The sequence below is a fragment of the Cannabis sativa genome, chromosome 4 (genome assembly GCF_029168945.1).
Source record: "Cannabis sativa cultivar Pink pepper isolate KNU-18-1 chromosome 4, ASM2916894v1, whole genome shotgun sequence".
Classification (NCBI taxonomy): Eukaryota; Viridiplantae; Streptophyta; class Magnoliopsida; order Rosales; family Cannabaceae; genus Cannabis; species Cannabis sativa.
Window position 1 is genome coordinate 4,914,782 of NC_083604.1, and position 144,179 is coordinate 5,058,960.

The window sequence follows — 144,179 nt, forward strand, 5'->3', positions numbered from 1 at the left end:
TTTTTAGATTACATACATATATACCAAGTCATGAGATATATACATTCTTATAACAATATCTCACTTTTATGTTTTTTCCAAAAATTGAACAGAGATATATATTAAGATAAAATAATAAAAGGGAATCTCTCATAATTGGAAAAGTAAGATATTGTCATTACTATATGGATTTTCCAACACATTAATATTTTGAAATAACAAAATAATAACTCTCTATAAAAAGCAAAACATAAAAAAAGGAAAAACAACATGGAAGGATTCTATAACATTAATATTAATTGGTTCATGCATCTTCATACCCTCTCTCTCTATACATATATATTTATATATATAGGTATAAATATTCATATATAAGTCCCAACAAGTGTGACCCAACTACAAAATATTTCAATACATAAAAATAAAAAATAAAAATCAGAGGAGAAAATTAAAGATGTGTGGCAGTGAGAACCAAGCTTCTACCAATGGCACCACCACCACCAAACTCAATTCTCCATCATTATCATCTGACATTGTTCTTAATCTTGATCAGTAAGATTAATTATTTAATGTTTTGTGTATATATATGTGTATGTGTTTTGTTTATGTTGAAATAATATTAATTAAATATATATATATATATGCAGTGGTGATCCAACGGTGTACGAAGCGTACTGGAAGAGATTGGAAGAGAAATGTACGGTTGTGATTAAAGGAAGCGAGTTGATGAGTTACATAAGCGATGTGGAAAAGCCTTGTTGGTTTATGGAGCAAGATTTGGAAAATGCCATTAAGAAACTCCACCGTTTAACAGGTAACGCCGTCGTCGATGACCGTTATGTGGTCGTCGGAACTGGCTCCACTCAGCTTTATCAGTCTCTACTCTATGCTATCACTACTACTTCCTTCGCCGGTGACGGTAACGGTGACGGTGACAACAACCCTCTTCATCATGATCAACTACCTGTTCCCGTAGTTTGTGCCGCTCCTTACTATTCGGTCAGTTTTTTTCAATTACTCTATCCACATTCTTATCTGTTTTTTTTTTTTGCTGAATCATCACATTCTTATCTATTATTTGTTTTTGTTTTATAAAAAAAGAAAAAAGAAAATCCAACTCATTTTTTTTTTCTGTTATGCAAGTTTCAACCATAAATATATATGTAATAATTATAAAGTAAAAAAAAATTAAAAATAATTTGGATCCGAGATCTTTGATATTGGTGGATTTTAAGAAAATTAATTAATTATATAACATATGTTTTTAATCTTTGCAGTGCTGTTAATCATTTCATTATTATCGTGAGTCGATTTTTCTTGATTGTTTCTCATTTGGGTTTTTGAAAAGAAAAAAAAGAGTGATTTTTTTGTTGTGAAAATCAAAATTTTTTATATAGTATTGATATTGTGTACCAGTACTATTTAACACTTTTAGATATATTATAATGGTTTCTAAAAGTTATTACTCGTAATTAATTGAACTAATAACCATATTGATTTAGGTATATAAAACTTTTTAGCATTTTCTCATAATTAGTCATATTGTCAATCATTTTAGGCCACGTGATGAGCCACAAATGTTGGAAAAAAAAAGCACAAAGCACTGCTTTTGGCAATCTTTTTTAGTTTATTTTTTTTTAGGAATCTGAAAACATTAATTTTACAAAGCAATATATATGTTACTTGAAGGTGTGACTTGTGAATTAAGATTGGGAAATTGTGTGTATGTGTGGGTAGTGATTAGTGAGTGAGGAGTTATTAAATAAGTGTTGTATAGAATAATAGAAGACATGTGTATATGTCTACATGGAACCCTAAGACAAAGCGACAGACATGTTTTTTGGGAACATCCAACACAACCCACGTACTTTGTTTTTCATTAACATATTGTAACATGGCCATGTGTTCATAAATACAATTTTGGATCATTAATTGCTTATTTATTTTTTTTAATTAATGTAGCAATATGCTGAAGAGGCGGATTATCTGAGATCTGGACTATACAAGTGGGGTGGTGATGCATATGCATTTGATAAGGATGGACCTTATATTGAAGTAGTTACTTCCCCAAATAACCCAGATGGCACAACTCGTGAAGCTGTTGTAATAAGTGACCAAGGAAAGATTATCTACGACATGGCCTATTATTGGCCTCAGTACACCCCAATCACTCGTCCTGCTAATCACGACATTATGTACTTTACCTTTTCCAAGAGCACTGGCCACGCCGGTTCTCGCATTGGGTACGTAACCAGTTACCAATTACCAAATACCAACCATTAATTGTCCCACATCGAATACATCTTACAAAGTTTATTATAATAGAGATATTTACACTACCTACTAAATTTTTTAATTTTTTTTATACTTTTTTTATTGTGGGGCATAACTTTTTACAAAAATACTGGATAAGTTTTATACTGTGTATTGTGTTAAATTTTTACTGTTGTTCTACGGTTGTTTTTTAGTTGTTCCACTGTTGTGTATTCCGTGTGATAGTATTTTTGTAAAACTTAACCTAAATTCTATTTTTGTAAGTTTTTCTTTTTATATTTATATACTGACTCGTTTATTTTTGGTTTTGAAAGATGGGCTCTTGTGAAAGACGAGGCTATAGCTAGAAAAATGACTAAGTTCATTGAGCTAAGCTCGATTGGAGTGTCTAAAGATTCTCAGATTAGAGCTGCAAAGATCATGAAAGTTATTTGTGATGATTACCAAGATTTCAAGTCTCATAATAATAATAATAATAACAACACTCATTTCTTTGAGTTTTCACGTAAACTCATGGAGAATAGATGGAAGAGGTTGAGAGAAGTGGTTGGTCGTAGCAATGTTTTTAGTCTCCCTAAGTACTCTCAAGAATACTGTCTTTTTAATGGAGAGTGCACTGAGTCATATCCTGGTACGTATTGTATTGTATAATAATTTATTATTACCCAATTTAGATTAAATGATGTTATTAATTAATTTTATATGGTGTAGCATTTGCTTGGCTGAAGTGCAAAGAAGAGGGTGTAGAAGATTGTGAGAAGCTTTTGAAGGAATACAAGATATTGGGGAGAGGTGGGAAACGATTTGGATCTGATTCAAGCTATACTAGAGTCAGTATACTGAGTAGGGAAGATGTGTTTCAACAGTTCTTGGATAGGCTTGAGAGTATTAAAGCCAATTAAAACAAATTAATAATAAGAATAATTTATATATATATATTTATATATATGCCAATTCTTAGAAGAAATGGTTGTGTGTTGACCGTTCTTTAAGAAATGGTTTTTATGTTTTAATGTTTTGTATCTTGTTTGTTAAGTTATATAGTCGTCCTGTGAACTTATCTATTTATATATATATAGCTCTTTCTGTTATATTCGTGCAGCAAATTGATCAACGACAGTTAATTATTATTATTATTATTATTATTATTATTATTATTATTGAGACAAAAGAAAAATTCCATTAAAAAGAAGCCAAAAAATCCAGAGATCATTACAGTATAAGAAATTAGTGTAAGGTAGGAGGAAGATTCGGCCACTAAACTTAAGAATCATCTAAAGATTATAAATTTGCATTTTATTAGAAATATGAAAAAATTAATAACAAAGAAGAAGACCTTAAAAGTAGAAGAGCTGAAGCCTTACTGCATCTTATTATTAATTTTTTTTTAATATATTTGATATGTTTCTCAATTCTCGATCGGCTATATTAGTTTGCTTCATCATCATCATATAAAAGCTTCTTATTCTAAAATATATATATTCCTCTAGCTAACCCAATTTAAATTAACAGAATAAGATCAAAAACATATAATTAAGTAATTTCAACCATGATTCTCTAGATAATTACATCCCTAAGATTGGCTCTCAGTTTTAAGGATAAAACAATCTTCCAAATATTATAAATTCTCAAACAATAGTTACCTAATCAAATAAATGTCCAATTCGATCACCAAAAAACAATAAATAAAAAAGAACAAAAATATCTAAATTAATGATTTTTTTTCTTGTTTGGATTCAAACTAAAAATGGGAGATTTCTTTATTTAAAATGAAATTATAAACGTTTATATAAGTATATTTTTAATGCATAATTTTTTTTCTTCTAAATATTTATATTATTTCATGTGTTACTTGAGAAGAGCAAAAGTGGGGAGGGAGAAGGATCAACAAAAAAGGTATGAGACAAGAGGAAAATAGATTTAAAATAACAAAAAGTTTGATAAAAATGTAATTATATTTAAGAATTGGACTAAAAATAACGTTTTGGTGGGGTGGGGATAATAAAAATAGAAAGATGCATTGGATTGGACTAGTAGTTCTTGACAAAGGCTTTGTTATAGCACAAGTTGTGGTATGTGGTTTAGACATCTCTTTGTTTTTAATAAGGCTCTCCTATAGCTAAGCAAACTTGGCATCTTTATCCTTCATTGTCGGAGTTGTAGCTCAAGTGATGAATAAGGTTTGAATTTCTCTCATGGTGATTTTTTACGAGCCAAGGTGTTAGAGAATAGGATCTTAAGTAGAGATAAATGCTTTTATTTTTATGTTATTCAGTTAGTTGTTAGCCTTTCAGTTGTAACTAACTCTCTATATATGACTATAACAAATTCTATCTCTTAACTCTGTATAAAAGTTAAGTTATAATCCATGTGTCATTTAATCAAGATTACAATATCAATACAAAACACTAGTTTATTTACTCTGAGGTTTCGTTTCTCTTAAGTGGTATCATTTGCTTTCTTGATCCAATCATTTCCTTGGCTGATTCAATCTCATCTCAACTTGGTGGCTCCACTGTTAAAAGCTCCAAGATCATCGTTACCAAAACCACACTCATTCTCGTTCAATCATTCTTTGTCTGTCAAATTGGATGAAAACAACTTTCTTCCATGGCGACATCAAGTCTATGCCGTCGTTAAAGGAAATCGTTTACTAAAATTTCTTGATTCTTCCTCAACTCTTCCAAAATTGAATACGATTGAAGATGAACTTGCTAGCACGGTTAGCCCTGAATTTATTGAATACGACATTCGGGATAGTCTTCTTGTTTCCTGGCTTCTTTCTTTGATGTCTAAAAAGATTCTTACGCGCATGGACAAATGCAATTCTACAACTCAAATCTGGTCCAATCTTAAAGGATCATAATCGTGCTAAGATCAGTCAGTTTCTCACTCAGCTCCATCGCAGTCGTCTCACAGGAAATCTCAATGACTATCTTCTTCAGATCAAGCATCTTGTAGATTCTCTGGCATCAATTGGTCACGTTCTTTCACCTCAGGATCACATTAAGGCAATCTTCAATGGGCTTCTGTGTGATTACTCTGTTTTTATCACCTCTCTCTTGACTTGAAAAGATGCTTATTCTATTGCTGAGGTTGAATCCCTGGTTATGGCACAAGAAGTATGCAATGAGACTCAAGATTATGAGCTTGACATTTCCAAACCTGAGGCTAATCTTGTAGCTCAAACCAAATCTACCTTGCCTCATCCAAGCCTCTCTCCTCATCCAATCCCTTTTTTTTCCCCTCATAATGGTGGTCGAGGTTCATATCACCCTGCTTACAGAGGCAATCCTTATGGTTTTGGCTATCCTAGTTATGGAATGTGTAAAAGGTAGATACCTTCAGGGCAGAAATGGCAGAAGCCAGAGCAAAGAAAGTAGAAAACAGAACAAGCAGAAATGAAAGAATTAGGAGCCTTACTCAACTGAGTAGCTAAAGCTTTATTTATATAGCAATTCAAGGGTACAAGAGGATAACAGAAAAACTGAAAATACAAACAGTAATAACTAACTAACTGTATCAAGTAACAGAATCAAGAATGTGATTAACATCCCCCCTCAAACGAAAAGGTGTCTCGGACATTTTGAGTTTGGACCTCAGATATAAGAACCTTTCTGTAGAGAGTGATTTGGTGAGAACATCAGCAATTTGGTCCACGGCTGGAACATATCTGACAGAGAGTTGCTTGGTCATAATATGCTCTCTTACAAAGTGTAAGTCGATCTCGATATGCTTTGATCGAGCATGAAACACGGGGTTGGCTGCAATTGCTGCTGCACTTTGGTTGTCAACCCAAAGTATGGGATAATTGGTCATGGAGCATTGAAGTTCAGAGAGTAGTGACATTAACCATTTGATTTCTGCAGCTGCATTGGCAAGAGATCGAAATTCACTTTCCGTACTAGATCGAGCCACTACATTTTGTTTTTTTTGCAGATCAAGAGACCAAGTTTCCACCAAAGAACATAGCATAACCTCCTGTACTTTTCCTGTCATCCAAGCATGAAGCCCAATCGGCATCCGAATACCCTTGAAGATTTAAAGATTCAGCAGGTGTAATATGTAGGCCATACGAGACTGTTCCCTTGAGATATCTCAGCAGCTTCTTGCAGGCTTCCCAGTGGGAAATTGTTGGTGCATGAAGAATTGGCTTAGTTTGTTTATGATGAAAGCCACATCCGGTCGTGTCAATGTCAAATATTGCAAAGCACCAAGTGTGCTGCGATATAAAGTGATATCTTAAAATGGTTCTCCTTCTTTGAGAGATAACTTGACAGAGGCACTAAAGGGATTAGGACTTGGTTTAGCTCCTTCCATGTTGAGTCTTACAAGTAAATCGGTGATATACTTAGTTTGAGACAAGTACATACCATTTGAATTTCGACAAATTTCCACTCCTAGAAAGTAGTGGATATGTCCCAAGTCCTTAACCGAGAATGTATGATTGAGATCATGAATAAGTTGGTCAATTTGAGAAGAGTTGGGCCCTGTAATAAGAAAGTCATCCACATATACTAGAAGTATGATAAGAGATGCACCAGAACCATAGGTAAACAGAGAGTTATCGGATTGAGAAACTTTGAAACCTCGCTGCACCAAGGTGTCTTTCAGCTTTTGATTCCAAGCCCGTGGAGCTTGCTTTAAGCCGTAAAGGGCCTTGTGGAGTTGACATACATGATTAGGCTTTGAACTATCAATGAATCCCTCGGGTTGCACCATAAACACCGTCTCTTCTAAATTTCCATTTAGGAATGCATTACTGACATCCATTTGTTTAACTACCCAATTAAATGAAACATCAAGAGTAAGTATGATTCTTACAGTTGCTGATTTGACCACGGGTGAGAATGTTTCCTCATAATCAATGCCGGGTGTTTGGAGGTATCCTTTTGCCACAAGTCGAGATTTTAACCTGTCGAGTGTCCCATCAGCATTAAGCTTGACTTTATGAATCCATTTGTTGCCAATGACAGTCATACCAGGGAGATATGGCTGTTGCGAAAATTATTAATTACTACGCAAGTGCACGCAATCAAGTAGTATACTCACGCAAGTGAGGTCGAACCACAGGGAATTGGATTAATTACTACTAAACTATACTTATAATTCTATTTGGCAAATCAAAAGTATTTGATTAAAAAAAAAGAAGAAAGAAATTCAAGAAACTTAAAGAAACAAGTGAATATTAATCAAGATGAGAGAATAGGGAGACGAATCCTGTTGTTAAGTTACCAATGTTAATGTCTAATTGCTATCCTTCTCTTGAAGTGAATGACAGATTATAAATTAACCTAGCTCTTTTCAGATCTTCTAGGTTCTAAATCTCATGCTCTCTAATTAATCTCTTAATTAAACTAACATGAAATCAGCATTAAGCAATAATCTAAATGTCACAAAGGCTATGTAAATACTTTCGTTTCACATCAAAACCTAGACTATCCAATTTTAGCATTCTCAATTCTCACTTTTCAGATTTTGAATTGAGATCATAGAACATGTAGAAGGTGATCAAGCTTACACATGGAATTAAGCACAAATATAGATAATTTCACAATCAAGATTGAAGGAATGGCAATTATTCATTAACTAGGAAAACTTAAACAACATTCATCATTCTCCCTAAATAGGAGTTTAGTTCAAAACATCCATAATCAAATCCATAATTAACATTGAAATAGAAAAGAACATAGAAAAATTAAAGAGAAGAGAAAAAACTAGTTGAAGCAATCGATTCGGGTCGCCACAAGCCGCTCTTCTAGCCTCCTCCTTTGTTTCTAGGGTTCCAATTCTGAATACTCTCCAATTTTCACGAACCCTCACTATTTAAACCAATTCTCATCTTTTAAATTCGTGAAATTACGAAACTGCCCAAAAATCCCGTCACTGGGTGCCCGTCGCGACTGGCAAAGCCCCCGTCGCGACGGGAGTTCAGCATCGAATTTTTGAAACTTTCTGTCAGTTCCCGTCGCGACTGGCAAATTCCCCGTCGCGACGGGAATAGGCAGCAACACCAATTTTGGTTTTTCTTCTCGATTCTTTCCCCGTTTTTCCTCAATTCTTGTACATACTTTCTTTAAATGCCCGAGGACCTGAAACAAAAGAATCAAGCGTAATATAGCCCTAAAACTAGAAACAAAGAGTGAAAACTAACCGAAATATGACCCGAATCTTAGACTAATTTTAGCCTAACAAATTCCCCCAAACTAGATTCTTACTCGCCCTCGAGTAAGATAAATGCTACTAACTACTAACTACTAACTACGCTATCAGATAATCATAACACTACTGCTTCATGTGTTGTTCTCTTCTATTGCGCAAACTAGAATTTCAATTCTACCAACTCTAACAATTAATTTAAATGCTCAGTTTATAACACTATGTACAACTGCAAAAATTTATTCAAATGTGAAACATTGTTATAAAAGTTTTACTCTTTCCAACAGTTCCACAACCCGATAACTCATAAGCTTGCATGCTTACCTTTCTCCACTAATGTTGACAGTATTCTTTGGAATCATTAGGTCTTTTCAAGGCTTTAGGTAGTATGGCTCAGATATTCAGGGATAGGCAAAAGACAATTTTTGGCTCAAGATATCATAAGCACACAAACAGAACCCACAAGCTTCTTACTTTTCTTTCTTCTAAGATCCCATAATATTCCCGAATTCACCAAGATTGATAGAAGACATCTCTATTATTTTTCAACATCACTGAATTTTTTTTTTTCACACATATTTTTACTTTTTATTGTGTTTTTTTTTTCATCATATTTCATTTTTTTTTTCAGTGACATTGAATTACAAAATTTTCCTCTTCTCAATCTTACAGGTTTTTTTTTTTCCTCTCACTATTTCCTCACACTAAATGTTTCTCCTCCCCCAAACTAATTATGTAGCTTATGATATCATGGATAACATGGTGAAGAAAAATTAATAGTGTGGTTGCAATTTTTTTTTAAATCGATGGGTGAAAAACATAACAGGTTTAGGCTCAAAAGGTTAACTATGGATACATCTTATTACGGTAGGCTTGAAAGGCTCAAACTATCCAACAAATGCCTAAATCATATTCCAATTGAACACTATCAAGGATTTCGCCTCAAAAGAATAAACATGCAAGTTCTAAGCTATCCTGTCAATCTTACCACAAACCATAATAAAACAATTATACAATTTTCACAACTTGAATATTAGCAGATAAACACATGTTTCTAAGCATCCAAACTAATCCAAAAAGTTAACAGAATCAAGCACACAGTTATTTTACAATTTCAGAACACATCACACTAATCAGCAGTATACAACTATCGTCAAGCTTATTGCCATTCCTTAACTAAAATAAAAAAACTAAAACAGAAAATTAAAATGCAGAAATTAAAGTGCAGAATTTAAAAATTTTAAGTCTCTCATTTAACTAAAACAAAAAAACTAAAACAGAAAATTAAAATGCAGAAATTAAAGTGCAGAATTTAAAAAATTTAAGTCTCTCCCCCCAAACTAAATATGACATTGTCCCCAATGTGTTATTATACTCAAGGTGAGAAGGACTTACCTGAACCCCCATCAGAAGGGGTTTGGCCTCAATACTACTTCAAATTGGATCAAGTCCACCTCTTGCATCCAATAGGGTCCTTGTACCAAATGAAGAAAATTGACCACCAATGTTGCTAATTTCTGAGTTTTGCACAAGAGGAAGTTTACCTTCAGAATTACCACACATCAATCTTTTCCAACGCCGCCGAATCGTTCGAAGTCGCTCTTTAGGTTTTGCTTTCATCTTATCAGCTTTAACAAAAGAACCCTTCACCATCTCAATCTTGCAACAGGTAGGAATGTCGGTTGGGGCAAAAACATTAAAATTGACCTCTTCATCTTGCACTCTCAACTTTAACTCTCCCTTTTGAACATCTATTAATGCTCGGCCCGTGGCTAAGAATGGTCTTCCCAAAATAATGGGAATAGTTGAATCTTCCTCCATATCAAGAATTAGGAAATCAGCAGGGAAGATAAACTTACCAACCTTCACCAGTACATCTTCAATTATCCCACGAGGATGAGTCAAAGAACGATCTGCCAGTTGTAAAGTCACTGTTGTGGGCTTTGCTTTTCCCAATCCTAGCCTTTTGAAGACAGACAAGGGCATTAGATTAATGCTTGCTCCCAGATCACATAGAGCTTTAGTTTCCACCGAACCCCCTATAGAGCATGGAATATTGAAACTACCCGGATCTTTAAGCTTGGGCGGTAGTTTCTTTTGCAAAATGGCGCTACACTCCTCAGTTAATGCCACTGTTTCATAGTCCTCCAATTTTCTCTTCTTAGACAATATCTCCTTCATGAACTTCACATAACGGGGCATTTGTTCCAAGGCTTCAGCAAAAGGAATGTTGATGTGTAATCTTTTAAAGACCTCTAGAAATTTTGTGAACTGCTTGTCTAGATTGGTCTTTCGGAGTCTTTGAGGATAGGGTATTTTCACATGATGATCAATATTGATTGGTGGAGACTGTTGTGGTGGTGCTGGACTATCAGTAATCTTCTTATCTGATGATGCTTGAGTTGGTGCTGTTTGATCTTTAATCTCTTCATCCATTGGTTGTATCATCTCAGGCCCATCATATTTCTTTCCACTCCTTAAGGAAATTGCTTTACATTGCTCTTTTCCTTTTGCATCATTAGTGCTAGGCGAATTTCCTTGAGCTTGTTTTTCCACTTGAGTAGCCAATTGTTCCATTTGAGTTTCTAGAGTTTTAATAGAGGCTCTAGTTTCCATCATGAATTGGAGCAATAAATCAGCTTGGATAGTGGAGCCTCCACTAGAACTTTGTTGTCGCAGCTGTTGTTGGTTTTGTTGGGGCTGGTTTCTCTGCTGGTAGAACCCCTGTTGGTTGTGCCCATAATTATTGTTTTGGGAAGAGTTTCCAATGGCTTTTGCTTGATCCATTGGCAAATCATCCACATCTGCCTGACACTCAGAAAAGTGATGGGGACCTCCACATATCTCACAAACCACTTGAGCTTGTTTGGCTTGCACTGCGATCAGCTTTGTTAGGGCCTCAACCTGAGCTGTCAGCTTTGTAATGGCATCCACCTCTAGCACACCAGCTACCTTCTTAGTTTGACTCCTTTCAGTTGGCCATTGCTGATTGTTTAGAGCCATCTCCTCCAATAGATCATAAGCCTCATTAGCACTCTTTCTCATAAAGACTCCACTACCGCCTTTGCATCTATCAGGGTTCTAGTGTTACCAACCAACCCGTTATAGAAATTATGAACCAGCATCCACTTCTCAATACCATGATGAGGACACTTTCTGATTAAGTCCTTGAACCTCTCCCAAGACTCATAGAGAGACTCATTTTCTTGTTGACAGAAATTGTTGATCTCTCCTCACTTAGCGAGACTTTCTTGGGGGAAAGAACTTAGACATAAATTTAGTTGCTAAGTCTGTCCATGTTGCTATGGAATTTGGTGGCAAGGAGATTAACCAGCTCTTGGCTCTTTCTCTAAGTGAGAATGGAAACAGTCTCAAACGAATGGCATCATCACTAACTCCATTGACTTTAAAAGTCTCACAAAGTTCCATGAAGTTAGAGAGATGCAGATTAGGATCTTCAGAAGGGAGGCCACCAAACTGAACTGAAGACTGCACCATTTGAAGTATGGCAGGTTTGATCTCAAAGTTATTCGCATCCACTGCCGGTGGCCTGATACATGACTGCACTCCCGTCAGAGTAGGGAGAATGTAATCTCTCAAGCTACGGCCATTAGCTTGGTCTTCCACGGCACCACCATTATTGCCGTTATTTACAACATTCGCATTCACATTAGCAGCCATGATTTCTGTTGTTTCAGCAATTGCTGAAACTCTTTCTTGCCTCTTGTTCTTTCGGTTTCTCCTACAAGTTTTCTCGATTTCAGGATCAACTGGTAATATGACTGCTTGTCCTTGACGGCGCATACACTAGGATTCCTGAAATAGATAAAGAAAATATTGCAAGAAAAAGATTAGTAATTAGCAAGAAAAATAAACCAAAGTAGAAGTTAGTATAATTTTGGGTAATATTAATCTTTATACAATTCCCCGGCAACGGCGCCAAAAACTTGTTGCGAAAATTATTAATTACTACGCAAGTGCACGCAATCAAGTAGTATACTCACGCAAGTGAGGTCGAACCACAGGGAATTGGATTAATTACTACTAAACTATACTTATAATTCTATTTGGCAAATCAAAAGTATTTGATTAAAAAAAAAGAAGAAAGAAATTCAAGAAACTTAAAGAAACAAGTGAATATTAATCAAGATGAGAGAATAGGGAGACGAATCCTGTTGTTAAGTTACCAATGTTAATGTCTAATTGCTATCCTTCTCTTGAAGTGAATGACAGATTATAAATTAACCTAGCTCTTTTCAGATCTTCTAGGTTCTAAATCTCATGCTCTCTAATTAATCTCTTAATTAAACTAACATGAAATCAGCATTAAGCAATAATCTAAATGTCACAAAGGCTATGTAAATACTTTCGTTTCACATCAAAACCTAGACTATCCAATTTTAGCATTCTCAATTCTCACTTTTCAGATTTTGAATTGAGATCATAGAACATGTAGAAGGTGATCAAGCTTACACATGGAATTAAGCACAAATATAGATAATTTCACAATCAAGATTGAAGGAATGGCAATTATTCATTAACTAGGAAAACTTAAACAACATTCATCATTCTCCCTAAATAGGAGTTTAGTTCAAAACATCCATAATCAAATCCATAATTAACATTGAAATAGAAAAGAACATAGAAAAATTAAAGAGAAGAGAAAAAACTAGTTGAAGCAATCGATTCGGGTCGCCACAAGCCGCTCTTCTAGCCTCCTCCTTTGTTTCTAGGGTTCCAATTCTGAATACTCTCCAATTTTCACGAACCCTCACTATTTAAACCAATTCTCATCTTTTAAATTCGTGAAATTACGAAACTGCCCAAAAATCCCGTCACTGGGTGCCCGTCGCGACTGGCAAAGCCCCCGTCGCGACGGGAGTTCAAAGATCGAATTTTGAAACTTTCTGTCAGTTCCCGTCGCGACTGGCAAATTCCCCGTCGCGACGGGAATAGGCAGCAACACCAATTTTGGTTTTTCTTCTCGATTCTTTCCCCGTTTTTCCTCAATTCTTGTACATACTTTCTTTAAATGCCCGAGGACCTGAAACAAAAGAATCAAGCGTAATATAGCCCTAAAACTAGAAACAAAGAGTGAAAACTAACCGAAATATGACCCGAATCTTAGACTAATTTTAGCCTAACAATGGCACCAATGACCAAGTTCCAGCTTTCTTCAAGGCAGTGAACTCACAATTCATGGATTTTGACCACTGTGGGTGTTTGAGGGCAGCAGAGGTGGTTTTGGGTTCAGAGGGAATTAGAGCAGTGGGCAGTGGGTATTTTGTGGCTAAGTAAGCTTTCGGTTTAACAATTCCATTGAGGGAGCGAGTTGTCATGGCATGAGTACGAGTGACAGGATTGGGAATAACAGGTTGGGTTGGTGAGGCAAGAAGAGAAGTGGATTGAGTTGTGGGATTATTAAGTGTTGGGGAAGTGGGAAGATGTGAATGTATGGCAGGTACAAGTGGTGGACAATTTGTAGTAGGCTCATTTTGAGGCATAGGAGAAGTATCGACAGTGTTGGCTGCTGGTGTAGTTTGATGTCTAGCATCAGTAGGAGTGCCCTCGTGTTGTAATGGCAAGTTGGTGGTGTTGACAGGAGGAACAACAGTATTAGTGGTCATATGAGAGGTAGTATAAAATGTAGAAGTAGGATTTATGTGTGAGTGATGTACCTGAGAGGTTGTTGCAGTAGTGAGTGAACCAGGAAAATGAGATTCATTAAAGACAACATGTCTTGTTATGAACATTTTGCCATTTGGATGTTCACAAATGTACCCTTTGTGATGTGTAGAGTAACCCAAAAATAAGCAATGTTCAGATCTAAGCTCCATTTTATGTGAGTTATATGCCCGTAAGTGAGGAAAGCAGCTGCATCCGAAAGGCTTCAGAATGTTCAGGTCTAGTTTTTTTGAAAACAGACATTCATATGGGCTAACATTCTGCAAAACCACAGTGGGAAGTCTGTTAATGGTAAAAACAGCTGAGGCCATTGCATGCCACCAATATTCCATTCCAAGCCCGGCTTGTGCTAATAAAGTCAAACCAGTTTCTGTGATGTGACGATGCTTGCGTTCAGCACGTCCATTTTGCTCACTAGTTCTGGGACACGGGTGCTGGAAATGAATGCCCTGGTCAGACAAAAAAACGAGCAAATGGTCTATACTCGCCTCCCCAATCGGCTTGAACACTCTTAATTGGTAACTGAAATTGTTTCTCAACTAGGCTTTTGAACCTAATAAAAGCGTCAAAGGCTTGGCTTTTTTGTGTTAAGGGAAAGATCCAACAATACCTACTATAATCATCTAAAAAAAGCACATAATACTTGAACCCGTCCTTGGATGTTATGTGGGATGGACCCCATAAATCCGTGTGGATGAGAGCCAAGGGTTGAGTGGCTCTGCTGTGAGAAGTGGGGAAGGGTAGTTTATGGCTTTTGCCTTGGTGACAAGCTTTGCAAAATTGCAAATTGCTCATAGAGCCAGTGTGTGGTAGTTGTGGCAAAAGTTTAGCTAAGGTATTGTTGGCTGGGTGGCCAAGTTTGCAGTGCCAACTATTGACATCAATCGACTTAGAAACATTAAAAACTTGACAAGGAAATTGAGCTAAACTGGAAGCAGTGGTATTATTATTATTCATTTCTTGATTAGTACAAGAAGCAAGATTGTTACATTGACAAGTACAATGTTCTAAAGAATTATTAGACACTGCTGCAAGATTACATTGAAGGGATGAATTGGGATGGTCACCAAGCTGGTAAAGACCTCCTTTAGCTTTGCCCTTGAGAAGCACATTCCCCGTGAGCTTGTCCTCGACAAAACAACAGGATTTGTGAAATTCGAGAAAGACATCGTTATCAGTGGTTAATTGAGAGACACTAATCAGGTTTTTTTTTCATAGAAGGAACATGAAGAATGGAATTTAGATGTAAAGATTGAGTGTGAGTTAGGGAGGGAAGAGTAGAATGACCAATGCTAGAAATGACCAGTTTCTTACCATTACCCACTGCCATTGTTTCATTTCCTCTGTAGGGAGCAGCCACATCAAGATGAGTTGTATCATTAGCAACATGATTTGTGGCACCTGTGTCCACGTACCAGGACTCATCATCACCAAGATCAGGTGTCATGGTTGTGAGATGTGCCTGCGGGTCATAAACAACATCAGATTCAGTTAAATGAGCCTGGGGAGTGAAGTTACCATATTTGGGAGTGACCCAATTTCTGTCGAAGCGATAGTGACAAACAGCACCCGTGTGTCTAGTTCGAAGGCAGACTTGACATAGCAGTTTACTCATGTTGCCACGACCATAAGTGCGAGGGCGAGTGGAGTCACTGGGTTGGCTACAATCCATACCACGGCCATAGGAATGAGAGTTCCCATTTCTTGATTGCTGAAATGCAAGATTAGCTTGCATTTTGATAGAAAGATCAGCTGCTGAGTGGTGATGTTCAAGCCTAGTCTCGTGAGAGAGAAGAAGAGCTTGAACCTCTTCAAAGGAAAGAAAATCGCTTCGAGACGTGATCCCTGAGACCACAGGATCGTAGTCGGGCCCTAAGCCATTTAAGAGTTGTAACACCAAATCTTGATTGGTGACAGGAGAACCAGCAATCGATAGGGCATCAGCAAGATTCTGAGCCTTGTCTACATAGTCAGAGATTGACAAATTGGCTTTGTGGAGTTGGGAGAACTGACCCTTGAGCTGAAGGAGACGAGCCTTTGTCACGCTAGAGAACCTCTGTTCCAAGGCGCGCCAAACAGAGTATGAGGAAGTCAGTGTGGCAACTGAAGCGAGAACCGGTTCGGACATCGATGATCGTAGCCAGGAAAGTAGTAACTGATCTCTCTTTTTCCATTGAGTGAATTCAGGATTAACGACGCCGGTGATTAGAGTTGGGGGAGGAGAAGCATCGGAGAACAACACATGATCAAGATCGTGACCAATTACCGTAGGAACCACTTGTGATTTCCACGAAAGGTAATTGTGACGATCGAGCTTTAGGGTTAATGAAGAAGAGAGGGAATTGGAGAAGGGACTCCATTGGAGATTCTGAGTAGGAAGCGTAGTATGAGGATCGGAGGAGGAAGACTCCATGGACGCAAGTCAATTGGACGATGATACCATGTAGAAGGTAGATACCTTCAGGGTAGAAATGGCAGAAGCCAGAGCAAAGAAAGTAGAAAACAGAACAAGCAGAAATGAAAGAATTAGGAGCCTTACTCAACTGAGTAGCTCAAGCTTTATTTATATAGCAATTCAAGGGTACAAGAGGATAACAGAAAAACTGAAAATACAAACAGTAATAACTAACTAACTGTATCAAGTAACAGAATCAAGAATGTGATTAACAGAATGGTATATCCTCCACCTTATCCTCCAACTCCATCTCCTCCTCGAGGTGGTCATCATGATGGTTATCGTAGTGGTAGAAGTTACTCCTCTCCAAGAACTCAATATCAATTGTTGTGCCAATTGTAGCTTATTCGGATGTCAATGGGGCCAGTTGTATTAATGACAGGCGTTCTACTGGTGGCTATACTATCTTTTTTGGTCTAAATCTCATTTCGTGGTCTGCTAAGAAGCAGGAAGTTGTTGCTCGCTCTTCTACCGAATCAGAATTTCGATCCTTAGCCAATACCACTGCTAAAATCATGTAGTTACGATCCTTGCTTTCTGAACTGAAAGCCACTCTTACTGATGTTCCTATAGTTTAGGTTGATAATCAAGAGGTTCCATGCATGGTGTAAGAACATTGAGATCGATTAGCACTTTGTTCGTGATCAAATTCTGAAAAATACACTTTCAGTTCATTTTGTGCCATAGTTGACCAAGTGGCCGACATTCTAACTTAATACTTGCTTAAAGATTGATTTTTGTATCTCAAAACTAAACTCAAAGTTGTAAATACCACTTTTTGTTTGAGGAAGATTGATAACCAACAACTTGACTCTGGGTAGAAATTTAGTTTAGGTTGTAGATAGTGTCGTTGTACTCTTGTGCCAACTGTTACAAATTCTATTGTAACAGAATTTCTCCTTTGTTCTGAATCAAAGGTGTATAAATAAAAGTCTTAGCTCATTAATCACACTATGATTCCTAGTTATAATATATAGATAAAGTTCCATTATGTAATCAAGAGTTTTAGAAACTTAATTTTAAATATGGTAAGTTGTTTATTTGAATAAGGGATTAATTAGACTGCCCATAAACAATTAATTTGACAGGAATTAGTTATTGGTGAAATAGAAACTGGAGTCATGATTATATGTCTGTAATGTAACATGTACAAAGAAAATACATAAATATTCAACTGCTTTGAACCAAAAAAACATAAAATTTTAATGAATTTTCACAATGCTGAAAAAAAAAAGAATGATTGATTCACAGTTTAATACACAGAAAAAAGCTATTTTTCAGAAAAATAAGGTTAAAAGCTACTAATAGAAGACAGAAATCGTGATAACAGTCAGCGCAAGGCCGAGCACAAATATTGCTCTCAAAACAGAGTGAATTTCTTGCTGATTTCATTCATGCATGGGAGTCCCAATCTTTCGACAATTAAAGATTAGCTGTGAATTTGGTTTGGGAACGGGTTTATATAAGTCGAAGTTCATACTCGCCAGCCATTGTTATGTATCTCACCCATGGAAGAGCTTGGTATCCACTTTTTTCAATGATCTTCAAATAGCGAACCTGCAAAAAGCCAGTCATATTCACAAAATTGCATGCTGAACAAATGTGTGCATGAAAGTTTCAGTCTCGCATTTGCATACAACCTTAAGATTTTCAATAAAGCATCTCCATATAATATTAGTGACCAGAATCAAGGACTATAATGCATACCTGAATTCCAGAAACAGTAAAATATGGAATCTCAAATTTGACCCGAATAGGAGCCTTTCTCTCAGGAGCAGCCTCTTCTGCTGTTATGGTAGGAAGACGAAACTCTGCTCTCAACATGTACTCCTAAATATGTTGGATTCAAAAAATTAATATGGAATACATATAAAAATAACAAATTAGTCGCAGATTGTTACAGGAAACCACAATCTGTGTACCTTGCCACCAGGAAAAGATTTTATTTTCCAAACCAATGCATCGCTTTCTGGTGCGTATGCTGCAGACCCCATTGACGTCCGAACTTCTGGATTCGTAGCATCATAAGGCACAGGCAGCTCTATCTCAACGTTGGTAGCAGTGCTGTAGGATTGCAATTAATAGATGACTTAAGAGTTTTGTTTTGTTTTATTTTTTTCAGATTATTAATTTGATATAACATAGTGCAATTAGACTAACTAGAGATATGAGTAAGAAGAAAACCAGAGCACAAGTTCCAGCCTGGTTCAAATAATAAACTAGATATACAGAAAGTACCTACGCTCCTTGAACTGGCTCCTAGCTTTAACCGTCATCTCAACACGACTCTTTGAATGCCTTTCAACTTGAGCTTCAACCCATATCAAGGGCTTTACCTGAAATTGAAAATAGTAAAATTCATAAAGTTGTTTAAACCAAAAAATCATAACAAGGTAAAAGAAAGCATGAGTCAAACCTGGGTATTAAGTCTATAGTTCATGAGATCAAAAGCACCATCTGGTGGTATAAAGGATATTGTCCGGTCATTTTCAAACCGAGCCAAACGCACGCACCTAAAGCAGAATTTTAAGTGTGAGGATTTGCATAAAACCATCAATTTTAGAATCTAATACACTTATATCGACAAAAATGGACTTCAATTAGAGAAACAAGTTAAAGCAGCATACTGATGAAATTTGATGTCTTCCAAATCAATGGCCTTTCCCTTTGTTGCTCTACCTTGTGCCTCTAAAAGCACTCGATCGTTAAGGCCAAGCTTACATTCTGGCATACCACTGCAACCAGTTTATTTCAGCTATAAACCAAGGGTAAAAACAGAAAACTTGATAAAAAAAAAAATAATATACATTGTCTCAAGTACATAATAGTGTCCTGTCAGAAAACTGAGAAATAGTTAAATTTTAGATTCCTAAGTTAATTTGTTGAATCAGTGGAAAGTCAAGTAGAACTAGCATCCATTAAGTCATCAATCATTAGTGCAAGCTCCCTAAAGAGTTCACACAGACGATATAAACCGATGCCTTAAAGGTTAAGAAAATCAGCAGACAACATTTACCAGCAAAAGAAAAATTAATCCCAAATGACAATGCCAACTCACGTCAAATACGTTCTCATCTTCAATGCCCCAACAACATCGGACCTTACTATTTGTCCGTTGCTGTTTACAAGGATATTCACGCTCTCCACCACATCCAAGAAAACCTGTTAAATAAGTACTTTTATCCAGTGGGTCCAGAGGCTTAAAACAAATCACTCTTTTAAGGGGGAAGAGAAGAAGACATACTTCATTTTTCTTGTATTGTATTCCTTCACTGCGCCAAGACACAGCATTTGTGACCGCCATTGGAGGTCTTTGATTCACTTCCATTCTATAAGCATCCGTCTTGATAAATTCGCTAAGAATCTTTGCTTCTGTGTACTGAGGGTAACCAAAGTCCATAATTTCATCAAGCAACTCATACTGCAAACAGGAAAAATCACTGGGTCAATTAAATCAAACAGAAAATCTACTTAGATGACAAATCATCAGCTCAATTGCAAATCAAGTATTGAATTCACCAATGAGTATGTCAAATGTCTAGTCTAGCCCCTAGTTTGTTCCCATGGTTCAATAAGTTGCAAATTTAATATAAAATTACCCATATGGGGCATCCGCTAGGCCAATGGTTAGAACATAATTTAATTGAAAATAGAGAGAATTTCTATGACGGATAGGTCGAAAAGTCTAGCCACAACTGTTTCCCATTGTTTTGGTTTAATTTGATATTCTACAGTTCTCTGCCTCTCTCAACCATGAATCTATCCAATTACAATAAAGCAAAATCAACAATTCAAATATCCACTTACCACAACCACAAAGTTATCCCTAAGTGATTCCTCTTCCAACTCTTCAAAATAATGCTTAAACACCTGCAAATGAAAATAGAGCAAAGCAACATTCAATTTCAATGCAAAACCTAAACCATTGAGATTCTAAATACCAATAGTTCTTACATCAACTACACGGTGTAGAAAAAAGAGAAGGCTAGCAGCATTGCAGTTCTGCCTAGACGCCGTCATTAAGTAGACATTGTTATGCTGTATAAACATGTAGGATACGCCATTATCGTAAGCAACTGGATCCTGAGACTCCGGATCACCCTGAACATCATGACCAGATCAAATCAATACTCGCAACGCAAACTAAACAAAAATAGAATCTCCACAACTCAAAACTCTAACTCGTTCACTCAGCAAGTAAACCAATTTTACAATTAAACCATAAACAATCTGTTTGGATCTAATTCAGAAAGAACGAAAAGAAAATTGCAAATTAAGCAGGAATTAAAACCTCTTTCTCGATGAGCTTGGAAAAGAAGCGCTCAGCCTGAACAGCTGTAACATCGCCGCGATAGTCACGCCAGATCAAAACACGGCCTTTAATGTCGAGAAGGAAGAGCGCGGAGACAGCTCCTGCCATCTTACTGACTCTTTTGGCAAATCTTTCTACCAATCAGATCAGTTTTCGGAGATCAATGAGATCTGAAGGTAGCAGGCTGTAGAAGTTAGTCCGCCATTAACATGACGTCATATCGATCTGATCTCTCTCTCTCTCTTAACTCTTTCCCCGAACAACGATCTCTCTCTCTCTCTCTCTCTCTCTCTCTATGGCTCTTCGAAACGATAATGGAGAGCAAAGTAGCAACGAACCTTTTCACGGTTCGCGGTGAATATTTTTGCTTCTACGGTCAGCTGCAGACCATAAACTCTCCTAACGACGCCGTTTTATTCATTCTGAAATAATACGACACCGTTTTCTTTTATTCGTCAATATTTATTTTTTTATTTGTCGTTTTGGACGGGAAATGAAAAAAATAAAAATCCACACACAAATTAAGAAGAATGTAGGAATTTTCTTGCTCCATCTGTAGCCATGTTCTCATACTACCTGGAATAATAATAATATTTTGATTTGCCACATAACTACAAAACAAACTCATTGAACATTTATAGTAGTAAAAACTACTCAACGTTCTTAAAACTTAAAAGTGTAACTTCGTCCCAACAAAATTAGTTTGTAAATTTGTGTACACTACACATATATAAGGACACCATAAATTCCCGCTTTTTTTAAAAAAAATATTATTGGTGCTTAATATTATTTTACGCCAAGTTAAGTATTAAATTTTATGTAATTTAATTTAATAATTTGTCAAGAATATTGTTAACTAATTATAAACGCCACGCTACAGTAGTGTTAGGTGCTAGTGTTCGGGTCAATTAGAAACCCAAAACATTAGATAGTTATGCTCTAAATCTTCCAAGTTTTGAAAACAAATCTTTGTACAGAATTAGAAACTCATGCATGCCTCCACTCATTACTAGAAATTCAACTGTTTAATCACACAAAATATTATGTACAAGTTCTTTACTTTTATTTTTACAGATATATTTGAGATTGACTTTGTAAAATTCTAAATCAACTCAAAAAACTAAGCATTAAATTTAGAAGAAGTAGCTTACAATTAGAGAGAGGTGGCATAATATTAATAGTATTTTGATGTATGCAATGTATCATATATGTCTTCATCTGCCAGTAAATACCCCACTAAAGACCTGGCTATTCCCTCCAAGTGATGCTTCCCACTCTGTTGATGACATCATGATTTGAGACAGCTTCACCACGATCTCTCTCATCTCTGGTCTGTCCACTGCTTCTTCTTCTAAGCAAGACTCTGCAATTTCACCCATCTGCACAACAAGTTTATATAAATGAGTTGGGATTAACTTTGATATGTTAAAAATGAGATTTTTAGAGTCAAAATGATTAACTTTGAAGATTTCCTCAAAAGGGTAGCTGCCACGAAGATTTCCATCTATTTCAGCTTCTAAAGCTGACTCTGGATCTTCATCTTGGAATATTGTCTTAACCTGATCAGATGGTGCAAATCAAAAACACATAAAAAAAAAAACCAATCTTGAAAATGATTTTATTTCTTTCATAACTTACTACTGTAATCAAAGATTTCATCTTGTTAGGCTCTCTATTGTTACGGATTAGTGCACGTTGCCCTGTGATTAGCTCTGCTAGTACCACACCAAATGCGAAAACATCTGTCTTAGGTGTTATTTGGAACTCCTTCACCGATCTTATCAAAAGATTTATAAATGTGAGTAACAAAACCACATCTTGTAATTGAAAAATGAAAAATAATGTTGAACTTATTACTCTGGAGGAAGGTAGCCTGGTGTTCCAACCAATCGAGTCGCGATTAGATCATCTTCATTGGCTCCTCCAACAAGCTTTGCCAATCCAAAATCAGCTATCTGTTGAAAACAGACGAGTCTTAGTCTATTCAAAATCAGCATCCAATCCAAGCTTTGGCAATGAGTGGAGTAGTCCATGTTCTTATATATGACTCAATTCCCGCAAAAGATATGGCTCTGATACCATGTTGAGAATTATGAGGTTCCATCTCAAAACTAATTGGCAATGAGTGGAGTAACTCATATTCTTGTATATGACTCAATTCTCTATCATTTATTCTACGTGGGACAATGTCCACAACCTAACATTATCATAAAAGTGTTATGTAAGAACATGTTTTAGGTACCTTAGCTTTGAGACCCTCATCTAGAAGAATGTTAGTTGTCTTTATGTCGCGGTGCACATACCGTTCTTTTGTATGATCATGAATGTACTCGATACCCTTTGCAGCCCCAAGTGCAATCTGTGCTCTTGCAGACCAAGACAGTGGTTGGTGACCTTTTTTCAATAGCACAACTCCAAACTCAATCAACAATATCATTATAACAAGTTGGAATAGAACACAAATACTGATTTTTTTGAGTCTGAATTGAGTAATGTTACTTGAAATACCTTTCAGTAATGGATCATGAAGATGCTCACTTAGTGATCCATTCCTAACATACTCGTAAGCTAAGTAAAGATGGTCATCTCCACTAGCATATCCCAAAAGCTCCACCTAAAAAAAAACACAAACTCCTCAATGTTTTTCATTCAAATCTTTTGTTTTAGATAGCTAATTTGTTTACTCACAACGTTTATGTGATGGACTCTGCATAAGACCTTCAGCTCAGCAAAGAACTCCTTCGATTTATTCGATCTCATCTTTTTTATGGCAACCTCCTGAAGTTGAAACATTTAAGAAAACCAATTCCATTGACTAACCAAAAAAACAAAAGTTTCCATACCTTATTTCTCAAGATGCCAAAATACACACTACCATATCCACCCTCTCCTACTTTTCTACTCTCATCAAAGTTTCCGGTCGCCTCTTCTATCTCTTCAAGACTAAATACTACAGGTTTTTCTGAATCAAAATCTGTCACACATGTACAATTGCATGATTTACAAAACCATAATGAAAAGTTTGTTTTTCTTGTCATAACTAAATTTTATCTGACCTTCTAAATTTTCTTTAGGAATGAAAGGGTTCTGCAAGGAAAAGGATTTCTTAGCATTGAGAATTTTGGCTAGACCTTTTGGATCTTCCACATTCTTTTGTTGGATTCTTTTTTTTCTGAAAAGAATTACAATCATTGTAGCTATTGAAAGAAATGTAACACTTGCTAATATCCCAGTTATTATTTTCCACTTCTCTCTCATACCTGATGAAGAATGGGCAAAAGAAACCGAAATTGCATCAAGAATTATGTACAGAAAAAAAAAATATGAAAATATCTTCTAGTGTCGAGAGGATTCCCAAAATTATTAATAACTCTCCGAAAATAGAAGAATTACAGATGAATATAAAAAAAGAACTACATTATAGACTAAGATTGTATATTGGTAACTAGTATAGAAAAAGAGGTCACCTGTCTTAGATATTATGATTCCATTTTTCTCCATGGGGACAAACAAGACCCAACCTTCTTTAATGAAATCTGGGTTTTGAGTCAAATTTCCATTCAATCCCACCAAGTCATCAAATTTGGCTGACAAAAGAGTTGCAATACTTGATAATGTATCATGATCCTGAACTGTGTATGTCACCACAATTTGTGAATCACTTTCTAAACACCCACAAAGAAGATGCATGGTATAATCATTATCAGGTTTGAAAGATTTATCCTCTTCCTCAAATCTCCAACCTTGCCCACTATAATACTTAGTTGAAACATTCTGAAAAGTGTCTCCTAACTTCACTTTATAGGTTGTGTTGTAAAAATAGCTGTTATTTCCATACATGGATGAGCAAGAACAAGGTACACTTATGAGGTAATCTTCTTTATTATTACCATGAATTATAGACTTTATTTGAGATGATGCATTGACATGGTAATAAGTAGCAACTTCTTCCTTTGTTATACCTTCATTGTTGTAATACAATAAAGCATTACAGGTCTTGATTTTGGCAGAGCAATTAAAAGGGTTCATAATAGAAGTTGTGACATTCACTGGTTGTGGAAAAACTCCATGAAAATTAGTAAACATAAGGAAAAAATAAGGAAGGAGAATATGGTATGAGGCCATTATTGCCATGATGACAATATTGAATGAAGAACACAATGAAGTAAATGGCAATGTTGGAGTTAGTTACACAACATATTTTGTTCTCTTTGTCATAGCTGTTTCGTTTGTTTGTTTTTGCTGGATTTTAGTATAAATATCCTTTTGAGTTTTCACCATTTGTTTATTTAGTCCTTGAGGAAAGAAAATGGTAATAAATTTAGAGTGCGTTTGATAACACTTTTTTAATTAGTTTTCTGTTCTTTTAATTAGAAAAATAAAAATATTTTCTAAAAACGTGTTGTATAAAACTGTTTTTAGTTTTTAATTTTTTTAATTAAGAATCAAAATTTTAAAAATTATAAAAACAAAAAAAAATTACTTTCAATTGTTTTAAGCAGTTTTTTTTTCTTAATTAATATTTTGGACTCCGACCTCAACTTGTACCTTGGGATCCGGACTCTGACCCCAGTCCTAATCCTGAACCACAGTCCCGACTCCAGACTCAGATCTGGACCCGACTTAAATAAAATCAAAAAATAAAAATTATAGAATACACTTTTATTTTTTGTTTTTAAAATTAAAAAACAAAAGTAGTTATAGAATGTATTTTTATTTTTTAAAAACACAAATTTTAAATAAAAGTGTTAGCAAACATCCATGTATCAAAATGATGTTATTATTGTCTGATTTACCTTTTAATGGATATTTATATTTTCTCTCATAAGAAATATATTTTGTCAAACAATTTTTTTAAAATGTATATAAGTAGTTTTCAAATGACTTATATATATAAATATATATTAATTTTATCCTTTAAAAATTTATATTACTGTCATTGTTTTAAAATTCAATGATTTGATTGCAAAGTTTTATTTAAAAAAAAAAACTTAACTGTCTAAGAGCAATAATTTTAGAGGGTGATTATACATACATATACATATAAGTATTGTTAAGTGGTGAGCTTTCATACAAGTGAAAAGAAAAGAGAGATATACAACTAATTAATTTATTATATTGAAGGAAGAGCTTAACAAGGTTTTGTAATTTTATACAAAATATATTTTCCATATTTCATGTGTAGGATCATATATTAATAAAGAACATTATATCGATGATTACAACTCATTATTTTTATTTTATAAAAATATTTTTGTCTTTGTTTGCAAAGGCATCTAATTAATATTGGCCGATCAGACAAGAAGCTAAAGCCAAATTGCCCGTAGAGTTTTCCAATCTTGATCAAACAAAACCTTCAACATTTTGCATGACTAAGGCACTATTTTCATATGTTTGTATTGTATTTGCAATTTTGTAAAATGAATGTTTTTATGGAGAATTTTATTTTTTACCCCAAAAATTTATAAATATACTCTATATTTTAATAATCTTAATTTTACATAAAATAGATATTTTTAATTTTTTTTATCCAATTCATATCTCTTATATATTAAATGTGGTTATCTAATTAATTTTAAATATCTAAATTAAATTTATTTATTAAAATATAACTAAGATAATTATTTAAAAGTACTAATAAAATTTGATAATTATTTTTCATAATAAAATATCTTAAATTAAATATTAATTCAATTAATTAATCATAATTTGTAACAAATTTATTAGTTATATTGTTTAAAATATTTAAACTTATTTACTTATTGAATTAATTTGAGTTGTTTTGTTTTGAAAATCTATCCAATATCAATTGATGTACTTGAGGATTTGTCATGAATGTTGTTTCCAAGTTTGTATCCTCTGCCTTCTCAATTGTTTCAATTTTGATAGTTTGTCAATATATTGAGCAGTGTATTTCATGTATGGTTTAATGTAACATTATGTTTGTTTAGAGTTGATATCAATGCAAGTTTCAAGCAATGTGTCCCAGTTCAGTGTATGGTGTTCATTCACTGTAGCTTGTTCTTTCTACTCGTAGTTTACCATTAAGGTGGCGTTTGGTTGGAGGTAATGAAATGGAATGGAGTGGAAAGAAAACAATTTTCATTCCATTCCTTTGTTTGGTTGCATTTTAAAGTATTGGAATGACATTCTAATAAAATGCTCTTTCTACCAAAATGGTGGAATGACTATTCTATTTTAAAAAGAAAGGAATGACCATTCCAATGTAACAAGAAAAAAAAAATTAATGATTTTTTTATCAATTTTTTTTTATGCATTTTAAATTTTATTTTTAAATTATTCATAGAATCTGTAACCATTGTAATCTTTGATCTTCATAGGTGGTATTTCAATTTTCACTTGAAATTGAACATCAAGTTTATATCTCTTTGTGTCCAATCCTAAAGATTCACAAATTTTACTTTCAAAAATTTCATAACAGCAATTTTTAGGTACTAATATTCCTCTGAGTTTATAATTTGTGTAGGTGGTTTTATTTAGTCAATATCCATTGTAAAAAAAAAAAATAATGGCTCGAGGAACCATTATTATCTGTCTAGAAGATACAATTGTGTATTTAGTATTTCACTGCTCAAATCAAAAATAGAATTAGTCGCCATTTTTTAAGACATTAGTTACACATTGTAAAATTTTTGATTCAAATTTGAATGATGAACAAATAAGAACTTAAAGCTTATAATGCAAATTTTAATAGAAATCACATAGTGGAGAATTTTTTTTAATACAAATAAGAACTTTTAGAGTAACAGAATGCAATTAAGAATGCTTAAACCGTGTTAGTCCATGCTCTGTTTTTTCAAAAAAAAAAAAAAACATGAGTTTCTAAATGTTAATTCTTGGTGTATGTGAAGATCAGTGGTGTTGGCATTACAATTCTAATGGTTGCTATACGGTGAAGAGTGGTTATGCGGTTGCTCTTGATTTGGTGAACGAAAGGATTGGTTGTTCTTCTGTGAATCAATCTACTTGATGGAATGGGATGTGGAATTTAAAAATACCACAGAAAGTCAAAATCTTTCTCTGGCGAATGGATCATCTGGCTCTCCCGACCAATTCCCAACTTATCAAATGTAAGATTCAAGTTCAACCGATTTGCCACAGATGTGGTGAGGACACGATGACTCTGGAGCATGCGTTAGTGTTCTGTTCTTCTTTGCTTCCTATTTGGTCAAAGCTTCGGGTTTGGAGTCAGTTAAATCGATGTAGGAATGGAATGGTTCGTTAGCGGAGCTGCTGGTTTGCTTATTTGAGGAGCTTGGTCAGAGTAAGTTTGCGTTGTTGTCTATGATTTGGTGGTGGGTGTGGTATGATAGAAACTCCGTTTTTTTTTTTTTGGGAAGAAGCAGTCAAGACAAGATATGCCATTAGAATTAGCAAAGGATGCATTGGAGGAGTTTCAAGGGGCGGCGGGGCTTACTAATGCTCGGGTTTTGGGAGGCTCTCTTGCTATTTTTTCTGGGGTGGGAATCGGGGCTGCTGGTGTGGAGTTGGGGCAGGTTGGGAAGGGGGGGAGGTGTGGTGTGCCCGGCACGTTGGTTTCCGCTGGAGATGGGTGAGTTTGTGTTATCGGTTGACGTTGTGGTCACACCGGGGAGGGGGTTCGCTGAGTTTGGTGGGGTTATTCGTGGGGGTGGGGGTGTGGTGTGGGAGGCTTGGGCCGTGGGTGGAGTTGGGGATTTTCAGGGGGTAGTGGCGGAGCTCCTTGCTTTGCGTACGGGATTGCTTTGGGCGACCAGATTGGGGTACAATTTGGTGCGGGTTGAGACAGATTCTTCTGTTGTTAGCTCTTGGATAAATTGTCCTAATTCTATTATTATGTTTAAACCAATTGTTGAGGAGATTAATTCTCTTTTAGCTGTTGTTGGTGGTGGTTCTTGTCATGTCATCTTGCGTGTTGCGAATGGTGTGGCCCATGTATTAGAATATTTCTATTTATAGAATTAAATAAATAATTGATTTTGTGATAAATGAATATTTTATATTCATTGAATCTGGACAAAATTAATTACGTAATATTGTATATATGGTGAGATTTCTATATTCATTATCTGATTTGATTTCCTAAATTAATTGTTAAAATATTCTGACAATTAATGTGGCGCAAATACTGATGATTATCTTACCTATAAATATAGGGTCTCGGTCTCCGAGCTCCTCACTCATTCTGTTCATAACAGCAAAATTCCATCTAAAGAGAGTTGAGAGAGGGAGGAAGCCCGATTACCCACATCAACCAGTTTCCTTTGCAGATCAAAGCTTGTGTAGGTTTAAAGCTCAAAAATCAATGGCTGGAGGTATTTCGATCTTATAGTTATATAGTCTATGTATTTGTTTATTCCGCATGTTATATACACATACATATTTTTCATTTCATACTTATAAATGTCTAACATCATGCACTAGGAAAGTCAGTTACTAGTTCGGTAGGGGTTCATTTATGGACAGATACTTGTCCTAAATTTATTAGTGCTCCTGTAACAACTGATTTTATTTAATTGAATATAAGCTTTCCTTCAAAAATAAAAAATCTTTATTATGTTCATTTAACTCATATATGAATTTCGTTTTCAAACTTTTAGAGTAACAATGCAATTAAGAATGCTTAAACCGTGTTAGTCCATGCTCTGTTTTTTCAAAAAAAAAAAAAAACATGAGTTTCTAAATGTTAATTCTTGTATAGATTTTCCTATTGCAATTATTTTTTAACCAATTAATGGTAATAAAAAATCTTTATTATGATCATTTAACTCATATATAAACTGAATTTCATTTTCAAACCTTGTTACTGGAAGTTGTTGATATATGCTCTGTAACAATTTGCTAAAAATAGATATTTGTTGTGATTGTGTATTATTGTTTTAGATTGTGTTTCGTTATTATTAATATTATTTTTTTTGGGAGGAAAATGTTCAATTATTAATGTTAGAATACAATTTAATTATTCTTTACAAACGTAACTTATTTATGTTAGAATACATAAATATAGATATACGGTAATATTTTAAATTATTATTAATATATTTATTAATTTTAATTAATTTAATATATCAAAGTCAATAATTTGATTAATGACTAAATATTCTAATTAATATCACCATTTAATTTGCTATTAAATTTTATTTTCAAATTAACATTAAAACATTCTATATTTTAATAAAAAAATATTACCTATATAAATATAAGTTACCGGTCTAATCTCTAAAATCGTTGTTATTTTCGATCCTTCACTAAGTTCATTAGTGAAAGATTTGAAGACCAAATATTCATATTGATTCTTGTTCTATTATTTTGTAAATATAGAATTGTAGATTGAGATTATCAAAATCAATAGTTGGAGCTTGGAGGTACACATAATTGATATTTTTTTTTATATAAGTTCAATCTTTATATTTTTATATTTTATATAAGTTTAATCTTTATATTAATTCAGCATACATATAACATTGCACATATGCATATATAGCTATAGTTTCATTTTAATCATACAATTTATTTATATACAAAACTGTGCATGAAGAAACAATATAATTGCAAAACTATATGCTTCCGGATTTGCAACGCACTTCCTCATTTGGATTGATTATTCTAAAATAGTGACAATATTAGTTTAAAGATGTTTTATCTATACAACAAACAAACAATCTAACCCACAATTTTCTTCTCACACGGAAAAAATTAGGAAAATGAGATGTTTTAAAAAAAAAAAAAATCTATGTGAACCTCTTTTGTTCGTACCGGTGGTCATAACAGAGTAAAAGAACTATAATTAGAACTAAATCTAATAATAATCATAAAAACCTTTCAACCAAACACACTTTTAACTCTGATCCACCCATTAAAACTGCTCAAACAAATAAACATATTTGGAGAGAGATCAAGATCAAGTCAATCAACATGCATAGACTCTTAGTTAGAACCCCTCCAAAAAAAAATTACATGATATGATTTTATGCTTCTAAAAAGCTAACGTACCCAACAAGTCTATATCTTTTTCTTCTCTTCTTTTTTCTTCAGTTAAAGATATGAAGGATATTTATGCAGTGGTGATCTTCACATTGTCCTTAGTCATTCTTCCAAAGCCAATTATCTCAGACACCAATGAAGAATTCATGCATGTTGGATTTTATAAAGAAAAATGTACCCCTGCTGAGTTTGTGGTGTCTCACTATGTAGCTCAGGCATTCATAAGAGATCATGGTGTTGCAGCTGGTTTGATTAGGCTTTTTTTTCATGATTGTTTCGTCAAGGTAACAAATAAGGCTCTCTATTCTAAGGACTCTATTAATTTCGTTCCTAATTGTTAACTTTACTTGTTTTGTGGACATTAATATCTAAGAATATTTACAGGGTTGTGATGCTTCGATTCTATTGGATTCCACATTCTCTGGTGAGCCTGTAGAGAAGCGTTCTTATTTCAATGGCAACACCCTTAGAGGTTTTGAGGTCATTGATGAGATCAAGACCAAACTAGAGGAACTATGTCCAGAGACAGTTTCCTGTGCAGACATATTGGCTTTCGCTGCTCGAGAAGCTATTTTCCTCTCCGGACTTCCCTACTATGCTGTCCTAGGTGGCCGCCGCGATAGCCGTACTTCTCGTTCGGCTGATGTTAATGGAAACCTACCTCTTCCAACAATGTCTGTGGAAGACCTAATAGCATTGTTTGCCAGTAAAGGTTTAAACGTAGAAGATTTGGTTGTTTTATCAGGTGCACACTCCATTGGACAAGCACACTGCACAATGTTCGAGTACAGACTAAATGAAACTAACCCGAATGATCCCTCTAAACCTTCCATGGAGCCAACCTATGCTGCTAAGCTGAGAAAAAGGTGTAATGAGATGAAATTATCTCCTAAAATAGGGAAAAGAAACGCAGTTGTGAGGTTTGATCCCTACACATCGGACAGGCTCGACAATGTTTACTATGTGAACCTGTTGAAAGGGAGAGGGTTGCTTCAATCGGATCAGGCATTGGCCATAGATCCACGAACTAAACAGTTTGTGAAACATATGGCTTTTGATTCTATAGCATGGTCTCATAAGTTTGTCGAGTCGATGACTCGGTTGGGACATTTTAACGTTCTCACTGGAAATCAAGGACAGATAAGAAAGAGTTGTAGAGTTGCTAATTAAGGGTTTCTAGTTTAGAGAATTTGTGGGGTTTTTCACATCTTGTTAATTTGCAATTATATTTTGTGGATTGCCTTCTAGTTTTCAATCATGTTATAAAGGACAAAGTCTAAAGCAAGAGCTAAAATGTGCTATTTGATTTCTTAATATAATCAACTTTAGTAACCATTCGAGGCTAGTTCAAGTGGTCATATATAGAAAGTATTGGGGTGTGTGGGATCGAATCCCAACTATGTAACACAAAAAAAATATATCATCAACTTTAGTACTTTACAGTGAGATTAAGAAATTTTAAAGGGCAAAGAGAACTACTAAACTGATTAGAGTAACGAGCAATTACAACGTCAAATCACCTCCCAATTCGTTGATAACTCTATCCACTTTGTTCAGCATATCTGGCGAACAACAGAAACCAAATACCAATGTTCAAACGATTATTAGTGTTCTCATATCAAAAGCTCTAATCTTAATGAAAAATAAACCAACTCTACTTACCATTGAAAGAAGAATCTTCCAGATATTTCTGCAATGCAATAAAAAAAATTTAGCATTTATCTTTAAAGGGGTACTACTATCCTTTTAACACCAAAAAAATAAACAAATAAATAAGAAGATACCATGAGTAGCGTCTTGACTTCATTTTCCTCGAATGAAGTTGAATTTTCTGTAGCTAAAATTACTCAACCAAAGGGTAACAAATTAATCATTTTGTGAGATGTTGAAACACTTTCTTTAATGTAACATAGCAAAAGGAAGTTCGTATTACCATATCCAATATTGGGACTGTAACTTGTCAGGAATGAGGTGAAGCTGGGAGGAAAAGCTGCAAAGTTGGAAGCGAAATTGTGAGACGTGGGCATCCTTTCTTCGATCTGCGAGTGTTGTGCAGCTTTGATCTGCGAGTGTTGTTGTGCAGCTTCGATCTGTGAGTGTTGATGTGAGACAGCTTCGATCTGTGAGTGTTGATGTGAGGCTTCGATCTTCGCTATTGCAGGCAATTCAAGAGAATAAGCTTGAACAGAAGTCATCATTTTCATGTCCTCCGCAGCTCTACAAACATAAGATTTTATCTTTAAAGTCTCATGAAAATTGTTCTATAAAGTCTTGCAAAGAGAAGGAATATACTAAATTTGACTTTGACAATAGCAGAAGATCTTTTTTTACCGATGTGAAGGTGTGTTAGAAGGCATGAAGTGAGATTGTGATGAAATTGCTGATCCAACTTCATTATTAAGAGGTACATTGTCACTAGCACCATTCAATATATCCTGGAAAAAAGTTGCCAAAACAATAAATTTTCTGAATTAAAAACATTCCATGTTAAAATTCTAGTGATAATTGGTTATGTAATCACCTTAATAGAACCCAGGAATGCTTCAGTTTCACAAATTGTAGAAAATCGCAGAGCAAACTTCTGTACCTGAACAAGAAATCCAAAGAGTCCTTTTGTGATACAAAATTTTCATACATGAAATTTATATCCTAAAAGATGATGAAAAGAGAAAATCAAAGCACGGATAGCATCTTACTTCTCCAACGGAATCTCTGTAGCTAACAATCACGACTTTGGTACCCCTGGCTGGAAATCCAGAGATGCACGAAGCGTGAGGCCAGGCGAAGTTCAACTTCGTAACGTAGTGTTCCTCCTTAAAAACAAGTATACATTTATTTTTCAATAAATCGCCATTGATATAAGAACAGATTATCCCAAACACAAGAGCAAGAATGTTAACGATGCTTAATCAAATACAAGTTAACATGAAAACCACACAAGATCCACAGTTTTACTCTATCAATAAAAGGAACAACGAAAATAAAGAAGGATCAGCTACTGTAATTTCGTCGATTTTCTTTTGGCATTTCTCTTAAACCAAACGGAATCCAATCAAGGAAAAAACAAGCGAAATTATGGAGAAGTCACCTGCATTTCTCCTCCGAGCAAGACAGTGAGGATGACGCTGGGGTGAGAGGGAGTATGGAGGAGTTGGAGCCAAGCAGGGGACATGGAAGTGATCCAGGTGCCGAAAGGACGACGATTACGGAGGTAGGGAGGGAGGGGAAGGAGATGAGGAGAAGTAGAAGAGAGGAGAGGGTAGCTGAAGAAGCGAGAGAACTCGATCTCCCAACCCTCTCTAATGGCGGTGGCTAACTTCTCTACGTGACGGTTTGGTACCAAAGCCACTGATTCCGCCATTTCCCTCCTTTTTAGTTTCCTACTCTACTATTTCACTATTTATAACTTCTCTAAGGTTGGAGTGTATTTTAAATCGTATTGTATTATTTTAAATTCAAAAAAAAAAATATATTAAATATTATTTTATATAATATTATTATGTAAAATTATGAGTGGTACTAATTTTTACCGACACTTAAATATATAATATTTTAGTATAAAATAAAGTTTAACATAATATTATATAAAAATATAATATATAATCCAATTCAATATAATATAAGACAATACAATACAATACCACCTAATACGACGTTCCAAACGAACTCTAAAAATTCAAAAAAATGATTTGATACACGTTAAAATTCAATAACAAAAATCATAATTAACCTATTTAAAATATATAGCAAAATTTTGAGAAACTTATAAAAAATTTAATACACTAAAAATAAATTTAAGCAATCTGCTACAAGCTTAACTTTTATTTTATAAGCATTGCTTTCTGTAAATTATTTAATTTTTTATTATTTATGATTATATATAGTTATTTAAAATTACATATATTTTTTTTATAATTTACTAAATTTTAGAGTTAGCCCACCTTAAAAACTTGCAAATTCTTCCTTCTCTTAAAGCATTTGCATATGTTTATACATACATAAATATATTACTAAAATATTTTTAATTATTATTAATTCAACTCTTTACTTTTTTGAAGAATTTTAACTATTTTACTTATCCAATACTATTCTATTTTATAATTTATTTTATTATTTTTTATAGAATAAATAACGACATAAATATTTAAATTTTTAAATTTGTAAATAGCATAAATTCATTTTTTATTTTTAGTGGTATTTTGTAAAACTCTTATTTTTCTTCAATTTTATTAATACAGATTTTATTTTAAATTTATCAAAAAATATTTAAAAATAATTGATTCTATCGATTTCTATATAGACCAAATAATTTAGAATTTAAACCTATGTATCTTATTTAAGATAATAATAAAATCTATAATGGCAAAATTAAAAAAAAAAAAATAGTTTTATAAATATTAAATACTTATACTACTAAAAATTAAAAATTTATTTTTCTTACAAACTTAAAAAAATTTAATTACAGTTATTTATCTATTTTTTTTTTTTTTTTGAAAGATTATTTCTTTATTTTCTTATATCTATTCTATATAAAGTGTGCCTATATAACCGAATTCTTGATTTATGAGAAATTTATGGTTGAGTTTTTATTTATATTAAAAATAAAATAGTTTTTGAAATATCTATATATATTTATGGGTAATTTATTATAGATATTTATTATAATTGAATATACATAAACTTAATTATATTTAAAATGCATAACACCCTCTTCTATCCATTTTTACCAGGCAGATTTACACGTAAGCAGGGACGGAGGGACTTTAGCCCATATGTAGGCTAAAGCCCTCACTCAAATATATACCTCAAATTTTTTATAGGGGTAAGTTGAAAAATACCCCTTTTATTAATCAATTAATTAAATTTGCCTCTAATTTTATATTTATTTGAAACATACCTTTTTTTAGATGTATTGTACCCAAAATACTTTGACATAAGAGAGTCACATGGAGAGTATCTTGAAGTGACAGGGGCAAAATTGGTACAAAGTTTAAAAAAAGAGGTAAAAATGATAGACTTCAAAAAAAAAGGGTAAAAATAAAAGAGGACAATATAAAAAGGGTATAGAGTCTAATTTTTCCCAATTTTAAAGTCACATGTAGATATATACATATATTAATTCACTTTGTTCAATTTATTAAAGCCCAATTCACAAAAGCTCTCACTCAATATCTTAATCATGATTCATGAGCCTACTCTTATTCTAATCAAACCCATTTTAAAAGTAGTCCAATACAAATAATAAAAAAAATAATAACTTTATTAAAAAAATAAAATAATACTATTGACAATATTTTATTTTATTTTTTTCAATAGTATTATTTTATTTTGTTCAAGATGAAAATTTGAAAAATACATTTATCAGTTATTTTTATTAGTTTTGACTTAATATTTATTCAAGCCCTCACTCAACTAAATTTCTGGCTTCGTCACTGCACGTAAGTGTGTATTACTTTGTTCTTTTATTTTCTTTATTTTTCAATCTAATTGACTCTCTTATTGCTTCTAAAATTATTTTTTTATTGACATATATGTTTGATTTATCATACATATGATGAAAACAAAATTGTATTAGTGGTAGGTTTTCATTGTTAATGGTAAGGATATTAGCAAAGTCACAACCGAAAAAATCATGCAGGATATATCAATGCATCATCGATTCCTATATATATATATATATATATATATATATATCTTTATATGTATATTTTCATATTAACTATTTATGTGGTTCTTTATTTTTTTTGTTTTCTTTCAAAATATTTAGATGACTCTATATATTTTATATGTTAGTAATTTTTTTCCCCGAACTTTGATTTATATTAAATTATGTCTCCTGAATTTTTTTGGCCGTTAAGGATTTTTGTCTAATTTCATTCAATTTTACTATTTCAAGTACTAAATCATGTTCTCAGACTTTGATATCTACCAAATCATGCCCCTCAAACTTTTAGATGTATTAAATTATGCCCCTGAACTTTCATCCGTGTTATAATTTTTTTACTAAAATTAGATAAAAGTTCTTAAATTTAACAATCTTAATAGTTCAGAGGAATTTTTAACGGCCAAAAAAGTTCAAGATATGATTTAGTACATGTCAAAGTTTGGAAAAAAATTGCTAATTAGTCTATTTTACATACACGATTACAATAATATTTTTCTCATAAAAGTACGCTTAGTAGATATATTCATTCACAAGTTGTATATAAAAGAATCAAAAATATTGTTTTTTTTTTCGGTTATAGTTTGTAATTTTTTGTTTAGTTAACTATCTTTTTTTTTACAATATGTGTTGACTCTATACTTCATATTTAGAAATTTTATTTTGCATTGAGCAAAATAAATAGTAAAAGAGTGTGTGTTATCTATAAGTATTTTTTTTAACGTTTTTTATTTTTTATTTTTTTCTTGATAAAAGTTGTTATTATTAATTATAGTTATATAATTAATGAAGTAAAAAATCAATAATTTATAATAAATATTAACTCAATCTACATAATTTTGAGTTTAAATTTGAGTTCTAATTTATATATCTAAAACTAAATTTATAATTGCTCAAAATACCACTATCTCTTCTCACCATAATTATTTCTTTTTTTTTTTACTTTTTATAATTTAATTATTAATTGAGAAAAATACATTTGGTTGTTTATAATTTTTTTTTTAAAAAAAAACAGGTTATTTACTAATTCCAAAAAATATTTCTAACTAACTCTAATAAAAATCAACCCAAAGATATTTATGGCTTACTTTTTTAAATAATTATTATTTGAGAAAATATAATCAACAAAAGAAAACAGAAGTTTGTAATAAGTTATTAAATTCAAAATATAATCAAGAAATATGAACTCTACAATATTAAATCTTTTTTATTTTATATAAAAAAAATTATAATTTGATAGATTACTCATATTATTAAAAAAAATATTCTATAAAAATATTAATTAAAATCTTATTACATTTTAATAACTCAATTATCATAAAGTAAAAATATATATTTTCTCCGCTCACTAGTAGTTAACTCATAACGACTGAGACGTAAAGTAATTGACATAATAGTTTTCTTTTATAGTAGTTAGCTCATTATTTGATTTATTTTATGTGGAGAACAAATCTAATAGCAATGATAGTGACAACTATAAGTGAGATACGGTGATGACATCAATTTTGAATGTAGTGGCGACTATAAGTGAGATATAATAATTACAACAACCTTGAATATAGTAGCAACAACAATGAGATACGGCGATGACAATGATTTTAAAATTATACGATGAGTTTTCTATAAATTTATCAATTTTCTTTTCAGATTTCTATTTTATATGAGGATTCTTTAATGTTTGATCTTTTTCTTTGTGTGTTTAATTATAACATTTGATGTCTCTTTGTTTACTTTATGAATTTTTCTATAATATTAATTTATTTTTCTAAGCAATTTTTCTTTTATTATTAAAAGAAATTATATCAAAAATATTAAAATTTAAAATTTAATATACTGTTAAGATTTAATGATTACTAAACAAAATACAACCGCACGCGAAGCGCGGTTTGATATACTGTTAAGATTTTGAGATATATATATAAAGGAGAAGTATGAAGCGGTGAGGTGGCGGTCTAAAATTACCTTAAAAACCTTTATCTATTCTCTCCTTAATCCTTACTTTTTTATTATTTTAATTTAAAAAAATTACTCTATATATTTTTATTATTAATTAAAAAAATCGTATAGATTCAATTTTTTTTTTTTTTGAAAATGTCGTATACCCTCAATTTAAATATGTATATATATATGATATACATCTATTCTATATAAAGTGTGCCTACTTTTTATTTATATTAAAAATAAAATAGTTTTTGAAAAATTCATGGGTCACTTTTTATTTATATATAATAAAATAAATAAAATAAATCTCATTAAATCCAAGAAAATAGGATTGGATTTTTGCTATTGTACATCTACTATTTTTCTCTTCTTCTCTTCTAGAATTACTATTTTCCTATAAAAAACACTCATTAAAAGAAAAAGTTATATTTTAGCACATACAGTATAATTAAGAAGTCATAAAATTTATAATTTCGTCTTCTGTTAAATAAAAATAAAAGCAACTTAAAGCATTATTATAATTATGTTGCTTTGTACATGCTGCGACAAAAAGGAATGTCAATCTTATTAATTTCTCCATGTTATAGCTATTAATACAAACCAGAAAAAGAAAAACATTTGCTAAAACCCACCAAAACTTATCATAATTAAACTTGAGGCATTAGATGCAAAAAAAAAGAAAAAGAAAAAAAAAAGAAAAAAAACAAATGAGAGAGTACATTACAACACTGTTTTTTATCACGTGTTCATAAACTAGAAGCACAATTAAATATATTAGCGAAATAGTGACTAATATACAAATTTCAGAGTTGACGAAAAACTGCAACTAAATGAGGTAAAGACTACTACAATATTTACTTTATAAAACTTTTGTGTCAATATCTTACTATTATTAACACCATTTGATTTGGATGTAGAAAAAATATTTTTGGATTGAGGCGGCAATAAAAATAACTGATACTGTCCAGAGTTTTTATTACATGTCATGTGACGCATGTCATAAAAAAATAGATTTATACAATCGCAATGAAAAAATTATATGTGATAAGCCAACATGCGGTCAGGACCACAGTATATTACAAAAAACATATAATGTTATTGAAATTAAGTTAAAATAATAATAAAAAAAAAAGATACTAACAATCTTATTATGCATTTTACAGTGCTATAGCATATGTTGAACTTGATGACAATACAAAGAGCCTATCTGCTGTCATGTTCGCAGATAGAGTGGAAAAAATATTTTCGTGTACTGCTGCCCAACTAATGAAATATACTGTAAATGTTTAATTTTAAAAAAATAAAATAGTTTTACATGCCTTTCATAAGTTGATTTTTTTTAATTAAATAAGCTATGCACACCATGTCTAATCATTTTAAAAGAAAATACATCACGGTTTGCTGACCGCCCCTTTGTCGACACTACCATATTCAATTTATCAACGAAAAAATGGACAATCCAGATATATATGGACCCGACTAGAATGAAAAGTGCAAAATACAAAAATTACACTATTGTCTCTATCGAAGCAAATGAAGATTGAAATCCACCAACGACTATCATTAGTTTTCTTATCTACAATTTTTAGACAAACGTTATCTTCAATTATCAATAATTTAGAGATTGATTTTTAATTTTCTATTTATCTTACACCCATTTAAGTAATGTTTCTTTAAGTATTGGAACATCAATTTTTTTTTATTTATTTTTGAATTAACTTAAGAACGTATTTAAATCATCAAACTTTCTTAAACATTAATATATTGTATTCGGTATTCACTTTTAATTGACAACATTATAAACTATAATATTTAGATACACATAATAATAATCTCACCTTATAACTAACAATATTTTTTCTTTAATTTTTAATTGTATCACTTTCAACTAACATAGAAAAAACTAGCATAAAATTTAGTATACGTGCCTTGCACGTAGCTTTTTGCTAGTATATATATATATATATATATAAATTTAATCACATCAAAGTGTAGGGATGCACACGGGACAGGGAATTAGCGGGGAGCCCGTCCCCCATCCCCGTTAAAAATTTTAATCCCCATTCCTACCCATCCTCACTTATTCTCTATCGGGGACGGGACGGGAAATCCCTTACTGTAAAAATAAAATTTATTTTAAAAAATTAAATGTATAAAATTATTAAATTACATAAAATATAATATATTACATATTATTTACTATTCAATATAGTGATTATTATGCAAAAAGCACAATTTCAAAAATTGTAAAATTGATATTAACATACTAAAAAAAATATAAACGCATTTATAAAATATAAAATATTAATAAAAAATAATTAATAAATTAAACGTGTCCATGTCGAGGTGGGGAGTGTCATTCTCGTCCCCACCACGTTTAACATTCAGAGACAAAATTTGATCTCCGTTCTCGTTCCGTTCTCTACTTAGATGGGAAATCTCCGCACCTAATGGAGCGGGTCCCCACGGGTCACCATCTCTATCTCCATGAGAAAAATATGCATCCCTACATCAAACACTTACTCATACTAGAAATAAATAAATAAATAAACACTTACCCATAAAACGTTAAAAAAGTAGTTAGAAAATTCGAAAAGAGAAAAAAAGAAAGAGAAACTGTACAAAGAGAATGATGTAAAAATGGATATTGGCGTGCGTGCATAAATAGCACAGACAAGAAAATTCCTTTTAACGTATAGAGCCGTTTGGTTTGGTTGAGTTGAATTTTACGAAGCAGAAGCACACACTGTCATGACCGCCATGAAAGCTCTTCTCAATCCACAACTATCTTTCATTCCCATCTCTTCCCTTTGCGCCGGAAAATCCCCTAATTGGACTCCCAATCACCACATCGGAACACTCGTCAATCTCCACTCGAAGAATTTCGGACTTCGGATTGGAAGCCGGACATGTTTCACTGCGAGAGCTGTGCTGGAATCGGCCACCATCGACCAGTTCGGACTTTCCGAATCGGATATTCGGAATCCGGCTGTTTCTTCCACGTATCGGAGTTCGGAGTTGCCGAAGCCGAATCAGACGGTGCTTGATGCTCAGGCTAGGGTTTGTACCGGACCTACTCAGACTAAACCGCTCAGCGAAGAACAGGCTACTAAGGTTCTCGATACCATTTTGAAATCTGGTAACTACTTTTCTTTGGTTGGGAAATCTGTTAATGTTTATTTTATTTTATTTTTTGGTAATTATTTTTGGCAATTTTTCAGCTCGGGGTGAGCTGAAAGATGAGGAAGAAGTGTCAAAGGCACAAATGGGTGCTTTTTTTGCTGGGATGACGATTCGAGCCAATGCGTTTCCAGAAGCTACACAATGGAGTGAAGGGGAAAGGAGAGCCATGAACACATTTTGGCCACTGCTTGTTCGAGCACTACCGCCTGATGTGATCTTCATAGCTGATCCCGAAGGATCTATTATAGGTGCTGGGAGTTCAATTGGGCCTCGATTTGTTGGCAATTCTAGTAGCGAAATGAGATTGGTTGGTGCTCTAAGAGAAGTTTTAGCTGGAGGGCACCTTGGGTTTGAGGAAGTTCAAGGTGTTTTAAGAGATGTTCTTCCATTGAAAATGGATAATGATGATGCAATACCCAGTGGTGTAAGTGAATCTTTGCTTTCGGCTTTTTTAATTGGTCAGCGTATGAACAGAGAAACAGACCGCGAATTAAAAGCTTACTGCCTTGCATTTGATGATGAACTTGGTATTTTCTTTGCGTCTTTCATCAAATTTAGAATTTCATGGGACTGTTTTCAATTGCTTGTTGAGGTTAATTTGTTTCATTTATTGATTAACAGGGCCTCCTCCTGTTGCTGATGTTAGATCATTGACCCATTATGGGGAGCCTTATGATGGAAATACTCGTTTTTTTAGGAGCACTTTGTTTGTAGCTGCAGTTAGATCCTGTTATGGTGAATCTTGCTTGCTTCACGGTGTAGAATGGTTGCCTCCTAAGGTCAGTTTTCTGTTTAAGTTGAAAGCCAACTTTTTTTTTTCATTCATTACTACATATGCAATTCTATTTGATGCCACCCTGCATTTCAACTTTGCTATTATGATATAACATTACGTATTATGTGAAAAATAACTGGACTCTAGCCAATGAAATTTCTCTTCACTGGTTTAGTTACAATACTCTTGTTATTTTTCAGGGAGGAATTACTGAAGAACAAATGCTGAAGTTTATGGGAGCCAATACGAATCTCTCTCCCTTGCAAGCAAAAACACTTATCGAGGTGATTGTGGATCCACATGTGTCTTTAAGTTGCTTCTCTTTGGCATGTTTCTAATTTATGATCTTTTGCTATGCATTTTAACTTTTGTAATTGTTCAAATCTTTATCCTTGTTTCAGGACGAAGAAGTTGGTTTTGCCTACGTAAGTCAACGTGAAGCCCGGCCATCTCTGTATGAATATCTAGCCAAATTTATTCATTTTGATCTTCCTCTTTGCACTATCTGTTTGTTGAGACATTTTCATTTAAACCCCACCACTTGGAATATTTTATTATCGCAAGTATAGGATGATGAATACTGAATTCAGCATATAAGTTTTGCCAAATAGTTTAAGAGTCACGAGCATATGCGTATGCTAGGTTTTCGATTCTAGCTTGAATAGATTTGAGCAATGAGCTATCTATAGATTCTAGAATGACCTGTTGACTGGTTTAGAATCTGCCATAATTGTTTCCAGAATTTGGTTTCCCTTTTGTCTACAATTCATTGATGGACTAGTAGACCTGGTATTGCTAGTAATTCTGAGAATTTAAACCTGCTTATGCTATTGTGTTACCATTTCTTGGTACTGCATTCTCGTTTCGAAATTGCTTAGAATTAATTGGCCATCTGGATATTATCTTCTAAAAGAAATTGGTATTGGAGTTGAAAGGTTTTGCTAGTAGAGATATGATTAAATTCAAATTTCTTTCAACATGTGGAAGTTTGACGTAGCTGTATTTCCGTGAAGACTGAAGAGGACAACATTATTCCTTGTGCAGATATTCCTTGATTAGTCTGAGGGAACATATAAAGAAACGCCCTCCGCTGGCAACAACCGAAAAAGTTCAGCAATTTGTGAGGGTGAGCCCCATACTATATGATTTCAGAGATTGTTCTTCATCAGTTACTTTGCTGTGTCATAACTTTTTATAAATTGCTTGGTTAAGCATTTTCTTTTTAACTAAATGAAATATAAAAGAAGATAGACATGGGTTTGAACTAACAGAACAACGATAAATGATGTTTTCTTTTCTAAGGCCCGGGGAAAGGAAGCAATTGTTTCTGGATTTTATCACGAAGGCTATGAGGAGCCACTTCTAATGCTCATGAAAAGAAGAGGTGTACATGCAGGCTTGGTGGTGAAGGTCAGTTTCTTGTTTAATGTTGACAGAAATTCCTTAAAGAGCATCTCCCACTAACTGACAATCTAACTTAATCTTAAAACTGTCTACCAAGCCATCAAATCAAATCAAACAATTATAAAGATTTTACTTTGCAATTACTATAGGGCGAGGAAGGGGCCCTTTCAATGACGACAAGATCACGGTCACTAAATTCATCTAAAGGACTTCCTGTAAACTACTGTTCTGGTTTTCGCGCAGCAGGCTTAGGAGTTTCTGAAGTTGATGGTTTGTTTGTGATTGACTATTTCCTTAAATAGATTTCTGTAGCTATGTTAGCTGAAAGTTTTATTCTAAGTACGATTCTTTTATCCTTTAAAATGAGTTTCGATTTTATGCAATGCAGGAGTCTCCCTTGAAAGTTTTAGCCTTGAGGTAAATGCCAAAGACTACGGTATTGAGCCCACCGACACACCAAGAACTGATAGATCGGTAAAATTTTTGAGACATTAAACTCCTGTCTTTACTTGGCTTTCAAATTTGTTATTTTTTAAACCTTGCGAATGTGATAAGTCGAGTTATGTTTATTCATTGCAATTTAGGTTACGAAGAATATAGAGCTGGGTTTAGCAGCTCTTCATGGTAAAAAAGGACCAGCTTATGATCGAATCATCTTAAATGCCGGAATGGTCGATCACTTGCTAGGATGTGATGGTGCAGAAGACATATCTGTTGCACTGGATAGAGCAAGAGAAGCCATCGACAGTGGCAGGGCTCTAAAGAGGTTACTAAATTACATAAAGAACTCAAAGAAAGTACAGAAGTAAGTTCAGAAATGCTTGTTTTGATACTACAGAAAAGAAAAACAGTTTGCTTTTTTTTTTTTACTTCACACAAAGGAATCAATATAGGAGCAGGAGAGATCGTTATATTGAGATTTATACCTCTTTTGTTTTTGCCTTTCATAATTTTGGTCTCTTGTGGGGTTTTTTTTGGGAGGGAACAAGAACATCAAATCAATCTAATTCTTTTATTCCTTGGTGCTGACACATATTTCTGGTTTTGGGTTTGCTTAATGTAATAAAAATAAAAAACAATGTGACAAAACAATTTGGTATTTAATACAATAAAAGCAGATGTGAACATCCTTTGATTTTATTAACCTGATGGCAGTATTTAAAATAAAAGCAAAGTACAAAAAGAAAAGAACAGAAAAAATTCTATGTGGCCGCATGATTGTCACAAACTCTCTATGACTGCAGGTTTAACATATTCTATAATAGTCTATAGTCTATGCTTGCTGGGAGGGTAGAATTGAATTGAAGCCATGCTTGTTTTTTTGTTTTTGTTTCTCTTTTTGGTTGTTATTATATTTGAAGGGTAGCAGCTATAGAACCAGCCAGGCTAAGAACCTCAAAGGGTGCTTTGAACATCACCTGTTGAACAGTCAATGGGCACGAGTCCGTTATCCAGAAGTAGGTCAGACCATTCTCAGGGTGCCCTGCAAAAATACCATTGATATTAAAGGCACCAGAAGTTTATTATGACTTGTACACTGTCAAAATGTTTTACTGTTTATAAAACAAACGACAAAAGTACATAAAGTGAAAAAGAAAAACGCACATTTGAAAAACGACAATATTTCCGAAACACGACGTAGATATGATCAGAATCACAATAAATGACAGAATATGACAGCGACAAAATTCAAAATGACAAAAATATAAAACGGCATAAAATTATAGAAAACGACAAGAATACATATTATATATTCTCTATCTAAATGACTGCAAAGATCAAACTGGAAAACAACACAGAGCTACTTAAAACCTATTTTGCGTAATGAAATGTTTATTCATCATAAAAATGAGGTGAAAGATGAACCAAATGAAAAAATGTGCTCATTCATGCAAAAAAACAAACAAGATTAAAAAAAATGAGCTAAGATGATAATGAATTACCTTGATTATCATGTTCAAAGCGTTCCCATGATCTGTTAGGAAAGATCCCATGAGTAACATAAGCGCTGATTTTTGCTGCTCCATGGGCCGCTAATACTTTCTAAATAATATTGAGAGTAAGAAAAGCAAGCAATTTATTCCCTTTGTTGAACATGGAATAGAATTACACATACACACAAAACCGCAAAAAATTAAAGGCAGAATACTTGAATGATTTCATTTAAATGCTTTAGTACCCTCCTAGAAATTAGAATTCCTTTTGAATCTTGTCCCTAGAATGCTAAACTATAATTTGTGCTGTCTTCTAAAATAGAGAGAGAGAGATGCAATTGTTTTACATGATAAGGCAAAACACCACAGATAGGCAAGTCAAAAACTTGTTCCAACCTTCTCATGAGATTTAAGAAAAGAAAAAGGAAAAAAATAACAGAGTTTTTCCAAGATAAAAGGTATAAGCCTCACTATAGATTTCACTCTCCAACCCCAGAAACCATGCTTGCTTTAAAAAATTATAAACTTGAATTTCAATACAACAAATGTAATAAGTAGTGAGCAGGCATGCATACCTGGCATTCAATCAGGGTACCACCTGATTGGACCAAATCATCAACTATCACAACATGCCGTCCGCTGGGGTCTCCCTCTTTGATACGCACAATTCGTTGGTCACCTTCCCGAACTTTAGCACAAACAATCTGAATATCAATTGTAAGATGTTAGAAGCAGGTTGGAAGGCACATATTATTAACAAGCATACTTATGAGAGCATACACAATTGGTGTTGCTAGAAAATACTCAGATGACCCCATCTATTATTAGCCAAATAAATATTTCATATAAATGACATTTAAATACCGTTGGGAAATGCTGCAGCTGCTTATGAAATCTTTTCCAAGCTCCATCATCGGGAAAAGCAATGGATATCTGGTAAGAAAGAACCAGCACAGAGCGTCAACAGATTATATGCACTACGGTTTAAATAGTTCTCAGCTTATCTGCTTATGTCTCCAGATCACTTAATGAAAAAATGTTTGGAAGATCTAAAGCTGGTTTTACTTCAATGAAAAAGTAACAAATATTGTTTCAAGGCATAAATATTGCCAGTTTACAGTTGCCTAAGGCCCAAAACAAATGCATTCCATTGCCGAAATTCATAAATTTGTCTCAGTATCACATCCTTAACTAGGCATATCAAGGAAGAGTTGCAAACAACCAAAATAATTACCCCATTAATCAAAAAATCATAACACTAACAAGAATAAGCGTTGATGTTGAAGCTCAGCAAAATTTGAAGACTTGTAGTATCCATTCCATCAAACAATACTTACATTATGCGAATCAGGGAGCTCTTGAAGCCTATTTTTGAGCAAAGGTATCCCACTCTCGAAACATGGTAAAATATTGTCCCCAAAGTAGAACCTCTCCTAGGATCAAGAATGCAGGAAAGCAAAGTGGTGAGACAATTTTCCCATAAAAGCCTTACTTTTCCTAGAGTAGCAAGAAGAAGAAAGCTTGCACCTTAAAAGCTTACAAATATTTGGCACAAACCTGCAAAGCATGGATATCAAATGTCACTATACTAGTAGGCCCTCCTCTTGAAATTGGTATATTAGATAAGGTCCTAGCGAGAGTGAAGGCTGTTGCAACATCTCCTTCATCCTCCATACGCTCAGAAGTTCCCGTGGGGAAAAATGGAAGGACCAATGTGAATGAGGAGATGAACAATTTGGGCAAAGCATAGATTACAGAGAGCTGCTCAAAGATAACTCCTGGGGAACTAAATGATGCCAAGAACGCCACATGTTGCCCACGAATGCCATGTGCATTGGGGATGAAAATATTGGGGAACCCATCATCAAATTTCCTAACATTTACAAATTCAAAAAGAATGTCAAATTTGAGTCTTACTCCATTGCTAAAAATTTAAAGAATCCATTAAAAACATGTTATTATCTTAGATAGACCAGTTCAATCACATTCATAACGACCCTATCGGACCCATATAAGAAAAAAATCATGTAATTGAGCATAATTAGATCATGATCAACCTTCAACACCAAAAACCATAGCAAAAAATAAAAAATAAAAACCTTACAATTGAAGGCAAGTATCGGCACCAAATTGTAGAATCAAAAAGTAAAAATCACAAAATGCGATATAATGAGACACAATTTCTTGTAAAATTAGCAAAGATAATCGAATTGCTACCTCCATGTAATGGAACGAAGCTCAATGGAGTCAGACTCGGAAGCAACTCTTTCGGCGAGTGCTTTAGTCTCAGCACAATAGAAAAGACAGACCTTCTTAGAGGTCTTGGCAGCGGAGGTGGAAGCCGCCATGGAAAGTGATGAGGAGGAATGAGACGAAGAGTTGGGAACGAATCGAAAAGAATCGGTTTCAATTGTCCAATTCTGAGAGTTTTCAAAGCTCTTGATCTCGCTCCGGACCTGTACTACGAGCCTCTTCTGGTTGGAAAAGAAGCCATTGGAGAGTGACGATTTCGAAGGAAGAGGAAGAGAGAAAGAGGAAGCTGGTGGTGAAGAAGGTTTCAGAGATTTGAGCGCATGGGAACACGCGGGTGTAGTGCGCGACGTCGGAAGAGGTCGAGTGGCCGCCGCCATGTGGCGGTTACTGGTTTTTTCTCCGGTTCCGACCACGGCGATAGATTGCTTTGGTTCGTGTCCAGCTGAGCTGAGGTGACTACTGACTCAGTCTCAAATATGCGACAGTTGTTGTCATGTGTCAAACGAATGAAACGATCATCTTCTTCATTTTTACCAAATTGCCCTTCATTTTTTGTGAAAATTGCTTTTACAGTCAAAACGCCACCGTTTGGAGTATTATGTTTTTTTCTTAATGTTTTTTTTTTTCCTTTTCTTTTTTCTTTTTCTTTCAACAAATATCTAATTTATTTGTTTTTAATGAAATAGAATATGTAACTGTAATTACTCATTAATATTCTTTTTTTTTTCTATAAAGATACTCATTTAAATTCTTAAATACAAACATTTTTTTTTTTTTGATATTTTTAGGGTAGCATAATGATATTACAATTTTGAGATATTGGCAGCTAAACCACTTGAATTTTAAAATTTTTAACACTTAACTACAAAAATTAATTTTTTGGGGCAAACCAACCTAAACTCTCATTTCGTTTTTATCTCTACACCTCCGTCCAAAAATTATAAGTGTCATGGTGGACTATCCACGTGTACACGTAGCAATTTTTTAGTGATCCACGTAATATTAATTATTAAAACATTATAAAAAATAATTTAAAAAATTATAAAAAAAAATATTTTCTTTTCTTTTTTTCTTTTTTTTTTCCTTTTCCTTTTCCTTTTTCCTTACTTCGTCTTCTTCACTAAAAAAGCCCTAGCGAACCCTAGCACCCAACCCCCCTCACACACTCTCTCTCTCATGATGCACAACGGCGACAACCAACCCGACCCCCCCCCCCTTTCTTTTCTTGTGCGGCGTCGGAGCCACTAACGAACTAGGAGCCCACAAAATTGGAATCCCCAAGCCCCGACCTCCTCCTCTCCCCAATCTCTCAACCAACTCCGGCGACCACCACGAAGAGAGAGAGAGAGAGAGAGAGAGAGAGAGAGAGAGAGAGAGAGAGAGAGAGAGAGAGAGAGAGAGAGAGAGGAGACAAGAAAGAGAAAAAGATGATTTGGGAAGGAGAAGATTGGGAGAGAGAAAGAGAGGGCCTGGGTGCTTCGGCTCCGGCCTGGGTGCTTTGGCTCCAGTGGTGAGACGAGAGAGAGAAAGAGAGGGCCTGGGAGGGGGTTTAGTAGAAAAAGAAGAAAAAACAGAGAAAGAATAAGAAAAAGAAAAAGAAAAAGAAAACTAAAAACAAATATTTTTATTTTATTTTTTAAATATTAATAATTATTTTTTAAAATTTATATTACGTGGACCACTAAAATTTGCCACGTGTATAAGTGTGTACACGTGGACAATTCACCGTGGCACTTAACTATGTTTTTTGGACGGATGGGTACAAAGCAAAACATAATGAAAATTTAAGTAGTTTTGGCCCCCAAAAAATTAATTTTTGGGATTAAATGTTAAAAAATTTAAAGTTTCGAACTATGTCCTTTTTCTTTTTTCCATCCCTCCCTTACCACTAAAACTAGCTTCAGTCACTTTTTTTTTTCAAAATTAAATATACTGGATTTGTAGAGAGCAGGAACTTTGAGATAATTCACAGCTTATTAAGAGTTAGTCCCACATTGCTAATGTATGGAAATAAATTGTGTATATAAGATGAATGGGCTACTCCTCCCATTGCCAATTGATTTTGAGATGGAACACTATTCACCTTATCCCAAATTCTAACATGGTATAAGAGCAAACACAAACAAACAAAAAATCTCTAGCGCTATCCAACCCCCGAAAAAAACCCCGATCGAAGTAGAGCCAAAAAAAAAGAGCCACCAAAAATCCAAAAAAAACTGATCCAATAAGAGCCAAAAAGTTAAAAAAAATACCACTTGTGATTCGGGGATATATATAGTGAGCGAAAAAAAAGAGCGACCAAAAATTCAAAAATATTGATCCAAAAAGTAGAGCAAAAGAGTCACTTGTGATCAGGGATAGTGAGCCAAAAAAGAGTTGCTTACGATCGAGTTGTCCAAGATGGTGAGCAAATAAAATAGCTACCATCTTGGGGGGTGTTAGAGAGTCCCACATTACTAATGTGTGGAAAGATAATAGAATATATAAGAGGAATGGGCTACTCCTCCCATTGCCAATTAGTTTTGAGATGGAACCACATTCATCTTATCCCATATACTAACATGGTATCAGAGCCTCTTGTGATCCGTTGTGAGCCCAAATTGCCACCGGTCCAAAAAGTCATTTGTGATCCGTTGTAAGCCAAAGTGTTGCCGGTCTAAACAGATTCTTCTGTTGTCTCCCCTTTAACCTCTATTTGGGACCTTTCGGACAATTTGTGCCAATTTTCAGTATTGGAGTCTTTGACCTATTTCAAAATCCACAAATTCTCGACGTGTACACCCACAAATTTCTTGATATTTGGCCTTGTGGGATCCTTTCAAATGTCACGTTCGGTCCTGTGGTCTCTTATAGGTCGTTCGTTATACCCACACTTTTCAGGCCCAAATGTGAGGAGGGTGTATTAAGAGTTAGTCCCACATTGCTAATGTATAAAAATAAATTGTGATATATAAGATGAATGGGCTACTCCTCCCATTGCCAATTAATTTTGAGATGGAACCCCATTTATTTTATCTCCTAATTCTAACACAGCTTTGAAATGCTCATTGCCCATATCTTTCAGAGACCTCTGCGCCATTCCACCACTACTAATTGACGAGCCCGTCGTACGTGATCCTACCTATACTTTCGCCATTGTTGGTTGTTTACTGATACAAAATAGGGTTTATTAATGGGATAGAGGTAGAGACTGGGGATGGTTTAAGCATCTGTGAGAAGAATAAAAAAGTAATATAGTCTGGAATTAATAAATTAAATCACATTGCCAAAATTGAGACGAAAACAAGTTTAAAGATCACATAGGTTTATGATGAAATTACATTTAATGCTGAGTTTCAGGGCTAGCCGTAGGCGAAATACCATCTCTGGAGCCATGGTCAGCTCTTTCCTTAACTCCTTTGTACCCATTAAGCTTGGGCGAGGGAAGAAGGCAATCAAAATCCTGAGAAGGATTAAAACTAGCCACCAAACCCTCTTTTCAGTAGGTGAAATCTCCAAAAACGGTATGGGTTGAGGAAGATCCGTGTTGGTGAGCATCGTGTAGTGCAATGGAAGCAATTTTGTGATCCGAGGACTGCTAATCCAGTTCTTCTTGGAAATCTTGCTTGAGCTTCCTTTTTAAGCTTTTCCCAGTGGAGAAGGTTTGGTTCTGATCTCATTCCACGGGGGGCTGAAGGAAGAAGATGAGGATGAAGGAGATAAAGGACTCGACGATTTCAATATCATCTCATGTACTGACAGAAAAGGAAAATGGTAGAAACTTAATTTGACCAAAAAAAATATGAAAATACAAAAATGTGACATATTTTAAACCATAAAAATGTAAAGATTTGTAAAAGTCTATAACCTAAATGTAATAAAAAAAATATGCTATATAAAAAAAGTAAAGTTTTTAAATTTTTTCATACTTTGTGTAATAATTTCTACTAAAAGTAAAGAATTTTTTTCTGATGCACCTTCAAATGGATTGTCTTAAACCCTAATCTATTTAGATATTTAGTCTATTTTTTTTATGATTTAATTATTTAGAATGACTTATAAATTATTATTTTTTGAATAATTTACAGTATTAAAAATAAAATTTAAATATTTTTTTTCGTATCAAGAACCTTATTTTTCATAAAGTCAATTATTGCTTCAAAAAAAAAGATAAAATCAATTATTAAGAATTTTTTAAAAAATTATAAATAGTTTAAAAAAATTATAACATGTATATTTATGAAGAAAAAAATTTACAGTAATTAAATATTTTTGTAGAATGGGAAAATAGGTAGTGGTGTACCTGAACAACTCTTTTGAGAGATGGACTACAGACTTTGAACTGCCTTTGTATCCAATGTATAATTAAATTTCTCATAATGAATTTATAAAAGAATTACAAGAAAACTATTGCATCATATTAAATTTAATCATGCCAATTTTATTATTGCAAATGAAACCAACCACTAATCATTTAGCAAATAATAATAACAATTGTAATGTATACAATATATAAGTATTCATGTCATAAATATATATCTACAAATATGATGAATAATTACTTGTGAGGTATAGATTCATCAAGAAAAGCTTTAAGGCCTTTCAATGGAGGCAATGTGGGTGGTGAAAGTGGAATATTATAAGATAGATGAGTATTGGCATGAATCTTTTTGGAGTTCCTAGTAGGAGCTGGTGGTGATGGAGTTGACCTCTTTTTAAGCCTCATTTCTGTACAAGATTTTCCACATTTAATAATGTAACTCCCATCTTTAAACACCATAAATGTAAATCTCTTTGAGAATTTTCCTACACCTTCTGTATACATATAATAATTAAGAAACCATGTAAGAGATTATATATATACATATATAATGAAATGAAATGAAATACTATATTACCTGCTGGAATAATAATATGTAAGCCAAAACATGAGAAGAAGAACACTACCACAATTAATAATGATGTTAATCTTTTTCCCATTTAGAATGGTTTATTAATTTTGTGTTTTTTCTTTCTTCTCTCTTAATATGAAAAGTTGATTGATGTGATTAATTATATATGCAACTATGATTAGGAAATTTATACCAAAATCCAGGGAATTGGAGCTAGCAACCGTATATAATAATTAAGATGCTCTATTTTATTAAAATAAGTGTTATCTAACTTTGACTACAATTAATTAAGTACTAAATATTATTTGTATTAGTTGTGGCACTTGGGATTAATTTAAGATGAAATTGAGTGTTAAATGTTTTAGTATATATAAGAGGTTGTTGAATAACTTCAACACACTTGGTGACCAAATAGCTCTATGATCAACCCCTAGCTAAGCTGTCAACTGACACATGCATACATATTTTCAATATTATAAGATTCCAAAAGAAAAAGTCAGGCTTGCCAATATTACAGTAGCTAGTAATTCAGTGACAAACTCTATACATCTAGTTTTCTTATTTTAATTTAGGTTAATTTGGATTTTCTTCCCTTAAATTTTAACATGTACTAAATTATATTTTTAAAATTTTTTTGGCCATTAAAAATTTCTCTAAACTATTGAGATTGTTGGATTTAAAATTTTTTGTCAAATTTCATTCAATTTTACTAATTCAATGGTTGTTTATGTACTAAATCATGCTCACTACATTTTGATATCTACCAAATTAAGCCCCTTGAATTTTGACATTTACTAAATCATGATCTCTGAACTTTCATCTATGTTAGACTTTTCTTACTAAAATTGGATAAAAGTTCTTAAATCTAACAATCTCAATAGTTCAAAGGGGATTTTTAACAACCTTAAAAGTTCAATATGCATGATTTGTTACATATTAAAGTTCAAGGGGCAAAAATCCTTTGAACTTTAATTTAATAATTATAATAAAAATTAATTACTAATCACTCATAAATACCAACTTTTGAGGGTAATGCTAAAACCCTAAACTCATGAACAAAGTAACTTTCATTTTTACTTTTAAACACTAAAATGATTTTTAATTATGCTTGCTCAATGATAGAATTATTTTCTAATTTTATTCTCTCACTCACGATGCATGCTATTCTTTTTTTTTTTTTTTTAAGAGATACAATATTGAAATTTATGTAAAAAAAATGAAGGTATTTTTGTAAAAACAAAGATTCTCACATTCAATTCAACTACTCCCCTCTCCCTCATAAAACCCTAATCTATGGTTGCTTTTTCACGAAAAAATTCTTCTATCTCTAAATTGGAGTGCCTTCTTATTCCCACTAATTATTTCAGGACACATCATTTATACTTATTTTACATGTATTAATTTAATTTAAAGTTTGTTAAGGAATTTATTATATGTTAAATAAGTATAAATATTGTGTACTAAAATTATTAGTAGGCGAGGAAGGATACACTAACTTAGAGACAACAGATTTTCTTTCACTTTTTCATGGCCGAGGCATTATTGATGCTTCCTCATGTGTTGAATGGTGTCTCGATCAAATGGTTCATAGTGTTATTTTTATGTTATCTATTGTTATTGATAATTCAGTAATAAGTATTAATTATTGTTTGATTGTAATATCTTTAAATAAAATAGATGGTCAAATTAATAAACAATTGTATACAAATTCTATGTTTATTGAGTGCTTTTTTTTCTTGATTAGATTAGCTGGCATGTATTTATATGTATCTTTTGGAGAGATGCATAATTGTTCTATTAGCTTTTCAAATTTGTATTGTACGTACGAACATTACTCAATTTTAACCAATTAATTAAATGTCTTTTCCTATAAATTATGTATACATAATTGTGATCATTGATATTTTAGATAGTTGTAATGTAGGAGTGTTTGCAGACAATTAATATAAAATAAACAACATTAGCAAAATAAAGACTTAAATATATAAATAAAAATTAAAACGATTATAATTTTTTCATTTTGAAGGTATGATTTTTCTATAATATATAAAAATGGGGTACATATATATATTGGGAAAATACAAACTTGCAGGAAAAGTTTATTAGTAATAATAACGTGTGTGATGGGGTGTGAGTTGTTTATTATATGGGTTGTCGTGATAAGTATGGTCATGAGGAAGACCTAATATATCTATAGTAAATAAGTAAATATATATTTTGTTGATGAGAAGTCAAGTCAAGTCTAGTTTGAAAGTTTATTTATACTTTATATATAGATTATAATGGTGTTATATTATGGTTTTGGTGAATAACTAATTATTTAGAGCATTGTTATTAGGTATTAGTACGTGGTAGGTGGCGTCTCACGATTAATTAGAGATATTTTCTAAAAATTATATTCTTAAATTATATAGGACCCGATACTTTTTTTTTTTTTTAATAAAAGACGTATTTTATTAAAGTATTTCTTGTATAATTACATCAAGGATGTTACTCGGAATAGAAGTACCCGAATAACTACGATCAACATATAACCATGAGGCTCGAGCAAAAGCATGAACAACACGATTGACAGATCGTTTAACAAAACGAAAATTAACATTGTTCAAAGTAGAAAGAAGACCTTGCACTCCTCAATACAACTCTGAAGAACTTGGATCGTGACAAGGCTATCCGTCTCAACCGTAATGTTAAAGAAGTTTGAGTTCTTTATTGATCAACTAAGAACCTCTTTCACTCCAAGAGCCTCGGCAAAACCCAAATTCACCAATAGTTGTATTATATTGAGGAGGGTGCTAGACACTAATAGTATTTTTTAACAATTCTCTAAATATTATGCCTAAATTAAGATTACCTTTAGTTGAGGCTAGAGCTGAAAATAATTACGTGACGTGTTAATTCAGTCCATAATTTATTGTACTTGTATCTTATAGAGTATAGGTTGACACAGCTTTGTATATGCTTAATATATTTATATTTTGCTAGAATTTGTATTATACTTTGTTCAGATTAATCTGTTTTTTAATTTTTCAAATAGACATGCTTCTCATTTTCATACTGTTATTTTATTACGATTATTGAGCTAACTAATAAATTATATGTGTTTTTATTAACTTTAATTATTTTTATATAATTTTTTACAATAATTTTACATAATCATATAAAAAAATAATTATAATTTTTAAAATTAAAATATTTACTATCATTTTCATAATTTATAATATTAATTATTATGAAATTATCAAGCTTTTTAACGTGTCGTACTTTCAAGTTTCATGCCATCAAATTAATTAGTCAATTCATGTTTACGTGTCGTGTTTTTTGATTATTTATCATGTCGTATTGTGCCAATTTACAACATCATACATGTTATATATATCTAGTGTCATATTTTTTCATATCGGGTCGTACTCATGCTTTTCAAACTCACGTATTGTCAAAAAAATTTAACCTATATTTACAAAATTAGTTAGAAGTAATAAAATAAAAATGAATCAATTAATTTTTACTTCATTAATCCTTTTGTTTGGTTGTATAGTACTATTGAAATATTTTCCACTATTTTAGTAGATTGACAATTTCATATTAAAATAAAATAAGAAAAATTTTAAATTTAATAATTTTCTTTATGCATCTTTAAATTTTATTTTACTCTATTGTTATTCTCATTCTTATATATTGTTATGTTTTCAATCTTTCCCACCAAACAATACAACCTAAGTGAGACAAAGTCTTTCCAGCCGAATCATCGGATGATCACAACGAAGCAGAAGAAAATGTCATCGTAATTAGACTAAGTTTGTTAATTTGTTTGTACTATTTATTATTATTAAGTAATAATATTGATTGATCAGTACTACTACTAAGTCAGTCAATCTACGTGGTGGTGTGGCTTATAATTAATTTATCAATTTTAATAATAGTGTTTTTTTTTCTTTCTTTTTTTAATATTAATCTTCAAATTCTTCATTATCATATATGTTTGACGTTTCATTCACTTCATCACGACCATGGATTTCAATATTGATGTGTCACTCAACTCAACTCAACCAATATTTCATATATATATATAGTCGTCTAAGTACAAAATTTAAAGTTTTTTTTTCTTTTTTACAAGTTTAATTAAAGTATATTAGGCATGCAGTCACTAAAGCCTTTATTATAGAATTAGAATATACGTATGGACCATTACAGTAATTAGAAGAATAGAAAATAAGTTAATTGTTAAAGTACATCCTACAAAAAATAACTACTTTTATTGATAACTTTTTTGTCACAACAAAAAATTACTTGTAACTAAAATATAATTTTTAGATACAAGTTGTCACTAATTTACTTTTAGTCACAACAAGTATTATGACTAGCTAAAAGTATATTTGGTCACACAATAAATTGTAATTTTTATAACTAATACATTTAGTCAGAGACCTTTTAGACACAACATAAAAATAATAATTTATAATTAGCCACAACTTTTTTACTTTTAATCATAAATTTTGTTGTGACTAAAAGTAAGATTTTTTGTAACAGGACGATTCTCCTCTTCTTCTTTTCTTTTTTTTTTTTTAGAAACAAAAAATATGTTCTTTACAGTAACCATCCCATTAGTCTTTTTAACACAAAAACTAAATGTAACATTGACAAACTCATTACAAATAACAATAATTTGTTTCAAATTAATTTCTTAATCAGTTGTAATGACTGCATACTTAGAATATGAAATTGATAGAAAAATTAGTATGATAATTGTGTTATATGATTATATATGTATTGTTATCCGTGTTTTTAGCAAAAGACACGTGGATTCCAAATAGAAGCTTAAGGCCTATCAATGGGCTCAAATAACATAAATTGGCCCGAGTCCGGGATCAATTTTGCTTTTCGAGAGAACAACAACATAACTCACCTAAGCTAGGTTCCGTCAAGCCTAGTCAGCATCCAAAAGGTCTATCTCCGTGTATTTGGAAGAGGTCCTTGGCGTGTATTCGGAAGCCCAATATTAGTTTCTCATTTTTGCCAAATCGCACAAGATTAGGAATTACTTTCCTAGAATCTCGGTGAGAGGATGATATCTCACTAAAAAAGGGAACTAAATAATTGGCTATCAAGTAATTAATATGTCATTAATTACCCATAAATATAGTACACGGTATGAGCAACTAACTTCGTGATAAGGCCTCCACATCAGCATACAGTACACAAGATGCCTCGTGGGTTGGGCTTACTTAATAAGCCCAAAGTCATTGTATTATTTTGTAAAATCTTATGAGCTCTATAACACTATAAATACTCACTGAATCATTCATGCAAATGATTAAAAATTCTTGACTTACTTGCTCGAAAAAAGAATAGAGTGTTCATACTCATTGTATTCCCTTAGGTTTTTCTAGGCAATCTCATAATAATATTGACTCGTGTCTAAGACTCATTAATGTCCAAAATATCATGTAAAATATATGAGTGTCTTCTTCATATATGTCTCTTTGAATTGTATTTTCTTTAGTTCTTACATTTAATAATTAGTTTTTTGAAAAACTCGATAAACATGTATAATATGTAATGTGGGCCTTATTTTTTAAAAATAGGCATTTGAGTTATAATTCTTCGATTACAGAGATTTTATTTAATTTTAGGTAGGGGTGTGCATAAAAATACATCCAATCTAATTGCAACCGACCATCCCATCACAACCAACCGTCAAATATTGGATATTCAATTGTGATCGAATCATATTAGATGTTATTTTTGAATATCCAATTAGATCGGATCAGATGTTGGATGAGGTGTCCAAAAATCTAATACATGCATCCAACACTTAATCAAATTAATTAGTATTTTGATTTAATTTAGATGAATAATTAAATTATATGTTGTCATACTTAAAATATATATGTATATATGAAAATTAAAATATAAAAAATTTACCCTTTTTATTAGATTTGATGGATTCAATCCAAAAAATATATACAAGAAATGCATCTAATAGATAAAACTGATCCAATCTAAAATCCATGTTGGATCGATTAAATGGCTGAAATTAATTGGACCGGATGAGATAATAAAATCTAACATCCAATATATAATTGGATCAGATATGGATAGGTCTAAAAACATTAACTGTGGTATGATAAACACTCCTAATTTTAGGTGTATTATAAATGATAAACATGAATTTGATTTTTTTTTTTTATGATTTATGCTTAGTAACGGTAGGATGATGATCAAGAATGTTCTTAATAAAAGTACGACATTTGTACCACATGCAATAAGTACCATTACTGTATTAGTGTTGGTAGAGCTGAACCGTACCCTGAGTACCTCTAAGTGTTGTACCATGTGCACTACATACTTAACCAAACTAGTGTTGGTAACACCAGATTGTACACGTTGAACATCATATACTATACCAATGCACTCAGTACCACTACTGTAATAGTGTTGGTAGTATATGAATCACATAACAGCATGCATACAATACACATACACATATACATATATGTGTTCGATGCTAGTCTTACCTCGTTTTTAAATTCAAGTGTACCAGTCGACTTGAATAGAAAATCATGCGCTGAACGGAGGCCCTATATCACAATCACATATATGGGGTAAACAATTTGTTGAAACCTTCTCAGGGACCTAAACTCAATACTAGAAGTTGTTATATCGATAAATGACATGACAATACTCTAAATATCGAGAAAACACAAAAACCAAGGCTCTAGAAACTGCCAAAATCAGTAAGCCAAAATTTGAAACCGGTAAACCAGTTTCTAAGGTCTTGCTTGGAGAAACGTTTAACTGGTTATCTGCAGAAAATCCTAAAAACCTCGAATCTCACTCAATTTTTTTTTCAAACTCAACCAAACTTTCCAAAATACTTGAAATATCATCCAAGAATAGTTTTCAAGCAAAAGCAGCAGCAAAAATACACAAAAACGAAAAAATATGTCAATGTTGAACCAAGTTTGAATTGAACCACTCAATAATCCACCAAACACCCCTCAAACCAGCTCTAACTAACTTAGAATTAACCCTGAAAACTAAAACAACACCAAATGAACTCAGACAGAAACTAATTTCCATTTTTTATGCTTAAACCTAGCAAAACCTCAAGAATTCAAAGGATAAAGGTTTTCAGGGGTTAAGTTTGCTTGAACCATTTCAATACTTTGCTGAAATCTCTAAAAATTGATGAGGTGGATTGGTTTTCTTCTAGTTCTTGTGAGCTGAAAGGGAGAGAGAGAAGGCAAGAATTAATTTTTGCTGTCAACTTAGGTTTTTTTTAATTAATAGCTTAGTCTAGATAAGTAAAGATAAACTTAAGTTTTATCTATTTATTAAATATTGACCAGCTGCCACTTAGCGGAATAATCCACCTATCCTCAAAATAAAAAAAATACCAAATTTACGTTTGTTGTAATGCTTAACTAATAAAATTGCTTATGGGTAAAATAGTCCAACACTATAATCTAGCCTAATCTCGATATTGCAAAATCAAACATATGATTGTCCCTCTTAGATAAAAGGTTTTAAGTTACCCCATGTGACTCTAATAGCCATTTATTGCATTTTTTATTGTCATCGAGCTAAAATTATAAAAATTGTAAATTTCTCATTTAACATAAATAAGACACTTAGAGTTTAATAAAAATCTCCGAAATTAAAAAATTATAAATCTCATGCCCATTTTTTAAAAATGAGACCCACATCATGAATATTAATATATAATCATCAAATAATAATAATTAATACTAATTACCCTACTAATCTATATCTTAATCTATTACAAAAAACTAATAATGAAAGCTAGAAAAATTAAACACAAACAAGTAGTTTGAAACCGCCTCCTCAGGATTGGATAAAATTGAACTGTGATGTAAGGGTGGGTTCAGAAAGTATGTGCTTAGCGGTGGTAGCTAGAAATCATTTTGGCTCGGTGGTCCGGATTCACACGGATCGTTTGGATTTCTCGGATGCTTTGTGTGGAGAAGCAGCGGCTTGTTGTGCAGCGGTCTCGCTGGCTCTAGAGGAAGGCTTTAAGTTTATTTTGGTTGAGAGTGACTCGAGATCAGTTATCAATGCTCTCCATGGATCGGAGTCTTTGGGCGATTGACAATTATATCTCATTTTGTGTTAAGTCCTCTCCCTCCTTTTCTTGTTGTAATTTCATGTATGTTAACAGAACTTGTAATTTTGCAGCCCATAATGTGGCTAATTGGACTTTTATTAACAAGTTGTATGGGATTATTCTGGTTTCTTCGGTTCTGGAGAATCTTTTATGTAATGACCGAGAGGTCTAACTCTATTTATTAATGGTACATTCACGCTTATTTTCAAAAAAAAATTCAACTTGTGCAGGCTCACTTTCTTTGACTTCTAGTATAAGTGTGCCAAGACATTCTTTCAAGTAGCAAGGAAAGAAACTTACTATTCTTTCGTTCAAAATTAGGAAATTTCCCTGCAGAAGAGCTTTTCTTTACTATATATGTATCAAATCTATCAACTCAAATCGAATAAAGACAGTGACTTACACAACAAAACTAGACTTGCTTGCTCTTATTCCTGAAGCTTGAGAGACCTTTCCTCGTTAGCTTAGCCTACCAAATACTTTTCAAGAAAAACAGAAAAAAAAAATCTTCTGGATATCAACATTATATAGTATATATAAATTATAACACAATGTAGCATTTTTTCCCCATATATGACCAAAGAGTTCCACATTTCCATCTAAAAACACCACACACTTTTTCTCTAATTCATTATTATTATTATTATTATTATTATTATTATTATTATTATTATTATAATTATTATTATCACATGTAAAAACTACTTTTTCAATGAACTATAAACATTATCAATATGATAATGAGCCATATAAGCCAAATTAGTATACTCAATTTAAAGGGTTGGTGTAACCTAACCAAAGTTAGAGTTAGACCTTAAGAACTCACTACAAAACAAACAAATATATACATAAATAACAAAGAAAAATATGGAACAATAAATATGTAGAAGAAGTTACTTCTACTACTTTGCATATGGTCAAAAATAAAATAAGTCAAGCAATCAAATATCAAAGGAAGAAGGGACCAATGCTAATTGCTACTCCAATGTTTTAATAATAAAAACATTTTATTTTGTGTCACATAGAAAGAAAGAGGAGATTCCCCTCAAAGTCTCGTTATCTACCAGAACTCACAAGTTTGAAGCTACACCACATTTTCTTTTCAGAGCTTTATCCCTTTCGGCTCAAATATATATGGGCAAAATTACCAATAATCCATTTACTATAATTCAGTGGCTCTGGTGCTGCCAATGCATTCATGTACGCCACATTTTAATGTGACAACACTTGCATACTTATATTTATGCGCGGTCAGACTCAGACTATAAACTCTTAACCATTCCCCAACTCTGCCTACGGTAGGAGCAAGCAAGCATCACCCCTAGTCTTGTGAACCCATATTCAGGTTCAAAGGTATCTGCTTTAAATTTTAGATTGATTTCTGTTGTTTGTGGTTGTGGACTGGCAGTTGGGTATGAGTTATTTTTCCCTTTTATTGTTTGTTTTGGCTTTTAAGCTTAAATGGGTTTTTGTCAGATTGAGTTAATTCTTGTTATCGTTTCTCGATTACTCATATGGGGTGTTTTCGAGCATTTGGGTTGTCTTATTTTTGTTTTATAAAACGAAAAAGCATTTCTTTTTGGAACTTTTCTGGGCTTTGTGTGCTCTTAGATAAAATTGCATGTTTCTCTGATTATATGGGGTTTGTAATTCTGTTAATACTGGGTGGTGATGGTTGTTTTGTGTTTGACTGATCTATGGGAAAAGGAATTAGAAGTACTGAATAAAATTTAGGAGTAAAATTAAACAGAATTAGACAAAAGTTCTTGAATCCAACAATTATGATAGTTTTCAGGAAATTTTTAACTGCTAAAAAGTTTGGGAACGTACATGTCAAAAATTTAAAGAAAAAAAAATCATAATTAGCATAAAATTTGTAGCTCTTAATTGAATCTCCTTTTGATTGGTTCAAATCATAGGCTTTGGAGTAGATTACCCCATAACCTGCTTTTATTTGCTTAATATCCTCTGTCATCTTCACCTAATCGATGATCAAATCCTTTGTGAAATTTGTCATAATAATCGTGAGTATTTGAAACATCGATAATAACGATTTGTTTGATTTATTTGGTATATTTAAATATGTGACTGTAACACTGTTGGTGGGGGACCTGTCTTGTTTGTTACTGTAATTACTTACTGCATTGTTTCAGCTAAGGAACTTGTAGTTTTGCTACTTTAGTTCCTCGTTTGTATTGGGGTGAACACTTTAAGAATTTAAACTATCATCACCATGCCGCTCAAGGCGTTAGACTATGAATCACTGAATGAAAACGTGAAGAAGGTTCAGTATGCTGTTAGAGGCGAGCTGTATCTTCGAGCATCTGAGCTCCAGAAGGAAGGAAAGAAGGTATAGTTTCGGTCCCTTGTTTGGATTTTCGCTCTTGATATAAAAATTGGAATGGATTGCTTTTCAATAAAGCATTATCTTTGTATTTTAGTGTTCAAAATGAAAATGATCAATTTTAACTGTTTACATTTCACATAATGTAGATTATCTTCACCAATGTTGGGAATCCTCACGCTCTAGGACAGAAGCCACTGACATTTCCTCGCCAGGTTCGTCAATATTTCTACTTTAATCATTATCTTTTTGTTTTGTTTATTCTCAAATTGACTAAATAATGGTTGTTGTAGGTGGTTGCATTATGCCAAGCTCCATTTCTGTTGGATGATCCTAATGTGGGGCTCCTCTTTCCTGCTGATGCAATTGCAAGAGCTAAGCATTATCTTTCATTGACTTCCGGTGGTCTAGGTACTTTTATTTCTCTATGTTCCTAGTAACTTTAGGATTCACTCTTAAGTATTTCCGACATATTTATCTCCTAGTTATTTACCTCAGTGTAAACCTTTGATTGTAACTGGCTTTTCATAGATTTGGAGTTTGTATTCAGTTGTCACTTGTTAAAAGTGAAGAGCTCCATTTCATAAACTGATAGTATAAAAAATTGTTGTTCTTTACTTTCCTAGGTGCCTACAGTGATTCCCGAGGTCTTCCTGGGATCAGGAAGGAAGTTGCAGAGTTCATTGGAAGGCGTGATGGGTTTCCAAGGTCATAATCTCATCTTCTATTATTTTCCATTTCTGAATAAAACTTATTGAACTTTTAGTTGGGCTCTCTAGTTATAAACTAACTAGTTTTTGTTGTTTGTTCTGTATAACAGTGATCCTGAACTCATATTTCTCACCGATGGTGCCAGCAAAGGTGTGATGCAGATATTAAATACTATCATACGTGGTGACGGGGATGGGGTAATTCATCTTTGTAGAAGAAAAAATAAATCATGCACATGATATAATTCTCCTTTTCTTTGTTCCTTGGCTTAACTTTTCTTTTACATGTTCACTGTTTGTATTTTCTACCAGATTTTGGTTCCAGTCCCGCAATACCCACTCTACTCAGCAGCAATCTCTCTATTCGGTGGTTCTCTTGTTCCATATTATCTAGAGGAGAGTGCAAATTGGGGTCTCGATGTTAACAACCTTCGTGAGTCAGTTGCTGCGGCTCGCTCCAAAGGAATAACTGTGAGTATGCTTTTCCTCTTTATAATGAATGTAAGAAAGCTCTTTTAAAATATGAAGCATGGGCTCAAACTCTGGATTGGCATTTGGCAAAGTCTATTTCAATCTGAATAGGCTAAATAAGTTTCTAATTTCCTTCAAGATTCACTGATCCCTTTAACCCCTCATCATTTATCTTCAATATGTGCTAAAACTACTGTGATATATGAGCAGGTAAGAGCAATGGTGATTATTAACCCCGGGAATCCTACTGGTCAATGTCTTAGTGAAGCAAATTTGAAAGAAATCTTAAGCTTCTGTTTCCAAGAAAGTCTGGTGTTGCTTGGAGATGAGGTTTATCAGCAGAACATATACCAGGATGCGCGCCCTTTCATCAGTGCAAGAAAGGTATCTATAACTTTAAGTTCCATCATCTAATTGTAAGAGTAATTGCTTGAGTACCAGCTTAAATTGTTTTTGTTTTCTACTTTTGTCCAACTTTGATAACTATGAAAGGTTTTGTCGAATATGGGAGCGCCAATAAGCAAGGAAGTCCAGCTTGTTTCTTTCCACACTGTATCCAAAGGATATTGGGGTGAATGCGGTCAGCGAGGTGGATATTTTGAGATGACCAACATCCCTCCAAAGGTTAGAAATATCAGAATTATACTGAGATAATAACCAAATAGAAACAAGACTTTACCAACAGTTTGCGGATTCTAATACAGATTTTAGTGTTGGATTAATTTAAATCCTCCATTTTTCTAATTATAATTTGTGGTTTATGTTCTTAAATCCTTTAATTGACTTGTAGAGAATGAAATTCAGCATGGCTAGGATCATTTGTTGTTTTCATCTATTAGACTTCCAAACTCGATTATCATTAATCATTGTAGTTCATGTCTTTCTATGCAGACAGTAGAGGAGATCTACAAAGTTGCCTCGGTATCTTTGAGTCCCAATGTTCCTGCACAGATATTTGTGAGTGATATTTAAGAAATTCTTCTTTTTGTTATTTATGTCTGAATTATGTCAGTGGAAAATTTACACTTGTTTTGTCTGATCACAGATGGGGTTGATGGTCAATCCTCTCAAACCTGGAGATATTTCATACGACCAATTCGTTAGAGAAAGGTAATCTTAGCTGAAATTCTATTTCATCTAATTAAATGTCTTGGCACTGTGTGAACTATTTTGCATTTTGAAAAGGTTTGATCATATATGCAAGATCCGATATTAGTTACCACTCTTCTAGCTTTAACATGCTATTGCCATAATCCTGCGCAGCTCTGCACACACGAAAACTTAAACGCCACTTATATGTTTTTGGTTCTTTGTCATTTGAAGGACATGAAGAAATATTACATTAGATGTTATGAAGTGTCTCACATTTCTAGAGATATTTATTGTGAGTTGCAAGTACTTATGATTATAACATGTAAAAACATGCAGCAAAGGGATCCTTGAATCACTAAGGAGAAGAGCAAAGTTAATGACTGATGGATTTAACAGCTGCAGAAATGTGGTTTGTAATTTCACTGAAGGTAAAAGTTGTAACAAAGAAAAGAATATCTTTCACTTTGTTAATAAGGACTTTTTCAATATCGTCGGCGGCCATGAAAAATAATTGAGATAAACTTTGTTTCAGGTGCAATGTATTCTTTCCCACAAATTCGATTACCACCAAAAGCCATAGAGGCTGCTCAATCAGCTGGAAAAGTTCCAGATGTCTTCTACTGTCTCAAGCTTTTGGAAGCCACCGGGATCTCAACTGTCCCCGGTTCAGGATTTGGACAGAAAGACGGGTAATAATTTCATCATTTCAACATATCAGACCTTTTCACTTTGAAACTTTGGTCACTTTCTAGAGAAAAACTTTGTTACCATTTACTTAGCATTTGACATGTCTATGCAGCATGTTCCACTTGAGGACAACCATCTTGCCGGCCGAGGAAGACATGCCAGAGATCATGTCGAGTTTCAAGAAGTTCAACGACGAGTTCATGGAGCAGTATGAAGACCATAGAGGTTATTCAAGGATGTGAAAAATCCTTAATCCTTCCAAAACCAATTTGTATTATAATATCACTCAGCAATTGGTAGCTCTTTAATTTTATTATATTATATATCATCTCTATACTTGTGAAAATACTTCTTTATCTGTCTCTATTTTCTTCCTATCACAAAGGCTATGAACCTCATTCTGTTGAAACATATATACACTACATTATTATTAGTTTCTATTATCTGAATTCTAACTTTAATCCTTTTGTGGCTTAGATTTAGATCATGCTTGACCAAAACTAAAACAGTCTATAACTTGATCGTTATTATTATTTTCTTAAAGTTACACATTGAGAATTTAATATTCAGGTGAAAAGTAGATATTTTTAGACCAAGTTTTATTAATAGTCACACCCTTCGTTTAAAACTGAAATTTCTGAAGTTACCATTTTGACTTCCTAATGGCAGATTTTTTTTTTTTTTTTTGGTTGAAAAAAACATAAGCAATTACTTGTTATGTAAATGTGTATTGAGTTAGTGTGATTTGTGTGTGCTTATATCATTACTCTATGAAATATACACAAAAATGAAACTTTTGACATGTTTTCGTTAACATTTTTTATTGGAAAGTGAATTGAAAAAAATTCTTGAAGAGACAAATAACCATTCTTAAAATGAATTAATATTTGTTTTCTAAAAGGTTAGAGGACATTATTTTTTGTTTTTTATTTTTGAAAAAGTATTTATAGAAATGAGAACAAAAAATAATTTTTAAATAAATCGCAATATAAAAAATATTTTATTTTATTTTAATTTATTTATTTTTTGAAAAATACTTTAATATTGAGATCCTATATGAACAAGAGACAAATTTGGACCTTGGACCTGTACCTGCCCTAGACCCGACCCTGACCTAGCCCTGGACTCGGCCCTGAACCTTGGTCTGGACCCTGAACCTAGACCCCGGACTCGAACCCGGACCAAGAACCCAGCCCGGACCTGAACTCGGACTTGGACCCTGGCCCAGACCTCGGTCCCGACCTTGGACTCGACCTGAAACCCAGCCCCGATCCTGAACCCCGACCCAACTCATCCCCAGACACTGGCCCGTCCACAGACGCCGTCACGCCGGCCTCGGCCTAGCCCCAGACCCGAACCCGTGGTGCAGATCATTTTTCCACACTTTCGGTAGCTTTGATAATTCTGAAAACTACGTGCCAGCTATAAAATTATATCAACTCTTATAAATTATATCTCATCTAACTTGAGTTACTATGATAAATTTCTCGAATTTAATTTTGTTATTTTGATATTTGAGAATTTCATTATATTGTGTGTGTTCTTTTGTTTAGAGAAATTTCATTATATTGTTAGGAGAATATCATATACGCATAGTGTGTTACAAGTTACAACTAAATGAATATTTTAGAATTTATATAAACCAACTCTATATAGAAAAGTTTATATTGAACATATCTGAAATGAATATTTGAAATTAATAATAGAATAGAATATGGAATCATTTGAATAAAGAGTATGAAATGATAACGAAAATCTGAAAAATCTAATGCACCCGCAGAGGAAACTGTCTCAAAAATTCTGACATTTTGGAATTGGATGATGGACAGGGCATCTCTGTCGAAAATAAAAGTAGAAAATATACTAATAATAATCAAAGAAAATAATAAAATTATTCACAATAAAGAAATTTTTTGTTATGTTGCATGTGCTGATATATCCTAATTAATTAGCATATTTCCACTTTATATTTGGCAGCCTTTCTAAGATATTACACATACATTGAATACAAAATTATCTTCACTATTCAATTAGAAAGTAGAAAAAGATGAATTGACATTACAAAATTATTACTTTATTGCAAAAGCAACTAAAAACTTACATGCATACAAGATTTAAGTAATTAAAGAGGTGTTTAAAAATGTTGTTACAAAACAATATTCGTTTGATAATTCTTCTTATAGTGACATTCTCCAACACACTCACACCTTTATTCAACAAAAGATTACAAAAACATCATAAACACGAAACTGCATTTTATATTTTGAATTTTTCAGGTGGTTATAAATTTCTTTTGAATTATTAAAATTGTTAAATTTAAAGATTTTTGTCAAATTTTATTAAAGAAAGTCCAACATAAATAAAAATTTTGAGAGCACAATTTAATTCATGTTAAAGTTAAGAAGAGATGATTTGGTAAATATCAAAGTTTAGGGACACAATTTAATATATGGACAATCGTCACATTAGCAAAATTAAATGAAATCAAACAAAAATCCTTAAATTCAACAATCTCAATAGTTTAGGAGAAATTTTTAAAGACCTAAAAAGTTCAGGGGACGTGATTTGAAAATTTTAATCATATTTTTCCACACTTTGTAATTCGTACAATGATATTTGTGTTTTAAAATTACTAATTTATTAATTAATTTAATTAACTGCAAAATAAGAATATTGATAGTGAAACAGTTATTCTGTAGCTACAGAATACAATTATGTAAATGGAAAATTTAACAGAAAATAAACATTGCAGAAAAGATAAAAACACATAAGATTTTTATACATGGTATCAACAATCCTTGCCGATTGTTACTAGTCCACGGTGCCACGCCCAGAGATAAATTCATTAGATAGGTCTCAAAAATACAAAGTAATTGACTTATACATAAATAGAGTCTATCTTATTATATGCCACAAGCTTGATGTATTCCACATTCTCAAACGAATCTTGCTAAAACTTCAAGTGCTTGAACTCTTTCGATCTTCTTTGAAGAGTGCTTGCTTCCTCTCAAGGCAAGACTTGAAAAGCTATCTCCCAAAAGCTTGAAGAACCTTCTTCCGAAGGTAGCACTGTTGTTCTTCTTCTTTGTAGACTTGAGTACAGACTCAAACAATACAAATTACATAAACACAGAGGAAGAGACGAACATTCTCTTCTCTACACAACAAAGACACTTTTTTTTCCTAATAATATAAATGACTTTTGTTGATCTCGCTTTTAGCCAACGACGATGAGTCGTTAAAGTAATAAAATTGAAAGATCAATTACTAATTAGATAATAATAAAGAAATAAGAACACAAGGAATTTATAGAGGTTCAATCCCATGATAATGGTATCATTTTTATTTATTTAGAGAATAATTAAGATCGCAAGATCCGAGCAGGTGAGATATTCTTAATAGGCTAATTAGCAATTTTTCCTCCGAACTTTGACATGTACTAAATCATGCCCCCTGAACTTTTTTGGCTGTTAAAAATTCCCCCTAAACTATTAAGATTGTTAGATTTAAGGACTTTTATCTAATTTTAGTAAAAAAATTCAAACATGGATGAAAGTTTAGGGGGCATGATTTAGTACATATCAAAGTTTGAGGGGCATAATTTGGTAGATATCAAAGTTTGGGGAGCATGATTTAGTACATAAACAATCAGTGAAACAGTAAAATTGAATGAAATTAGACAAAAGTCCTTAAATCTAACAATCTCAGTTCAGGGGGAATTTTTAACGGCCAAAAAAGTTCAGGGGGCATGATTTGATATATGTCAAAGTTCAGGGGAAAAAATTGCCAATTAGCCTTCTTAATATTCTCGAGAAATCTTATTAATATTTTAGCAGCGTAAGACCTCTTAGAAAGTTAGAAAAATGATCCCCTCCACAGAGGAATGATTCTACTATTTATAGGAAATATACAAGAGGTAATGTAATATGAATATAGTAGAAAAATTTTGGAAACCAAATATCATATCCCACGATTCTCTCAATAAACTAAATCCCATAAAAATAGGGATTCCAATTAAGCTACAATCAATGAGATATTTAAAGAAAATATCTTAGAAGATCTTCAGTTATCGCATGCCTCTACATGGAGAATGGAACTCGGTTTGGCACATTCACTTCTCTTGGAGAAATACAAGGCATGGAATTTGCTCGATTTATCTCTGAAGACAACCCTAAGTGAATATACCACATCTTGTTGTGTACATACTTGACACGTGTTACATTACTGACTGCCACGTCACATTGTGCAAAAATTAGGATAACATTTTCCCCTCAAGTTTGCGTGAGAGTTGCTGGTCGCATGGGGACTTCTGAGGTGTGCATATTTCTTGGATGGGTAACACGTGTTAGAGTTCACATGTCGTACTAGAGATGACATTTACCCTACCCGAGACGTGCGTATCTTCTTTAGTCTCTTCAAATCTCAACATTTAATGCTTATTCAAAAACCGAGAAATGAGGGAATGTGCTTTGACGGTTGCACACCCCTACTCCTTTAACGATTGTACCCTTTGGCATTTTTGGAGGGGAAATCTAATTTCAATTTTATGTTGAGACTACCGTTTGGTGGGTTTATAAGAGGCATTTCCAAGTTCATTTAGACCTTTTACCAGTTCTTCAACTCTTAGAGCTTAGAAAAAGGAAAACTTGTTCTTCAAGTTGTGCAAGCTTTCCTTCCATCCAAACGTCTTCCGCGAAGAAATTCAACTCTCAACACATCAATGTGTAAGTCATTTTCTTTTAAGCTTTTTCTTGATTTTCCTTATCATATTTTTGCATGCATCTGTTTTTGCATGCATCTGTTTTTGCATGCATGGTATTACTGGAATATATATGCATTTTGTTGTTGCTTGCTTGATTCTAGGGTTTCTTCAAATTTATTTTGTGAAAAGAAAAGAAAAAATACACCCAAATGTAAGTGTGTGATGCCCTAACACCTAAAGTTGCCACCTGTATGCTTTTGAAATGTAAATTTGTAATAGTAGTTAACAATTTAATAAAATTTGCGATAATAATAAAAATTTCATTAAATTAAAACCATAGCAATGAATAAGATTACATCGCTAAAAATCTATTTCGAGGATCCCATGTTACAAAAGTTTTTACAAAAGGGCTATATACAAAATTAGATCAAAATACACATCAAGTGCAACAGTAAACATCTCTTGACAGCTCGACCATACAAGCAGATAAGTTGATATGTATATTTGCCAAAGAAGACTGTTATCTTATGGCTAGCTTAGTTTTCCTTTGCCCTTACCTGTACCACAAAGTACTTATGAGTCACAAAGACTTAGAAAGAAAAGTAAACATAAATACATATTAATCAGATAACTAAATCAAAATAATAATATAATTAAATAGTAATACACAAGTACTTATCTAATAAGACAAGCCATAGTGGTTACTTTATAAAGTAACTATTTCTATTGTTGTCTAAAAAGACAACCCTAATGCCCTAACCCGATATCTGTACACCTCTCTTGTTGCCTAATAAGACAATCATGATGCCTTATCCCAACATCCACATACCTTTGTCATTGTCTAATAAGATAATCGACAAGTATAAAACCTAACAGTGGTTTCAATTGATGTCATGGCTTTCTCTTGCTCAATGGTAATCATCGTATCTTTACCTCAATCATAATCGAGTCATAAACGATAATAATCGTATCTTGACATACTATGTGGTACGGAAGTACTTTCTTACCTCAAGTCCCAATTCAAGTATGTTAGTCGACCAAAATGGAGAAAGATCAACGATCTCGGACCCTATGTCACAACAATGAAAGAAAGGAGCCGATTAATCAAATTCCATGATAAATTCACCATACTCATCTCATTTAACATGTTTCTTCTCATTTTTAATTCATATTATGAGTTTTACCATTTAAACTTAAAACAAGTAGAAAACAAGCGTAATTCAGCAAAAAATGAATATAATCAATTGAAATATGCCTCTAAAAATACTTTATAAAATACACCTAAAACTAGCCTATCAGTTAGTGAAACCTAGAGACTCACTATTAATAGACTAAGGACTAAAGAACCAAAGAGCTCTAGCCAATGGGCAAAGGTAGAAGAGATTGGCAAAAGAATCCACATTTTCAACACAGATAGTGCAACTCTCTACATTACCAAAAATTCTACTCAGCCTGTTCCCAAATGGTAAACCATCTTGACACAATTTGCACAAGAATAGTTTCATGTGATCAGGTGTTTTGAGAAGCCAAAGCCTCTTCCATGCAGGATCATAATCACTCAAACAACTTTCAATAATGGAACTATAGGCTGCTTTGGGGGAGAAACAACCATCCACATCATCCTTCCAATTCAGCTTGTCACTCTCACCAACAACAGGTAAATGAGAAATTAAACATAAAGAACTGCAACACTAGGAACAAACCAAAAACAGGCCAGCTCCATGTTCCACTCTCCGTCATCTCTAATCAAAGCTGAGATGCGACAAGAATTTGAGGCTTCTAATGGATTAAAGGCAGCTCTAAAATGGTCCCAAGATAGCCATGGTTTTCATGGAGAATTCCAAAAATTCACCTCACTCCAATCACCAATGAGAAAACAAGACTGATTCTTTATTAACTGTTGGGATTGAAAAATTCCTTTATCTCCAAAGGTAGATCTCTTCGAGATAGAAATAGACAAAACAGAATTATTATTTTCTCGACATTATTTTTCCTTAAACACTTCACACCACAACGTATTCTCAATATTAGCAATCTGCCAACCTAGTTTGGTAATCAATGCGCTAGGTTAATATCACTAAAGAGTTTGAAACTAAGCCACTTATTTTTCAACAGAAGACACAAGGATTTCCAATATATCAAAGCCAAAAAATGAGTCTTATTAGAACACCTTAGTCACCGAAATTCACAAACTATCTAATCGAGCTCAAGGAAAAGACTTTTAGGCAGAAAGAAAGTAGACATATTATAAATAGCCATTCAATTCAGTCATAAGCCTTAGACATGTCTAATTTAAGGTCCATATAACTCGAACCTCCCCTGAGCCACTTGAAAGAGTCCATGATCTCATGAGCCTTGATACTATTCTATGCAATCCAATGACTTGGCACAAACGCAAACTAAACTGGAGAGATTAAATTCGACAGAAGAGGACATAATCTATTGGCCAACAATTTAAACATAACCTTGTAAGTAAAATTACACAGGCTAATAGGTATAAAGTCATCAAAACAAGGCACTCCAATCTTCTTAGGAATAAGGAACACGAAAGTCTTATTAATCTCCTTAACAAATTCCATTGTTTCGAAGAATTGGATAAGTGTTGATGTAACATCCGCTCCAACAATATCTCAATGATCCTTACAGAATTTACCTAGCATGCCATCTGTTTTAGGAGCCTTGAGAGGGGTCATATGCCACACCACATATTTAATTTCACTAGTTGAAGAAATATGAATAAGTTCAGAATTCCATTCATCTGGGATACAAGGAATGATCAAAGAATTCAACTGTGGCACATGAGAAAGAGATAAAGAAAGAACAAACATGAATTTGGATAAGAAAAAAACAATCACCCACATGTTGCTGACCTTCAATCCAAACCTAACCATTATCCGAAACTGCACCAATAAAAAACCACTTCTGTTTTATCACAGTAACGGTATGAAAGAATTTGCTATTCTTTTCTCCATCTCGATACCATAATTCTTGCGACTTGGTATTCCTACCACATTAAGCTACTATAAGAGCTTGCATAACAATAAAACAATCGATTTCAATTTCAATGTGTTTAGAAAAGTTGCTAGTGGAACAAAGAAAGCTATCAACTTGCTGTTTAATGTAGTTGAGCACCTCTTTCAATTTAATAAATTTTGTAGGATGAGGTTCCACACTCCGCATACAACACCCTGTTAAATAGTTTTTTTTTTTTGATGAAATGCTAAATTTAGTAATCTCAACTTCAAAGGAATTCATATTAAATTTAAAAATGTGTTCGGAAAGCTAAGAGAGAATTAGAATTGTGCGTAATTAAAAGTTCATAGTTTTAAGTATTTGTTTGAACAATGTAATTATACTATAACCATATCAATTACACTATTCAATTCTCATATTCCAATAAAAATTGGGAAATTTACATAGCATACTAACTTTTGCTATTTTTTTACAAAAATACTGTCAGGCGGTATTTTTTACTTTTTTACTGTGTTTTTTTATAAGTTTCATACTGCAGTATACTGTGTAAGTTTTCACTGGTGTTCTACTGATGTTTTACTAGTGTTCTACTGTTGTTTTGAGTTGTTCTGCTTTGTGTTTTACTGGTGTTTAATAAAAACACAGTATTTTTGAAAGAATTTCCGTGTGACAGTATTTTTGTAAAAGTTAACCCAAATTCTAATATTTTATGTAAGTTTCCCTAAAAATTTGGTATAATTACTAAAAAAAATTATTTTAAATATTTACTAAAATTATTATTTTACAGTGTAACTACTAACTATTTTACTAAATAAAATATTAAAAATTTATAAATAATTGTAACTTCATATTCAAAAACATCTCACATTTTAAGAATAATATTAGAAGAAATTAGGTAAAATTTGAGAAAATCAAAATACAGTAGAACCTCTATTCAAGAATAGACTTCGGACCAAGCAAATTATATTCTAATTGAGAGGTTATAACTAAATAGAGTTATACTAGAAAAAAAAAATTAAAATACTAAAAAATATCAATGTAATAATAATAACAATAAATAATTATTAATACTATATTATAATAGAATTATTTTAGAGTAAATATAATGGTAATACATATGTTACAATTTGGAATAAAATTATTAATTTTATGTAAATAAATTTACAAAACATATGTATATATTTTATTAAGATGTACTTATTCTTATATAGAGGTATACTTTGTTAATACGAGACTTGGAAAATGTATATTTAATTACAATTTAGAGGTTATTCTTATTTATAACTGGCCCAAATTGGAACTACAAATTAGAGGTTATTCTTGAATAGAATAGTCTTAAATAGAGGTTCTACTGTAGTACAATTTGAGGAATAAATAATGACAAAATTGGAAAATAAAAGAAAGAAGGAAGTATTTGATGATCCCCAAAAGTAAAGTGAAGTGAAGTAAGATTGAACCCACCTCACCTCACCTCAATACTAGGCGCCAAAATCCAGGTCAATGCCCCCTCCAACCTAATCTTTCTCTCTCCTGCCCGGGTCAGCTATTAATCACGGGCAAGCAAAGGGCAAGGATAACCTCACCTCACCTCACCTCTCTCCTCTTTAGTTTCCTTTAATCTTTTACTGCTTATGTCACGCGTTTCCTCGGGTTCTTTTCTTATTTTTTTTTTAAAAGAAAAAAAAAATATATCAAACAAAATTAATTAGTACAATAAATAAACAAGAGAAAGAATAAGCATTAAACTTGACTCTTCTTCTTCTCATTTAAAACCCCGTATCTTACTCCCTCTTTTTCTTTGTTATTTTTCTTTCTTTCTTTTCTTATTCTCTCTTCAAAAAAAAAAAGGCCATCTTTATATACAGCTTTCTCCTTTTTCTTTTTCATTCACTGAAACTTTCATACAAACCAACCAAACTCATACCTTATTTCATTCCTTTTAAACCCTTCTCTTTCCTTCAAGTTTCTATTTTTATTACTTTCCCTAACCCCAAAAAAATTTAAAATTAAAAAAACGATCTTTATTCCTTTATTCATATATAATAGCGATATCAGAGCTTTAGAGTTGAATTTTCGATACTTTTTTCAAAATGGGTCTTTCTGAGAAGAAGCAGCATCAAGTAATGGACGTGGGTTTAGATTCAGACACGGCCAACAAAAAATGGGTCATCGCCGGAATTCCCTCACGAACACCATTAAAGCCTATATACACCACCAATAATCCACGGCCGCCGGCGCCGGAATCAATAAGGGGTTCCGATCAAGGCCAGGTCAACCATGATATTGAGGATGATGAGTACTGTATTTCGACGACACCGACGGGAGAAGAATCAAAGATTCCAAGGATTCTGACGTGTCCACCGGCGCCGAAGAAGAAGAAGCGTTATTCATCAAAGTGTAAAATCTATGGTTCTTCTGTTATTAGAGAGTTCTTTACTACGCCTCCAGATTTTGAAACCGTATTCACACGCCATCATCATGTTGAAAGGGCTAATTAATTATATATAACTCAACAATTCATTAGAGTTAGAAAAAAAAACTTTAATTAGCTTGTACTAATTAATTAAGTCCATATTTTGATTTTGGTACCACTTTTTTTTTTTTAATTTGTAACAATTAACTCTATGGATAATCATATAAATATTATGTTATAGGCTAAGCTGATGATTTTGTTATGACTAGAAGTGGAATTTATATTTGACTTGATCATATCTAGTTATATATATAGCACTAGCTATAGGTGATGTGTATATATAAATTATTCAAATTTCTCAATTTCTTTATATAGATTTTGGTTAATTTTGATGAGTTGATTTACACATACAAAACTTAAGTCTGTTGTGTTGTTATTGATGATGATGAGATGAGGAAAGAACCAAATGGCAGTAAAGATAGAATTTTTTTTTAAAGTTTGGGCGGTTTGATGGTACTTTTCAGTTTTTTTTTACTGTTTTTTTTCTTCCCTTTTTTCCCCTTTCTTTCTAAAAAGCAAGTTAATTATCTCTATGGTGATGTTTTGATCTTGTGTTTTATGAATCTATAGATATCTACATGAGATTTTTTCAGTACAACCTCTTTTTTAATTTTATTTTTTTCTTATAATCGTCTAGTTATTTAGGATTACACTTAAATTTTTAAAATTTGTTGAATGGTTTATAGTATTAAAAAGAAAATCTAAATAGTTATTTACCACTAACTTAACTTGTATAAAAAAAAATAAGTCTAAATTATATTATTTTTTAACTAAAATGTTATTTTATTCTTCTTCTTCTTTTTTCTAATGGAATTCATTTTATTTTATTCAAGTTTCTTTATTGTATATTTTTTTTTATTAAAAAAAAAGTATGAAAAGAACATTTAACCCAAAAAAAAATTCCATGAGAAGAAATTAATAATAAAATAAAATAGTCTTTAAATATATTAACTCTATTGAAAAAGGGGATATACATTTTAAATTAATTGAGGTGGAGCATTTTAATTGGATTGGGATAGAGAGACAGGGAAAAATTGGGACAGATGATTTGGCTCCATACACAACTATAAAAAGAAATTAATTTGAATGTTTATTGAAACATTTCTATATAAACATTGTCTAGTACACTCTTCAGTTTCATACCAAAATTAATATAATTAGGTATTGGGTCTTATATAACTTAAAAAAATAGTTTTTAGCGAATATTCGTTAGTCAATCATAGACGCCACTTATAGAAGTTAAGTAATACTAATGTCTAATAACAATATGTGGATTATTAATTATATTATTTATTAAATTAAATTATGTAAAATTTAATATTAATTTGTTCCAATAATAATATCACTTTCTTTTTTCTTTATAGTGGGATGTTCTTAGCATTTCTCTATCTATATATAAGAATATATTATAGTGTATGTGATGTACTGTTGATTGGTCATGCGCAGGAGTGTGACACATGCAAGTCAAAATCTAGCTATAAGAAACCAAAATTAAAGTGTTATTCAAGCAAAAGTTAAATAGGGACTAATAGTAAGGTTATTTATCATAAGCTAATTAGATCAATATTTATAGTTCTTATTCTGGTTCAGAGCTGATTGACTATGTGAAAAGAAAACTCTCCCCCACATAGCTCTTTAGGGGTGGGCATCCGATCCAATCCAACCTTTTTTTCCTCATCCGATCCAATCCAATTAGTAATTGGATTTGAAAAATCATCATCCGATCCAATCCAATTGGACCTCAAAATCCAACCCAATCCAATCCAATTACTAATTGGATTGGATTGGTTTTTTAATTGGATATCCAATTACACACCTAAATTTCAATATTAGCTTAAAAATATAAAGAAAAATACGTAAAAAAACTAAGTATCACTTTTTATTTAAGTTTTCTTTTTGGTAAGTACTTTTTATTTAAGTTTAATACTTCATAAACATACTATTCTTACAAGTGTATTGCAGCTAAAAGTTTTAAATAATTAAAACAACAACATTTCTAAGTAATAAAATAGAACAAAACATCATGAAAATAAATACACTAAACAAGTGTTACAAATTCAACATACAAAAAAAAATTAATAAAAATATAATAAATATTTATTATATTTTTTAATATTTTTTATTATATAAATAATTTTTTAACATATATAAATGTAATTGGATTGGATCGGTTTTTAATTGGATTTTGAGATTGACATCCAATAACCGATCCAATCCAATTAGAATCTAACTTTTAGCATCCAATCCAATCCAATTGTAATTGGATATCCAACTTTTTGTAATTGGATTGGATTGGATCGGTTCGGTTCAATTGGATTGGATTGGATGATGCCCACCCCTATAGCTCTTTATTATTATTATTATTATTATTATTATTATTATTAATTAGGCTTTTATAACCATTAATTGCTAGCAATAAAGGGTCTTGAATTTCTTTCTTTTTTCTTTTCAACCATCATCAATCTCTTCTTTAGACTTGAGGAATTTTTTGGCCTTATAATGCCCCCACACAACCATGACCCCTCACCCACCTAGGACTCATATTGTGATCATAGTGGGAAGAGTTCAATGGGAAGAAGGTTCTCTCTTCAAATATTTTGCCTTTGTGATTGTTTAAAATAAAAGACAAAACACATGTGGAAGAGGGGAAGAAAGATTAGAATCCTATGCTACTCCAATGGTTCTCATTGTATTAAACTAATACTTTTAGAGTTTGGACCAATAATTGACAAAGTCACTTGAAATATAATATATGTTTATATTTCAAATTTTTTTGTTAAGTTGTTGTGACATATTATAGATTGATGGAATGTTTATCACTATAAAGAAGGGTAAGAATTAGACTAGTACCTTATTTGTTTATCAAGAGGATAATGTGCATGATCATGACTAAGGATTGGTGGAGCTAGCTTATGTGTGTTTGTGACTAGGGGGAAGGGTTTATCGAATCTTTTATGTTTACTTTTTTAACTTTTTTTCTTATTAAACAAACTTGTCTTGGGATTGGTGTTTTTTTTTGTGTGTGTGTGTCAATAGTTTCTCGACACGTATAATAGTGACTTGGGAATCTTACTTGGCATGTGTGTAGTGGGTATTTTTGATTTTGGATAATAGGTTAGTTTTGTAATTAAAGACTTTAATTTTATCTTTAAATTAGGTTAGTTATAATTAAAGATTAAATTAAAAGTAGTTTTTTTAAAACCCCATTAAAGGGGGGAACCACATGGAGAGTTTTTTTTTTGTTTGAAATAATGAAAGCTTTCATTAAAGGGAGTTGCCAAACAAACAAAAGAACCAAAGTTCATACACCAATAGGTAAACTAGGTTACCAAACTTTAGCACTCTCAAAAGATAAAACCATTTAAGCTAAGTTATGAGCTAGAGTATTAGCGGTTCCATAACAATGTTTAAAGCTAACAACATTGAACACTATAGGCAATAGCTAGAACATCATAAAGCACATTTGATTTTACATTAACAACTAAATTTAAGAGAAGCTCAAGTCGTGAATACAGTCCTACTCGAATCGCCACTACTTCAGCAACCGATGCTGTCAACAAAGCATCAAGAGGAATCCAGATGAAACTCCATTAAGTAATGCAAATACAAAATATAGTTCACTTTTTGTAAAAAGTCTATTATAATAGTGTATCAAATTGTGATGCAAATTTATTACATAACAAAAAGTTGTCCAAATTTATTAGATCACAATATTAGAGCATCTCCAATGGAGATGCAAATAAGTGATACAAATGTAAAATATAGTCCACTTTGTCAAAAGTCTACTCCAATGGTGCCAAATCTTGACGCAAATATCTCACATAACAAAAAGTGATCTAAATTCGAATCACAATATAGCATGATGCAAAATTTACATCACAATAAATACTATAATTTTATATTTATCATTATGTCATTTTTAATGTTTTATTATTAAAAGTTAGTTAACATATTCATTTGTATTAAATAACTTTCATAATTATTATTATTTTATTATTAAATTTTATATTTACTTTTGTATGATTATTATTATTTTATATTTTTAATAAATTATTAGATGAACATTACATGATATATTAAATTTTGCATCAATTTTTACAATTATTCATTAGAGCATAATAATAAAATTTGATGTAAAAATATCACAAAACCATTATTTGGACCAATTATAGATCAATTTTTGTATTTCCCATTAAAGATGGTCTTATAGCATGATACAAAATATGCATCACAATAAATGTTATACTTTTATATTTACTATTATGTCATTTTTAATATTTTATTATTAAATTTTAGCTAAGATGCTTATTTGCATTAAATGACATTATTATTATTATTATTATTATTATTATTATTAGGGTATTTTATTATTAAATTTTATATTTATTTTTGTATTATTATTATTATTATTTTATATTTTTAATAAATTATTATATGAGCACATATTAAATTTTGCATCAAAATTTATAATTATGTATTGGAACACAATAATAAAATTTGATATGTAAAAATATCACAAAATCATTTTTTTGTACTAAATATAGTTCAACTTTATATCTCACATAAAAAATAGTGTTAAGGGGGGACCTCATGAGTATTAAACAATTTAATGGCAACTATCACCAATATTATTTATTGTTTATCTAGTAGGCTTTCGTTTTGTTTTATTTTATTTTAACCTTATAATTAATAATAATATAAGAGTTAGGAGAGTGAATAATTGTTCTAATGAGAGTGAAAGAATACGCTAAAGAGGATCATATATCATATCATAATTAGATATTGGATGTAGTATTTCGAGAAACACGTTGCTTATAATGATATAAAAAAATTATATATTTAATTTCAAATGTTTATTTATATTTCAGAATAGTGGTTAGAAAACAAAGAACATTAAAAAAAAATAGTTGTCCTTCAAAACTTATCCAAGTTACATTGTATATATAGTATAGTAATGGATTTACAGCTATGAATGTCTTCATAAATATTTATAATAATACAAAGGGGAAACTCATGTGGGACAGGTCGATCAAGTTATAGCAAGCAATCTTTTGTTTTTTTTTTCTCCATGAAACTGACAATTCGAGGCACAAGAGATGTAAATATATATGGATTTATTATGGGTACCAGTAGTGTCTAATATCTTCGAGACATATTACCTTGTGATTGGTTAGCTTTTGCATTAATTAAAAGGGTTTTTTTTTTACACTTCAAAATAGTTTTTTTTAGCATTTTTACGAAATTCTACACAAAAATTCCTATAACAATTAATGGAGCAACTTAAATTGTAATTAAAATCCGTAGCAATCTAGGTAGAAATTACAAGAGCAACCCAGATTATACTATATAGAGTAATTCTCTTTAATTAAATTATATAGTTATCAATAATTAGTTAAATCAATAGCAATATTAATACACATAAACACTATTGATACTTTTTTTAGCATTTTTTAGAAACCATATATAATGAATATGAAAGTCAGGGGTGTGTGAAATTAATAATTAGTCCATGGCAAACTCAGTGATTGGTTCTTAGTGTGTGGGGGCCATATATTGGATTTGAATCATAGGTAAGATTTGATAAAGCATGAGACATTTATGGTAGATGGAATTTGTACTTTTATATTTAGGGTTCATAAAACTACCACACTCTGCCAACTTTGGTGGAACAAACCCAACAAGGTCGGCTCTTACCGTGTCTAATAAGCCACCACCGGCAACTTTGACTCATGACTATGACTCATGAATGATGACCCATTTTCTTTTCATGCATTTTATTTACTAGTCTTTGGTCAATACCATAGAGTAGACCAAAACTTATAAGTTGACTCCACTTTCTTCATCTTGATCAATCTAATATTTCCTAGTGTAATTTGTTCCAAAAATGCTTCTCTTTCTCTTTCAAACAACATCACCAACTCAATTGCCATATAAATTTAAATAATTTATTGTCATTAGAAGTTACATTTTACAATACGATGTGTAGACATTTTATTTCTGAATATGTGAATGATCCATAAATTTATATATAATATGTAAATGTTAGACATTATTATATGAATGATGGATTTGCAATGGGCAAAAATAAAGGAAATCAGATGCGTACAATGAAAGCGATCGAAATATCTTCAGTCATTAACTTTTTTGAGTTTTAATCTCACACGAGTTTCAAATATACAAAAAAAAAAAAAATAAAAAAATAAAACTAGTTAGTGTGAGTAATCAGGCTTCCAAGTTCTCTCAATTCTCTTAAATAGAATAATAATAATCATACCTTATAATAGTGCTAGCTATCACTAATATTTCTCTATCACATATGTATACATGCATTTAGTTTATATATAATTTTATGGAAATATTAACAAACACATATAGTGCTTAGTATCCTCTAAACTATCTTATTATTAATAATGTATTTAAATATTGAACTTAATTTATATAGTTTAATATAATATTCTTGATAAAATATTATTAAATTATAACACATCACTTTTAAATAATATTAAGCAAGGCTTAATAATATTTATAATTTTATTAGCATTAAGATACTAGTAGTATGAAGCAACAATAATTGTCTTTAGCATTTTTCAATAAAAATAAGGTATGTGTTAGGGAAGCAGCCATGGTGAAAAAAACAAAGTGAAATTAATATACGTGCCTCTTTCTATTTGGTACATTGGAAACAACAACATGTAAGATAAGCAATTTGGGAATACTATAAATGCAGAGGCACGAGAGTGTTGACTCTTTGAATTTTTAGAGTGTACACATAAAAGATATTGCATCACCAATTACGTATTGAGGATGTTCATGTACGTATAATTTATTATTTCAAAAATTTGTAAATGGAAAGGAAAAGTTAAAATGACAACAGTTCAATATCAAAATTTTATGACATTTAATAATAGAAGAATTATAATTATAACATCCTATTATAATTTTTTAATTAATTTTAATGTTCAAAATTACATGTCGAAATATTTTTTTCATAACGGTATTCGTTATAGTTACAATATCATTCCTGTAAATTTTTGAAAAATTCTAAATAGTTTACAGTACCAAAAATAGAGTTCCTGATATTCCAGTTTATCACTCGCGTTCAAAAATCTTCAAACGTATTTTTACCACTATAAATTATTCGAAATTTTTCAAACATTTATAGGGATGCTGTTGTAACTATAAACTATAACGAGCACTCCTGTGAAAAAAAATATTCCAACATGTATTTTCGAGCGTACAAGTTGACTAAAAAATTATAACAAAAGATTGACAGTAACACTCTTCTTAATAATAAATTGCTAATTGCTCATATCATTATAATTTTAGACACCTTGGTCATTTTTAATTCATTCATGAGATAAGATTATGATGTTGGATAGTATAGTTATCTTCGGAAACATTTTAAAAGTTTTGAACGATTGGATATAATTATCCAAAGCTCTTATTTTATCCCACCAAAAAAGTGTTTAAATAGTCACAAATGGATTTTTTTTTTAATTCAGTATATTTTAATAATTAAAATTAAAAAAAAAATAAAATATTTATTTTAAAAATGATAAATTAGCTTAAGTTGAAAATTTAATGAAATAATTTTTTTGTTATTTTTTTTTTTAATTTAGAGTTATTACATTTTCTTGAAATTATTTATTTTATCTTTTTGATTTTTTAAATATTTATTTAACATTATTCTTTATTAATACAAAACTTTTAAAAAAATATTAAAAAAATTATACTATATTTAGTCATGTCTTACACTATACCAAATATGATACAGTAGGAATATAATTTCATTCCAATCCTATTAAATAGTCCGATCCATTTAATTCATAATACCAAACGAACTCTTTAAGTAAATATTAATGTTAAATTATACCGTGTTGATTATCAACTCTAACACTCTTAACTAGTCCATCAACTAAACGATTAATAAAGAATAAAATACAATAACAGAAAGTCTCAACTAAATCTAACACAGCCAAAAAAACATACCAAATAGTCTAATCTGGAGGGCATTTGTTTCTTGAAAAATCTTTAATCACCTCTGATAAAAAGGGTCACATTTAGCCATTGATTCTATTTTGGCCCCAGTGGAGTGCCATTGGAATAGCCTGCACTTCACCTGCCATTGCTTAATGAGCTTGGATCTTCAGCTCCAATCATGAATAATACACATTACTTACTGATAGTGAATGAATAGTCATTAGACTCATTACACATTAACACTTCTTAAAGGGTCTCATGTTGACAAATGGGCTTTTTGTTGGCACAGAAACCAAGTAATCTTACCAAACTGGCCCAAATGATCCCTTTCCTAAATACAAATTACAAACTTCTTTTAGTTTATGAAAAAAATTCTGTTTAGAAATTTATAATAATTTAATCTGTTAAAAATAAAACCCAAGCTTCTTTCTATTTTATATATGTGTAGAAAAAATTATTTGAATTATAATTTTTATAAATTATCCAAATTTCTTAAAATTTGACCAAAAATCTTAAATAACTAAAATATAGATCATCACAACAAAAAAAAAGTTTTTTTTATTTTTATAGTTTAAAATAATTTTTTTTAGCAATTTTACGGAATTCCACGTAGAAATCCTAAATAGCAACAAAAATCCACATAACAACTCACATACAAACCACCGAAGAAACTACTAGAACAACTCAAACGATAAATTTTGAAAAGAAAAATTAAAAGATAATAATTAAGGTAATTTCCTAAAAAGAAATTAAGATAATAACTCTTCTAATATCAAAAAATAAAAAATAAAATACATCAATACATCCGTTTCTAGAGTATAATGTGAAAGCATCCTAATAAAATGACCAAAGTAGAGTATTCGATTTGTTTTAGAATATTTTTGGGTATGTGTATAATATATGAGAAATTTAAAAAATTATCCATAAAACACTCTAAAATTATTTCCCTAAATCTATATCTATTAAAATTTTCCATATATGACTACATTTAATTTTTCCCCATAATACCCCTCCCATTTGAAAAACAAATCCCAACATTCTTTCGTCAGTCTCTCTCTCCCTCTCGCTGACCACGCACGCACGACCCTCTCTCTCCCTCTCGCTGACCATGACTTTTCAGCGCTCGACCACCACGCCCGGCCACCGACGACCACCCACCACCACCGACAGCAGCCCTCGACCACGCACGACCACCATCCGACCACGCATGACCACCATCCGCAGTCGCAAATATGTCAAAGGTTAGTTTTTCCTCGGTCGGTTTTGGGTTTTTTCAAATTTAAGGTTGAAGATATCGGACCTCCTATTGGTCCGATGCCGTCCGATGGTCTGATGGGGTTGTGGGTTGGGTCCGATGGGTTGTGGGTTGGGTCCGATGGGGTTGTGGGTTGGGGTCCGATGGTCATTCTCGTGGTGGGGTCCGATGGGGTATATGGGTAGGGTCCGATGGGTTATGTGGGGGTCTGATGGTCCGATGGATGGGGTCCGATGGGGTATGTGGGTAGTGAGAAAAAACTAACCTTGGACATATTCCCCACTGTCGGTGGTCAATACCGGTGCTGGTGGTGGTCGTGCGTTGTCGTCCAGTGCTAAAGGTGGTGGTGGGTGGTCGTCGGTGGTCGTCAGAGGTGAACCGATGGTGGTGGGATGTGGGTGTAGGTTGTGCGTGCGTCGTGTTCCGCGAGAGGGAGAGAGAAATTTTGAGTTTTTGATTTTTTCAAATAGGAGGGGTATTTGTGGGATATTAAGAATGTAGTCATATATGACCAATATTATTAAGTATGCATTTAGGGAAACAATTTTAAGGTCTTACATGGAATTTCAAATTTCCCTAATATAATCATGTTGCTTTAGTTAATCTCTCATCTGTTTTCACATTTAGAAGATATTTTTAGTGTAATTTTTTTTATATAATTATCTACCTTATAATTATTTAAAATTAAGTAATTTTCAAAATATTATATACCAAAAAGCCCTTTTAAGTCTATTACATAAATTTCTAATATTTCTGTCCATATCATCTAAAACTGTAATTAAGAAACTCCCATGGTGTGACATTTAAATATTTTTTTCAAAAAAATTAAAATAAATAAAATGATGAACCGACACTCGCCGGTACCCGTCTGCAAATTCAGTGTAAAAATAAGACATTTTTCTAATTTAATTTCTTCTGATTTCGATAAAAACAAAGATGAAACGAAGACCGTGGCCGTTTCGATCGAACGGCTCACGTCTCTCCGCCCTTCCATCTCCCAACATCAACGGTGGAAAAGAGGATGAACGCGCGAGGAGACAACGGAGCACCAAATTCACCACCCTCACACCTTCATGGATATCTCCAAGCCGTCAGATTCAATCGCGCTCGATACCTTCATCTTCGACTTCGAAGGACGGCGGTGATTTCACCGCACTTCCTTACGACGTACTGACGAAAATCGCAGCCTCCTTCGGCGTCGGCGATCTCAGAACGGCGTCGTTAGTGTGCAAGCCCTGGTGCGACGCGCTCCGGCCATTGAGGGAGGCGATGATGTTGTTGAGGTGGGGGAAAAGGTTTAAACACGGCCGCGGTGGAGTTCGGCCCAATTTGGATAAAGCTCTCGACTCATTCTTGAAAGGCGCGGCTCGTGGCTCGACTCTAGCTATGGTCGATGCCGGTCTTGTGTATTGGGAGTCGGGGAATAAGGACAAGGCCATGGCTCTGTATCACAAAGCTTCAGCCTTAGGAGACCCTGCTGGGAAATTCAATTTGGGGGTTGCTTATTTGCAAGGTAGTATTTTGAAGCTTTCTATCTTTATCCATGGAATCCTTACAAATACTAATTAAACGTGAACTTTAATTTGTTTAAATAACTGAACTATATAGTTTCAAAAGGTGTTTAATTTATTCAAACCCATTCATTTTGGCTGATGCAGTTAGTAACTTGTATTTTTTTTGGTTAATGCATACTGTAATTGCTTGTGCTTTTCAAGGATTTGTGAATTGTCAACACTTACTTTGAAGGTTGTGATATTGATCTATGATTTTTACAGTGTGGACTAGTCACTAATGAACGATCAACATCTGTGTAGCTGAACCTGCAAATGCTAAAGAAGCTGTGAGATGGTTTTATGAATCTGCCATGGCTGGCTATGTTCGTGCTCAGTACCAACTTGCACTTTGTCTGCATCAAGGTCGAGGGTTGGAACGTAATGACATGCAAGAAGCTGTATGCAATTCAATCTTGTTATTTGAGTTTTCTATAAAATGAAACTGTTTTATGTGGAAAGCACACAATGAAGCCTTAATTTTTGTTGCTCACTACTTATTGTATATGCGGTAAAAACTTGTGCAAATGTAGATGGGTTAGCTTAGAACTGTTTATCTTGAAAGTTTACATTATAAATTGATCTTTTGGTGACACTTGCACAATAGTTTTTTGGTATAGTGAGTCAGTGACTGATTTGTTTGCATACATAGATTTATTTGTCAGTGAAGCACATGCAAAAAAATTAAATAAAATGTTTTGTTGAAACAGGCTAAATGGTACCTGAAAGCTGCTGAAGGTGGCTATGTCCGTGCCATGTATAATGTTTCCCTGTGCTACTCGTTTGGGGAAGGCTTGAGACAGTGTCATCGACTAGCAAGAAAATGGATGAAGAGGGCAGCTGACCGCGGTCATGCTAAAGCTCAATTTGAACACGGACTCGCACTCTTCTCAGTATGTCATAGCTTATATGCACCTGAATACATTTTCAATAAACAATTAGCAATAGCAGCTTCTGCTTTTTTGGTTAATGTATTGTGAGAGATCAACCACTGTGGCTGCTTGTTTCAAAACTTAAAACATATTTGATGTTTTGTTGACAAAAGAGGCCAACTTTAAGATTACTTAAAACTTATCTTCTGTTGGGTTGTCAAATGCCAGTTGGTTAAAACCTTAACAGAGACAAGTTGTTTACTCTTTTTGATGTGTAATTCTTGGACAGGAGGGAGATTTGTTTAAAGCTGTAGTGTATCTGGAGCTTGCGACCCGAGCTGGTGAAACAGCAGCAGCCCATGTCAAAAATGTGATTCTTCAACGATTGTCAGAGAAATCTCGTGATAGAGTCCTGGTTCTTGCAGACAATTGGCAAGCTTTGCCGTCAGGGTCATGAGTTTTATAGCACAGGTTCACTGTCAATATACATTTTCTTGTCTTTCTTCTCAGGCTACAATATCGTCCTATTGTGGATGTGGATGACCTTAAAGGGGACATGGGTTAACTGTTGGCTCAATCAGCTGTTTGTATTTGTATAAAGGCTCCTAGATGTGAGTGAGATAACTTTGTCAGTTTGCAGATCTGACTCTGAGGTTTCCTCCCTTTGAAGTTTGGGCCATTATTTAATGATATATTCGACAATATCTTGCAAGTTGGGCTTAAACTATGTGTTGTTTAGCAAAGTTCAACCATGAAAATCTATCAGGCTCTCATTATAAGTTCTACTTTGATTAAAATCTTAAGACCTCCATTTGGAGCTTTGTTAGCACTTTAACGGTTTGGCTGTTTTGTTTGTATCTCAATTCTCAAGGAACTTTAGCATTATTAGATTTGGTTGGATTTTTCTTCATCCGTCTGAATTTGTTTTATTTTTCTTTTTTTGGTAACAAAATCATGATTGGTTCTTTTGGGAAGAAAAACAAAATGAAGATGAGATTGAAGTGGTGTAGTGTGGGAAACTAGCCAGGTGTATGAGTCGGATGCATTTGGGGCAGCTTAACTTTCCAGCAAGCAAATGAAATCATAAGATTGCCAACCAGATTACTACACAGTTCGATTCCGCCTGGGTGCTGGGCCAATCGCAGGCGGAAAATTGTAAAGTGTACTTTAAATGCATATTCAAGTCTTAACAAATTAGGTTGATCCAAAAAAAAAATCTAACAAATTAGGAAATATAATTGGTATAAAAACAAAAATCTGAAAGAATAATATGTTTTCTCAAGTAAATAACCATGTAATTAGATTTTATTGTGAGATAATATTCAGCTTAATATATATATTTGTTTTAGGAATAAACAAAAGAGATTAGTAGATAAACCGTAATATTGTTACATATTCGGTGAAGGAGTTTTTTCTATTTAAGAAAATTTATCATCTAATCTAGGAGCACGTTAACTCAATCCATGGGTTTTTTGTAACACTAAAGTTGCTATTAACATAAAAAAGAGATGTGTAGAAAAAGTACTAGACAATAAAACTTAAATATCTAAAATAATAAAATAATAAGTCCTACTTTTATTTTATTTCTCATTCTACAATAGAGTGATACGAATGGTAGGCCTCCTATTAGATTTACTTATGCTAGAAGGGGTAAACAAGGTAAAACCAATGATGTGTTGGCTTAAGAAGGGGTATTTTGGTAATTGTACTTAGTGGTGAGCTACCTTTTGTATGGAGAGGGAATGTTATTTTCGGTTATGCAATTTGTAATAGAGAAATCTCTACTGCATCAGGAGAGAGAGCTACCTTAGCTCTCTGCCGAGTGTAGGAGAGTGTCTCATTTTGCCTTTAATTCAATAATAGCTCAGCTATTGATTCAATCCTACCGTGTTTCTGGTTTATCGTGTATTGTTGCTGCTGGTGTATTGTTGTGTTGTTGTTGGTTGTTGTGAATTGTGCTGCAGGTGCTCATCATTTGGTATCAGAGCCGGCGATTCTGGTGAATGCTGTCGACAAGAATGGAGAAAAAGGTTGAAGGAATTGAAGAGGGTCTCGATAGTGTGAAGAACGATATTCACACTATTAAATCTATCCTTGGCGAGTTCAAGGAAACCCAGGAACGGACGGTATCGGGATTGGCGGAGCAAATCCGTTTGTGTTTGAATGGCCAAGCAAGGATGGCCGACGAGATGTGCCCTCTGCGTGAAAATCAGGGACCGATGATGAGTTCGGGACGAAGGTCTGTCAACGAACCACCACCTTCTCCAGCAGTGATGGGTTCGAACGGACAGGAAGGAGATCTGGGAAGATGATCGGAGTTTCGGGCCAGAAAAATCGAGCTTCCTGTGTACTCCGGCGACGACCCCGACGAGTGGACATACCGAGCCGACCGGTACTTCGGTTTGCAGCGCCTATCGCCGACGGAGCAGTTGGAGGCGACGATTATGTGTTTGGAGGGGGCAGCTCTAAATTGGTTTAGATGGGAGAATTCGAGGCATATGATTGGGTCTTGGGAGGAATTGAAGGGGATGCTTATACGCAGATTCCGATCTACCCACGAGGGTTCGATTTATGATCAATTCTTCTCTCTCTGACAAACTGAATCGGTGCAAGATTATCGCCGGAAATTCGAATCACTGGCAGCTACGATGGGGACGATGGGGGATCAAGGGCTGCAGGCCGCATTTGTGAATGGGTTGAAGATGGAAATTCAAGGTCCATTACGTCTTCTACATCCTAATGGGCTGATTAGAGCCATGGAATTGGCTGAGTCAATTGAGGCCAATCAAGCCTTAGTAAGGAATCATAGAGTTGGGCCCAACAAGTCATATATCAACCGGCCCAATTCTCTAATCTTACCTGAGTCACGAGCTCCCCACGTGACCACGTCTCCCACTTATTCTACCACTACTGTACACAGCAAAGCTTCCTCGGCATCATCTTCATCTTCTCCGACCAGTTTCAAACGGTTCACGGAGGCCGAATTAAGAGAAAAGAAAGAGCGGGGTGTGTGTTTCAAGTGCGATGGGCGCTGGTTTCAGGGTCATGAATGTAAGGAAGCGGAGTTAGTGGTGGTTGTGGTTCAAGATGAAGCCCAAGAAGAGCCTCCAGATGACTTTATTGCAGAAATGGTGGGATTACCGCCTACGGGATCGACGACGGAAGCCCAAACTGTTGAGGTATCTCTACACTCGGTGGTGGGATTAACTCCTCCAAAAACGATGAAGATGTTAGGGTCTATTCTTGGTCAAGATGTGGTGGTGTTATGGGATAGCGGGGAAACCCACAACTTTGTTACGGTGGACTTGGCCACCGAATTGGAGCTGCCAATTACAAGCACGGAAGCTTATGGGGTTCCATTGGGGAGTGGGCAAGCGATCAAAGGCACGGGGGTTTGTCGAGGAGTTCCGTTAACCTTGCAAAGCATTAACATTGTGGATGATTTCCTTCCACTTCCCTTGGGTAATACAGATGTGATTTTAGGAGTGCAATGGTTGAATACGCTACAGAAAACCACCCATCATTGGCAAGAGCACACTATGGAATTCAATCTCGGTAATCAACGGGTGGTTCTACAAGGGGATCCCACCTTACATAAGACACCGGTTTCATTGAAGACCTTAATGGCAACCTTACAATCAGAAAAGATGGGAGTTTGGGTGGAGTTAGGCTATTCGGCTGGGGTGGCAGCAGAGGAAGAGCCTTCTGAAGCTATTTGCGCTCTGTTGCAGCGTTATACGGCAGTGTTTGAAGAGCCCCGGACTCTACCACCACCTCGACAGCATGACCATGCCATTACCTTACGGGCGGATGCAGCTCTGGTGAGTGTTAGTGTTGGAATTTATTTTACCAGGATCTTAGATCTACTCACAAGTATGTTGATTAACACCCTAAATATGAACTTTCTAAAACGATGAAATAAACACATATAAAGTTTAGGAAACCTTACATTGGGTGCAGCGGAATAATATGACTCCTTCCGTTCAGATATCTAGCCCTTGATTCCTTTCTGTAGCAGAGCATTATCAATATCTAAACCTAGATCTCTTTCTCTGAATCTTTGATGCTGAAACTCCTTTTGCTGAATGTCTTTCTTCACGATCTTCCTCACTATGATTGAGGTATCACTTGCTGTGTGTGGGCACTACTCTTACACTAAGAATTTCGAAATCTCAATGAGGAAGAGAGAGAGAGTGGGTTCGGCCAAAGATAGGGAGAGAGAAGGCTCAGTTTTTTCTGAATGAAAAAGTAGAAAATTTAAGTGTGTCATTTTCCTGAAGCCTTCACTATCTATTCATAGCATTTTACTAGGGTTAGGTTTGAATTATTTGGCATTAAAATAATGAAAATATCATTTTAAAAATTCAAATCAAGTGGCCGGCCATGTACAGTAATGGGCCTTACTTGGATTTTGCAGTTTTCTCAATTCTGCATCTGATTTTCTCAAAAACGCCAATTTTCAAATTCAACCATTTAAATGCCAATTCTAACTATTTAATAACTATAAATAATTATTAAATAATATTGTCATTTATCCTATTTATTAATTGAACCATACAAAGTATCATAATTAACAAATATGCCCCTAATAACTCTTTCTTTACAATTTCGCCCTTACTTAGTGAAAAATTCACAAATAGACATAGTCTAATTTGAGAATTATAATTGATTAATCAAAACCAATTACATGAGTCTTACAAGAAATATTATCTCAACTAGTGCGGGGACCATGGGTCTATATAACCGAGCTTCCAATAAGTAGATCAAGAATTTATTACTAAAATTCACTAACTTATTAATTCTTCGTTGAATCCACGCATAGAACTTAGAATTGCACACTCAGTTATATAGAATGCTCTATATGTTCCACCATATAGACACATCATTAGTTATCCATTGTTATAATCCTAATTTGATCACTGATCCTCTATATGAATGATCTACACTGTAAATGGATTAAATTACCGTTATACCCTACAATGTATTTATTCCTTAAAATACTTGACCCCGTATAAATGATATTTCAGCTTATGTGAAATGAGTACTCCACCATTTATGTTCGTTTGGTCAAGCTCGAAGGAGATCATCCTTTGCTTACTATTCGCCAGATAGAAGCTATAGATTTCATGTTTATGATAGCGCTCCCACTCAATTACACTATCGTGTTCCCAAAATGTACGTATCACGCTGACCTAACAGTAGGCTTAACTAACAAATCAAAGAACACGAATAGCCTCTCGAGATTGAGCCTAATCATATCAGGATTAAGATCATTTGATCTAGGATCAACTAGGCGATATTGACTTGAATAGATATTACGGTAAGTTTAATAAATCTAAGTCAAAGTTCAATATCGGTCCCTTCCGATGCATACTCCATGCATCTAACCTGAGCTTTACTTTAACCAATGCTCTGGAAAGAACATAGCACTTCTCCAAATGCAAGTAAACTCTGTTGTAGATTATCATATCAGTAAAACCCTATGTCTGATAAATCTAGGAAACTTTATTCACATAGTCATGTTTACTTTCCAATGTGTTGACAGCACAATAAACAGGATCAAATATGTGAAAAGGGTTTCAGATGAATTTATACATTATGTACATATAATCATGAAACAAATCATGTGAACCATGCAACATTAAATGTTATTTATGATCTATATTAATAAGTAAATCTGATTATATTGAATTGAGTTTTATTTAGGGCATAAAACCCAACAGTTAGGCCATATCGCTATCCCCAAATCACCAAGGATGAGATTGAGAGGTTGATTGAACAAATGAAAGGAGCAAGGATTATACAAGATAGCAACAACCCCTTTCGAGTCCGGTGTTGTTAGTCAAGAAGAAGGACGGTAGTTGGCGGTTCTGTGTGGACTATCGCGCCCTTAACCGGGCCACCATTCCAGATAAGTTTCCCATACCCGTCATTGATGAACTATTAGATGAATTACATGGTGCTCAAGTGTTCTCTAAAATTGATCTGGGCTCAGGTTACCACCAAATCAGAGTGCGGCTTGAAGATGTCCACAAGACGGCATTTCGCACTCATGAAGGCCACTATGAGTTCTTGGTCATGCCATTTGGTCTTACTAATGCTCCATCCACCTTCCAATCTCAGATTTACACGCTTTTCAAGCCTTGGCTGCGCGAATGTGTTTTGGTGTTCTTTGATGACATCTTGGTTTATAGTCCCGACGAAGTTACACACTTATAGCACCTTGAGCTCGTGCTTCAAACTCTCCTCAAGCATCAATTTTTTGCTAATCGGAAGAAGTGTTCTTTTGGGCAGCGACGGATTGAGTACTTGGGACATGTTGTGAGGGGCCAAGGGGTTGCGGTGGATGATACGAAGATCAAAGCCATGTTGGATTGGCCCCTCCCTACTTCGATTAAAGCTTTACGAGGGTTCCTTGGCCTTACGGGGTATTATCATAAGTTTGTCAAGAATTATGGTTCTATTGCTCGCCCTCTGACAGATCAATTGAAGAAGGACAGCTTTGCCTGGTCTCCGGCAGCCACTGATGCTTTCCATTCTCTAAAAACAGCAATGACTACAGTTCCCGTGTTAGCCCTCCCCGATTTTACTAAGCCATTTGTGGTTGAAGCGGACGCTTCCGAATATGGGTTAGGAGCAGTTTTGATGCAAGAAGGGCGCCCCATTGCTTACTACAGTCAGGTTTTGAAACCTCAAGCTCAACTTAAGTCTATCTATGAGAAGGAGTTAATGGCCATTGTGTTGGCGGTCCTTAAGTGGCGGCCGTACCTGCTCGGTCGCCGTTTTATTGTCCGTACTGATCAACAAAGCTTGAAGTTCCTCTTGGAACAACAATTGGTCACTCCGGAACATCAGAAATGGCTGGTCAAACTTTTGGGGTATGATTTTGATATCCACTATCGGCCGGGGGTGGGTAACCGAGTTGCGGATGATTTGTCTCGAGTGCAGCCTCTAGAGTGCTCCATCCTTACTACTACTACATGGTTAGATTGGACGGTGATTGAACAAGAGATCAAGCAAGATTCCTTCCTCTCTCGAGTAGTGGCAGATTTGAAACAAGGGAAGGATGTCTTGGGTTTTACTTTCGAGAAGCAACGTCTGTTATATCGGAAAAGGCTTGTCTTGGCTGCCACATCATCCTTGATTCCACATTTCCTACGGGAATACCATAGCTCTCCAATCGGGGGTCATTCGGGAGAGTATCGGACTTACCTTCGCCTTCGGGGATATGTTTATTGGGTAGGTATGAAAGCTCAAGTGGGGAACTTTGTGCGAGCTTGTGATGTGTGCCAACGGAACAAGCACTTGGCCATGTCTCCTGGGGGGCTCTTGCAGCCTTTAGATCTCCCCGCCCAGGTTTGGGAGGATTTGACTATGGATTTCATTGAGGGGTTGTCGAAATCGGAAGGAGTTGACACGATCTTAGTAGTTGTGGATCGTTTGAGTAACTAGAGTCACTTCATCGCCCTCAAGCATCCTTTTACAGCCCGCACAGTTGCAGAAGCCTTCCTTCATCAGGTAGTCAAGTTGCATGGGGTTCCTCGGACCATAGTCTCGGATCGTGACCGCGTATTTCTCAGTCATTTTTGGGCTGAGCTGTTCCGCCTCCAGGGTACTGAACTCCGCCATAGCACCGCCTACCACCCTCAAACTGATGGCCAATCGGAGGTGGTCAACCGTTGCCTTGAGACTTACCTTCGTTGTTTGGCCTCTGATCGGCCTAAGGCATGGGCCAAGTGGTTGTTTTGGGCAGAATACTCCTACAATACTACTTTCCACTCCTCCTTTGGTTGTACCCCATTCAAGGTGTTATATGGGCGTGATCCGCCAGCCTTAATCCGGTATTCAGAGGGATCCACTTCTGTCCTGGCCCTCGAGCAGTATTTGGAAGAGCGAGATGGGTTTTTGGATGACCTCAAAATGCACTTGTTGCGTGCTCAACACAAGATGAAGGCAGCAGCTGATTCTTCTCGTCGCCATGTGGAATTTGCGGTTGGGGACCGAGTCTTCCTTAAGCTCCGCCCTTACCGACAGAAGTCCTTAGTCCTTCGAAAGAATGAGAAGCTAGCTGCTCGTTTCTATGGGCCCTTTACTGTTCTGAAACGGATTGGTGCAGTAGCTTATCATTTGGACCTTGCCACGTCCTCAGCGGTTCACCCCGTCTTCCATGTGTCCCAACTCCGTACTGCGGTTGGTACGGCTCACTCGTCTCCTACCATTCCTCCTACATTGACTGCTGATTTGGAGTTGTTGGTCGAACCTGCTGAACTTTTGAATGTGCGTCAAAGGCCTACACCTACAGGAGCTCCTATGGAAGTGTTGATTCGTTGGAAAGATTTGCCTCTTTTTGAAGCTACTTGGGAGAAGTTTGACACCATTGCGGCCCAGTTTCCAAATTTCAACTTTGGGGACAAGGTTCGGGATTTTTTTTTTTTTTTGGGGGGGGGGGGTGGTAATGATATGAATGGTAGGCCTCCTATTAGATTTACTTATGCTAAAAGGGGTAAGCAAGGTAAAACTAATGATGTGTTGGCTTAGGAAGGGGTATTTTGGTAATTGTACTTAGTGGTGAGCTACCTTTTGTATGGAGAGGGAATGTTATTTACGGTTATGCAATTTGTAATAGAGAAATCTCTACTGCATCAGGAGAGAGCTACCTTAGCTCTCTGCCGAGTGTAGGAGAGTGTCTCATTTTGCCTTTAATTCAATAATAGCTCACCTATTGATTCAATCCTACTATGTTTCTGGTTTATCGTGTATTGTTGCTGCTGGTGTATTATTGTGTTGCTGTTGGTTGTTGTGAATTGTGCTGCACGTGCTCATCATAGAGCATCTACAAATCAAATAAATAAATTTCAACAAAATTTCATGAAGTAAATGTTAGAATTTATAATTATATTATGTAAGCATTAAAAAGATTCAATTTTAGATATTAATTTTTAAATATATGTTATTTAAAAAAAAAATCTTTTTTTAAAAATATCAACCATTACAATATTTTGTAGTAATATCGGAGCATTGCTAGCATTAAAATGACAACCTAACAGAAAACGAGAGCTTCGAGCAATAAAGTGAGTAGCTCTATTCGCAGATCGTGGAACAAAGGAACAAACAACATTAACAAAAGAGTTCAATAAAAGTTTACAATCCTCAACAAGTAAGTTAAAAGTAGACGGCATTTGTATAGAACTTGTAAGAGCCTGAATTGAAGTTAAGCTATCCGTCTCAAAAATAACATTGCTCTATTGCTTAGCCTCCACCCAACTTAAAGCTTCCTTGATACTCATAACTTCAGCAAAAACTGGTTGTACCGTTTCAATCTTGTAAGTTGCAAAGCCCTCTATGATATGGCCATCAGTACCACGTGCAATAACACCAACCCTGTAAGTGCGCTTTGCAGAGAATAAAGCTCCATCAACGTTAATTTTAACGAAACCAGTCTCTGGTTTAACCCAGTTCACACCACCAATGACAGCTCCAGAAGGGACTAAAAAGGGATGGAAGCATTTTTCGCGGGCATATTTCCATTGAGACAAGATTGACTTTGTGACAAAAACTATAACAACAGTAGAATTAGACTTAACTATTTCGCTAAATATAACAATAAGAATTCTTATTTAATTGCACATTTATATTTTAAAATATATTATAATTACCAATTACTCTACATGTTCTAATAATTACAGTTACTTCAAAAGATGTTCTAAGATAAACTCTAGTAATTTATGGATATGAACAAACACTCATTGAAAGGTTACAAGATTGTGCAGCAAAATATTCCTTTCCAATAAAAGCTAAACAATCATTAAACCTTAACAAGTTAAAAAGCTTCAATTGAGAAAACGGTCTCCATTGTTTCATTGTAATGTCTCACAAGTAATAAGGTAATCAAATATTATTTAATTATAAATTCATTTTTCACCTAACTCTAATAATATATATACATATATAAATATATATATATTATATATCATGATGGCATTTGTGATGTCATCTACCTTCATCTAATCAAAAGATTAACAAATCAATAAACTCATTTTAAACAATTTACCAACATCTTAAAAATGATGATTGTAATGGGGGCAGGTGGATTAAATTGAACTTGAGATTCTGCAAAATGATAGGACCCCAAAAGGGCCTTAAAATATAATTATTTACTCTGTCAAGTACAAGTGAATGGGATAAGATATGATAAAGTATCCCAATCCAATAATGTGTAAAGGCAACTAAATATTTGGTCCAAATCCTCATGGTTCTAACAAGGCTATCTCAACAAATGAAAATAATAATAAAAAATAAATAAAACACCATGGCAAAGCTGACTACTGTTTCAAGACTAACAAACAAACTCAATCCCTAATATTAAAGTTTTGTCCTGATTTTTTTTTTTTTTTAAAAAAAAAAAAAAAAAAAAAAACTACTTTTGAATTATACAAATTATTGTAAATATTTCATTTATATTCTGTTTATTTTTAAAATAATTTACTAATATAGTCGTGACTTATAAGTATTGTTACAAAAACCTATTAAACAACTATAAACTATTTAAAATTTAATACTAAATTAACAAATTATTTAAAGAAATGAGCATGATATAATTTTATAGTTCATCTACAATGTCATACAGCAGCAACCAAGTAGGTGCAATTGTTAAAAACATCTTTAGAGGAGAAAAACACACGAAATCTGATATCAAATCCCCTCTTTGGTACCAGAAACTATCAAGTTACAATCTCAGTGAGTTTAACAAAGTATAAAATTTAATCAAACTATGCACCACTCTTCATTGGGCAGAAAATATAATATAACTATAATAACTTTCTGTATTCGTTATTCAACATATGTTTCTACAAGTCCTGTTTTCTTCCTAAAAGGGTGAAAAAAGAAAAGAAAAAAAACTATCAACATGTGCGTCTAAATAAAATAAAAATGCCCCCCAAAAAGACATTTGTGCAACAACTGAGATCATAGTCAAGGCACAAAAGACATTCTTTGAGAATGACCTCCAGCATGATACAGATTAAGGTGATATATTGCCTTTGGTACCAAATCTTTCAACTTGGAATGTTGCATAATTAGTGTACGATCAGAAGTTAAAGAACCTTCAAGAGCAATCAAAACTCTGGACTGATCCAAAGAATCATTGTTGCCAGCATGTAATGCAAGGTAGCAAAGAAGAATTAGTCCATGCAACTGTGACTGTTCACTGGCTCTAAGCAGTTTCAACAAAGGTGGGATACCATTGAATTCGATTATAGACTTCGAATGCTCCATGTGAAGAAAATTATCCGGGCAAGCAAACTTCCCAAGTGAAATGGTGGCCTCTGTAGCCACATCCAAGTCTCTATGGCTAAGTTGATTCACTAAAGGACCAATAACCCGAGTCTCCCTAACCGGGAAAGTCCTAGCCAATGAACCAATTGATCTAATACCAGGGATTTGCAATGTTGGACTATCCACCTCTGTAACCAACCTCAAGAGTTGATCAACAACAGCTTTTGCAGCATGAGAATTGGTCTTGAAAGCAGCTCGTCTGAGGTCGGAGTTCAATTCAGCCGCAGCTGTTATCTCTGTTAGAGTCATCAAACAATTGAACTGCAACTCTCCAACTTCACTCTCAACAGATTTGGCCAAGCAAAGAAGGCCTTTCGTCTCAGTTATTTTCCTACTATTGGCCACACTACCTTTAGCAAGCATCCACAAGGCCTCAGCACAACTAATCTTAAGCTCAAGTTTCAACTCAGGTTTCTCACTCTCCCTCTCTTTCCTATGATTCCCAGCTCTATTATGACCCCCCTCCATATACAAATAAGAGTACGAATTTGTGAGTGAATTCAAATTCTTATAAGAATTATTCTTGCTATTTGGAACACCCAAATGTTTTTTCTCCCATTCCTTATTAATCTGAACAATTGAATGAATACTATGCTTACCAGGAAGAAGCTTGGAATCGTCAACATAAGTCTCAAATGATAACAATGTCACAAGTGGTCTAATCACATTTTCTCTAGCAAAATCATCTTGGGCAACAGGATCATGCTTAGCCATCTTAGCCACCAGTCTTGCCACCCGAGCCTGAACTCTCATAGGTGAATCCCCAAGAACCTGCACAATAACTGGAATCCCAACCTCACTCACAATACTCCTAACCCTTTCTTGCTCATTTGCCAAATTACAAAGCGCAGTAGCGGCGGCGATTTGAGCCTCTGGCGAAGAACTCTCCTTCAAAAGCTTCAACAATGGCGAAACCCCATCTTCCTCGATTATAATCTTCTTGTTCCGATCATTGTCTTGAGCCAACGAAGCAAGCTGGTTAGCCGCCTCAATTCGATAAGGGAGTTGACCCATTTGAATAGAAGCTATCGATGACCAAACCCACGAGATGATCGGATCATTACTAGCGATTGGAGGAAGAGAAACGATTCCACCGAGTCCATCACCGCCGTTATCGAAGTCGAATATTCCGACTAGCCATTTCATATCTCCGACGGAAGATTCTAGAAGAACGAAAAGTCTTCGAAAATCGGCGGCGCTGGTAATAGTAACGACGCGGCGGAGCACGCTCTGGCGTTTACACTTCCGGACTAAAGTAAGAGCCCGCTCCAAATTCTTGGAAACCTCGGCGACAACCCGCCGGACCGGACGCTCGTACAAGGAAGGCGTTGTAGTCGAGAATCGAACTAAAGTTCGGAGCATTTGGGTAATCCGGTCGACATGTTTACCCACTTCCATGCACTCGAGCTTGAACGATTCGGCTTCATCTACCGCCGACCGAACTCGCTCCGATAAGAGTATCGGATACGACAACTCGTCCTCGATTCGCTTCTCCTCTGAAGCCATCAAAACGATTCGTTTCTCGCCAGTCGGCACTGTAATTTTCTTTCGCGAGAAAATAGGTTTACTGGGTTTTAGAATGGACGAGTCAACTGAGTCCCACACTGAGTCAATCATCCGAGTTAATAAAAAAGAAAAGGTTTTTGAGTTCAGGAAAGGAATGGTTTTTCTTTTCTTTTTATTTTATTAACTTTTCTTTTTTTGTTTCGATATTTCTGATTTCGCATGTCTTGTCTGTGTGTCGAGAAAGTTTTAAACAAAGTTTTTGTTTGGTTTTGGGGTTCGTGCGATGGACGCGCTTTTAAAGACGCGTGGTGGATTAGTAAATGGAAATGACAAGTCAAATGAGTCTTTTTTTTTTATAACCGGTGGTTTACGTAATGTAATAACCTGTACTTTTCATGTCCCAGAAGGGGACCGGAAATTGTTGCATCACTCGCCTTGAACGAGCGTGGAAATTTAATTCTAACTTCGACTTTATTTTTTGAGATATCTTTTGCACTTTTACTTTATTAATAAAAGGCTAATTAGAAAAAAAATTTCCCAATTTTAACATGTATATATCTTGATGACTTAGTAACGAACCAAGTACAATCACTATCATCACTACATTATGAGCTCATCTGCCATTTTAAGAAGAAATTAATTGTAGAGAAAAAAAAGTACAGAAAAAGAAGTAAATCTTGTAACGTCCCCGCTTCAAGCCTTCATTTGGGCCCTTACACCCACGGAATGATAGTTCTTATGCACGAGTACCTCACTTTGGCTGCTTCATTGAATGATTGACCCTACAAACCAATATAAGTGTTTCCAATATACTTTATTCTCACTCGCACGCTTCCTGGAAGAACTTCTTAGGAGGTCACCCTTCCTGAAATTACTTCAGGTCAAACACGCTTAACTGTTGAGTTCTTTCATGATGGGCTATCGAAAAACAAGATGCACTTTGTTGATATAGGTAGCATCAATCAATCCATTTAAGCCATCTTCAACTGTGTAGTCTCATACCTACACAACCTCAGAATCATCACACTTGACCTTCCCCAAGCGATGTGGGATTGCACAGCTTACCCGGTATATCCCCTTACAGATCACGGGACTACTGACTATCACAATCACTCCCCTTACGGGGTCTGACGTCCCCGTCGACTACACTTTTGACTGGGTCAAAGCTCTAATACCATTTGTAACGTCCCCGCTTCAAGCCTCCATTAGACCCTTACACCCACGGAATGATGGCTCTTATACACGAGTACGTCACTTTGGCTGCTTCATGGAATGATGACTGACCCTACAAACCAACACAAGTGTTTCTAACGTGCTTTGTCCTCACTCGCACGCTTCCTAGGAAAACTTCCCAGGAGGTCACCCATCCTAAAATTACTCCAAGTCAACCACGCTTAACTGTAGAGTTCTTTCGTGACGGGCTAGCGAAAAACAAGATGCACCTTGTTGATATAGGTAGTACCAATCAATCCATTTAAGCCCTCTTCAACTGTGTAGTCCCATACCTACACAGCCTCAGAATCATCACACTTGACCTTCCCCAGGCGATGTGGGATTGCACAGCTTACCCGGTATTTTCCCTTATAGATCACGGGACTACTGACTGTCACAGATCCGAAGTGTGAAAAGAGAAGGACAAAAGAAGCCCTATCATTCCTATTTTTAGGATTTGTCTCCTCTATTTCTTTCTACTCTTCTTATTCTTCTAAATTTTATAAAAACTGATTTGTAGCCACGAATTATTATACTCTGTTTTGGATTATAGTAACTAAAGTAAGGATGAGCTAATTTTGTTAAGGCTTGAATGGCTATGAACCTCTATGTTTGCTATGATTAATTTTAAGAATGATTTTAGCAATTTTGCCTTTGTTCATTCAAGTGAGCTTACTATTTATTAATTGTTATTACTTGGCCATGAGTAACAATTTACTAAGCTAGAGATGGTTTTGGAAAGGCTAGATCTAGTAGTTACAACTTGGATGATGCGAGTGAATTCTTAAGTTTAGGTTTTTCTTAATAAATAGAATAGGGATATTTCATTGTCTTGCATAACTTGAGAATTGATGTTTAATTGGTGTTTTGCAACCTGATTTAATATAGGAATATATTGAAGTAAGTGGTAGAGCTAAATTAGTGAGTTTTTGGAAACACTAACATTTTATGAATTATGTTAACATTGTGTAACTTTGTTGAAGTAATGCTGAAGCAATGCTTAGCTATTCTATTCAAGTCTATTATTCCATAGATATTTTTTCTTGTAGATAATTTTTCAGTATTTGTTGTCTTATTTTGAGCATATTTTCATTGTCACCAATTAATTTTACTTTCATCAATCATCCATTTGTTTTTAGTTTATTTTTTCTTACAAAAGACTTTAAGTTGTTAACTAGATGATTATACATCTATTTTAATTTACAATCCCTATGGAGACGATACTCAGCTTATCATTATATTACTTGTTGTCGATTGCGTACACTTGCATATAAATAATATAATTTTCACAACAATGTGCAATAATGTGATAATGACAAAAAATGATAATTACTCAGTACACTCATGATATGCAGCAACCTGACAACAATACAACAAACAACAACAATTAAACAATTTTGCCTTGCTTCAAGGAGGGGATCCATTTTAAAAAATATTATATGACTAATACTGAGACTTTGACAACATAATCAACCATAAAGCAACAAGAAACAACCAAAAGTAAACCCTCGAAGATGATGAATGTTAAAAATTCTATAATTATTTATTCATCAATTAATATTGTTTTGGTTAAAAATAACAAAAACTTATGCCACTTACAAACTCAACATTTTGGCTACTGATATTGCTAAAAAAACTATTCTATTTATACCACTTATAATTTCAAAACTTTAACTATTTATAACGTTATTTATCTATTTTATAAAAGTGGTGTATTTTATTAGAAAAATTAATATTTCAAAAATAATAAAATTAATACAAGGATATACATACGATTTTTCTAATGGATATTTTATATAGTTGATTAATATGATTTATATACCACAAACACTATGCACCACATTACCTATCACCACCAGCTAGAGTAGGGTCGGCAAAACGGGTCAGACACGATGACACGACTCGAAACTTGCACGAGAGTTAGCGGGTTTAGGTTTGCCTTAAATGGGTTCGGGTCGTGTTCGGGTTGACTCGTCTAACCCGTTTAATAAATGGATCGTGTTCGGGTTGACACGGCTAACACGATCGATATTAATGACCTATTTAAAGTTATTTTAGTACTTTAACGTGTCATAAATGGGTTATAAACGTGTTGAATACTTCATAAACGTGTTATTAGTTGACATGTTTAAACAAAATATGCTTATAAACGGGTTACACGGGTCGTGTCGTGTCAACCCGTTTATAAACGGGTCGTGTTCGGGTTTTATTTTTTGACACGATTATTAAACGGGTCGTGTTCGGATCAAGCATATACCTGTTATATATGAGTCTCAACACGATACGAACACGGCCTGCGAACACGAATTGCCACTCCTAAGCTAGAGTGAGCTGTGCAAACAACTATTTTCCTTTTTCTTTTTTGTTTAATGTTTAATATCGAATAAAGTCTTAAAACGAAGAGAAATGCTAAAAATTATTGGTGGTTACCAAGGTTTGATATTGTATTGTTATTGGTGTGTTTAAGTATTAGGTGAGTCACATATAATATTTTTTTTAAGTGACCTTTTTTGTTTATATTTATTTATAGTTATATAGTATTAATAGTAAAAAAAAAGAGTAAAAATTAACAATAAAATTGTAGTTTAACTCAACTACAAAAACAATAAATGTGTTTTTTTTAAAAAATAAAATGCATATATTTGGAAGAATAAATGATATGAGGACTTAAATTCCTTGGACAAGCACTCTCAATAAATAAGTTAAAATAGTTTAATTTTCAAATTATATATATAAAAAAAGTTACAATTTTAAGCTTTCACCAAGTGAAGTAAAACTTAGCTATTATACATATTTTTTTAGTTCAATGAATAGTAGTGCTTAGCTAAATATAAAGATTATTATTCATTGAACTAAAAATATTTTATTATTGTTATTTAACTTTTTTACATATGTGTGTTGTGTTATTATATTTTTCTTTTATAAAATAAATAAAATATATTAAAAATATAATATATTAATATATATATTTAAATGATGTAAAGAAAAAAAAAACCGATGTATGATAAAATATAAAAGTGTGAAGTAAAATAAAAAAAAAAATTGTAAGTTACTCTACTATATTCTTTAAAATACTTCACTAAAAATACTATTTTTTTAATTTTACCTCACACATTTATATTACTTCATACATCCCATTCTCCATATTTTTTCTATATCATTTAAATATTATATCTTTAAACTTTTTTATTAATTAAATATTGTGAAAATAATAATAATAATAAACAAAAATATTCATTTTTTACATTAAAAAATCAATAACAAAACGTTTTAGCTCATGAATAATAGTTTGTAGTTACATTTAACTAAGTAAATAGCTCAAAACTTCTTTAGCTAAAATAGAGAAGAATTTAGCTCATGGAGAAAAAAAATTTAGCTATTATTTTTTTTTTTTACCTTTTAACTATTATAAATCATCTATTGGAATGCTATTAGTAATTTACTTTAAGTTATTGGAGTCAAGGAAGCGTTAAGCTGGATTAAGAAGCATGATCTTTCGGATGTTGAAATTGAGAGTGATTCTTTAGTTGTGGTGCAAGCTATTAATGGTGAGGTTCAAATGCCCTCCCAATTTGGTATGATAGTTCAAGATTGTCGACTGATGATCTCTTCTTTAAATAATGTATTAATTTCTTTTGTTAAGCGATCTGCTAACAAGGCCGCGCACTGCGTTGCGAGAAAGTCTTGTTTTTCGTCAGGTTGTATCTTTAGTGAGCTTACTGCTCCTTTAGATTTACTATCTATTGTAATGGATGAACGTTCTGGTTAAATAAAATCCTATTCCATTTCAAAAAAAAAAAAAAAAATATATACAAGAATTAACTAATATATATCTATTAATTTTTTTATTTTTTTATAAGATTTTTTTTCAATGAGGAGCGGCTGCTTCTTCTTGTCTTTATATAGGTCTGTTGATAATGTAAAATACTACTCGTGACTAACAAAAATAATCTAAAAAGAAAGGTAATTATATTTCTAATATAATATTCTATGGGAAATTTGATTTTATACACTTAAAAAATTAAAAATTTTTATTATTAACTAAAACTTTAAACCCTAAAAAAAACTATGACTTTTTTTTTTTTCAAAATCCCAAAAATACCCCCTCACAATTCAAACCCATTCTCTCTCTGCATCATCTCTCTCTCTATCTGGCATCTCAACCGCCCACCCTCACCACCACCTCCGACCTCCGACCCTCACCACCACCTCCGACCACCTGCACCAACACCCTCGACCCAGCCCCACTCTCTCAGACCACCCAAAGGTCGCACCCCCTCAGCCCCACTCTCTCTTCCTCTCTCTGAAATCGCAAAAAAAAAAAAAAAAAAAATTCCCCCAGGTCCGAGGGTCGGACCATTGGGTCAGACCAATCGAACCCCAATCTCGCTTCCTCTCTCTGAAATCGCAAACCCATCGGACCCAATGGTCCGACCATCGGACCTGTACATTTTTTTTTTTTGTGATTTCAGAAAGAGGAAGAGAGATTGGGGCTAAGGGGGTGCGACGTTTGGGTAGTCCGAGAGAGGGGGGCTGGGTCGAGGGTGTTGGTGCGGGTGGTCGGAGGTGGTGGTGAGGGTCGGAGGTTGGTGAGGGTGGGCGGTTGGGATGTGAGATATAGAGAGAGATGATGCAGAGAGAGAATGGGTTTGAATTGTGAGGGAGGTATTTTTGGAATTTTGAAAAAAATGTCATAATTTTTTTAGGGTTTAAAGTTTTGGTTTAATAATAATTTTTTTTAATTTTTTAAGTATATAAAATCAAAATTTCCTATTCTATTTAAGTATGATGAGATGTAAGTGCTCACAATAATCAAAAAATTCTTAATCCTTTAATTTTTTTTCCAACTCAAATACTAGAAAAATATTAATTTAAATAAATAGTATTTTTACTAATAACCCATGATACATGTAGTTAGTTTTAAGAGTAAATAGTATTTTGGATTTTGAGTTTTGTAAAAATTACTAATTGGGCACTTTGTTTTGTTAAATAACAAAATAGATCTTGTATTTTCTAAAATGGTAAAAATAAGACTCTAAACTTAATTCTTGACAACGTTTTTTTTAATATGACCAACTTAAAAATAATTCCTAATATTAGAGAATTTAAATAATTTTGTCATAATACTTTTAGATTAAATTATTATTAAATTTTATTTTGACAAAAAATCAGTTCAGGATCTTATTTATACTATTTTAAAAAATAAAAAATATATTTTATCACTTAACAAAACAAAAAATCCAATTAATAAATTTTACAAAACACAACATCTTAAATAATATTTACGTTAGTTTTAATTTTAACTGAATTTATTTTATTTTCTCTTTGAGTCTTATATGTTGAAGTTTCACCTGAAGGACTAGATAACGCCAAAGATATCATCTACCCAAATCGCCTCATAACGTGACACGTGTAATTAGTGGCATGCATAGCTTTGCGTGTCACCGAATTTATTCCCTTCTCTCCAATTATGGGCCCACAAACTTTCCTTTTTGGTAATAATTATTTTATTTATTTCTGCAACACCAAAAGTGGGTCTCTCAATCCCAAGTCACCAAAAAAAATATTATATGTGAGAGTTCATAATAATTATATCAATAATATCATTGATAGATATTATTGTTGACTCATTGACTACTAACTAATAGTTCTATTTTTAGTTAATATTTAATATTGTCTTATTGGAATAATTTCATTTAGATACAAAAACTAATTGAGGAGAATAGGAAAATCAAATGAATGAAGATTCTCTAATTTAGTAATTAATAATTTTATATGATGTAAACATGTCCTTATGTATTGATTTAGACATGATTTAGGACAATTATACAGGAGAGAGGAGATCTTCATTCAAATAAAAAATAATTTTCTTTTCCATTTCAAGAAATTGATATAGAAAGAATATGACATTAACGTGGGCCGAAGTAGGTGAAGTAAGTAAGCCCATCGGCCCGTTTACAGCTTACTAAGAAGCCCATTTTGAAAGGGTTTCTGGGCTTTACCGCATTGTCTTACAAATCCAAATCTGTTGTAATGAATCTAAGGGAACAATTTTTTTTTTTTTTTTTTTGATGAAGAGGGAGCAATTAATAATAATAATAAAGAACCCGGAAATGCCGCTCAAAGGAGAAATGCTGCCGCATGTGATGTGGCTGTTATTGCACACAACAGAAAAAAAAAATTATTAGAAAAAGATTAGAACTTATTCATTCCTTTTTTGGATAGAGAAAAAAGAAAGTTTCTAGACCTTTTATGAATCTTATCATAGTAGAACATCCAGAAGACACTTAAGAAAAAGGTGGTGGTCCCTTCTATTTGAATGGGATTTGAAAATGAAACTTAGATCAAAGATGTAAGTGCTGTCATCATTTACTCTTTAATTAATTGTTATAGGAAGCCAAATGAAAATTAGTTTAATTAAGTTGAAATTAAGTAGAATTAAAACCTAGAAACGATGGCGATTTCTAGAACTCTCAAGAGGCATGTTTCTCTTCCTCCGTCCGGTACCCAAATTGGGTTTCTGGTCCACCCTCCACGGTGGTGTGGTGGCAATCGGGTTTGAATTCCTCTTTCTTTCTCTCATCATTTCTCTGCTCAGAGCATTAATTGTGAAGTTAATGCTTCTGATGGTTATTATCTCCCAAAGATCCCTTCTGCTGAAACTATTCATTGTATTAAATGCAAACTTCTCTTCCCACAAGACCTTAAGCCTCTTTTGTCAACCCCTTATTTATCAATAATCCTCATTTATTCCCACCATCAAATCAATTATCTGCCTGAAGATACGTTTTCTCTAATAGAAGAGGCGGCGAGGAGGAGAAATGGTGATGATGAAGCCTTGGGGTGTGAGATAACCTGCAAAACTACTCAAGAGGCTAATGCTAGGGATCAACCAAGAGTCTTCTTGAAAGGTCTGGTTTTTTTCATCTATAAATCGCGTTTTCGTTTTCATGTTTTTCTTACTTCTGTTTGTTTTTCTTTTCTGTCTGGGTTACAAAACTTCTTTATGCTCAATATGAATTCCCTAAGTTCTTCTACTGTTCCCCCTTTGATGCTCACTCCTGATGAGAACATGGTCTATACCATGGCTGAAATTCAAGATGACACCTCCCCTGATATTAGTCTTCTTCTCAAACTCTGCACTGTTAAGCACTTCAATCGAGCCTCCCTGATTAAAACTCTAGCCCCAATCTAGACCTCTCAATGTCGTTTCCCTGTTACTATTTCTGAACACTCTGATGGTCTTTTTCTTGTCACCTTTCTCTGTGAAGGGGATAAGCGTAGGATCCTTGATGGGCAGCCTTGGCATTTTGCCCAAAGCCTCACAATCTTTGCAACCCCTGATACTTCCCTTCCTATTACCCCTGACCAGATGCATTATGTGCCCTTTTGGGTGCAGGTGTATGGGATCCCCTTTAGATGTAAATCCTATGATCTAGCAAAACTTATAGCTACTGGGGTAGGGGATTTGATCCAAGTGGATAGCACTACTCTTAAGGATGGGACTGGGCCTTATCTTAGGGCTAGATATCTGTTAGATGTTAACAAGCCTATTAGGAGGGGAATAAATATTTGTTTCATTAAAATGGGTAGAGAGTTCACTAAGTGGCTAGACTTTAAATATGAGCGATTGCCTGACTTTTGCTTCTATTGTGGTAAGCTTGACCATACTAAAAAATATTGTCATGCTTATTTACAAAAATGTGATGAGTCCATTGTCCCACCACACTGTCCCTATGATAGGTTACTTTGTAGTAAAGAAAAACTATCTGAGAAACCTCTACCATTTGAGTACCCTCATGCTCCAGCTATTACTATAGTTGATCTTGATATCACTAATTTTCCTGATGAGGGCCAGTCAAGTAACCCTTTCCTTGCTCACTCTGTTGGTTTCACCTCACTGCTTAATTCTCAAATGGCTTCTCTTTCTAATCTGAGTGCTCCTGGGAGATCTTCTAGTGTTATGATTCCCACTCCTATGAACCCGAATCTCTATGTGAGTCAACCTGTTGTCACTGACTCCACTATTGTCAGTGACACCCCTGCCTCTGTTACTCCTGATATGATCCATGCTGCTCATTCTTTGGCTGCAGCAATGCCAAGTTTGGGTTTGGGACATGCTGAGGGGGTTTCTCAGGCTGCTGTGGAGGAGGCTTTACAGCCTGATCCGCAGGTTAAGGGGAAAGGGCTGGCTTGTGCTTCTGGTGTTAAAAGGCCATGTTTTCAGCCTTTTCAAGCTCAAGTTGGTGGTTCTCTGCGGTCCATGCTTAAGCGGGCTCGTGCTGGTGAGTCTGAATCTGGTGGTGTCTCCTCTGTTGAAACTTTTGAACAGGCGGGTGATGCGGAGCACACCCGCCCAGAAAAATGAGTTTTATGAGTTGGAATTCTCGAGGTTTGGGGAGTCCTCGAGCATTTAATCGTCTCTCCCAATTGGTCAAGAATCATCGACCCAATGTTCTTTTTTTGATGGAGACCAGGCTGAAGGTTCTCTCTGTGGATAAGTTTAGGCAGCCTTTAGGTTTTGTGTCTGGTTTTGAAGTCCCAAGACAGTATTTTGGTGGGGGGCTTCTTCTTTTGTGGGATAATGATGTTAATATTAGTGTTATAAACTCTTCTTCTAATCATATAGACTGTATTGTAAATATTAATGATAATATATGGCATTTTACGTGTTTTTATGGTTCTCCTGTTAGTTCTTTTAAGCATGTTACTTGGAGATTATTGTGTGATCTATTTTTAAATGCTCCTAACCTTCCATGGTTGGTCATGGGGGATTTTAACAGTTACCTGTATAGTTCTGATAAAATTGGAAGTGATCACCTTGATTCTTCCTCTATGTCTCTCTTTGCTGATTTTTTGACAAATTTTAACATGTTTCCTGTACAATTTCTAGGCAATAGGTACACTTGGTCTAATAAAACTGTTTCTGAACGTTTAGATTGGGTTGTAGTGTCTGAATCTTGGAGTGATTTTTATCCTAACCATAGTCTTCAGCATCTTGGTTATTATGGATCTGATCATCGTGTTCTTAAACTTAGTTTAGCTCCTACTAATATTAACTATACTTCCAATAGGACTAGGCGTTTTAGGTTTGAGAATAATTGGCTTGAGGACCCCTCCTTTTATGATGTGGTTAAAAATGTTTAGAATAGTACTCTGGTTCCTGATTCTGTGCTAGGACATCATAATCCTCTTGTAGGTGGTTATAGGAGTTTTCTTAAGAAGCAAGGGGATTGTATTTCCTCCCTAAAAAATTGGAATAGGGACAATAACCTCCTCTTTAAAACCAGAATCCAACACCTTACTCATGAAATTAATATGATTCAAGACAAGTTGGTTTTTAAATGATGAGGAAAGGGCTCGTTTGGGTAGATTACAATCATTGCTTGATGCTTTACTCTATAAAGAGGAGATTTATTGGAAACAGAGGGCTAGAGTTAGATGGCTTAATGCTGGAGACAGGAATACTAAGTTTTTTCATAAGCATGCCACATCAAGGCGTAAAGCTAATCATATTAAATATCTTAAAACTGACACTGGTGAGGTTGTCAACTCTTTGGAGGGGATTATGGGTTTAATTACTGGTTTTTTCTATGATCTTTTTACCTCACAGGGAAGTGATATTGAGGCTGCTGCCTCTATTCCGGGCTTTCTGATCAAAGTGTAGAGAGTCTTTCTCAGCCGTTTGTTGCTGATGAGGTTAAAAGGGTTGTGTTTCAGCTTTCTGGGGACAAGGCTGTAGGGTTGGATGGTCTTAATGCCTTTTTTTATCAGAAAAAGTGGTCTGTTTTGGGTACTGATTTTACAGCTGCTATTTTGGACTGTCTCAATAAGGGGGCTGATTTTTCTGAAATCAATTCCACTTTAATTGTTTTAATCCCTAAAAAGGCTCGTGCTAATATGCTTAAGGATTTTAGGCCCATTAGTTTGTGTACTACTTTTTATAAAGTTATCTCAAAAAATTTGGCAAATCGTTTAAAACATGTTCTTGATAGTGTTATTTCCCCTTTTCAAAGTGCTTTTGTGTCTGGTCGTATTATTTATGATAATATTATTCTAGCTAATGAATTAGTTCATAATATAACTAATAGGAAAGTTGGAAAAAGGGGTTGGGCTGCTTTGAAGCTTGATATGGTTAAGGCTTTTGATAGGGTTGAATGGGATTTTCTAAGGAATGTTATGTTTCATCTTAACTTCCCTGTCAATTTTGTTTCTCTTATTTTTAAGTGTTTATCCTCTGCTGCCATTTCTTTTGCTGTTAATGGTGTTATTAGTGAACCTATTAAACCTACTAGGGGTTTACGTCAAGGGGATCCTTTGTCACCTTATTTGTTCATCCTTTGTTCTGAAGGTCTTTCTACTATTCTTAGCAATTATCAGAGTAGAGGCCTTCTTAGGGGCCTTGCGATTGCTAGGAATGCCCCTTCTATTTCTCATCTTTTGTTTGCTGATGATAGTATACTTTTTTGTTCTGCTGATCCCACCTCTTGTGCTGCCCTTAATCAAGCTCTTACCCTTTACTCCAAAGCTTCTGGACAATTGATAAACTTTAGCAAGTCCTCTATTTTGTTTTCCCCCAATACTCAATCAGAGATTAAAGATCTCTTTTTTGGTACTTTTCATTTGGAAGATAAGCCATTCATCACTAAATACCTAGGTTTGCCTCAGTGTTTGTCTAGGTCTAAGTATCCTGCTTTTGTTTTCCTTAAAGATCGAGTCTCCAACATTATTCATTCCTGGCATCACAAATGGTTTTCGAGAGCAGGAAAGGAAACACTTATTAAAGCTGTTCTCCAAGCCATTCCTACTTATGCCATGTCCTGTTTTAGATTGCCAACTAAACTTTGTGAGGAAATTGAGTCCCTCATTGCTAAATTCTGGTGGGGTTCGTCGGGGGATAATTCGAAACTTCATTGGAAAAATTGGGGAGCTATTTGTCAATCAAAGTTTGTTGGGGGGTTGGGTTTTCGATCTTTAATCCATTTTAATCAAGCCATGCTTGCTAAGCAAGCATGGAGGGTTCTCACGTGTCCTCAATCTTTGCTTAGTCAAACTTTAAAAGTTAGGTATTTTCCTAATTCCTCTGTCCTTGAGGCAGGTCCAGGTTTTAATCCTTCTTATTCCTGGCGAAGTCTCCTTTGGGGGTGTGATCTAATGAAGAGAGGGTTAATTTGGAAGGTTGGTGATGGCTCTAATATTCATACGATTCAGGATCGTTGGATCCCTGGGCTTCGTTATAAGTTTTATGCCTCCCCTCCTCCTCCTGACTCAACTCTTTCTTATTTTCTTTCTCCTTCGGGTGGCTGGGACTTAGATAGACTTAATCAACATTTTGACTCCTCCACGGTAACCAATATCCTTCATGTTCCAATCTCTGGTGCTAGTGGTTCTGACAAACTCATCTGGGGACAGGAATCTTCAGGAATTTTGAGTGTTAAAAGTGCTTACCATCTTGCCTTGACCAATCGTAGCATAGCTTCGGGTTCCTCTTTTCAGAATAGCAAGCGGTTTTGGACTAAAGTTTGGTCTTCCAATGTTCCACCTAAAGTTAAACACTTAGTCTGGAGAGTCTTATCCCACTCAATCCCTGTTGCTTCATCTCTATTTTTTCGACACATCATTCCATCTCCTGTCTGCCCGATCTGTCATCAAGCCACGGAGTCAGTGAAACATGCCATCTTGGAGTGCAAATATGCTAGGAAAGCCTGGAAAAATTCAACCTTCATTGGCTTTTATACTAATAATCTGTCTAGTTCTATAGATACTTTTTTTGTTGCTGCTTTTGAAACTTTTGATTCTCATCAGATTGCTATACTATTTTGTTTTGTTTGGGCTATTTGGAACTATAGAAACAAAGTGTTTCATCAACATAAAAGGCCTTGGCCTCAAGATATTTTTCAATCTGCTTGTAATTTTTTGGATGAATTTCAGTTAGCTCGTGTCAAGAATCTCAAGCAGGGGACTGTAGCTTCAGAGGGTCAAGATCTAGTTCCTATCCCGATTGTAGGAACCTGGCAGGTCCATACTGATGCAGCTATTGATGTGGCTACTCAAAAGACCAGTTTAGCTTCCATAGTCACGGATGAGTGTGGGATCATTAAAGCTGGGTTTATGCTACCATTGCAGGGAGTCCTTCCTCCGGATGTTGCTGAGGCTAAAGCCATTTTGATTGCGGTTCAATGGTTACAAGCTACTAAACTGCCAATCTCTATCCTTTTCTCGGATTGTAAAGTAGTGGTGGATAAAATTAATAATGGCTTTTGTAATAATTCTATTTTAAGTGATGTAATTAATTGTATCACAGCCTTGCTAACTCAAAGTCTTGGTCTTGTTGTAAAGCATGTTCATAGGGGTCATAATGTGTTAGCTCATGAGCATGCTAAAATTGGTCTCAGGCTTCTTAGCAAATGCGTCTGGAATGGTTGTTTGCCTTCCAGTTATACCTGTTGACTTTGCTCTTTCTTTGGTTTATTGAAAGCATCAGGTTTATCAAAAAAGAAGAAAAGAAAAAAAATTTGTTTAATTAAGAGATTTTTAGACTAAGTGATTTTTTTTTTACTAATATTTAATATTTATACTTGTCTTCTCTTTTTTTTTTTACATTTTTATATTTTAAAATTTTCTCTAATACTATTATAAAGTTTACTAATTATAATTATACGGAAAATATTATTTTTCCTTCTTCCTCCTCTATTCACACATATTTATTTCAAGTGGTAGCCATCTCCACCCTATAAGTGTTGTCGGCAATGGAGAGAAACTCACTGTTTTGTTCTGCAAAAAGGAGAAGTTCTTTTGGGGAAAAAGTCTTTATGTCGTATTTCTTTTTTAAAAAAAACCTTAATTTTTTTAATTTTATTTATTTTGTTATATGGTAATAAAAACATAAAGTTTGACCCAAATAAAACTATATATGAAAAAACCCCTTTAATTAACTCATAAAGGTCTTTAAGCATTTAATCAATTTATTAGCCGTGTAAGTCTCTAGTGCCACAATATATCAAACACTAATTTTATATTTATATATTTATATATACAGGTGCATCTTAATAAGTATTACTTATTAATGGATATCATTAAGAAAATTTAAACTTTTTTACTTAATTTTATTATTCAATTAAAAGAAATTTTTCATTTTTGCATGGTTAAAATTATTTTATGAGGCCAAGAGAGAGATAAAAAATAAAATAAAAAATTAGTTTGAGTGAGAGAGAGTGATAAAAGTTATTTTAAATATAAATATATTTTTGATTGATTGTAAAAAGAGAAATTTTGTTAATTAAATAGTAAAATTAAGTACGATAAACTTTAATTTTTCTTTTATTATCGATCATTAGATTAATTTTTTTAAAAAAAAATTAATATTTAATTATACTTATTTTTTAAAAGTTCCCTACAATAGGTAACCTGAATGAATTTGAAAAAAAAATAACAGAGAGAGAGGAGGAGGGTTAACACAAATAAAAAAATCTAGAATTTTAAGCTTAATAAAGTAAGCCTAAAATCATACTTTATAAAAAAAAAAACCACTATTACATAGGCAACTCCCCAAGATTAAACTTGCTAACAATCTTAGACTAACGAGATCATCATTTGGCAATAGAGAGTGCTACACCATTTAAGAATCTACTAATAAATTGAAAATTACAAAAATTAAAAGTGTTAACCTATAAGTAGGGAGGAGACAAAACATTCTTTGTTATGAGATCTTAAGGTTAGAAGCTCTGAGGTGAATCTGATGATAACTATGTCGAATTAATATTCCTTGGGGAAGGATGTTGTGATCATAAAGCATGAATTTTGTTAGCTATTGAAGCTAAGACTCTTATTCTTTCTCGGTCATATTGTTAGTCTATGTGGTTTGAGAGGTTGGGGTCACCCTGTTTTGATTTCGAATTGTAAGAAGTTAGTGGATAGGATTTTGATTAAGGCTTTGGATCTCTTAGCTCTCATTGATTCTTACAATGTCACTATTAGATGGTTGTCTAGAATTAAGGTGGAAGCATCCCATAATTTGGTTACTTGGGCTTTTAATTCTAATTATTTAAGGGAAACTTACAAAAATACTGGGTTAACTTTTACAAAAATACTGTCACACGGAAATTATTTCAAAAATACTGTGTATTTATAAAACACCAGTCGAACACAAAACGGAACAACTCAAAACAACAACATAACAACTAAAAAACACCAGTAGAACAATAGTGAAAACTTAACACAGTATACTGTAATATGAAACTTATAAAAAAATACAGTAAAAAAGTAAAAAATACCGTCTGGCAATATTTTTGTAAAAAAATGGCAAAAATTAGTATATCATGTCAATTTCCCTTATTTAATTGAGGGGTAAGTTGAAAAATGCCTCTTTTATTAATCAATTAATCAAATTTACCTCTAATTTTATATTTATTTGAAACATACCTCTTTTTATATGTATTGTACCCAAAATACCTTGACATAAGAGAGTCACATGGAGAGTATCTTGAAGTGACGGGGGCAAAATTGGTACAATGTTTAAAAAAAGAGGTAAAAATGATAAATTTTAAAAAAGAGGGTAAGAATAAAAGAGGACAATATAAAAAAGGTATAAAGTGTAATTTCCTCTTTAATTGAAGTGCTTTGGAACAATGAGCCCATCGGGTACCAATTGTATAATTTAGAAGTGAAAATTAGGAGAATATTATTTGTATATCTATTTTATTTTATTTATTTTAATTTTTAGTTTTATTTTTATATTTTTTAAGATATACTCGCTTTCATAGATAATGTCTTTATTAAATCTCTTAAGCTAATGTAAATTATATGCTAGACTTAAGTAGAGAGTGATGATATATTATACAATCTACTCATAAAAATAGGTATATTTTAATAAAACTAGGTGATTGTTACGTGTCAAGCCACGTAGTGTTAGTTTTATTTAATATTTTAGTTTTTTTATTTTAATTAATAATTAAAATAGTATAATTATTTAAACGATTTGTTTTATAAAATTACAGAAAGGGCAACTCATATACAGTCTCACATTTATATTATCTTTTCTAAACATTTTATCTATATTTTTCTTTTTTAAAAAATAAATAAAAAAATTATTAATATTCTCCCAAAATAGGTTTATTAGAGAGAGATGTGGGTAAGATGATTTTTTTAATTTAAAAAGAGATTATTAATATTTAAAAGATTGTTTAATTTTTTGGTTTAATTATTGGGTTTATTTGTTAACGGGAGATAAAACGTAATCGTTAAATTTAACAGAATATTATTTTATTTTTAAGTATATTTTGTTAAACCAAGAAATGCCGTTAGATAGGCACTTTTAATATATAAAGATATAATATAAGGGTATTTTTAATTAATAGATACAAAAAAATATGTATTCCTCAACTTATTCCGAAAATTACATATGAGTTTTATATAGTTTGTGCTAAAATAAAGTTTTTTTTTTGTTTCTTAAAAAAATAATGAAAATGAATAAAATATTAAAAAATAAATAAGATAATTGGTTACTTAAGAAAGTTAACCTAAACTGTTTTTTATTCATATTTTTTACTCTTTATTTTAAATATTTCCCATAAAATATTTCTTTTTCTTTTCTTTTTACAAAAACCATATTTTTGTAAAACTTACCCAAAAAAAACCATAAAATAAGTAACCTTAATGTTACTTAATGGATCTGATAATGCACATATAAATAGACAGGCAGATAATTTTAAATAAGTGAGATATATCTTACATTAATATGATTGGTTCAAAATTTAAAAAACTCGTCAAATAAATCCAATCTTTTTGCTAGATACTCTTTTGTGGTGGTGGTGTTGTGTTTGGCATAAAACAGAAGGCCTCAAAATCCATAGTCATCCTTTTTCAATTTATTTCCTCAGGTAAGTTGGAAAATACCACTTTTATTAATTTATTAATCAAATTTATTTTTAATTTTATATTTTATTGAAAAATACTTCTTTTTAGATGTATTGTACACTAAAATACCCTGACATAAGAGAGTTACATGGAAAATATCTTGAAGTGACAGAGGTAAAATTGGTATAATATTTAAAAGAGAAGTAAAAATGATAAACTTTAAAAAAGAGGGTAAAAATCAAAAAGGACAATATAAAAAGGGTATAGAATGTAATTTCCTCAATCTACAATGTAAATAGAAAATAGGTATTTTTAAAATTAATAGAAAAAAAGTAAGTTAGCCCAAACACGAGTATAAGCCCAACCCACTATTTTTTCTTTTTCTTTGAGAAAAAATTGGTTGAACAAAACTATTCCACTTCTATGCTACACACGTCAACCCTATTTTTTCTCTTGTTCAACACTATTTGAGTTAAAACTTAATAGATTAAGAAACAAAACAACACAGGCATCACGTTCAAATATAATTGCCTCAAGAGGATTTTATACAAATTAAAATAAACTAAGAAGAAAATAACTTCTAATTTGCAACTCAATCAAACAATAAAGAACAATAGTTATAATAAAAAAACAAAGAAAAATACTCCACGGGCTCGTTTGTATAATGTTGTATATGGTATTGTATTGTACAATATTATGTTGACGTCGACCCCAACCAAGAGCCCCAGAAGTTGACTGACGCCACCATAACAGACCAAACCTACTGCCCCGGCCAAAGAAGCACCGGGGGAGGCCAAAAACCGGATCCGACCCCAAGAACCCACCCAGAACAGAATTACAACCCAGAAACCAAACCACCAAAACCAGAGGCAACCTAAAACCTAAAAGATGCCCCAAGGAACCAGACAAGGAAAGTGAGTGAAGGATGGTGAGAAGAGAAATGGCAAACGAAAGCAAGGTGAAGAGAATGATGAATGACCATCCCCCTAGAGAGCAATTTTAAACTAATTAATAGAAAATATAGATGAGAAAGGAACTTTGATTGAGAGAAGAAGAAGGAATGGGTTATAGAAATTATAGAGAAAAGGCACAAGAAAACGGGGTGGAGAGGGTGATGGAAGACCATTCTCCCAGAGGTCTTTTCCTTCCGGCGCCGACATCAACATTCACACTCATCTCTCTCTCTCTCTTTAGGACTCTCTCTCACGACATCAACATTCACGCTCATCTCTCTCTCTCTAGGACTCTTATAAATACATAACCATTCAATATTGAATCTTCCTTTTGTATTAATATTATTTAATACAATAATATGTTTGATTTTAAGTTGTATTAATAGATTATGTAAAATTATAATATATTTACAATAAACTCGACCCCAACCCCGACCCTGGCTTAGACTTGGACCCAGATCCCATCCCCAAACCTCGACCTCAGACCCGAGACCCAGACCCCAACCCCGGCTTGGACTTGGACCCATATCCCATCCCCAAACCTCGACCTCAGACCCGAGACCCGGACCCCAACCCAAACTCAGACCCCGACCCAGACTCGAATAAGGACCCAAGACCCGTAATTGGCCTCAAACCTTGGACCCGAACCCCAAACTCGAACCCGAGACCCGAACCCAGACGAGAACCTGGCCCTAAACTTCGGACCCTAGTTCGGGTCTAGGCCCGAGGTCGGGTCTGGGTCTAAGTCCAGGGTCAGGTTTGGGATTTGGGTTCGGGTCTGGGGCAGGTTTAGGTTCGGGTCTGAGGTTTGCATTTGAGTCCAGGTTTTGAGTTCGAGATCTAGGACTGGAGTTCATCCCAGACCCTTTGTAAATATTATAATACAAACTAATACACACTATTTGTTATGTATTAAAATAATATGGTTCACATTGTATTAAAACATAAGGTCGTAATAATTAATACAATATAATATTTTTTCAAATATAGTATTATTTGTTATTTAATACATACGAGTCTTATACGGCCTACCAAATGAGTCCCTTATATTTTTTTGCACATCTATATAAAGTTCATTAAGATTGGAAATTTGATTTTATATGCATTCATTAGGCTAAAATTGGTATACTAAACATAAGTTTATCAAAATTGTTAGAATAGGTCAATTTTACATTAAATCAAAAATTACCCCTCCCATTTTTCAACTCACTCTCATCTCTCTCCCTCTATTCTCTCTTGCTCCCTTTGCTAGAATTGAACCACCACAACCAACATCCCAACCCCAAAAAACCACCATCTCAGATTCTCACCAACCCACGACCACCCAACAACGATCACGAACATCTCGAACTTTCACCAACCCATGACCACTCGCGACCACTAATGTCTACGGTAAGTGTTCGAGCCCTCCCTTTTAATTTTGTTGTATTTTTGGATGAAAGGGTTTATAGGTTATTGATTTAGGGTAGAAATTTATAGGTTTATTGATGTTGTCTGTGATCTGTGAGTTCACTACTACAAAAACAAATTTTCTCGACGTTTTTAAACAGTCGTTTAAAGTATTCCCGTCAGTTTCTATAACTGTCGCCTATACGACCATCGTAAAATGGGCAAAATAGACGACGATTAAAAACCGTCGCTAATGTGGAGTTCCCGGCGGTTTAAAACTGTCGCCTATAACAAGGTATAGGCGACAGTTTTAAATTGTGTCCTATACTATAGGCGACGGTTTTAAATCGTGCCCTACACTATAGGCCACAGTTGTTGGGCTAGTAGGAATTCGTCATTTGGTTTCCATGCCCAACAGATACACTCAGTTATGTTTAGAATTAGAAATTTCTAGATGAGTATTTTCATTCTTCCCTATAAAGTTATAGCTCCCAATAAAAGTTTTTGTGACTTCCTTTGGGGTTCAAAAGAGAATCGTAGCAAACTTCATATTGCGTATTGTGAGAAGGTTTGTCTTCCCAAAAGCTAAGTGGTGTTGGTTTTCAAGAAGGCAAGAAGTTTAATATGGCTTTGATGGCGAAGTTTCTTTGGGCTATCGCTAGCAAACAAGATAGTCTTTGGGTAAGATGGACTAATTCTTTTTATCTGAAGGATCAAGACATTTGGAACCTTCCTATTAAAGAAAAAATGAGTTTGTACTTTAAGAAGTTGTTGAAGCTAAGACAAAATTCAGTTGAGATTTCCTTGAGATAGGCTGAAAAGGGAGGTAAGTTTTGAGTTAAACAATTTTATCACTCGATTATTGTGGCTCAAGAAGTTAAATATGCTAAACCAGTTTGGAATAAGCTCATTATTCCAAAGCACATGTTTCTTTTCTGGCAAGTTTATAACTCTCAATTGCTTACCTGTGATCTCTTGAGTCGGTTCATGAATTTCTCGACTGATTTTTTCCTAGTTTGTGTCGCTGAAAAAGAAACTCACATCCATTTGTTCATGGACTGTGATTTCTCTATAAGAGTTTTTGAGGAGATTTGTAATTGGCTCAGAAAAATGCATTGGTCAAAGTCCTTTGTGGATCTTCAGCAGTGGTGTTCGAGGGATACTCGCGACTTCAAGAATCTTCTTGTCAATGTTGTGTTTTCTGTTGCTTTATACTTGATTTGGAAGAACTGAAACAAGTGTATTTTTTAATTTGGTTTGTAGCACGACTAGAAGTATTATCTTGGAAATTAGGAAGGTTTTCCAATGTAGAGTTTTGAGATTGGGTCCTTATAAACTTAGTAAAATGTGCATGTATCTACTCAATATTGTAAAGAGTTGGCAGTAGGTTTTGGGAGCAACTGCTGGTTTTAGCAGTATGCGTTTTGTATTGTTTTAAAGTTGTGTCTTCAGTCTTGCTTTGTATGTTTTCTCAGTTTTGAATAAAAGATTTTCTCTTGTTTAAAAAACAAAAATATGGACACTACTATAAGCTAGACGCCTACATTGTCTTATTTAGGACAAGGATGGTGTTTATAGTCTTGACAACTTTTGTCTCAACAAATATTATCTTGACAAATTTTGTCTTAACAACTTTGGCCTTTTTCCTATTTAAATAATTTGAAAAATTATATATTTATTACAAAGATAGATAATTATAATTTTGCCAATTCAAAATAGATTTTTCAAACAACATTATACAACTCGTTATCCTTTCTCTTGACAGTATTTTAAGGTGGCGATTCGGGAACCATGGACCTAATTCTAAGCTCTAATAAACTAGATTATTTATTGAGTTGCATCAACCAAATAATCTTTATTTATTAATTCAATGATTACTCCACTATAAATGTGGAATTAAACTCTTAGTAATTATATAATTATATTTATTGAGTTATATTGTATTGTCCATTGATATAATCCATTCCAATGATCAGCTCTCCATGTATTAGTTTGTAATTAGTTTTGGTCAAATTGTCGTTTTACCCTTATAATTACTTCTTTATCCTTTAACATCATTAATTTACTAGTGGAATTATAATTTGGATCCCACCTAAATTTGTGCACAACTTTTCAGTTTTAGAATTAATACTTAAATGAAACTGACATTCGATCCGTTAGGATATTTAGGATTTCATAATTGTAGTCATGTTCCCAGCCATTCGCATTATTAGATTCTCGAAACAAAAGTTGTAATAACCATATTCTCTGAGAAACTTTAACGAGTGAATCAAAGAAACTAATAACATGAACAGAAGTTCACAATTACTCAGAATTTAGGCCGATCTACCATTGATCATCGCTATGATATGAATTAGGTCTTTATAGTAAACAACATGTTAAATTAAGATAACTTTATTCATATCGGTCTTTGTTATATATAATCTCTATTATATACAGTACATTGATGTCATGCTACATCAATAATCTGAGCTGAGATTACTTGCATCGAAGAACGGGCATCAGTGAACTGTACTAGCAACTATATATTAAGGATTCCATAACTTTAATATGTTATTGATTGTTTTATTCATAGCTAAGTGATCTTAATTCTCTGTACAGCTACAAGTCACATCTTCATAAATGAATAAGAAATTTTTTGATATTTATATATAAATTATTCAATAATAAATATTAATAATTTAACATTCTTACATATATTAAAATTTTCATTTTCAAAAATACACAATAGGTCAACAACCATAAGAAATAGCCATTTACATATAAAAAAATAATATTTAATTTCTCAATAAATTAAATAATATTTTGACAATTAATTTGTTTAAAAAGAACTTTACATGTTTAAAAGTTTATGAGAAGAGATACGTAGTGAGAATTTTTCGTAAATAGCTGATTTGTGGTCGAAATGTTTGGTGTGGTTGTTTTGTAATTGCTTGTGATTAATGAAGTTCTTTCCTTGATAAAAAAAAAAAAAAAAAAAAAAAAAAAAAAAAAAAACTTTACATGTCATTTGTTTGGTCATTAAGCAATTTATTTAACCAGTGTAAAAAATAAGCATGCATATTATATGGTTGTAACTAGTAAAGATACTAGTACCCTAAAAAAAATATCGAATTATATTAATATCATTATGTTAAATCAATCCATGGAATTATTGTAGCCTTTAGACACATAAGTAAGGGCCAACTTTGAAAACGAAGTGACCAACAACAAATTGCAAGCCACAAGTTAAACTAATCATTTTGCTCCTCATATTTTTATTTCTATTACTTAATATTTTCTTTTTAACTAATCATGGTAATAACATTAGACAAGAGAGTCAATAAATGTGTTATTTCCACATATACACATATACATACATTTTAATATTTGTTTTATCACAATTAAAGATTAAAAACCTTATTCTTTAAGGTAAGTTGTTTTATCACAATTACTTGAATTGGGGACCAATAAAAGAATTGTTTCAAATTTATATTACTCATTGTTTTTTATGTTTAGTATTTTGCCCAAACTAGAATGTGTTTACTAGTAGGTATATACTGCTAATGCACGAGTTATAAATACATACTTGAGGATTGTTATTGGACATTAATAGTACATAACACTTTTAAACATGTCACCTTACGATTGACTAATAATATTCTTTAAAATTTATTACATTATATGAAACCCGATATTTAGTTTAAATAATAACAATATTAACACATAGAAATATGCTAGACACTACTAATATCTTTTAACATTTTTCTTTTTTATTTAGTATCAATATAAATATATATATGTATAAAAGAGAGATATGAAGTGGTAATGTGACACTCTAAAATTACTTCAAACAATTCTAATTATTCTCTCCTTAATTCTCTTACTTTTTTATTTTATATTAAACTAAAATCATTTAAATACATCTAATAATTTTATCCTTAATTTTCTCATTGTTTTAATAAATTTTTAACATTTAAATATATACTAGGTGAATGTACGTGCCGAGCCACGTATTGTTAGTTTTATTTGAGATTTTGGTCTTTTTAAGATTTTGAATGTATTTTATTTTTAAAGATTACAAATTTTTTGTTTGAAAAAATTAAATATTTATATTTGAAATATTATTTAATAATGTATTAAAAATAATATTAGTGTAATTATAAAATTGTAAATAAATTTATTATTGGAGTAGTAGATTATTCTATTTAGTTCTTTTTTTAACATAGCATTGTAATGTAAGTTTATATCTATAAATATTCGGTAAAGTGTTAATATTATATGAACATCTCCATTTATAAAGCTAAAAAGTGGGTCAATGACAAAAGTGGTATATCTGCAATCACACAAAGATAGAAGTGGTATTTCTGCTTCCTATGCTTATCCAGAGAAAATATTAGATAGCGTGAGGTTAACTTTAATATATAAAGATTTTTCTTTTTTAAAAAATAAATAAAAAAAAATATTAATATTCTCCCAAGATAGGTTTGTTAGAAAGATATGTGGCTAAGATGATTTTTTTAATTTAAAAAGAGATTATTAATATTTAAAAGATTGTTTAATTTTTTGGGTTTAATTATTGGGTTTATTTTTTAACGGGAGATCAAACCTAATCGTTAAATTTAACAGAATATTCTTTTATTTTTAGGTATATTCTGTTAAACCAAGAATTGCCGTTAGATAAGCACTTTTAATATATAAAGATATATAAAAGTTATATATCTATCTCTAAAATTTATATATAACATATCATTTTATATATATTTATCATTTTTTAATACGGGTTGGGATGTTTAAAAAATACGAGTCGGTACGAGCAAAGCACGACACGAAAATACTGGACTTACAGGGCATGCAGAACCTACCCTTTAATTGTTATATGACACGGCACGACATGACTGATTTTAAAAAAAATATAAATAAATATAAGTCAGACCAGTACAATACGCACAAACATACCACACTAATTTTAAATACATGGATAAGTTCAAAAAATTTATTGTTATGTTAAAATGTATAATATAGTTACAAAGTGACCTCTAATGAATTTTCATTTTTTTTTTTAAAAAATTCTGGATAATATAAAATATCGTACTCAAATAATTGTAATATTTATACCAAGTAGGCAAGTATATGTTGGCTTGTGTGATGATATATGATTGAGAGTTATCCTACCATAAATATTGAAGAAATTGAATGGAGTATAAACCATTATTTGTAGAGAATATTGATGGATGTTAGGTAGTAGACTAGTAGTTGTTTTTTCTTTTTTCTTTTTGAAGTGTAAGACTAGTAGTTGTTGACATAATGTCATAACACTAAATTATACCCAAAATAAACCTTATGTGTGAAAATTTAATACCACCACATGCTTTCTCACTTGTCAACATGTCAATAAATGTATACACAAATAAACTTATATTCATATTATATAGATCTAAAAACTAAAAAAAAAAAATACAAAAATACAATTAACACATTTTTTTTATTTTTATTTTTAAACTTTTTTTTATTTACAAAATACATCTTCAATAAAACAATAACTCTTTTCTTGATTATTTTATAATTTATTTATAGTTATATTATAGTTATCTTGAGATTCTTTTTTTTTGATTATTTTTTGTTATTTTATAATTTATTTATATTTCTTTTATAGTTATCGTGATGTTAATTTCTCGTTGTATTTTAGTTGTTTCATTAATTCTATAATCAGATAATGTGTGATTAATTGAATTTGATGATGTGAGTCTACTAATTGTTATTGTGTGGTAAATTATATGATTGTTGTTATCACTTGTGACTCACGGGTGCTATGTGTTGCAGGTAATATATAGAGACATTTGGTCAACTATGAGTTAGGAATTTTCTCCAACAAATGTACATATCAGCTTGTCAGGCAAGTGGTGCTGAGTTATAAGAAGCTGTATTTCAAATATTCTAAATTTTTAAATATATTTTATAATAATACTGTAATGGCATACCTTGTAATATTTTGAATAGGAAATCCCCAATTGTAAAAAAGGACTATGCCATAATTTTATTATTTAAATTAATTAGTAAAATTTTATTATAAATCGCATTTTATCTAAACTCCTAATTTATTTCTATAAACTATTTTATAAACGCACAAATGTAGCGTCCTTAAGGATTAAGGCATTACATAAACAAATATGTAACAAATATTATAAATGGTTGTGATAAAAAATACTATCATAATCTTAGGTTATTTCAATAATATTTTAATGATTTAAATAATTAATAAGATAAAATAGTAAAATATTTAAGAAAAATATTTCTTATATTATTTTTCTAATATTATAATTTAAAACAATAAAATATTATAAATTAAACCAAATATGAAAATTAGACATTATGGTTAGAATCTTTACAAAATATTTTGATTAATTATGAATTTTCTTATTATTTAAATGACAAATAAAGTTATTAAAATATAGTATTTTAATTAATAAGGATAAAGATGCCATCTAATTGAAGTAGATGTAATATAGTATATTTTGACCTTATCATTTAAAATAGGCTAATTAGTAATTTTTTCCCCTGAACTTTGACAAGTACCAAATCGTGCTCCCTGAACTTTTTTTACCGTTAAAAATTCCCCCCGAACTATTTAGATTGTTAAATTTAAGGATTTTTGTCTAATTTCATTCAATTTTACTATTTCAGTGATTGTTTATGTACTAAACCATGCTCCCTAGACCTTGATATCTACCAAATAATGCCCCTCAAACTTTGATGTACTAAATCATTTCCCCTGAACTTTCATCCATATGAGAATTTTTTTACTAAAATTAGACAAAAGTCCTTAAATTTAACAATTTCAATAGTTTAGGGGGAATTTTTAACGGCCAAAAAAGTTCAGGGGGCATAATTTGGTACATGTCAAAGTCCGGGAGGAAAATTACTAATTAGCCTTTAAAATAATAGATTAAAAGACTATAATTAGTCGATTTCTATATTTAGACCATAATTAGTGAAAGCTTGTTACCTTTTTTTTAATTTAAAATCACCTTAATATATATCAAGTCAAAATTTAATTTAGAGCTTGATATTTTAGATTTAAATTGATAAAAATAACTATCTTCTAAATATAATTTAGAAAATAAAAGGTAAAAAAAAAAAAGATGGAAATTAAAATCACCAAAATGATAGAAATAACAAAAAATTGTTGCTAACTTTATGCAATTGTTACTTTTATTTAATTTTGAAGCAATTTAATTCACTTATATTATTATTATTATTATTATTATTATTATTATTATTATTATTATTATTATTATTATTATACGAAAAACAAAAGTAACATAATTATAATATGAATATGAAATTTTTGAGTTAAACCACAAAATTGTATGATATTATGATTCACTATGGAAGAAAAATAAATCATAAAAAAATGAATTGTTAAAGGACAAGCATGTAATGATTGGTTCACAAAAGAAATAATAGCAACACAAAAACAAATAATAATAAAAAATAGATATATAATAGGACAATATAACTTGACCAAAAATTGAGAAGAGTGACTATTTGGTGGTGTATCTGAGGCCATTTTTTAAAAAATAAAGAAAGAAAGAAATATATATATAAAAAAAAAAAAGAAGACTGACTCTTTTATATTTGTAAGACAAATAATATACTATTACTAACTTTATTCACTTGTTATTTTTATTTTAATTTTTGAAGCAATTTAATTCACTTATATCATTATTATTATTATTATTATTATTATTATTATTATTATTATTATTATTATTATTATTATTATTATTATTATTATGCAAAAAAAGTAACATAATTATAACATGACTATGAAATTTTTTGAGTTGAACTACTATAATTGTATGATATTATGACTCATTATGAAAGAAAATTCCTCACCAAAAAAAGAAATATGAAACAAAAATAAATGATTTAAGAAAAGGGAGATTTTGAGTTAAAGGACAAAAGTATTTAATCACAAAAGAAATAATAATAATAAAAAGATAATAAAACAAAGTAATTTAGACAAAAAATAAAGAAGAATGACTCCTTTTATATATGCTATATAGATATAAAAATTTTTGAGGTAAATACTTTTGAAAAAATCAATATTAATTATTGGAAAAAACAAAAATTTTAAAAATATAATACTAATTTTAGTTACCAATTTAAAATAGTGAAAATTTGACCAAATTATTTATTTAAATTTTTACAGCACATACTGAAATTTTTAATTTTTTTTTTATTGTAGGGTAGATTTTTTTTATAACATACTGTGTAAGTTTTATACCGTGTATTGTATTAAGTTTTCACTATTATTCTACGGTTATTTTTTAGTTGTTCCACTTTTGTTTTAATTGTTTTGTTTTATTGTTTTACAGTTGTTATATAAAAAGACAATATTTTAGAAAAAAAATTTGTCTGACAATAAAATTGTAAATTTTTGTCCAAAATCTAATATTTTTTTTGTAAAAACTCTTTATTTATATTTATTGAGGAAATTATATTGTATACTCATTTCACATTATTTATTTTAATTTTTACCTTTATTTTTATATTCTTTTAAGATATATCTATTTTTATAAATGATGTTCCTATATGTTTTAAATTAATATAAATTATAAGTCTACTTGTGCTGTGGCTGAATCCATGAGAGGCAGTTCGTACGGTCATCATCTAATTAACAGTCGTCCCCGTAATTAACTAATTAAATAAAATCTATTTATACCTGCGATTTCAACAGCCCTCATCTTAATTATAGGGTATGGTTTGTGTACTAATTAAATTGTTCATTGTAAAAGGTTCATTTTATATATATTACGTCTTTTTTTCTTCTTCTTGATCTACATTAAATATGATGAGCAGCGTAAGTTGGGTACAAAGATATTGCCCAAAACATATCTTTATTAAGTAAATGTTTTTATGAATTAATTAGAGAAATGATCTCTACATGCGGTACTTTAGTCTTTATATAATTATTTGGTTGTATAAATAAATTCATATATATAAAATATGTATATATTGCAGTCCTCTGTTCTTGTAAAGACCGCTTAATTTAATTTGAAAATTAGCAGTTAATTATGTTTAATTATAGAAAATTATTTATACTGTTATTATTGAATTCTGAAATGCATTTTATATCATATAGTGATTTTCATAATTTTACATTTCCGGTGCCCGGTAACATGGAACTCAGTGTTTGGCTCAGTAAAATCACAACTTAGTATGTTAGTATATTGGAACGGTTTATTAGACATTGGGAATGTCGGAATTGCCCGGGAATTTAGAATTTCCCAAAAATACCCTTTTAGTACCCTTTATGTGATTTTGTGTGGAGGGGCAAAATGGTCATTTTGTCCCATTTGGATTCTTGTCCTTTAGTGGACTTTGAGTGAAAAATTAAATGTTATTTGATTTATGATGGCTGAAATAAAAGGTTTATTTTGCATTTATCCTCATTTGGTTCAAAGTAAGAAATTTAGAAAAATTAGAAAAAGTGCTTTTCTCTTTAGCCTCTCTCTCTCTCTCTCTCTCTCTCTCTCTCTCTCTCTCTCTCTCTCTCTCTCTCTCTCTCTCTCTCTCTCTCTCGGCCTCCTTGTGCAGCAAGGATCTTTGGCTTTTCTTGGTGATTCTTGCTTAATTCATCCAATCTAAGCGTTCTTCAAGTGTTGGTAAGGTTTCTATACCTTTACCTCTTGTAATTTGTTGAAAATGATAAAAAAAGATGAGTGTTGCATGTTGGTTTTGTTGTGTTACTTGCTGCTGTGATTTTGTTGTTATTTACAGAGGTTTAATCTTGTTATTTTGAGTAGATTAAAGCTAGTTTGATGCATGTTATTTGCTTTGATTCAAGCTTGGAAGTTTTTAGTTCAAAACTATAGTTTTCAAACAAAAATGATGAAGTTTGTTGCTGTAGTTGTTGTTGCTGTTTAAATGTGTGTTCTGGAGTTTTATTATGTTGAAATAGGTTGTGTTGACCGAGGTTTTCGGCAACTAATAAAATATGATTATAATAATGAGCTGTAAGAAAGCGAGATGAAGACTTTTTACGTGGTTGGGGCGTTAATGAGCCTTAGTCCACGAGCCACTGCTATTAATGGATGTGTTTAATACAGATTCTACACTTGAGAGAATGTTTCTCTCTTAAATACAGAGAATGTTCTTGGTGAGTTTTTTCTCTTCTTGCTCTTGTGCAACCAAGATTCTCCGACCCCATTAAATGAGCTTTGAGGGGGTATTTATAGTGTTTTGGTGGGATGATCCCTAGAATTGTTCTTACACATGTGTCTGTAAGTATCCATAAAGTTGGGCATTTCCGATGAATATACCATGGGTGATGTATGGTCAAATCCCTAGGTGCTGTAGGGCTTTTATGGAGAATGTCCTTTTTGTCTTATGATTGACGTGATCGCTAGACTTAAATGATCATTACTGTAGCGCTGCTGTTTGGGGGTTGTGCCGTCAGACTTTATTGCGTGTTACAGTCCCAACACGCTTCCTCCCATGCAGCATTAAATGCGACTTGATTTCTCGGGAGAGACCTGACACATCCCGGAGGGCCTTCACGCTATACTAGCTTCCGGGAGTAACTTGTACTCCGGGTGTCTCCTCCGGGACCCATGTTAATAGCGCTTCCTGGTGGCATAAAAAGACTTAGCAAATCTTTCCAAGTTATCTGATCCACGTGTCCCCTCTTGACTGGTCCACGTATTTTGGGCGAATTCTTGAGCAACATTTACCCCCCAAGCCTTGTTTACTTAGTAAAAATAAACCAAGGCTTGATCAAGTGTTTCCGGTTGACCCCTCGTTTCCCTAGCTCGAGCCTCGAGCGCGTGGGGGCACATTAAATGATGACATTTAATGCAGCAATATGTTTGTTTGCAGGAATGTTTCCAGCCGCCTCCTCGGTCTTCTGATATGACTTGGGAGCGCGTGAAGGTGTGTCTAATAATGGCATTAAATGCGGCGATTCACTTTTGCAGAGGTCGATTCGTTTCACGCCCCATGATTGATGCGGCGCATTGATGGTGTCAGACGGATACTCAAACGTTTCCACCGCCTTAATGGTAGATTGATCTGGTCCGTTGATTTATTGGGAATTCGAATCGCGCGTTTCCCCCACCGTACGATTGGTAGGTGAAGACGCCTGTTCCTCATGCACTTTTGCCTATAAAAGCCACCACCTTTCCTTCATTTCGGTTACTTTCCATTCCTTGCCATTTCTGCTCGAATTTCTCAGAGAGAAAATTCTTCAAAGTAGCACAAACTGCTTCAACACTTAAACACTTCTTTTAATTTTCCAGTGTTCGGTTTTGCCAGTGCCTCTCAACTCTCATTCAACCATACTCAGTACCCCCAGTTCAACAACCAACTGTAAGTTCCTTGCATCTTTAAGTAATGACATGCTTACATTTACTTTGTTTGTTTTCTGGGTTCGCACTTAGAGACTTTTGAGTTCTTCGAGTTATGCTTTATGTTTACTGTGTTAGTTGTAGAGTCGCCATTGTCATGCCTCTGTCATAGGCATACAGCTTTGCTTGAAGGAGGCCATGTGTTCTTCGTTTAGCAATTGCTTAGGGCATAGGAAGGCTTTTCTCTTTTCTTTTTCTTTTTGCAAAACCACTTTTCTGCGATTTTACTGCACCCGACACTTGTTCAGGGATTCTCTCCTGAGTTTCCCAGGTGACACGTGTCCGGAGGGGGCCTCTTTCCAGCGGTTAGGGGACCCCCACTCCCTTTTTCTTGATTTAGGGTTTGGTATGGGGCCTAACTGCTGGGTTTTTTCTTTTTGTTTTTCTCAGAACATAAAATGTCTGCTTCTGGCTCGAAATCTTCGAAGAAGAAAGGGAAAAACATAGCCACCCTGGAGGAGGTTTCTCTGGGACCTGTTGCCCAGGAAGGGTACAAGTCCCGCGCCACTGGTTGGGAAGCGGCCGAGCTTCGGTCGACCCTGACTTGCCCTCACCAGCTGGAGAACATCATTAATGTGGCTGGGATCAAACCCTCTACCTCAGGGACCTTCCACCGGCCTCCTCGTGACTCGGAGACGCCCAATCACAACTATGACGGCTTCGGGGCTTGGAGTCAGACCCATTTGATGGCCGGTGCCATGCTCCCGCTCTAGGATTATTTTGTTAATTTTCTTGTATTTGTCGGCCTTGCGTCATACCAACTTATTCCTCAAGCTTACCGCCTGCTCTCAGGCTTATTTATTTTTTACACCGCCCGCGGCTGGGGGTCTCCCAGCCCGGCGGAAATTTTATATTTTTATGAACTTGTATCCGTCCCCAAGAAAGGGGACAAACTTAAGGATGGTTTTTATGGGTTCCGGATCCACCCTGCTAACGAGGGGATGGTTCCGTATAATAGGCAGACTCATGTTAAGGAGTACCGCCACCGATTTTTCTTCTCGTCCGAGTTCAGGGCCGTGGACCACCCGGAGCTTCTCACGGAGTGGGTGCGGATCCCACCCTACCAGCGGACGCTCCCCACTCAGGCTTTCCTTCGAAGGGCCCAAGCCTTCGCCTCCTACGACCATGCCGATCTTGATGTCGGGGGCCTGGTCACCACGGAGAATTGTAGAAAGGCTAAACTTATCCTTTCTCATCAATCCGTGGATGACTCCAACCTCTCCAAGGTCATCTGCCCTAATGTGAGGGCGCCGGTTGCGGAGAAGGCCTTCCGGGATGAGCTCATTGCCACGGCAGAGAAGAAGTATCAGGATTATCTCTACGGAAGGCCCGGGAGAAGGCGTATTCTAAGGCCCAGGCTGCCTCTGGGAGAGGGCTTCGCGTGGGGAGTCCGGTGGTGCGAAGGAGCCAAGCCATTGGCGGGAAGTCCGAGGCAAAATTTTTTGACAAGATTCTTCAAGAAGAGATTGGGGGTCCTTCTGCCGGGGGGCCCCTTCGTCTTGAAGGTTCTTCCGAGAACCAGACTTCCCGGCCTCAACCTTCAGCCCCCGAACCAAACTCGGGTGCTCCCGGTGCTAGCACTTCCGGTGCTGGTGGTAAGTCTCCCTTGATAATTCACTATGTCCCTTCCGTTGATGAATATACCAGTCGTAGGCCCATAGGGTTCGACGAGCGTCTCCGTAGGTTTAAGATGCCGTCGACCCGATGGGGGGATCATTTGAAGGAATTTTATTTTACAAACTTAGGAGATTACCTAGGTCGGTCCCGGATGGGCCCCGGCCCTCCGGAACCTATTCCCTTAGGTCCGTCGGCTTACATAGCGTCCGGTGGTTTCGGCCCTCGGACAGTTATCTTGGAGATGATGCTGCCAGCATTAAAGTTCGGGACTTTGCTAGGGCCGAATTAGGAAGTCCGGGTAGGAGTAGTTTATTTGCTGCACCTTTTGTAAGCAGTTTCTCACGAACTTCTAACACTTGCTTATTTTATTGGAACAGGTACCTCTATGGATGCCATCCTGGAACAGCTTGCCGGGGTCCATACTCCGGTGGCTCCTCCGGCTTTCACCCCCTCTCCCCCGGCTCCTTCTTTGAAGGTTCCTTCCGGCGCTCCTCCCGAAACCATTGACTTAGTGGATGACGAGGAGGTGCTTCCGGGAGAAGGCCAAGGGAAAGGCTGGGACTTCTCGGAGGATGCCGCCGAGGGTACTGGAGAGCCTCAGGCCCTTCCAGTGGTAGCAGAGGAGGACGAGGAGGAGCCTGAAGTGGCTCTGATTCGCAAGCGTAAGGGCAAGATGATTGCCCAGGACGAGCCGAAGAGGCCTCGGAGGGCCGACACTCCCGCTCATGGCCTAGACGGCGGGGTTTCTCCGATGGAGGAAAATCCTGCTCCTCCTCACATTGATCTTACCCCGATTCCGGGGGATGAGGTGAGGCAGGAGCTTCGCATAGCCAAACACAACTACGCTATGGACGAGTACTCCCGGGGATATGCCGAGGTGGAGGCCCTTAGGAGGATTCTGCGAGCTGAGGTTGAGGCGAGCATCAACCATCCGGACTATCATGATCCGTGGAACCTCAACCTGGACCCTTTAACGGACTGGTTCCGTCCCCTCCTAGGGCCCACTTTGGCTCCCTTTGCCGCGGAAATGACCGGTGAGTTCGCTTCTCAGCTTACACGCTGTGCGCCCAAACGGTTCGCCACTTGCGCTTCCCTGAACTCCATCTTCCAGGTCCAGGACCTCAGCCATTCCCTCACAGTGGTAAGTACTATGCAATTTTTGCGTTTCCTTTTTGTTGTTTGTATTTTGTTTTCTTCCTTTGAGAAATTTTTTCTTATACCCCGTTATGGCTCAGCTTGCTGCTGAGGCTGGTCGCCTCTCCAGGAACATCATAAACCATGGCTTCGCTCTGTCCGACTTTGGGGACATGAACGACGTCAGGAAGGTCCTCCAAGACCTCACAGCGGAGAGGCAGATCTACCAAGAGGCTGCCGAGCGCCAGGAAGCAGCGGCCAAGGCCAAGGAAGAGAAGGCCAAGGCTAAGGAGGAGGAGGCCATCCGGAGGGAGGCTCAGGCGGAGGCCATGATCCAGGCTGAGGCCCAGCGGAGAGGCAGGATGGAGGCCCATCACCAGGAGGAACTAAGGGCTCAAACCGAGGCTGCCGAGAAGGCCAGGCGAGATCTTCGGGAGGCCAGGGAGGCTTTGGATGAAATGGCCGCCAAGGTGAGGTCTCTAGAGGAGACTCATCAGTCGGATATCGAATCCAAGGCCGCTCTAGCTGCGGAGTTGAAGGAGCTTCGGGACTACAAAGATCAGTCTACCAGGAAGGCCAAGAGGGCCGAGCTCCTTTCTCCTGTCTCCTGCGCCCGGTGCCCGAAGCGCTTCGACGATGGTGTCTACATGGCTTGGGCCACCAACGATCAGAGTATCAAGCTCACTTTTTATCCCAAACCCGAGGACATGATTGCCAAATTTCGGGGAAAGAAGAAGAGGCTTGATGCTGAGCTTGAGGCACGGATTGGACCTCGTCTTCCACCGCGGGCTGACTGAGCTGCCATATTATTGACCCAGATTTTACCCGTCCTTCTTATAACTTTTTTTTTTTGTACATACTTGCTGCTGCCTTAGAACAATTTACATACAGGCGGCAGCTTTTATTTGAAGGGGAGACAATTTAAGGCCTGTCCCCGGGCCATTTACATGTGTATGACCTACCCTTTGGGCTAGGATGTTTTTTTTTATTTATATATATATGTGATCCTTTTTTTTTTCACACTTATATATTTCAACCTGTCCTTTGGCTCAGGGTTTTTATACTTATGCTTTTTATTTTTGCGCATATTTTTTTTGACCTGCCCTTTGGGTCAGGATATTTTACTTAGCTTGACCTGCCCTTTGGGCCAGGATATATTACTTAGCTTGACCTGCCCTTTGGGTCAGGATATTTTACTTAGCTTGACCTGCCCTTTGGGTCAGGATATATTACTTAGCTTGACCTGCCCTTTGGGTCAGGATATTTTACTTAGCTTGACCTGCCCTTTGGGCCAGGATATTTTACTTAGCTTGACTTGCCCTTTGGGTCAGGATATTTTACTTAGATTGTTTTTGTTTGTCCGTGCGGTATACCCTAGTACCCCCCTGAGTGGCATAGAAACTTTGTTTTTAAGGCACTCAGTTTTATTTAATATAGAGGAGGCATACATTTGGACGGTACAAACCCTTTGAACAAAATCTAAGTTTAATTCGCTACTGGTAATATTTTCTGAGGTGATTGGCATTCCAGGCTCTTGGGACAGTAGTTCCGTCCATTCTTTTCAGTTTGTAAGTGCCAGAACCGATTTCGTCCTCGATTTCATATGGTCCTTCCCAATTTGGTCCAAGTACCCCCACTCCGGGTTCTTGGGTGGCTGGGAAGACCCTTCTTAGGACCATATCCCCAATAGCGAATTTCCTGTTTTTAACCTTGGAGTTAAAATACTTGGTCACCTTCTTTTGATAAGCGGTCATCCGTATTTGGGACTCATCCCGGAGTTCTTCGACTTGATCCAGAGCTTCTTGGAGCAGGGCCTGATTGGTGGCCGGATCGTAAGTCGTCCTCCTGTGGGATGGGAATAATGTTTCCACCGGGACCATTGCTTCACAACCGTACGCCATTGAGAACGGCGAGTGACCGGTTGTGGTTCTGGGGGTCGTCGGTAGGCCCACAATACCCTTGGCAATTCTTCCGGCCAGTTATTTTTACAGGCCAGCAGCTTCTTTTTCAAGGTGACCTTTAGGATTTTATTGACTGCTTCCGCCTGGCCATTTGTTTGAGGCCGGGCAACGGCGGAGAAGCTTTTCACTACTCCGTGCCGGTTGCAAAAGTCAGTAAATTCCTCGCAATCAAATTGCTTTCCATTGTCTGAGACTATTTTGTGAGGCAAGCCGTATCGACACACTATGTTTTTAATAACAAAGTCCAACGCCTTCTTAGCAGTTATTGTCTTCATAGGCTCAGCCTCTGTCCACTTGGTGAAGTAGTCCACCGCTACTATTGCATACTTTACTCCTCCTTTTCCCGTAGGTAGAGACCCGATGAGGTCTATGCCCCAGACCGCGAAGGGCCAGGGGCTGGTCATCAGAGTGATCTCATTTGAAGGAGCTCTCGGTATGTTCGCGTACCTTTGGCACGAGTCACACTTTTGGACATAGTCTATACAATCTTTTTTCATTGTTGGCCAGAAGTATCCCTGCCTCAATATTTTCTTTGAGAGGCTGGGTCCTCCCGTATGATCTCCACAGAACCCTTCGTGGACCTCCAGCATGATTTGTCTAGCTTCAGGGTCCGATACACACCTTAAATAAGGCATGCTGAGTCCTCTCCGTAGAGAATTTGATCCATCATTACATAACGATGAGCCCGATATCGAATCTTTCGAGACAGTGCCCTCTCTTGGGGCAACTCACCTGTGGTTATGTATTTTATGATGGGGACCATCCAGCTGGGTTCTTGCCCAACCGTTTGTGTGGTCTCTTTTATTTTGATGCTTGGCTCTGCCAAACGTTCCACTGGTACTACCCCCAGCTCTTCGATTTCGCTGTCCGAGGCTAACTTAGCCAGACAGTCCGCGTGAGCGTTCTTTTCTCGGGGGATTCTTTCTATTTTATAGTCCGTGAACTCGTGGAGCAGTTCTCGGACTATTGTTACGTACGCGGCCATCCTCTCGCCGCGAGTTTGGTATTCTCCGGAAACTTGGTTTACGACCAGCTGAGAATCGCTGTAGACTTCCACCCTCTTGGCTCCTACAGCTTTAGCCAATTTTAGCCCTGCTATCAGGGCCTCATATTCGGCTTCATTATTCGGAGCTGTGAAGTTGAATCGGAGTGCTGCCTGGAGCCGCAACCCAGTAGGTGATATCATAGCCACTCCGGCTCCTGAACCGTTTTCATTAGAAGCTCCATCCACAAATACTCTCCAAGTGGGGATGGGTGGCTCCGGTGTATTGGCTGTTGCCTCGGCTTCATTACATTCGGTGATGAAGTCCGCCAAGGCTTGGCCTTTTATGGAAATTCGGGGTACGTAATGTAAGTCGAACTGACTCAGTTCCATTGCCCATTTGAGGAGTCTTCTGGAGGCTTCAGGTTTCTGGAGAACTTGCCGGAGTGGATGATTGGTTAAAATTCTGATCGGATGGGCTTGGAAGTATGGTCTCAACTTCCGTGATGCCATCAAGAGGCAGAATACTAACTTTTCAATAACCGGGTACCTTGTCTCGGCCCCTACCATGCGTTTACTAACATAGTACACGGGGTGCTGAATTTTTTCTTCCTCCCGGACCAATGCAGCACTGACCGCATGCTCGGAGACGGCCAGGTAGAGGAACAAGTCTTCTCCAAGGACGGGTTTTGACAGGATAGGAGGCTTAGCCATGTGGTCTTTTAACCTTTTGAATGCCTCCTCGCATTCATCTGTCCATTCGAACTTTTGGCATTTCTTCAGTATGTTGAAGAAGGGTATGCACTTGTCTGTGGACCGTGAGATAAAGGGGCTCAGTGCGGCTACCTTTCCGGTCAAACTTTGCACATCCTTATGTTTCTTGGGGGATGGCATGTCCAAGAGAGCTTGGATTTTCTCCGGGTTTGCCTCGATCCCCCTTTGGCTGACTATGAAGCCCAGGAATTTCCCCGACTTGACCCCGAAGGTGCATTTTTTCGGGTTGAGTTTCATGCCGTATCTCCGGACGACATCGAAACATTCCTCTAAGTCGCTTGCATGGCTGTTGCACGCTTTGGATTTGACGAGCATGTCATCTACGTATACTTCCATGTTTCGTCCCAGGAGGCTTTTAAACATCCGGTTAACCATTCTTTGATAGGTTGCTCCGGCGTTTTTCAGTCCGAAAGGCATGACTAGGTAACAGTATACCCCCTTATCGGTCCTGAAGCTAGTGCACTCCTGGTCTGCCGTATGCATTTTTATTTGGTTGTACCCAGCATAGGCATCCATGAAAGATAACAGCTTAAACCCGGACGTGGCGTCCACCATCTGGTCGATCCTGGGCAGCGGAAAGCAGTCCTTTGGGCAGGCTTTGTTTAGATCTGTGAAATCTATGCAAACCCGCCAAGTCCCGTTTGGCTTGGGCACCAGGACCGGATTGGCCAGCCATTCCGGATAGTATACGTCGCGGATCATGCTATTGGACAAAAGTTTATCCACCTCTTTCTCTAAGGCCTCGGCTTTCACCGAGTCGAGCGGGCGTCTCTTTTGCTGTACAGGGGGGCATGTCCGGGTTGACGTTGAGTACATGGGTGATGACATGAGGGCTGATGCCGGTCATGTCTTCTTGGCGCCATGCAAAAATGTCAATGGCGCCCTTCAGTGTTTTTATTATTTTATCTTTTTCCTCCGGATCTAGGCTTCTCCCTATCCGGAGTACTTTGGTGGAGTCGTCGTCGCACACTGGTATCTCTTCGACGTCCTCCATTGGTTCTACGACCCTTTCGGATCCTATGCGAGGATCCAGCTCGTCTTCTTCAGCCTTCTCTACTTCAGGGGGCCCCCGGACCATGAGCACTGGCAAGTGGGTGGCAACGTTGTAACATTGCCTGGCCTCTCCTTGATTTCCCCTCACCGTTCCGACTCCGGCTTCCTGGGTAGGGAATTTTAGGCATAGGTGTCGGATTGAAGTTATTGCACCAAAGTCGACGAGGGCCGGTCGGCCTAAGATTGCGTTGTAGGCTGTTGGACAGTCTACCACCACGAAGGTGCAATACTTGAATGTGCTTTGGGGGGTATCCGGCACAGGTAATCGGGAGCCTGACTTTTCCCATCGGGATTAGCGTTGTCCCGTTAAACCCTGTGAGCTGCGGTCCACTAGGAGAGAGGTCCCGGTCGGTCAATCCTATCGCAGTGAAGGCCTCTTTGAAGAGCAAGTTCACGGAACTTCCATTGTCAATCAGGACCCTAGCCACTACTTTATTTGCAATGGGGGTCTCTATGACCAGCGGGTCGTGATGAGGAAAACGCACCGTCTTGGCGTCTTCTTCCGTGAACGTTATGGGCTGGTCCATTAGCCGAGGCCTTTGAGCTGGGAGTTGAGTGACCTCCCACACCTCACTGTGTCTTGCGGCCTCGGCATATCTCTTCCGCTCCTTTCGAGTGTTTCCTCCGATATGGGGACCTCCGGAGATCATGGCTACCCGTCCATTAGGCCGGGGCGGTAGTCCGGGTATATGCTGGGTGTCACCTGCGGGAGCAGCTGGAGGCAATACTCCTGCTGTACCCCCTGGTGTTCCCGAAGGCATACCCCCTGCCACCGGCCCCGGGTTAAGGTGGGGCAACCTATTTTTGATCCACTCATAGAGGTGGCCCAATCGGATCAGATTCTCAATCTCATCTTTGAGATTTTTACACTCGTTGGTGTTGTGGCCAATGTCGTTGTGGTACTCGCACCTTTTACTCGGATCTCTCCGGGAGCTGTCTCTGTACAATGGCTGGGGTCTCCGGTAGTGCGTATTCTGCCTTGTGGCAAAATAGACACGTTCCTGAGAGTCCGTGAGCTCTGTGTACTGGGTGTATTGGGGTGTGTACCCCTTCTTTTGGCGCTTCTCTCCCGTTCGGGTGCTGCCCTTGGAAGACCTTTTGCTTCTCGACCCCTGGGTAGGGCCTGTCAAGCTAGCGGTCGGGGCAGCCTATGAAGGAGCCCGTCCATTCACCCCGGACGGGTTGCCGTAATGGGAAGATGCCGGGGGCAAAGCTTGGCCACAGGCGTATCCGGAGTAGCCGAAAACCGTATGCCACTTACCGGAGGGGTCGCGGTCGGGACGATGCAGGGGCGACACTCCTGGCATGTATCCTGCTATCCCGGTGGGATAATAGCCTCCGTAAGCCACGATCTGGGCTTTTTCGAGGTTAATATATTTTTGGACTCGCTTCTGGAAGTCCTGAAGGCTAGCAGCGCCTTCTTGCTGTAATTCATTCCAGAAGGGAGTCCCAGTGCGGATTCCTGCTTGGAGAAGCGCAAGCTGTTGTCCGTCGTCGACCTTCTTGGTCTTCGAGGCTTCCTCTCGGAACCTCTTGATGTAATTCTTCAAGGTCTCGGTGGGCAGTTGCTTGATGTTGGTCAAGGCACTAACCTCCAAGTTGACCTTCCTGGCGGCGACAAATTGTCTCCGGAAGTTGGTTTGGAGTTTGTTCCAACATCCCACCGATCCTGGTTCCAATTTCTTGAACCATTCCTCTGCCGAACCGCTCAGAGTGAGGGGGAAGCATAGGCATTTGGCGTCATTGCTGACCCGCATGACTGTCATGACTCGGTTGAATCGTGACAAGTGATCACTGGGGTCGGAGTTCCCAGTATATGCCGCCATTTCGGGCATCTTGAAGTTTTTAGGGAGCTCCGCCTCCAGGATATGTTTAGCACAAGGCTCCCGATCCTCACTGTCCGAGTCGGAGTCATCTCCCTTCTGCCTCCGGGAGACTCGGGCAATATCTTTCCGGAGTATGGCAAGTTCTGCCATAATCCCTTCGTTTACAGTACCCGAGGAGGCTACGGGTCTGTATCTTTTTTGGTCAAGGTGATCCCGGAGGTCACCTTGATTCCCATTGATTTGATTTCTCAGATCAATGGGTGGACATCTCTGCCCTCCTCTTCCTCTACCCCCTGGTTCCTGGTGCACGGAAACGCTTTTCCGGTCCCCTCGATCCTGAGGGCCAAGACTCCCTCTTTGGGGCTTGCCCCTCTGCGGACCTTTCCCTTTAGGGAAATCCGAGCGGACCTTTCGCGGATCCTGCGCCTTTTTCTTTCTACCAGGGGCAGAAGTGGGGTTTTTTGTTTGGTTCTCCTCAGCAGGGTGCCTTATAGGGCTAGGTTCCCTAGGCCTTTGCTGCTGGGAATTAGGCGAAGACGTCGCTGGCTCCCCGTCGAGTCCAGCGGCCATCGCCTTAGGATGCACGTGAATTCCAGCTGCCTCCATGGCTTTCTGCATGGCTAGCATCACTTCATGCATCTTTTGATTTTGCACTTTCTGAGCTTCGATCTCAGCTTCATGATCGATAGCTTTTTGTCTGAGGAGCACCAGCTCTTGGTAGCTTCCATCATCGTAAGCGTACTCGTCGAGGTGTTCCTCGTGGTTTTCATCGGGAACTATTTCTTCTTCTTCCTCGGACTCCTCTGCTGCCCTTGAGGCTACATCTTCCTCATTGGGATCTTGAGCGTCTTCTAGAGGGCGAGGATGACGTGTAGCTCTTGTCTCCACCATTATCGTGAAGTCAAATGCTTGTTATGTAGCAGCTTTCCTCAGCTCTCAATGAAAGCACCAAAATGTTGACCGAGGTTTTCGGCAACTAATAAAATATGATTATAATAATGAGCTGTAAGAAAGCGAGATGAAGACTTTTTACGTGGTTGGGGCGTTAATGAGCCTTAGTCCACGAGCCACTGCTATTAATGGATGTGTTTAATACAGATTCTACACTTGAGAGAATGTTTCTCTCTTAAATACAGAGAATGTTCTTGGTGAGTTTTTTCTCTTCTTGCTCTTGTGCAACCAAGATTCTCCGACCCCATTAAATGAGCTTTGAGGGGGTATTTATAGTGTTTTGGTGGGATGATCCCTAGAATTGTTCTTACACATGTGTCTGTAAGTATCCATAAAGTTGGGCATTTCCGATGAATATACCATGGGTGATGTATGGTCAAATCCCTAGGTGCTGTAGGGCTTTTATGGAGAATGTCCTTTTTGTCTTATGATTGACGTGACTCTTCGCAGAATAGCCGTCGCTAGACTTAAATGATCATTACTGTAGCGCTGCTGTTTGGGGGTTGTGCCGTCAGACTTTATTGCGTGTTACAGTCCCAACACGCTTCCTCCCATGCAGCATTAAATGCGACTTGATTTCTCGGGAGAGACCTGACACATCCCGGAGGGCCTTCACGCTATACTAGCTTCCGGGAGTAACTTGTACTCCGGGTGTCTCCTCCGGGACCCATGTTAATAGCGCTTCCTGGTGGCATAAAAAGACTTAGCAAATCTTTCCAAGTTATCTGATCCACGTGTCCCCTCTTGACTGGTCCACGTATTTTGGGCGAATTCTTGAGCAACATTTACCCCCCAAGCCTTGTTTACTTAGTAAAAATAAACCAAGGCTTGATCAAGTGTTTCCGGTTGACCCCTCGTTTCCCTAGCTCGAGCCTCGAGCGCGTGGGGGCACATTAAATGATGACATTTAATGCAGCAATATGTTTGTTTGCAGGAATGTTTCCAGCCGCCTCCTCGGTCTTCTGATATGACTTGGGAGCGCGTGAAGGTGTGTCTAATAATGGCATTAAATGCGGCGATTCACTTTTGCAGAGGTCGATTCGTTTCACGCCCCATGATTGATGCGGCGCATTGATGGTGTCAGACGGATACTCAAACGTTTCCACCGCCTTAATGGTAGATTGATCTGGTCCGTTGATTTATTGGGAATTCGAATCGCGCGTTTCCCCCACCGTACGATTGGTAGGTGAAGACGCCTGTTCCTCATGCACTTTTGCCTATAAAAGCCACCACCTTTCCTTCATTTCGGTTACTTTCCATTCCTTGCCATTTCTGCTCGAATTTCTCAGAGAGAAAATTCTTCAAAGTAGCACAAACTGCTTCAACACTTAAACACTTCTTTTAATTTTCCAGTGTTCGGTTTTGCCAGTGCCTCTCAACTCTCATTCAACCATACTCAGTACCCCCAGTTCAACAACCAACTGTAAGTTCCTTGCATCTTTAAGTAATGACATGCTTACATTTACTTTGTTTGTTTTCTGGGTTCGCACTTAGAGACTTTTGAGTTCTTCGAGTTATGCTTTATGTTTACTGTGTTAGTTGTAGAGTCGCCATTGTCATGCCTCTGTCATAGGCATACAGCTTTGCTTGAAGGAGGCCATGTGTTCTTCGTTTAGCAATTGCTTAGGGCATAGGAAGGCTTTTCTCTTTTCTTTTTCTTTTTGCAAAACCACTTTTCTGCGATTTTACTGCACCCGACACTTGTTCAGGGATTCTCTCCTGAGTTTCCCAGGTGACACGTGTCCGGAGGGGGCCTCTTTCCAGCGGTTAGGGGACCCCCACTCCCTTTTTCCTGATTTAGGGTTTGGTATGGGGCCTAACTGCTGGGTTTTTTCTTTTTGTTTTTCTCAGAACATAAAATGTACGCACGGCTCGAAATCTTCGAAGAAGAAAGGGAAAAACATAGCCACCCTGGAGGAGGTTTCTCTGGGACCTGTTGCCCAGGAAGGGTACAAGTCCCGCGCCACTGGTTGGGAAGCGGCCGAGCTTCGGTCGACCCTGACTTGCCCTCACCAGCTGGAGAACATCATTAATGTGGCTGGGATCAAACCCTCTACTTCAGGGACCTTCCACCGGCCTCCTCGTGACTCGGAGATGCCCAATCACAACTATGACGGCTTCGGGGCTTGGAGTC

At 34.6% G+C, this 144,179-nt stretch overlaps 11 protein-coding genes and 1 pseudogene across 15 annotated transcripts; 7 read left to right on the forward strand and 5 right to left on the reverse strand.

Annotated features, from left to right (window-relative positions):
* The first annotated feature begins 137 nt into the window (after positions 1–137).
* Positions 138–3,383, forward strand: LOC115714732 (L-tryptophan--pyruvate aminotransferase 1). The gene is made up of 5 exons (XM_030643489.2): positions 138–531; positions 627–978; positions 1,942–2,222; positions 2,568–2,884; positions 2,965–3,383. The coding sequence occupies exons 1-5, from the start codon at positions 434–436 to the stop codon at positions 3,153–3,155; spliced, it is 1,239 nt and encodes a 412-aa protein (XP_030499349.2). The 5' UTR covers positions 138–433; the 3' UTR covers positions 3,156–3,383.
* An 8,164-nt stretch (positions 3,384–11,547) lies between these two features.
* Positions 11,548–11,642, forward strand: LOC133037585 (small nucleolar RNA R71; annotated as a pseudogene).
* Positions 11,643–17,650: 6,008 nt separating this feature from the next.
* On the reverse strand, positions 17,651–21,468 carry LOC115714027 (AP-1 complex subunit mu-2). The gene is made up of 11 exons (XM_030642539.2): positions 20,844–21,468; positions 20,507–20,653; positions 20,360–20,422; positions 19,797–19,973; positions 19,611–19,714; positions 19,180–19,287; positions 18,969–19,065; positions 18,791–18,888; positions 18,475–18,616; positions 18,260–18,382; positions 17,651–18,109 (listed from the first exon to the last, which is right to left on the reverse strand). Exons 1-11 carry the CDS (start codon positions 20,970–20,972, stop codon positions 18,011–18,013), a joined length of 1,287 nt encoding a protein of 428 aa, XP_030498399.2. The 5' UTR covers positions 20,973–21,468; the 3' UTR covers positions 17,651–18,010.
* A 441-nt stretch (positions 21,469–21,909) lies between these two features.
* On the reverse strand, positions 21,910–25,017 carry LOC115714768 (lysM domain receptor-like kinase 3). The gene is made up of 10 exons (XM_030643523.2): positions 24,332–25,017; positions 23,921–24,124; positions 23,708–23,838; positions 23,553–23,642; positions 23,373–23,478; positions 23,107–23,258; positions 22,722–22,819; positions 22,503–22,641; positions 22,325–22,423; positions 21,910–22,243 (listed from the first exon to the last, which is right to left on the reverse strand). The coding sequence occupies exons 1-10, from the start codon at positions 24,996–24,998 to the stop codon at positions 22,079–22,081; spliced, it is 1,851 nt and encodes a 616-aa protein (XP_030499383.2). The 5' UTR covers positions 24,999–25,017; the 3' UTR covers positions 21,910–22,078.
* Positions 25,018–28,578: 3,561 nt separating this feature from the next.
* LOC115712307 (peroxidase 5-like) lies at positions 28,579–32,183 on the forward strand. 4 transcript variants are annotated; one of them, XM_061113189.1, is made up of 4 exons: positions 28,579–28,911; positions 29,021–29,179; positions 30,900–31,132; positions 31,233–32,183. In XM_061113189.1, the coding sequence occupies exons 2-4, from the start codon at positions 29,170–29,172 to the stop codon at positions 32,016–32,018; spliced, it is 1,029 nt and encodes a 342-aa protein (XP_060969172.1). In that variant the 5' UTR covers positions 28,579–28,911; positions 29,021–29,169; the 3' UTR covers positions 32,019–32,183. The 4 variants fall into 4 exon arrangements, with proteins under 4 accessions (XP_060969172.1, XP_030496429.2, XP_060969171.1 ...); XM_030640569.2 differs by having other exon boundaries at positions 28,898–29,179; XM_061113188.1 differs by having other exon boundaries at positions 28,898–29,179; positions 30,927–31,132.
* Positions 32,133–34,261, reverse strand: LOC115712308 (protein POOR HOMOLOGOUS SYNAPSIS 1). The gene is made up of 8 exons (XM_030640570.2): positions 33,937–34,261; positions 33,545–33,661; positions 33,370–33,435; positions 33,180–33,283; positions 32,782–33,065; positions 32,633–32,685; positions 32,511–32,538; positions 32,133–32,410 (listed from the first exon to the last, which is right to left on the reverse strand). The coding sequence occupies exons 1-8, from the start codon at positions 34,207–34,209 to the stop codon at positions 32,352–32,354; spliced, it is 984 nt and encodes a 327-aa protein (XP_030496430.2). The 5' UTR covers positions 34,210–34,261; the 3' UTR covers positions 32,133–32,351.
* A 6,790-nt stretch (positions 34,262–41,051) lies between these two features.
* LOC115712679 (uncharacterized) lies at positions 41,052–44,748 on the forward strand. The gene is made up of 10 exons (XM_030641007.2): positions 41,052–41,590; positions 41,673–42,161; positions 42,256–42,413; positions 42,610–42,693; positions 42,811–42,863; positions 43,454–43,535; positions 43,712–43,819; positions 43,963–44,083; positions 44,202–44,287; positions 44,398–44,748. The coding sequence occupies exons 1-10, from the start codon at positions 41,203–41,205 to the stop codon at positions 44,620–44,622; spliced, it is 1,794 nt and encodes a 597-aa protein (XP_030496867.2). The 5' UTR covers positions 41,052–41,202; the 3' UTR covers positions 44,623–44,748.
* A 182-nt stretch (positions 44,749–44,930) lies between these two features.
* On the reverse strand, positions 44,931–48,512 carry LOC115712680 (ribose-phosphate pyrophosphokinase 4). Its single transcript, XM_030641008.2, has 7 exons — positions 47,965–48,512; positions 47,305–47,620; positions 47,085–47,180; positions 46,612–46,680; positions 46,323–46,451; positions 45,757–45,856; positions 44,931–45,296 (listed from the first exon to the last, which is right to left on the reverse strand). The coding sequence occupies exons 1-7, from the start codon at positions 48,375–48,377 to the stop codon at positions 45,163–45,165; spliced, it is 1,257 nt and encodes a 418-aa protein (XP_030496868.2). The 5' UTR covers positions 48,378–48,512; the 3' UTR covers positions 44,931–45,162.
* Positions 48,513–61,873: 13,361 nt separating this feature from the next.
* Positions 61,874–66,767, forward strand: LOC115712801 (glutamate--glyoxylate aminotransferase 2). 2 transcript variants are annotated; one of them, XM_030641171.2, is made up of 14 exons: positions 61,874–62,352; positions 63,153–63,349; positions 63,493–63,558; positions 63,637–63,754; positions 63,970–64,051; positions 64,164–64,251; positions 64,366–64,524; positions 64,735–64,908; positions 65,017–65,148; positions 65,416–65,481; positions 65,570–65,634; positions 65,953–66,044; positions 66,149–66,305; positions 66,416–66,767. In XM_030641171.2, the coding sequence occupies exons 2-14, from the start codon at positions 63,233–63,235 to the stop codon at positions 66,543–66,545; spliced, it is 1,446 nt and encodes a 481-aa protein (XP_030497031.1). In that variant the 5' UTR covers positions 61,874–62,352; positions 63,153–63,232; the 3' UTR covers positions 66,546–66,767. The 2 variants fall into 2 exon arrangements, with proteins under 2 accessions (XP_030497031.1, XP_060970801.1); XM_061114818.1 differs by having other exon boundaries at positions 61,981–62,344.
* An 8,913-nt stretch (positions 66,768–75,680) lies between these two features.
* Positions 75,681–76,676, forward strand: LOC115715125 (cyclin-dependent protein kinase inhibitor SMR6). The gene has a single exon (XM_030643938.2). It carries the CDS (start codon positions 76,069–76,071, stop codon positions 76,474–76,476), a length of 408 nt encoding a protein of 135 aa, XP_030499798.1. The 5' UTR covers positions 75,681–76,068; the 3' UTR covers positions 76,477–76,676.
* Positions 76,677–86,535: 9,859 nt separating this feature from the next.
* LOC115714267 (F-box protein At1g70590) lies at positions 86,536–89,018 on the forward strand. Its single transcript, XM_030642900.2, has 4 exons — positions 86,536–87,199; positions 87,501–87,637; positions 87,947–88,129; positions 88,398–89,018. Exons 1-4 carry the CDS (start codon positions 86,623–86,625, stop codon positions 88,563–88,565), a joined length of 1,065 nt encoding a protein of 354 aa, XP_030498760.2. The 5' UTR covers positions 86,536–86,622; the 3' UTR covers positions 88,566–89,018.
* Positions 89,019–98,894: 9,876 nt separating this feature from the next.
* On the reverse strand, positions 98,895–101,180 carry LOC115714675 (uncharacterized). Its single transcript, XM_030643427.2, has one exon. It carries the CDS (start codon positions 101,057–101,059, stop codon positions 99,080–99,082), a length of 1,980 nt encoding a protein of 659 aa, XP_030499287.2. The 5' UTR covers positions 101,060–101,180; the 3' UTR covers positions 98,895–99,079.
* Positions 101,181–144,179: the final 42,999 nt, after the last annotated feature.

Coding starts and splice junctions, on each gene's coding strand:
- LOC115714675 (XM_030643427.2), bottom strand. CDS start 101,059: ATGATTGACTCAGTGTGGGACTCAGTTGACTCGTCCATTCTAAAACCC.
- LOC115712801 (XM_030641171.2), top strand. CDS start 63,233: ATGCCGCTCAAGGCGTTAGACTATGAATCACTGAATGAAAACGTGAAG. Junction 63,755..63,969: donor ATTGACTTCCGGTGGTCTAG/GTACTTTTATTT, acceptor TTACTTTCCTAG/GTGCCTACAGTGATTCCCGA. Junction 65,149..65,415: donor TGACCAACATCCCTCCAAAG/GTTAGAAATATC, acceptor CTTTCTATGCAG/ACAGTAGAGGAGATCTACAA.
- LOC115712679 (XM_030641007.2), top strand. CDS start 41,203: ATGACCGCCATGAAAGCTCTTCTCAATCCACAACTATCTTTCATTCCC. Junction 42,694..42,810: donor AAGCAAAAACACTTATCGAG/GTGATTGTGGAT, acceptor TCCTTGTTTCAG/GACGAAGAAGTTGGTTTTGC. Junction 43,820..43,962: donor ATGCAGGCTTGGTGGTGAAG/GTCAGTTTCTTG, acceptor CAATTACTATAG/GGCGAGGAAGGGGCCCTTTC.
- LOC115715125 (XM_030643938.2), top strand. CDS start 76,069: ATGGGTCTTTCTGAGAAGAAGCAGCATCAAGTAATGGACGTGGGTTTA.
- LOC115714732 (XM_030643489.2), top strand. CDS start 434: ATGTGTGGCAGTGAGAACCAAGCTTCTACCAATGGCACCACCACCACC. Junction 979..1,941: donor GTGCCGCTCCTTACTATTCG/GTCAGTTTTTTT, acceptor TAATTAATGTAG/CAATATGCTGAAGAGGCGGA. Junction 2,223..2,567: donor CACGCCGGTTCTCGCATTGG/GTACGTAACCAG, acceptor TGGTTTTGAAAG/ATGGGCTCTTGTGAAAGACG.
- LOC115714027 (XM_030642539.2), bottom strand. CDS start 20,972: ATGGCAGGAGCTGTCTCCGCGCTCTTCCTTCTCGACATTAAAGGCCGT. Junction 19,288..19,610: donor AAGATGAGAACGTATTTGAC/GTGAGTTGGCAT, acceptor AACTGGTTGCAG/TGGTATGCCAGAATGTAAGC. Junction 18,383..18,474: donor AATCTTTTCCTGGTGGCAAG/GTACACAGATTG, acceptor CAACATATTTAG/GAGTACATGTTGAGAGCAGA.
- LOC115714267 (XM_030642900.2), top strand. CDS start 86,623: ATGAAACGAAGACCGTGGCCGTTTCGATCGAACGGCTCACGTCTCTCC. Junction 87,200..87,500: donor GGGGGTTGCTTATTTGCAAG/GTAGTATTTTGA, acceptor ACATCTGTGTAG/CTGAACCTGCAAATGCTAAA. Junction 87,638..87,946: donor GTAATGACATGCAAGAAGCT/GTATGCAATTCA, acceptor TTGTTGAAACAG/GCTAAATGGTACCTGAAAGC.
- LOC115712307 (XM_030640569.2), top strand. CDS start 28,996: ATGATTATCTTACCTATAAATATAGGGTCTCGGTCTCCGAGCTCCTCA. Junction 29,180..30,899: donor TCAAAAATCAATGGCTGGAG/GTATTTCGATCT, acceptor TTTTTTCTTCAG/TTAAAGATATGAAGGATATT. Junction 31,133..31,232: donor TTCATGATTGTTTCGTCAAG/GTAACAAATAAG, acceptor GAATATTTACAG/GGTTGTGATGCTTCGATTCT.
- LOC115712680 (XM_030641008.2), bottom strand. CDS start 48,377: ATGGCGGCGGCCACTCGACCTCTTCCGACGTCGCGCACTACACCCGCG. Junction 47,621..47,964: donor CTTCGTTCCATTACATGGAG/GTAGCAATTCGA, acceptor TGTAAATGTTAG/GAAATTTGATGATGGGTTCC. Junction 47,181..47,304: donor TTGATATCCATGCTTTGCAG/GTTTGTGCCAAA, acceptor TCTTGATCCTAG/GAGAGGTTCTACTTTGGGGA.
- LOC115712308 (XM_030640570.2), bottom strand. CDS start 34,209: ATGGCGGAATCAGTGGCTTTGGTACCAAACCGTCACGTAGAGAAGTTA. Junction 33,066..33,179: donor TCTAACACACCTTCACATCG/GTAAAAAAAGAT, acceptor TTATGTTTGTAG/AGCTGCGGAGGACATGAAAA. Junction 32,686..32,781: donor CAGTCCCAATATTGGATATG/GTAATACGAACT, acceptor GAGTAATTTTAG/CTACAGAAAATTCAACTTCA.
- LOC115714768 (XM_030643523.2), bottom strand. CDS start 24,998: ATGGCAATAATGGCCTCATACCATATTCTCCTTCCTTATTTTTTCCTT. Junction 23,839..23,920: donor TCCTAAAGAAAATTTAGAAG/GTCAGATAAAAT, acceptor CATGTGTGACAG/ATTTTGATTCAGAAAAACCT. Junction 22,642..22,721: donor CCAGGCTACCTTCCTCCAGA/GTAATAAGTTCA, acceptor TCTTTTGATAAG/ATCGGTGAAGGAGTTCCAAA.